Raw genomic sequence first — 122357 nt, 5'->3', positions numbered from 1 at the left:
CTTTCGGTCACATGAGTGTTCTACATCATTGTAATAAGACAGGTATAGTTAAGCCGACTAGAGAGATAATGATTTTATCGATAATCGGATAACTTTGGAACACGATAAACTTTCTCAGTAACCGGTAAACGATACCTACTTTAAGTTGACAAACTTTATATCGCAGTCGCTTTCAACCATCAGTCGAATGGTTGTTGTTAATATAAAATTGGATTAATTGTTTTCTTTATTACTTAACATCGTCCTGCTCCAGTTATGAGTCATATTCACCGGCATCTTAAACTTCCACCCTACCAGAAGAAAAAAAATTATGCAAATGATTCCCATATCAAGCAACAGTCCGTACGAGCAATAGGAATGTCATCTACCCAGGAATATCCGGATATGCCCGATTGGGTGCAGCCATTAGAGAACCAAGTAGCAGGTCATACATTTCAACATGGCACTGACGGTATAGGTAAAAAAACAGAAATAACAAAACTTTACATTTACTAACACCAACTTCCGTGAACGAAGGTTTACTAAAGAATGTTAACGATAATGTGATCTTGAAGCCAGCCGGTAAGATACTCTGTGGAGCACGTGAAATCAAATTCTACGAACAGATACAAGCCGCTAGTACTGAAACAGATTTAGTATTGTTGAAGGATCTCATTCCACAATACCAAGGGCACACAAAAATATCAGTTGATGGCAAACTTGTTAAATTTATAAAGCTCGCGGATTTAACCCACGGCATGCTAGAACCGTGCATAATGGACGTTAAGATTGGTTGCCGAACATGGGATCCACTGGCGACTCCGGAAAAGCGTAAAACAGAAGAGTCCAAGTATCAAGCTTGCAAACAAAATTTAGGGCTTTGTGTACCTGGATTTCAAGTTTACTCACTAACAAATAGTCGACTGATGCGATATGGTAGGGACTATGGCAAAAAACTAACTGAAGTAACTGTTATTGACGGTTTGTGCAGATTAACTCTCAGTGAAAGCTATGAATAAATTCGTTTTTGTTATACAGCATTCCGTAAATTCCTCAACGCAGACAGTGGACTCTGTCGACAACTATTGATGCAGTTCCTATCCGATCTATGGACAATCCAGAAGTGGGCCCGCACACAAACCACATTTAGACTGTACTCGAGCTCCGTCCTGCTAGTTTACGATTCACGTCGTCTGAAGCCAATATTGCTTCATCAACCAAGAAGTCTGATTAGTTATAACTCTGTACCCAACAGCAACAATGCGGGTTCTGGCAGTCCCAAATACGTCAGCGATGGTTCCAACAGTCCAATCGCCGGATCAAGTTCGCCAATACAGCTGTCGCCTACCAGTGGAGATGCGGGGATTGATCCGTTGCAACATTACTTCAAAATTCAAAGAAGCCATTCAGCTATACACAATTACGAAGAGGTAAGATGAAACATCGATGTTTTAATTATGAGCAAAGTAACAAGTTTCTCTTTTCTATACTAGGAAATGAAAACAATGCGTGAAAATTACGTTTTGATGAGAGATAATCTAGTCGGATCGTACAATAACAAAGTATGGGCAAGTGCTCGCATGATCGATTTTGCTCACGTGTTCCCCACTGAAGATAGTACTATCGATAATAATTATCTACGAGGTATTGAGAGTTTGGTAAAAATATTTGAAGGTTTCTTACAAGAATGTGAAGCTGAGAATACCCCTAAGCAAGGTGTGTCATTGTAGGTAAAAAGGGATATTGATACTTATTTATTTTATGGCAGCTAATATAAAATAAACATATTTGTATGGAGATTCCAAATCTTAATTGTTGATTTGCCCGAGTGTTCACAGCTGAAGCTAAAAAGATAGTATGTTTAATGGCATTTGTTCGTTTCAATTTTAGATAATAGCTCAAGAATTTATTGAAAAATATTTAGTTTTGTTAAAATACACAAAAATACAAAAAAGATATAGTTATGAAAAATTTCGACACTTTAAAATCTTACGATTTTCTAATTCAAATCATTCTGAATGATTCATTACTGAATTCACCGTTTGCATATATACACAAGCATAATTTTTGTTGAGGCCACATTTTTTTGTGGTGCATCAGCGTTTTTAGTTTTATTTACAAGTCTCGAAAAGAGATCGACTATAAAAACTCCGGTTACTGACATATATTTATGATAATGCCACAAATTACGCTTTTATATTAAGGTTGGTTTAGATATGAAGGTGCCAATGGAACTTCATTAAAACATTTTTTAAATTTTCCGAGATTACATTGTGTACAATTTACTTTAACTGACCGTATTTAATCAAAATACGTTTGAAAGAAGTCCTTGCTGATAGTGTGTATCACTTTTGTTATGCATATTATACATAAAAGCATACATTAGTATGTATGCCGAAAAACGAAAGCTGTCATATCAATTTCCACATACATCATAGTAAAAATGAGTAAGTATACAAATTATGTTATCATATGTTTACTGTTCCAGGCTTTGAAACCGGTTATGGTTCTACAATTAAAAAAAAATATTTCAACTGTATGCGCTATGTTGTTTCTGCTTTGTGCAACATGGTTCACTATTCGATAAAAGTACACACGACAGACTCATGCGAATTAAACTTTTAATTCAATGTTCTTTTTCATATTAACATATTCCAATCCATTTCAACATGTTCGCATACCACAGGTTGGGAATGGCTGCCGTATACCATTATGATAGTTTCTTTTGCTGAAATATGCAAATCCCAAATAAGATAATGAACAACAATGTTCTTTTTAATGATATTGGCGGTCGTGAGGACCGACCATATTGATATAAATGAAAATAAAGTTTCATTTCAAGGGAGTCTCTACGAAAATCGTAATACTATTGTATCAACCCGCACTTTGAGTAGATTTCATGTCGCCAGCAGAGTTACCATATTCACAGATTTTTCTGTAAAACTACAGATTTTTTTGCCTATTTTGCCACACAGATTCTGAACACAGATTTTATCAAAATTTACAGACTTCTACAGATTTTTATGAATTTTTCATGAAAATGGCAGATTTTCAAAATGTTTTTCACAGTTAGTACACAGATTTTTCGAGTTGAAACACAGATTTTAAAATGGCAACTCTGGTCGCCAGTGTTGCTAATAGAGCGAGAACCCGGTGCACGCAACAGATTTTCGCGCGAGTGCGAGGCGTAGTCTGTCTTATTCGCACTCCTTTGCGCACGCTTTTGAGTCACTCACAATAAGGTACATTTTAAACACGAGTGGTGTTTTTTATGGGTACGATTAGTGAGAGGCAGCAGGAGTAAACACTAACTGCGAGTTTGCTCGCACTATTTCTGATTATGTCCGTACTCCAAGAGCGAGTGACAATCAATACGCACGGAGAGGGAGCACTTCTCCAGTGCGCTAGCAGTATGGTTGATTTTAATTTCAGTAAATCGAAATGTAAGTGAGCATCATGATAGCCGCACGAGTATGCTACAACTTGACCTCAGCTTATGCTATTAGTATGTAGCCTGATCCTTTCTAAAAGAATGTACAGTATTTATTAATTAAATTTGATTAGTAGAAGTAACAGGAAAGAAGGGTTTTGCGCAGCTTTTGAACCAGCCCTCTGCTGAGGAACCATTTAGCTGTGGCAAACATCCTTCTGCGAAAATCAAAGCAATTAAGAAGAATGGTTATCAAAGACAATGTCATTAGTAACTTAATATTCATTCAGTACCTGTTACCATACTTCTCCGCAAACTATCGATCAGAATATCTTTAACGCGAGCAAGGGATTAAGATTATTCGATATTTTGTTCACCATATGTTGAGCACTCTGATCGCTCGCAGAACAGCCGAGATGTTGTCGACAATAGCATTTGGTAGGACGCTCTTCTTGCCATTGGGTTGGGTTGAACGCTCTAGCCTAGCCAAGTGCTGCGATCCTGTTACTTCTGTGTATGAAATTCAAGTTAATATAGTTTTAAGCGCATACAAATCGTATGTTGATCAGGTGATCTCCAGGTGGCTTTGTGGATATATTTGCGGGGGAAGAAGGTGATTCGAACTACCATTCCTCGGGAGGCTGCTAAGTTTACGCAACGTTGACCGTTGTCGTTTGTTACCGCGTGCAGGCTCTCCAGCCCGATCATGGGCCTGTATATTGCCTCTCGGCCTACCTGAGCATTCATGTCGCCAATGATGAGTTTTACATCCCGCCGTGGATAGCTGTCGTAGATACGTTCCAGCTGCGCGTAAAATGCTTCCTTCTCGTCATCGGGTCTTTTCTCATGTGGGCAGTGCACGTTAATGATGCTGTAATTGAAGAAACGGTCCTTGATTTGCAATACACACATCCTGTCACTAATCGGCTGTCACCCAATCACGCGCTGGCGCATCTTGCCCAACACTATAAATCCTGTATCTAGAACGCTGGTTGTGCCACAGCTCTGGTAGAAGGTAGTCGCTCGATGTCCATTTTTCCATACTTTTTGTCCGTCCAACAAAGTTCCTGCAGTGCTACGACATCGAAGGCCGCGGATTTGAAGCTCATCATGCAGCATTCGGTCATATCCTGGGAAGCCAAGCGACTTGCAGTTCCATGTGCCAAGCTTCCAATCGTAGTCCTTAGTTCGTCGCGTAAGTCTTTGTCGATTATTCCGAGTCGTATTTCTTCCTTGATTATTCGTAACTTCCTTTTTTCGGGCGGCTTCTTAGGCCTGCACCAACCTCCTGTCTCGCCGGAGGGCCATCGTGTCAGCACTGTTTAGAGTCCCACACTGGAACAAGGACGGTAATCAGCCGCTCCTAACATGGAGAACAGACGCTGTTTCGAGTTTCTCAACATGGGGAACAGACGCTCGGGTAGGCTCGCTCTCTGTAAAGAGAAGGCAAGCCCCCCCCCCCCCCCCCCCCCCCCCTCTTTCCCTGTCAGCATACGACCAAGATCTCACCGGCTACCCAATCTTACTCGGTTACTCGTACCACAGCTGGCACCGCGGGGACGTAGGGATAGGAGTTACTAGACAAGAGGCTAAGAACCGCATTGGGGCCTGTATTGCGCATTTTCCAGTCGTTCAATAATAATTTTCTTCAAAGCACCGTTCAAATCATTCAAGAGAACATCTGTTCAATCACAGCGTTAACTCATCGATGCGTGTTTAGTACTTCGGCGTCCACTAATTTCTTCCCAAGAAATACACAGAAGAACTTTTCTTAATCGTCTATTTTGAAGTACGTGACAGGTGGGCACAGAGCGTCAGTATAGAATACATGAAGTTTCTGAAACCTATTCTATAAATCTAAAAGTGACAACAGATATAATGCCCAGGAGGAGAGTCTAACTTGACACACTAGATGATCCAAGTTGTCCCATTCGACTAGAACACGCAATCGTCTATCTTTCAACCGTGGTTGTGATACGAATAATAATAACAATAATTCGAATCAAATATTTATTGTCAACAAGTTGAACATGTTTTGAAAAAACCAACAAAAATGAGGAACTTTAATAAAATAAAATGAACAGGAAATGTCACTTGTTTCTATATTACTATTTCTTGCTCAACGAATTGCTAGCATTCCGTGTCGTGACACCAAGTTCAAAGTGGCAGTCAATCTTCTCTGAATTGCATAGTCTTACTAACACTTGTCTCCCAATGTACAACTCAACGGCGCCCTGATTTATCTGCCGCTGTGTAATTCAGAACTTGACCTGCAGTAGAACGTGAATGCAACCTGGGTTTATTTATATTCCTTTACGAACATGCTATAAATAATTTGTTAAAATGAACGATGCATCAACAAGCGCCCATCTGTTCTTATTGGATTGGAGCCAAATGCTTAAAAGAGTAGTTTGTAATTCACGTTGTTAGGCTGTTCTATGTGATGGGCGGAATAGTTTGACTACAATTATTGGCAATATCTACATAATAATATCTCAAGAAAACGTTTCTATTCGATAGCCATGATAAATTTCAACAAATGATTTTATTAAATAATAACAATTTATCTAACAGACAAATTAAGTTTATAGAGTTTTGATTTGAAAATTATGAATGCAATATGTACTCGTAATTGAAAGTTTGCTTGTATACATAAAATGCATCTGGTTGTGTGCGTGTACTTCGTTTTCATGTGTTATATGTTCGCTGATTTTTGGTGATTGAGTTTCTGCCATGCGCCGAATTCATTTAGGTATGTCATTGTTTATAGTCCAGACTTAGGACCTTGGCCGCCGAGAAACTGCTGATTGTAGAAACCGTTAAGCTGTTCAAGTAAGATGAACGTTAGCACCGTATGTGGTCCTAATCGAGCGTAGTACGCCGTAAAGCCTTTCCACAAAGCAAAAATGCCTTCATATCGGATGACTTTCACAATGACATCGATAGTATTCTTATACGGTGCTGGTTCACCTGGTTTAATTTTCATATTTTGAATCCTGCAACAATGCGAATGTATTGTAAGAAAACAAGACATTTTCGTTTGAAAACAGGATTACTTACCTCGTTTTAGCAATATCTACTGGCAAAGATGCAGCCGTTGTGATCAAACCGGAAAACATGCTGGCAGTGAAATGTAGACCGATACCTTCATTAAAGTAATCATTCTTGACCAGATAGGTCTTGGCTTGCGAATAGGATGCTAATTGTGCAGCATTTACAACCATAGCTCGTCCCATGGTAGGAATACATCCACGCCATAGCGCTAAAACACCTGAATTGTGAAAATAAAAATTGTTATAAATTGTTTCAAGATAACTCAAAAAAGTACAATCGATAGTAATTGCAGTAGTAATACGATAATAATACGTAATACACTTTTAATAACTAGTTCTATAACTAGTTTAAAGATTTAATTTTTAATTGTTTTTTTTCATTGTTCGAAAGTTATATAATGCTATATATGATCCATCCAATCTAAATTCATTGTGACATGTAAAGAGTATTAAAGAAATTGGAAGCCAGAATGAGCAAAACACGCTATATTTTTATAAGAGGAGGATAACAACAATATTCCTCCCAAGTATCTACCTTTAACATCCTCTTTGAAGCACAATTTCAAAAGTTTCAATACTCGTTGAGAGTTTTTCATAACGAAAAAGATTACTATTAAAATTCATATTCTATTAGACATAGTTCACCAGCAAATTAATTAAATAATGTTGGCAGGGGTCTTATTGAACGTCATTACAAAAAACGTTTGAAATTTCCTGTTATCAGCATTTATACGAAAAATGACAACGGAGAAGCGTATACTGGGAGCTGAAACAACCAAAAACAGGTCATTGTGTTTTTTTATTGTCTATAAACAGTGAGGAAAATACTTTAATCAGAATGCAAATGAATAGATTTTTTTAAGAAATTAAATTATAAATTAATTCTCATGTTAACCTTTAAAATTTTTTGTATGAAAAGATACTACAAATCCTAATAATCATTTTGTATTGACCTAATATGGTTGATATAAATCTCAAATAAACACATTCGTCCTGAACTAGTGAAATTAGTTCGAAAAGGAGGTTCATAATTTTCAGTAATAAGGATAAATTCATATCCTATTATCAATGAAGGACTATTTAAACCTTTCAGGTCAAGTCCGTACTGTTATTCCTCCTCACATTGCGATGACTGTGTTCAAACTTGTCCCACACCATTTTGTGTCGGTACTGAATTGGGACAGGTGCGAATGCACGCATGGATCAGGGGGATTTGAAAGAACCTTAATTCTTCTCTTACTTACTGACTTAATATGTGAAATATGTGTCTCTGGAAAATAGCGAATCATCCAACCACACCTAGTAGTTTGTATGCATGATACAGTGTTGTCGATTGCAGAATACTTTATACTTTTCATTCATCAAGTACAGTGTTAATTTAAACGAACACTGTTCGACATTTTTTTAAAACGAAGAGCGATAGAGTCAGTTAGGTGGGGGTACTCTATGGAAAATCGATATTTCATTTTCTGTTTTGATCGATAGATATGTTGTCTGAGAAGAATGATGGCTTTTATCGTATCAAAGAACGTTCACTAGCAACTCTTCACACGATTGAATCAGTGGCATCAAAGAGAGATGGATATCATCGCAACAACAAAAACTCGGCATGGCTCATTTAACATAGAATCGACACCAGTGCGAGAGCGAATTTCTCTCGATGACATTTCTGAGAATCAAAGGTTAGCACGCTGCTGTGGGGATCTTCTCTGAAGCAAAAAAACGGTCGCTTATTCTCGTTTCGTGATCCGATTCTATACAGGCAGTTGATAATTGCGATAGAATCATTTTACTATTGCCGCTTATTCTAACTATGTGCATATAACCTTTGTATAAGTTGTGTCTATGAAAATGTTTGTGAATGCTCCACACATAGGTTTTGAAATATTGCAACCTTGTAACCAAACGTTACAGGAATCAAACTTATTTTTTTATTTGTGCTATATAAATGTGGAAACCCGTTCACTCACGTCGCTTTAATTTTACACAAAAACGCCTAAAGTAACATACACTACATTCAATTCAATTACACTTAACATCACCACTGGGTCAAAACTGTTATACTGATAAACAGCCATTTTCCGATGATTAATCGCGGGAAATTGGAAAACCCCGCCAAGAAGGCAACCGCAGATCAAGCCGTTCACTTTGAAACAGGCGAGCGAGTGCGTAAGACGTGTCGTTTAAATAGTGTAAAGAAATAGAAGGTTAAGTGAATTCTAAACTAACCATTCAGGTAAATAGGGTGAAAAACCATTTTGGTAGTATCCCTGATTGGGAAATCAAGCATAGCTAACGGAGGAATGCTTTTTTTCACTTCACCGCAGGACCTTTTGGTTACTACTTTAACAGCAGTAATTGGCATACCGGCAGTTGTGACTCCGGTAGACACCCGCACACGCTTCGGCCTAGACGATTTAACGGTCGTCTACGTCTAACCGTAAAAGACCAGCGATTGGTCCTCTGGTCAACCGCGACCATAACCGCTAAGGAGGACAGAAAACTCTCGGGCAAAGGCCCTAATCACCAAGGAGAGTATCCCTTCTCGGTCTGGCAAGAACGGTACCGTCCGTCGCCAACCGATCTCGCCAACGAAGGAAGCGCCTGTGAACGATCCGCTCAGAACGCCTTTCTAAGCCCGCCAACTCATCACCCACGCCACATCAGATATCCTGCGCCCAGCCACAACCATCTTACACCGAGGTTCATCGGTGCCATTTACAGCGAGTTCTCGCCAGTCTTGTCAACCGTTTGGTATGTACCAGTGAAACAGTGAACCCACCATAGACACAATTAAAAACACCGTACATTTACACCAAAAACAAATATAACGAATGTTAAAGAAACTTGAGTGTTTTAATAAAGCAATAGATCCGCGAAATCCCTCTAGTTTGCCCAGTAGCGCGCCGACCCTGCGACCAAGTCCGAGTCACGTGTTGCTGAAGCTTGTCGGGTAAGTCAAGAAGTTACAACCTAGTATGAGAATCATCAAGTTGAATCATCGATTCGATTTTCTGCGATAATTGTCAACTTGCGATTCTCTCTTGGGAAATTCCACACAGCAACGAGCATTATCAGACTGTAAAATTTTTTTTAAGGACGTAAAATACTCAGAGTATGAAGTGGGGCGAAGAAATGTAGCAAAATTCTCTCACGGTTCATGCATTGAGAGACTCGTGTTCTTGTAGCATCTTCAACCAGTTTGAAAATGTTGTATACGATATAGATAGAAATATAACAGCTTCTGTCAAGTTTTCGGTAATCACCAACACTGTCTGAGAATATAATTTCAAAGTCGTACTTTGAATATTTCCGGAGACACAGTTCATACGATAAAAATAAAATTACTGATCCAATCAACACGACTCTTTTTTTTGCGTGAATACGTTATTTTACTATGGGCGCCTTTTCAAAATTCATCCTGTGGTTGAATGGGCACGGGAACCCTTCGAACATAAAATTGCGATATCGCAGTTTTTGATTTTTACGATAGTTGATTTAACTAGGGTAAGGGCTCCCTATTTCATCTCATTTGTAAGGACGTCGCCTTCAAACCCCGATTTAGCCACTAAAATCACTATAACTATTTCATATTACTGCTTCATTCGTCTTGCTCCACGTTGAGAATCGATTCACATTTTTTGAAAATTTAACTAATATTCATAAAACAGCTAAAACACTTATTATGTGTTCACTACTCTGCTCCTAATTCCATCTCAATGAATTTTTATCCATCCTATCGTTGATCCTTTATTCATCCTATAAATTAGCAATGGCGACAGCAATCAAAACAAAATATCCACTATTCTCAGGTTCAAAATGTCGGAATTCTTCTTAAAAACGGCCTAATGCAAACTATGAGACAATATTTTTAGAACCAGTTTGAAATCATTTCAACGTCTAAAAATTTTTCGATCGTCTTCGTTACCTTTCGCTTTGAATTTAAATCTTTACTGTAAAGTTAATTTGGTGAACTTTAAATAAAAACCGAAATGTAATTGTTACTATTTATTCATTAGCCCTTCTTAAAACAAAGTGTAGAACCAGAGATGCCATTTATACAGATTTATTTGTATTGTATAGATTTTTGCGTTCCCATACTGATTTAAATCAAAGTGCAGATTTTATACAGATTTCCTAAATTTAATACAGATTTGTACAGGTTCATAGAAAGTGAGAAGTAAAAACATAGACTTTTCTCTCTGAGTATCTATTAGTATTTGATTGCAGTGATTATTTAAAAGCTTATTAATCAATGGACAAATCACATGTTAATATATATATATATATATATATATATATATATATATATATATATATATATATATATATATATATATATATATATATATATATATATATATATATATATATATATATGTATATATATATATATATATATATATATATATATATATATATATATATATATATATATATATATATATATATATATATATATATATATATATATATATTGTTGTTGTTATTGTATATATTAACTCGTTGAAAATTCTTGTGAGCGGGGCAATGACTTACGGAGATATAAAGAACTATCTGTTAACATCATTTCATTAGTGAAAACAGATATCGACTTTCTATGCAACGGAATACATATTTTTTATGAAAATATCTGGCATCTCTGTGCACAGCCGATGAAACATACACACTTTACAGCGTTATGTTGACGTATAGCGGAATGAAACCAGTGCTACTAAATTCACCACAATGGTTATTTCATTAGTATTTAACACGCTCTTTCTGGTAATATTCGAAGCAAAAACAGTTTTATTTAAGTATTAATATCAATAATATAATTAAACTAATGTCACGGATACCAAAAACATACTTTTTGATAAAAATTTGAAGAAGAAAAACAATTTATTTTTTGTAACATTTTGAGAAAACTTGGCAACTTTGCGAAACCAAATGAGATGAAAACAAAGCGCAATCAAGTGAACTAAGTGAAAAACTTTCATCTCATATTTTTGAAGACTTTTATTGTTTGTCGGGTAGTTTCTGAAGTTTTAAATCGTTAATTAAACAAGTGGCAAGTGAACATTACTAATTATGAAGTCATCCAGCATTCAGGGCATTAGGGAGCCATTACCCTAATTTCTTTTTGATTCAACCAATATGGTTTTTGATTCGCATATATTCAAGTAGTTGAAGATATGTTGGTTTGAATGCTGTCAAATGCCGGAGACAGTTGAAAGCTAAACAATAATCGCAATGCAAAATCAACAACTTTTTTAGTTGAAATCTGTTCGCGTCGCTTCAAAATGTCAATGAAAACAACATCGATGGTTAAAGCGTTTGGTGCAATTATGTTCATTCGATTTGGGAAATTTATGATAATAAGTGTTAATCTAACAGCGGTGTTGTGATAAAGTTAACCTTGTTTAAGATGAAAAAGATTTGGTGACAAATTAGAAAATGTTAATAAATGATCATCTCGTAATCTTTCAGGTATGCGCAAAATTTTTATGCTTCAAATTCGATCATTGATTTACTTCCAGCAGACTGTTTTACTTCTAGCTTTTTGATACCGAAGATGATGTTCATGCATTAGCAATAAAACGCTTTCGGACATGAATTTAATTTATAAAAGTAACAGGAGTGAAGAGTTTCAAACACACAGAACGCACTGCGTTTGAATGGCGCGTTTGAATTGCCGTAGTAAAATTCCAATTCCCAGTGATTGATGCACCCAAGCTCATATAAATTGACTAAAATTAACAGTGCATAACTTTCGTTCAACCGTTTGAAGGCATCATCTTTCAATACTCATTTTAGGTAAATTTAATAATTTCGCTAATTTACTCGCCCCTTTGGATACCTTTGCTGATTAAAAACGTTTTTCTACATCTATCATTTCCGATCGAATCAGAAGTATTTTTTTTAGAATTTAGATCTTTACTGATCTCGACTTGACATGATCATGATCATACAAAAATCAAAATCTCTTAGATATCAGATCAGTTCTGATATCGTAATCATAATTTATTCCTTGGTTAAGATCACTTTAAATCAGCAGTGATCGGTGGTTTTCCCAATTATTACATGTCAATGTAAAATACTGTTTATATTTTAACAACGATATTTATTTCATGAATCTTAACATACCGAACTTATTTCAAATAGATCATGACGTCTATCAGTAAGTATTTTTTGATTATTTTCGCAAATCAATAACATTGTTCGAGTTGATTCAACTATTTGCAATGTCTAAAACAAATAAAACCGATTTATTTTTCAACTAACAGAATTTTGTTTCAATAACAACACCAGTTATTTCAACTAAAATATTTGTTGAAATTGAAAGGTATGTGTCCTCACTAACTGACAGCATTTTTTTTTCAAACAGTTAAATTAGTTGTTTCAACCATCGTTTCTGCTTATTGAAAAACAAAAATGACAGTTTAGTTAAAACAACAATCGATTAGTTGTACCAAATTTTAACCAATCGAATTCACAAAATCAACTAATATTCTGGTTGAAATGGGATCGCGGGTGGTTCCGTGGGTAAAATGGGTAAAACTTAATCGTGAATAGCTCGAGTTGTACTAAACCCAACATAATTCTTTATCTATGCCATCAGAAATATGATCAGTAATTTATTTGTAATTTGTAATTTATCAGCCCACAATCTGGCAGACCGTGTCCGCCCATCTGCTTGAGTGAGGTTCACTACGAGCTGGTTGTGAGCCTACTAAAGCCTGACCGTTGATATGCACTAGACCGTATAGCACACCGGGTTCCTCCACCAGCAGGCGCTGCTCTGAGTCCCACTGGTTTCAGATACATTAGGTTAGGGATAGTGGAGATGAATAGGGAAATTTAGCATTTAGAAGTTTACTAACTACTACTATCTACTGTGTTTATGGCTGAAAATAAAGCGTACGGAACTATATTAATAATAAAAAATAACAGTTAGTTGGTTTGTTGAATTATATAATGTAAGGTAAGGATGCGAATTAAACACTAGATTGTCCAGGGAAGTCACAGTCGCCCCTACTCTGAACAACGACGCATCGATTTTTCGATCGAATGTGATTCGATCGAATCATAGCTACCTTTGATTTTGCTAGCGTTATGGGGAATACAAATGAAATACGAGGGAAAAAACGACACGACGCTATTCAGAACAAGGGCGAGTATGTGCACAATTGCACGATTGCTTTAATCGCCCTTATTCTGAACAACGACGCATCAGTTTTTCGATCGAATCCTAGTTACCTTTGATTTTGCTAGCGTTATTAGGAATACAAATGAAATACGGTCGAAAAAACGACACGTCGCCATTCAGAACAAGGGCGAATGCCCTCGCCTCTGGCCGAATAAGTTTCGCCGTCAATGCAATTTGTATAAGTACCGATATCGAACCGGATCGGAAAGTGCAAAAGTTCACGAATACAAAAGTTCAAACTCTGTAACTCGATCGAGTGATGCTTTTGTATGGAAAACTCGGACTCGATCGAGCACAGAACACAAAATGCCTCCCTCGTTCGAAACAATCCGATACGAACGACATACTGAACCGGGATGAACACTCATCTCAATTGGATCAAGATAATTCAAATTGGTGACCAATTCCAGGCATAAGAATGCCTGAAACCACCCAATGGCCTATTGTCAATTTCAAGCAGTACTAGTCATGTCCACTCCGTGATCAATCCAGATGACATAATCGCCCTTATTCTGAATAACAAGCGAAGATACGCGCCCTGTAGTTCATCATCCAAAGCTTAGGGCAATAGGATAGTTACTAGTAATAACATAAAATTTATGAACGTATTGCACACTTCCCACGTTAAGAATATTAGTAAGAGTCACAAAGTGGGCTGATAATCGAGACATCTATAGTAATATGGTAGCTCCTTATCAACAGTTGCACTCTGTCCCACCGCTTGGTAATACTCCGCACCTCCTCATTCTGCTAAAAACAGGAGTCACCAGTCATCATTTGACACCGGGTAGGTATGAGGTGGGAGCTTGTGACGACCAGAGCTAAGTCAATCAAACTGCCGATACAAACAGTATGATATGATATTTGTCGCTCTTTCCAGGATGTCGTGCACCTTTGACCCCCAATATGATCAGTAATTTATGATTAAATTTTCAACAGTGTAAGATAACCATAAATATCTCGAAAGTTAAGCTTTCTAAAACTTATGGAAACAATGAGGAAAACTCATCACGCATGCTTGCCTTTTTCGCACTCGGACGACGGTTTTAAAGTAGTCAGTCAGATATCGGTCCCGATATTCAACTGAAGGAGTATAAACACAAACCATGGTCGAAGATCGATCATTTCTTCTTGTGTGTTAGACGGGACTGGACGTGAGAACCTTCCATCAACAGCAATTATAAACGGACCTTCGTCGTAGTGCAAAACCTCATTTCAATTGGATTCTGGAACTGAGTTCTACAACTGAATTTTGGAACTCAGTTCTGAATCTAGATTCTGGTCCACTTGTAATCTGAACAAAATTTAAGGTATAGCCTTTTGTTTCAGGATTTTCGATCTGAGCTCTCCACCTGAATTTTTGTACTGACTTCTAAACCAGAAATTAATCCTTGAATTCAGTTCCAGAATTCCTAAGTTCAGTTTCAGAATTCCTTTTCAAAATACAGATTACGATCCTGCATGTATGAATTAAACTCAGAACTTGGGCTTTGGAACTGGATTTTGGAGATGAATTCAGTAACTTAATTCAGGCTCGCAATTCAAGTTGAGAATTCAGTTGTAGAATTAAATCCGGGATCTGGATGCTGAAGTATAAGCAGACAAGAACGATAGCTCAATGCGACTTTATCTAAGCGATGAAATGATTCCGTTGGTTCTCGATATTGCAAACATCAATATCAATTTATATTATTATGATGTTTGCAGTAAGACTATATAGGATAAACCCTGTTTAAAACCGTGGGTCCTGCTCATAAGTGTGTTTGTGTGTGTAAAAAATTAATTTTGTATGTTGTATCTTTCCAAAATAGCGACAAATGGCCGTATAAGTAAAAGACAGTTTCTCTTTGTTTACACACTTCTCTTTCGATCATTCTTACGTAAATATAAAGATTTCATGGATTTCACAGTACTGATCGAAAGTCGAAAGTGGTAAACGTGGAAACTGATTAGCACAAATTTTTTTCTTATTTATGATTAAATATGTAAAAAGTAGCCTTTTGTAAGGACATTTAAAATACCTAACTCTTTATACATACCATCTTAGTAACCTCTAAGATCCAAAAAGTATATCTGCTTGTAACGTATTTGATTTAACTGTCTTTGATTGCTACTACCTCCTTGTTAAAAAATTCTTATGACATCATTATTTCACGTAATTGCTCAAGATTGTTTATCTGATAATGATTATTTGATAACGAAAGGTTGTTTATCATGCTAACTACATTCGTTCTATAGAATATCGATTCAGTTGATACAAATATTGTCGGAAATTTATTTAATCCCCTTGGATCGATAGTCTTCTCAATTTACATTGAAAAACGCACATTGATTGTATGATTTCTTCGTCAATTCAGATCAATGTTACTTCCCTTTGTGAATAGTTCCCCCTCCCTTATGGTTATATTTTTGTGACCCACACTTAGTTGCTCAATATTATGCTGTACTCGCCAATAAGTACTATTTTTTCGTAAATACGTTTAATTTTTCTCTACATTTCCCCTTGTCTGGGGTATTTCCTATATTACCCCTCCCTTAAAATAATCTAATGATTTTCTTTGATATAAAAGTAGTACGTGTATTTGTCATGAAGCATTGTTTATCGTTAAATAAATTTTGTATTAAACTCCCCTTTTGAAATGAATAAACTACAGCTACTGTAGAAAGTATCTGTGCTCTTCAAAAAGTATCGATTTCCACCTTGGGTACATGTGCGACATTTGGTGGTATTTGAGTTTTTCTAATAGTATGTATGGTCTTCAAAAAATGTCGATTGTATTTATATATACATATATATATATATATATATATATATATATATATATATATATATATATATATATATATATATATATATATATATATATATATATATATATATATATATATATATATATATATATATATATATATATATATATATATATATATATATATATATATATATATATATATATATATATATATATATATATATATATATATATATATATATATATATATATATATATATATATATATATATATATATATATATATATATATATATACACTTTCGGAACTGTTACAATCGAAGCCGGTTCGTATGACCATCCTCTATCTACAGTAACAGTATATAGTTGATAGAACCTACCTTCCTCCTTAGCAATGCGGTAAAATGCATTAAAGAAATGCGAATAGTTTCGTCGTTCCGCTATTGGTAACCGACCATCAGCCGTCATTCGAATGAGAATTAGTTCGCACGGGTTACCGACAAATGATCCCACTGCACCAGCTGTCATACCCATGACCATCGATTCCAATAGATTGGGTGATTTATTCCTTTTTCTAAAAAAAAAAGCAAGTGTTATTTCAATGAGTTATTGACGCCTACTGAATTGATAAAACTATTATTTCTTCGTGTTTCGTTTCCAAGAATATGTATTATAAACATCTTTACCAGATGCATGTAGAGAAAAATATTATGGAAAGTGTATTATTGATGGTAATAGGTTAAATGAAAATACAACTCAAATGGAAATTCAACGTTATATGTTACAGTAACGCATCGGAAAATATAATATAGCTGTAAATCTCGAAAATCCCAAAAATCAACAAATGAGGGTTTTGCGAGTTCGTTAAAAATAACTGTTTGCTCGGCTAAATCGGCCAGGATATTCATGAATGGCCAAGTAATCAGTAATTAAGCGTAGTAAAACTTAGCTTTAATATTGTACAAAATATGAATAACAAAAACAAGGGATAGAAGTTTTGTTTTATTGATCATGGATTGAATCCTGAATATAAAAACATATGAGATCAACGCATCTATCTGGATGAAATTTTTGAAAGATTTTCTTCCTGGTGGAACAACAACTTGACGATATTGGTACTACGTAAAGCATAACTCTGAATATTTGTTTATAATTTGTATAGCTTTATATAGCTTAGAATTTCTGTTTTGCCTTTCGCATATAGAAAGGCTATGCAAACACTGTGAAATCCGACTTTTTAACGGAGGCCCGAGTTGTCTTTCTGTGTGTATGTGTGTGTGTGACAAATAATAAATTTTAATTAAATTTTCTCAGAGATGGCTAAACCGATTTTTACAAATTCAGAAATGAAAGAAATTCCTCGGTTTCAAGTTAAATTTTATCCTGATCCAACTTCCGGTTCCGGAATTGCTGGGTGATATGTACCAAAAAAATGAAAAATATGTCACTCACTTTTCTCAGAGATGGCTGGAACGATTTTTACAAACTTAGATTTAAATGAAAGGTCTTATGGTCCCATAGCTTGCTATTTAATTTTATTTTTCGAATTCCGGTTCTGAAGTTACATGTGCAAATCTATGAGAAAATGCGCACTGAAAATGAGGAAATTTCTTACCCGATCTTTGCAAATTAAGATGTAAAAAAAGGTCTTGAAATTTTTTTAAATGCTGAAGGAAAATTATTTCAGTTTCAGCTTACTTCCACTAACACATTTGATTAGCAATAAGCACATCCCTATATGGATTTCCTCTTGCAGAAATTATTGCGATATAAAGATTTACGTACCTTCTATAAGTAAACCCGCAAAATAGAAACCTTCAATTTAACACGCGAAAAACAATGGATATGAAATGTTGTCGTAAACTATTTATTTTTCCGGAAAACTGCTTTTGTAACAGCAAATATTTAGTTTTGTTTATTTTGTGTAGCGCAATCTAATACAAATGCATTGAAGCAGTGTTGCTAACTTTTTTAATAAAGAATTAAAATCTACATTCATAAAATGTAAGCAATTTTCCATCAAACGTTGGTGAAAAATTGATCAAAACTGATATTTCATCCACAATGTCAGGCTTAACATTTATTTGAGAATAAATTGTTGCTAAAAAAGATTGTTTGAGACTCAATCGTTCAAGCCACTTTGATAAACTGGTTTCACTGCATGAACACATACGTGACATACGCGCCAAATAAAATGTACGTAATATACAAATTACCAACACTTCCGAAAGCACCGGTAATAGTAAACAAAAGCTCCAAAAACGAAATTCACTTGGATTTCTCAGCAACGATTTAACCGAATTTCACAAATCGGATTCAAATTAAAGCTCTCGTTGTCTTAAAAGATACTGTGAAGTTTCATCCAGATCCGACTTCCGAAATTGTAGGGCGATGAGTTATACAAAATGATGAAAAACCAATACGCATCGGTACGTGCTGGTATGGTAAAGGAAACACCACCGTCTAGCACACAGCGTGCTTTGTTCAATTTTGTATAGCGTGCAGGGTTGCCACATTTAAATCTATATTACTTGACATAACTGTTTACAAATTGAAACAGTTGTGGTAGTTTACACCCGAAAAAATCTGTTAATTTCATTCAAATCTAGTGATGTTTTTTATTACAATTATAGAGGTTTTAACCTTACGGCCATTTGCCAGAAAAACTTTCTAACTATGTGCGTGGTTAGTTTAAGCTTTTGGGACTGATAAGTCCCTAGCTATAATTCATCGGTTCACTTTATCTCTATGATAATTAAATATAGAACTATTTGGATCATTCATGACATTATTTGAACATCTGAATGTTGTTGGAAGATGATCTGAGTCAAAGTTTACATGAATAATCAGTTCACTACAAATGTGACTTTGATCAGTTAGGACCAGATCATTTTTGGAAGATTTTTTCACGGAAGAGAAACCTATTTATATAAAGAGGGGGAGTTATAGCGTGATGGGTTAGTCGTTGCCTTTCATGCAGTCTACAAGGGTTCGATTCCCAGCCCTGCACATAGGGTCAGAAACTTTTTCTGGCTCGAATAAGTTAAACCTGAAGGTTAAAACCTCTGTAATTGAAACATTAATAAAGGGCTACTGTACCAATAGTCATCTCATTTGTACAGGGTTCGCCATGTAACTTTTTTTTTAAACATGTAATAAAACACAAACGGTTCATCCGATTTCAAAATTTATTTTTTCATATTAAATTACAATCCTTCCGGTTAATTGTGAAATACAATTTTATTCAAATGGCTGTCTCGGCTGGCCTTGGAGTACGCCATACGGTCGGTTCAGTTTTATAGTACATTTTCGATTGTATGCAGCTTTATTTCAGCTATGGCTGCACGAATGTTGTCCTTCAAGGCTTGAATTGTCTCTGGCTTGTCCACATAACACTTATCTTTGACAGCCCCCCAAAGACAATAGTCTAATGGCGTCAAATCACAGCTCCGAGGCAACCAAACGACATCCGAATTTCGACTGATAATTCGATCTTCGAAGACTGTGCACATAAGATCGATCGTAGCGTTGGCTGTGTGGCACGGAGCGCCGTCTTGTTGGAACCAAATGGTGTCCAAGTCTTCCTCTTCAAGTAACGGGAAGAATCAATCGTTAATCATGGCGCGGTAGCGCTCGCCATTGACCGTGGCGGCAGCTCCTGCCTCATTTTCGAAGAATGCAATGATGCCGCCAGACCAAAATCCGCACCAAACCGTCACTCTCTGAGGATGCATTGGTTAGTTAAAAAAAAGTTAGATGGTAGACCCTGTAGAGTCACCATGTTATTTTTACGATTACTCGTTTCCATCTGTAACAGTGGCGTACGTGACACCAGATGCAGAAAATGACGTTTCAGATATACTTTTCGATTATTTGTTTGGATTAGGATAATGTCAGACATAACTGGATGTCGTGAATACGAAAAAACTGGCACGCTCCCATCACTTTTCCGAATATCAGTTAGTTGATTGATTGTATGAATTGTGCAAGCTTTCCCCTTTTTCACTAATTTTGCCAATATAGGAGGCTAGGTACGATAAATTTGTAGTTTATCTGATATCTGATTCTTCTCGAAATTTCAGTACGAAACAATTGCAATGGCCTGGTCTGAAATGTATCGACGATCTTCGGTATGCAAGAGTCATTTTAATAATAATAATGATAGTAATAATAATGATAGTAATAATAATGATAATAATAATAATAATAATAATAATACAGATTAATCTGTACATATATGTATGTATAAATAAAATACAGATTAACCTGTATATATGGCAACCCTATATCGCATGGCATATTTTCACACGACCCCATACTAGTATAAAGATGTGTTCAACATCATCACATTCGCTTTCGCATTGCCGTTCGTAATTGAATGTGTTAGTGACGGTACAAATCTGCCTTTCTACGGGTTTTCGGTGCCATCTAGCTGACGGTGTCTCGTACGTTCAGAGTAGCTGCTTTAACTTAAATGACGCTATTTCTCACATCACATTTCATTTTATACCTGCTACTGGCAACGGTGTATGGACATCCCCTTTGTTAGAATTCCTTTCCTATAGGCAGAACGGGAAACAGTGAAACGATATAAAAGAGAGAGTTAGTATAGCAGCAGCCAGTAATACTGAATTGGCTGTCGAGCTGTTAACAGCATCTTGTGAAATTTTTACGCAGAAACACGCACACAGGAGGAAGAGTTAAGGGCAAGGCAAAGTCCCGCTCGAACCGTGCTGGTCTGCAGTTTCCAGTTGGCAATATCCATCGTCTGCTCCGGAAGGGAAACTATGCAGAGCGTGTCGGTGCCGGTGCATCGGTCTATCTGGCGGCAGTGATGGAGTACTTGGCTGCCGAAGTGTTGAAATTGGCCAGTAATGCTGCCCGTGACAACAAGAAAACGAAAACGAACGGCAGCTGGCCATCTGTAACGATGAGGAGTTGAAAACCCCGTCCTTTTCAGGACGACCACATCACTGTGATAAAGAAATATTTAGGATTGCTTTAACTTCAGCCAGTTCTGATACGCCTGGAAAGTAGAATGCGCAAATCAAGTGGAAACATTTGTTCATCTCTTTCATTTGTTCAATTTGTTCAACTCTGTTTCGCACGGCATATTTGTATACTAGTATAAAGATGTGTTCAAAATCATCACTTTCGCTTTCGCATTGCCGTTCGTAATTGAATGTGTTAGTGACGGTGCAAATTAATTTAACTTCCATCTTGATGAATCTTTTGGTAGGAAATATTGAGATCTGAGATGGTTCTCGTGTGTGTGTCTTGTTTCGGCAATGGGCCTTGCTGGACTTTTTGGCTGTCTTTCTACCGATTATCGGTGTCATTGTGCTGACGGTGTCTCGTGCATTCAGATCGGGAAACAGTGAGACGACAGGTCCTCGATGTTGCTCTCGTGTGTCTTGTTTCGGGAACAGTTGCTCAGCAAATGGTATGAAAAATGCACCACTCAACTATTATATGAATGCTCTTGTATAGATTCAGACATCTCGCGTTGTGAATGGCTGGTGCTTTCGTGGGTTAAATCAAACAGGTTTTTCAATAGCGTACTATTGAAAAACTTCAATGTTGTTGCAATACACGTTCAAGTTAAAAAATTTCGATTCTATTGGTAGTTAGATTATATAAATCCTTCTACAGATCACTGAGCTATGAGCTTTCAAAATACGAGAAAGGCAAACGCGCCTTATGAATTATCTTCTTTGATACTCGATTATACCAAACATTTCAGAAAAGTTTAATTTTGAACTATTTGAGAATATGTCACAGAATTGAAAATTTTATTATAAAATTGTGATCATCCGATGGCGTGTAGCAAGAATGTTGATTCATTAGATATAACAGGAGATATTCACGATCAAAAACTTATCACTCTCTCAGAGGCTAAATTTTGAAAAGGTGCCCACAGTAAAGTAAGTCGTATTTCGTATTTACGACAAAAAATAAATACTTTAGAAAAACCAGGCGTGGTAGTAGAACATGATACGCTGTGCTACTTTAATGATGTTGCATTGTCTCATTGTTGTCTAAGCGAACGAGAGTTTAGAACAGTGTGCGACAACACATAGTAAGGCCTAAAACGTTTCGATGCGCTTAGGACATTTTTGCCTGACAGGATATTTTCAATAATTTGACTTATGATTCCCAACACAATAAGAGCATGAAAATTTATCAGTGATTACATTCAGTAGACCGACATCTTTTGAATGTGAATTAACATTTTTCAAACAGCGTACGTCATATAATACCATGACAACGACGACATTGCGTTAGATTCACAATGACATTGTCATTTGTAAAGTCCCCAGGGTATTTGAATTTTTCTAAAATCATGATTACTTGAAATCTTTGTTTAACTTTAACCATACACAAACTTTAATTGTAAAGTCTGGATCAACCTGAATACAGAGTATATAATTTTAATAAAAACGATAGTTGAAATGGTTTTGGGACAGTTTCCATTGGCTCGATAGGTGCTGAATTATTTGCGAAACACGTAGAGAAAACAGCAACACCGCGGGGAAGTCAATAATAAAGATCCAAAAATATATTCTCAAAATATCGACTTACTGCTTGTAGGTGTCGTTGAGCGACGTGTACACTCCCAACCGGGTGGTGGTATATGTTGCCTGACGCATGATTGCCGCGCTTAAGCCCTTGTATAATGCCAGTGCACCCTCCCGGCGAATGATCTTGGCAATGGCATCGAAAGTGTTGTTGTATTCCTTGACCGCGCCTCCTAAGCCAGAGATTTGCATGCGTGTCTTTACCAAATCCAGCGGTTGCACAACACATGTTGCTCCAATTCTAGAGAGGAAAAAAAATGATTGTTGAGATTCATATTTATGAAGAAAGTATTATTGACATTTATTTTAGTAGTTATTAAGGAAACACTGCGTATTTTCACTTGAAAAAAAAATCATTCCACATCTGTTTAGCTAAAACAGACAGTCTTAGATATGACTAAGCAAGAGCAAAAATGTACAATAAATCAACAGAACTGTGTTTGATAGAAGACCATCAGTGTCACAATTCATATCAATCGTAATTGCACAACCGTTCTCACTGCACTCGAATAACTCCTGTCTTCTGTAAATGTTTCCTGGTTAGTTAAGTGATTCTCTACAGAACCCATTTAATTGCCATGTATTTAGCCAATATCTACTGTAGTTGTGTAAACAGAGCTGCCAACTCCACACAAAACGAGCATCTCCGGATATATTTCTCAGCAGAATGCACTTCTGGTATTACATCACGCTTTTGGAATGGAATGGCCGAAGTCGTCATGGGAGCGCTGTGTTGGAATTCATTGTGAGTTTCAAATGCATCTACTGATTCCGCCCGAAATGGATTGTTTCATCTTTAGAATCCAATTCGAAATCAAAATGAATTTCAAGTCAAATTTCAGACCGAATTTATCGATTGTACACGACAAGGGCCTTTTCAGATCTGTCTAAATGCAGATCCTGTTGTTCGTGACAATTCAAGGCACTTTTCAGTTCCATAGATCACCGTTAAGAATTAGTTGAATTTTCTCCATTTCATACCAAGAGCATCATATTCATCAAAATGGCAGTTGAAAAAGTTTACGCCATCATTAACACATTCAATAACGATGGCAAGGCTCTCTCGCAATGCGAAAATACATTGTATTGATGTAGAACACATATTCATACTAGTGTGGGTGTCGTTTCGAAATATGCAGTGCGAAACAGGGTTGCCATATTTATATATATATATATATATATATATATATATATATATATATATATATATATATATATATATATATATATATATATATATATATATATATATATATATAGAGAGAGAGAGAGAGAGAGATATCTGTATTTTATTTGTCCTGAAAATACAAATTCAAATGTTGCGAAAGGAAAGAATTTCTTAACACCGCTAAAAATCTATATTTCTTTAAAATGAGTAAATCCGGTTTTTATTGGAAGCCGACACACACACATTTGCTCAGTTCGTCGAGCTGAGTCGAATGGTATATGACATTCGGCCCTTCGGTTAAAAAGTCGGTTTTCACAGTAATTGCATAACCTTTCTATATGAGAACGGCAAAAAGTAACAGAAATGCAGGTTCACTCTGTTCGATAGATTTCGTTTAATTAATTCAATCGCTATAGAGAACAAGTGACATGATTGACTTGGAATTTAAGCCTTTGTCTCTATCATCAATATTCAGAATAAAAAATTATTTCATGGAATTTTTTGCTCTTATATAGAAAAGTTATACAATCAATGATCTTTGCAACGAGGCCATCGAATCAGTTCGATGAGTACACAAAATGTATGCGTGGTTCACAAACTTAGATTCAAATAGTCTTAAGACTTCAAATTTATCCTACTTCCGGTTCTGAAATTACAGCTTGACGAGCGTATACTTTCCTCAGATATAGCGTGATACCGATTTTCACAAACTTAGGTTCAATTCAAAGGTCGAAGAGAAAAACCTAAAAAAAAATCTGAACTGAGCTCGAAACTATTCCAATAGTTAGTCATTGTTAGTAGACGCCCTTCAAATTAATTCCGACTATCCTGGTTCCCGATTTCCGATTCCGGAAGCACCGAAAATATGCTCCTAAAAAAATATAAATCAAACTCAAAATCGGTCTATTTTCTCAGAGATAGTAAGAACGATTTTCACGAACTTAGATTCAAGTAGAAGGTCTTGTGGTCCCATAAAAGAGAGAAAACTTTCTTTTTAACTAGGTTTAGAACTGTTCCAATTTGTAGGTCATATTTTTTACTGGCCGTACAAACCAACTTCAGCTATTTCAGTCCTCGGAATTCGGATTCGGAAGTATTGGAAACAGTGGTGCAAAAAGGTTCTCACTCACTTTTCTTCAAGATGTCCAAATCGATTTTCACAAACTTAAAGTCTTACGGTTTCATACGGAATCCCTGAATTTGTAGTGGATACTAGTTCCGGTTTCGGAACTATAGGGTGTTTTGATTTGTAGATTTTGCTAGATTTCTTTTCGAAGAAACTTTCCCGTTTCCATTCAATGAACAGTTGTTTTTAGAATTCCACAGCAATATTTATGATGTTGTGAGTAATATGAGATAGGCATCATTACACCACTATGCGGATTAAAGGGGTCAGTGATATAAAAGTGCTGGGAATCACTGTCCTAGCGTATGCAATTTCATACGCAAAAATGCCTATTTTGCAACACGTTTTCTGTGTATTTTCTATACGTAATAACTTTACCATAACTCCTGAATGAATTTTCATTTTCTTCTTGTATTACATTCAATCAATATTTTTCTTTTGGTTCAAATCCAGGTTTGAATGATTTGTCGGTTTTTCCGTTGCTAACTAACAACTTTATCGTTCACTATGCGAGATCATGAGCGCAAATTAAATCAATCAATATTTATCAGATTTATGCAACAGCCTGGAATAATGTGTTAATGGTTAGTGAGAACACGTTGTCCTACGAAGCATGTGAATTGTACGCTCAAATACACTCCACTGGACTGGAGAGGAGATAATTTGTTCAACTGAAAAAAAATCATGGTTTCCATCGATGATAAGCAAACCGTGTTCATATCGCGCAAATTAAAAAAATGCTTGTTAGCACTGATATCTGAGATAAGCTTTGCTATTCGGTAAACAATTAACCATCAGCTTAAAGTTTTATCAGTGTGGGTCGAGCTGGTGAATTTGATTACCTAATCATGACATTTATTTTTGGATACCCATATTCATTGATTGAAAGTCGAGTAATCGGTAAAATAACATGGTGGGTCTACTAAACACTTAGATTTTTTTCCCCGAATCTCGGCAAAACTTTGCCGAGATTTGAACAACCGAGTGCTCGGCAAACCTCAAAACAACTGAAATTCTCGGTATTATGCTTTCACCGAGATCTTCGGTTTCGAGAATACTCTGAACTACCGAGATCTTCGTCGTTTTTGGAAACAAATTACCGAAATTATCGTTGTTCAAGCATGGAAGCTAATTCCGAGATTTTAAACAATTATCTAAAATAAAATTTTGAATATAAAATGAACATCCCAGTTAAAACCCGTTATCATTGATTTATTTATTTCATCATTATGTTGGCTGTTGAACTAATAGGCAAGGAAATGTAAAATAAGAAAAAAATATGTCCCATGAAATAAATATTGCCAAACATATACGCCGTAGAATGGATGCACTTCCATGTTATTTACAGTAGAGAACACAATTCTATTTTACGCAGAAAATCAGATTCCGGCTACAACCAAAGGAAAGACTCAATAAAACATTGAATATTTAAAGAAATATATCATACCGGAGTTCGATCAATTTCATGCAGTAGATTAGCGTGACGAGGATCTTATTCCCGTGAGAATGCTCTGGCGGATTTCTTGTCACGAATAATCGTCGAACATTGAACAAATTTGTTCTTAATATCACCAAACATATCCTATGTTTGGATTCAATTTTTATTTGAGACTAATTCCACAAATGAACACATGCACTTATTTACACTACTCAGTTTTGTTCTGAAGAAAAATGCCTACTTTGATGAATCACCGAATTTCGGTTGTCTAAAAGTTGTTTAATATCATGAATTTGCTGATTTCGGCGAAACGACCAGATGCTGGCAAACGCGCATTATTTTTAAAAACAATCACCATGTAATTTCAAAATTGGAAGTTGGAATCTGATAAAATTAATCAATTTTGTATCAGACCATAAGTTTAATTAAATTTGATGTTTTGTTTATTTTTTATATTCAATAATATAATTCTTTTAAGGCACACTACTCAAGCTTTAAGATGCCAAGGGTATTTTCTAATTTTAATTAATGACTAACTTAAAACTAGGATAGTACCATTAGGTAATGTCGTATTGGGGTCGCAGTGGTCTACTTTAACAGATCCAACCTTCAGCTGGCGATCGGTAGTGGCTAGTGAAATGGATATAGCATGAGAATCTTCCAGATGATGTTGGTAAATATCTATGTTGGCTGCATCCTTCGATCCGTGTAGGTCAACGGCAAACAACCCCACACTACGATGACCCGCATGTTGGTCGTCGACTGGAGCAGACTGGATTTTCATTTCATTGGATTTTCATTCATTGCCAAAACCGAACGTCGTCGACCGAACCGTGCTAAAATCGAAACGTCATGATAAAGAATGCTGTGTATAGTATTTTAGGTGTTAAGAAATAATTGCATAAACCAGTATTGAAAACCGTGTTTCACTTTGCTCCGAAACATCGCTTTATTATCGAGCGCGTAAAACTCCTACTACTGGAATAAGACGAGAAGTCGCTTACACCAAAATATCGACAACTCCGTTAAAAACGAATGGATTTTAACAATCTATGGCTTGTTAGATAGGTATACCGTACGAAATCGAAGTCAAAAAACATATTCTGTTTTCAAGGTCAATTGTGACTGATATTATAAAAAACTGAAAATTTTAACATAAAACTTCGTATAACTCCGATTCCAAAACCATTAGCGTTCAGGGTGACGGGGAGACCTTTCATTTGCGACTAGTTTGATCAAAATCCGTCCAATCATTTCTGAGATCTCGACCTCTTTGTTGACATCACACATACTTACACACACGGACATTTGTTCAGTTCATGGAGCTGCAAAAAAAATCTGCAAAGTTAAATGTCGTTGAAAAATTCTTAAATTACGAACTACGAATCACAACCTTATATTTCGAAATATAATATCCATATTGAGGTCTTTTTTTATGCGGTCTTTTTTATGCGTTTTTTTATGCGACTTTTTATGCGAATTTTCAGAGTTATGCGGGTTTTTTTTATGCGAAGTTTCAGAGTTATGCGGTTTTTTATGCGAATTTTCAGAGTTATGCGGTTTCCCTTCTGCGGTTTTTTTATGCGAAGTTTCAGAGTTATGCAGTTTTTTTGTGCGAAGTTTCAGAGTTATGCGGTTTTTTAAGCGGTACGTAAATTCGCATAAAAAAAGACTTCAGTGTATATTAATAGAATATTTATTAAATAATTATTTTCAATGGTAGTTTGATCATCCACTTACTTTTCCCGAAAGCGAATAGAATTGGAAGCAGAGTAAGAGCTAGCTAATTCAACAGCTCATCTGTCAACTTCTACTGTGAAGAATAATTTATGACGAACGATGACCGTATTAATTTTAACAATAGACGGAAGAGAAAGCGTTTCTTTTTCGAATACTATTGTGACGAGTCATCCAGAATTTTTAGTTTTTTTTAGTCTTGAGTCAGTTACACTAGGCAGCAAAAAAGACAAAATCAAAATCTCAAATCGGTAACATTTTCGCGGTTTTCATTACATAGTTGCATTCGCATGTCACTTTTTCAATCTGTTTCCTTCGTTAGATACTGATCAAATTTAAAGTGAATGCTTGACAGATGGTTTGTTGGTCTATATAAGAAATAGCGCGAGAGATATACATATTTGTTCAATATGAACACGTTTTAGACGGATGTACCCTACCCAAGTAACAATTTTGGATACGCTAGCTTATTTGTGACTAGTTTGAAATCAGAAATTTGAATGATTATTACTGACATCTAACCACTTGCGTGACTCAAAAAGCGCATTTCCTACTAGTTGCTAAGTCGGATGAAAATAAGTTGTCGTTACGTTGTAATGCCATACTGAAATAACTTATATTTCCATAACTGGAAAATAACTTGTTTTCAACTGAACTAGTTGAAACTCCATCGTCACCATCGACATTATAAACATTGAATAAATCCAGAATACTTTTCCATCAACAATAAAAAGGTAGTAGAGTACTTGAAAACACAAACTTGATACAAGGCACAAATTTCACAACGATTTTAAAACTGTCGAGCGGAATTCAATTTTAATTAACTATTTTTTATGCGCCTGCAATCAAAATCGGTTTATGAAGATATGACAAACATACAACGAAATAACCTATGTTTAGAATGCTTAAAACTAATCCAAGTAGAATGATTTCTCATTATTTTAAATTCATATATCACAATCGATGTGCAATTCCTATATTATTTTCTTCGTGTTAATGATAGTGCATAGAACAAAAATCACTATTCTGACTTTCATTATTTTCGTCAAATAGTAATTTTGAACATGGTAATGGTAATAGTTGTTCGAAATTTCAAGTGTTCGTCGAATCATACAAGTCGAACAGAACATAGAATGCAAATTTCGAACTCGAACGAAATGTAGATTCGTTCGTATCACAAATCCGTCGGGTTGCAGAATCGGGGTGCTAATCTTATAATATCTATGTCACTGTTATATCAATTCACAGTAACGATTTACTTATACGCTTACGTGTTTATAAAGATTTCGCAACGGAAAAAAAACTTTTTTCAACTAGTAGCTAAAAGCATAGCTGTGATGAAAGATATGTTAGAATTAAGTAAAATTAGTCCGGGTTGGCGGTTCAATGGATAGGGCGCTGGCCTTACCAGCCAGTTGTTGTATGTTCGAGCTCCGATCTGGAAGGATTCTTAAGGTCAGTAGAATCGTAGTACTAGCCATGCAATGATTCTGTACGCTATGAATCGGCTGCGAAGTCTGTTGAAACAGAAAAGCCAAATTCCACAAAAGGAATGTAATACCAAGACTTTGCTTTTTTTAGAATTAAGTAACGCTAACTTAAATATTGTTTTAGTCTTGTTTTAACCAGTAAAGTAAAATAAACACGTTCGTGCTCTTGTTGCAACTTAGTTGGGCTATGTGATATCAGAACTAGTTACGGTTGCTACTATTGAAGTCAAATAAACTTGTTTTTAACTAGTAGCTAGAAGCATAGTTGTGATTAAAGATAAATTTGGATTAAGTGACGATAGCTAAATTATAATTAATTCAATATGACAAAAAGATGTGGTGATTGGAAATCTAAAGAACTATTTCGGGGACGGGTATAGCGTAATGGGTAAGTCGATGCCTTTCACGCCGCCCGCCTGGGTTCGATTCCCAACCCCGCACATAGGGTCAGAAAGTTTTTCTGGCCCCGAAGAGGCGAATGACATTAATGTTAAAGCCTCTAAAATTGAAAAAAAAAAGAACTATTTCGTTACTAGTTATGTTATGAAGAAATATTGCTATCATCTTGTTTAAACCAGTATAACATAAAAACCTGTTTTAATCCACCTAGTGGTGTAATGATGCCTTTCTCATATTACTCATAACATCAAAAATATTACTGTGGAATTCGCAAAAACAACTGTTCATTGAATAGAAATATGAAAGTTTGTTCGGACTTAATCTAACAAACTCTACAAATCCTGTTTACTCTGTAGTTTCGGAACCGGAAGTAGTATCCACAACAAATTTAGGCATTCCGTATGAAACTGTAAAACTTTTCCTTTGAATCTATAAGTTTGTGAAAATCGATTTGGCCTTCTTGAAGGAAAGTGAGTGAGACCCTTTTGCAGTTTTTAATCACCACTTCCAGTTCTTCTGAAACCGGATTCAGATGACCGGTACAGCCGAAGTTGGTTTGTTTGCCAGCAACAAATATGACCTAAAAATTTGAACAGTTTTGAACCTAGTTAAACCTAGACTTACTATCTAATTCTCTGTTTCGATTAAATCAATCAAACGAAGCGAACCTGCGTTTCTGTTACTTCTGCATATGTAAGTCAAGCTAAACAGCATGAATCAGCAGCATAAAACATGTAGTAGGATTATTACTTTCATTATTATTATTGACATCATTACACCACCGGCACGGTATCACTGCACTACCGGATGTGAAAATTTCATATTTTTTCAAATAAATTTAAATTCATTGACATTCGTTTATTTTTTCAGTCGTACTGATCATATAATAGCTATAATTTTTATCAGCCGCAGCACCGTCTTTTACCAATATTACACACTAGTAGGAGACATCCGTAACCGTTTCGATTTCTTCATAGCGTGTACGAAATAGAACAAAACACGCATAGTTTGTTTTGTGTTTCTTTTTCTTTCGGTGTGGTACATAGTGTCATTCTATATGACGATCTGAAAACTTTGACACTCATCGCATCGCAGGGAAATCGAAGTGAGTTCTATTTTTTAAGTTTTTCTGCACCGGAACAGGAAAAGCCGAATTAAGTTTCTATACCCACAAACTAACAAGCTTTGCAGAGCTAGAAGAACTAGAAGAATTTATCAGACACTTTTATATGACTGTTTTTGATCATCGTTGGTGAAGAAATACTAATGAAATTGGTAATTTTCCACTTATCACGCATAAGTGAGTGCACATTTTTTTCCATTTTTTTTCTGCATATCATCCTATATATCCGGAACCGGAAGTCGGATCGGGATGAAATTCAATAGTAGTCTATGAGACCATGAGACCTTTCATTTGAATCGAGCTGAGTCGATTGGTACATGACATTCGACCCTCCGGGCTTAAAAAGTTCACAGTGATTGCATAGCCTTTCTATATGAAAAAAAGCAAAACATATGCGTGCTCTAGTTGCAACATAGTTTGGGCTAAGTCATATCAGAACTAGTTGCGGATTGCTACTTGAGATATACTACATTTTTGGCTTTTCTTACAATGAAAATCGAATCTTGAATCGAGGCCTGGAATTCGAGTTCGACTAGGTTGGAAAATATCTAATAACAATGAGCTCTCAATTTTCTCCCAGATGAATGAGCAAATTTGGACAAATTTCGATTCTAATGAAAAGGCCTTTCATGATTTGATAGTATATTATTTATGCCATTGAATTTTATCTGGTTTCGACTTCCGAAATTACAGAGAGGTATGCGCAAACATATGCAAATAACGTGTACTCAATTCTCTCTGACTGGACCAATTTGCACAAACTTAGACTCTTTATGGAATCAGGCTACTGTTGAATTTTATTTGGAACCGAGTTCCCGTACATGAATTACAGAGTGTGGAGAATTTCAGTTTCAGGAATGTATTTTTATAAATGAGACGATGTAAGAAAGACCGAGATTCACCTAAAACAAGGAGGAGAAATACTGACTGGAATTAGATGGAAGAAGTTGTCGTTTTTCGCGAAAAACCTGGAAATACGTAGGTCCGTAGCAACGATTTGCAGGCGCTCTTTCTACTACTGATCACATCGATCGCCCTACGACAAGAGAACGTATCTGCAAAAGACAGTCTCTTTGTTTATTCTCTCTTTCAATTAGTATGGATATGTTATAAAAATTTCCACAGTTTTCAAAGACCTGGGGATTTGAATTAAAGTTATGCAAAGAGTGAGGCGCCCAATATAAAATCAACGTACCTAAGAATAACTATTTTTTGATTTCGAAGCAACATACGACACGTGTAATCGAGATCAACTACGGCGAGGTGATGGACTTTCATGTTTCTTGTTTGATATTGCTTTGGAAGATACAATCCGTTCGAACATGATTTTATTTTCTTCGCGCTCATTGAGGTATTTGGAGATTTGGAGCTCTACAGTATTAGGTCTTCATTATTGTGTGAAACTTTATAGTTTGGTTTAGCCCCGCGGTTTATGATGTATTGGATTTTGGACATATTTTTTCCAAATCGCAAATTGGGAATTGTAGCTGAAGGTTGAAGCTACACAACGGTATGGTAAAAACGTAGTAGTAATGGGTTTTTTCATATCCAAGAAGTATCCGGTTTAGCCGCAATCTCCGCTGCATAACCTTAGAATCATTTTTTTCAAATTCATAAATTAGCTTTCTACAAAAATACTACTATTCAATTAACAAAAAAATAATTATTGCTTTTGTTATCGACAATTACGGTGTTGCTAAGTACGTATAAATAAAGTTTTTTCCAATAACGTTCACATTTTTAAGCTCACATCTCTCCATACCCGTTTAGTGTTCCACTCGGACGTCAATATCACTCAATAAGAATATGTTGTAATCGAAGTAGTCATTCAATATCTAACCAACGAATGTATTGTGTAGCGTTAGCAACGCCTAGCAACGTAGGTTATTGATTTAAATAAAATTTTCATTATTCATTAGTCAATCCATCTAACCAGTTGTATGTTTTTACTCTGCAACAGGTTATGGGTCCAGTACTAGAAGAAAGAAGATTAATCCAAGAATAATCATTTTACGATGTACAACGGAGGAGGAGATGGCAATGCAGCCGGTGCTGGAGTACCAGTAGCAGGAAACGGTCGTTTCAGCGGAGTCGCTTTACCGCTCATTGAGAAGCTCAAGGGACGAGAAAATTACGCCACGTGGGCGTTCGCCATGAAGATGACGCTCATTCGTGAGGGATCCTGGAACGCTGTGTCGGTGAATGAAGGTCAAGAAATCGACGAAGAAACGAGTTTGCGAGCGATGGCCACCATCTGTTTGAGTCTGGAGACGACTAATTACAGTCTCGTCCAGGACGCAAAAGACACCAAAGAAGCCTGGGAAAAACTTTGGAATGCTTTTCAGGACAACGGTCTAACACGAAAAATCGGATTGCTGAGAAAGCTAACGTCGATTCGTTTGGACGAATGCGGCAGCGTAGAAGCGTACGTTGATGAACTGATGTCCACAGCACACAAACTTGCGGGAATCGGTTTCAAGGTCGACGACTCATGGCTAGCTGCGTTGTTACTAATGGGACTTCCGGAACATTATGAACCCATGATAATGGGACTCGAGGCATCGGGCACTGCGTTGACATCGGACGCGGTGAAAGCCAAGATATTACAAGACGTAAAGCTGCAAAAAGAACCAAAAATTGCTGGTGGAAACGGAGTGTTCTATTCCAATCAAAATGCTAAGCGGCGTGGAGGCAAAAGTAATGCGGCAAAGAAAGATAAACCGGACTCTAGAAAATCCACTACAGGATACGTTTTCACGTTCATGGGAGGAGCTGTATCATGGAACGTCAAAAGGCAACCAACAGTTGCATTGTCTTCGTGCGAAGCAGAATACATCGCTCTGTCCCGAACAGTACAGGAAGCACTTTGGTGGCATCAGTTCCAGTCACAGATTTTCGGAGTGCAAAAGATTCCGGAACTAGCTACCAATCTACTGTCGATCAGTAAAATTTGTCAAAAGGGGTTGACTGTGTATTTCAATGCAGAGGGATGTGAAGTTCGAGAGAGTGATGGCAACGTGATTGCATCTGGTACACAGGTAGGCGGCCTGTATATGCTTAACCAAAGGATTGAGGAAGCGCTACTGACACCGAGTACTAGCATTTGGCATAGACGCCTCGGACATCTCAATCGTCAAAGTATGAAGAAACTAGTGACGATGGCAGAAGGTTTCAAAATGGCAAATGACGTCACACCAGAGTGCATCGTTTGCATTGAGAGTAAGCAAGTACGTAATCCATTTCCTTCCAGTGTATCGCGTGCCGAAGGGCTACTGGATTTAGTCCACTCGGATCTGGTTGGACCCATCGAAGTTTCTTCTCTCGGTGGCAGTCGTTATATAATGACGTTCATCGACGATGCAAGTCGAAAGGTTTTTGTCTATTTCCTGGAACATAAGAAACAAGCTTTTGAAACATACGAAAGTTTCAAGTCCATGACTGAGCGCCAAACAGGAAGAAAGCTAAAGGCTTTGAGAACGGACAACGGAACCGAGTACGTCAACAGAACCTTCAGAACAAGCATGATGAAAGATGGAGTGCGTCACGAAAAGACTTGTCCGTACACCCCTCAGCAAAACGGAGTAGCGGAAAGGATGAACAGGACACTCATCGAGAAAGCCAGAAGTATGCTGAATGATTCGCGCTTACCAAAGAAATTTTGGGCCGAGGCGGTTTCAACAGCGGCGTACCTTGTTAATAGAAGCCCGACGACGTCAATCATGACAACACCGGAAGAATCTTGGACCGGTAGAAAACCCGATTTACATCATTTGAGCATATGTTAACATTCCTAAGGAAAGAAGAAAGAAGTTCGACACAAAATCCCAGAAAACAGTTTTCGTGGGATATGCTGAATCAAGCAAGGGATACCGATTGTATGATCCAATCAAGCGTGATATCCTGATTAGTCGCGACGTGATCATTGTTCAAGAGGGAGAACCACAAGATGTAATCGAAATGAACGAAAGTCAGCAGCAGATACAGTTCATGGAGTTGTATTCAGTTGATGAACCGAGCTTAACACAACGTTCACTTGAGGAACCGGATATCAACTATGATATCTACAACAATGGAACTGAAGATTTAGCAACATCCAGCAGCAATTCAAGTGATTCTGAGTTTCTGGATGCCGACAACGAGCCTGCGCTCCCCTCGCAACTTGTTAGACCAGCTGTAGAGAAGCAAGGGTTTAGGCACAGCGACCGGGAGCGCCGAATTCCAGGCAAGTATTCCGACTACGTCGTTTCCCCCCAGCCTATACCGATGTGTTCTAAGACGTCACTCGATGACCCTCAAACCTACGAAGAAGCACTTAACGGCCCGGATCGCGAAAAGTGGATTGCGGCCATGCGTGAGGAAATCGCTGCTCTGGAGGAAAACGGAACATGGGAGCTGACTATTCTGCTAAGCGATAGGAAAGTTATTCGTAACAAATGGGTCTTCAAGACAAAGCGAGGACCATCTGGTGACATTGAGCGGTACAAGGCGCGTCTGGTCGTTAAAGGGTGCTCACAGCGACCTGGCATCGATTACGATGAGGTTTATTCCCCCGTGGTGCGTTATTCCACCATTCGTTACCTACTGGCGCTGTCAGTGAAGCATGATCTAGATATAGAGCAAATGGATGCTGTTACTGCATTTCTCCAAGGCAATTTATCGAACGAGGTCATCTACATGGAACCACCGACAGGGTTTGCTGGCACTTCAAAGCAAGTATGTCGGTTACGAAAAGCACTTTATGGGCTTAAACAGTCGAGCCGTGTTTGGAACAACCAGCTGGACAAAGCGCTGAAAGAATTCGGATTAGAACAATCAAATTTTGATCCGTGCCTGTATTTCCGAATCAACGATAAAAAAATGATATTCGTTACTATTTATGTAGACGATTTCATGATATTCACGAACAATGACAAGCTGAAGCAACAGTTGAAATCGTTCCTTCACAATCGCTTCAGAATGAAGGATCTTGGTGAAGCGCGTTTCTGCTTAGGACTGAGAATTACGCGAGACAAAAAGAATGGTAAACTGTGGGTGGATCAGGAGCACTACATCGACAGCATTTTGCAACGTTTCAATATGGTAAACTGCAACCCAGTATCCACGCCAGCAGAGGCGAGTGTCAAGTTGGATAAATCAATGTCTCCGACGACACAGGAAGAAATACGCGAAATGAAGCAGATTCCCTACCAGGAGGCAGTAGGCTGTCTCACCTATCTGGCGCAGGCAACGCGTCCCGATATAAGTTTCGCTGTTAATCAAGTCAGCAAATTTAACGCGAATCCTGGACGTAATCACTGGACAGCGGTCAAGCGTATTATACGCTATCTGCGAGGAACACGTTCAAATCGCCTAACATATTCAAAGGAGAATTGCACGTATCTAGTCGGTTTTACAGATGCTGATTGGGGAGGAGAACCGGACTCTAGAAAATCCACTACAGGATACGTTTTCACGTTCATGGGAGGAGCTGTATCATGGAACGTCAAAAGGCAACCAACAGTTGCATTGTCTTCGTGCGAAGCAGAACACATCGCTCTGTCCCGAACAGTACAGGAAGCACTTTGGTGGCATCAGTTCCAGTCACAGATTTTCGGAGTGCAAAAGATTCCCATTCGATGTGATAATCAATCAGCAATCTGCATCGCGCAGAACCAAGGTTATAATCCACGGACAAAGCATCTAGATATCAAGTATCACTTCGTCCGAGATGTCCTAGATCAGGGAGTAGTCGAGCTGGGATACGTGAACACAAAACAGCAACCTGCAGATGGGTTTACAAAGGCTCTGGCTAATCAGAAGTTAAAAGAAAATATAAAGTTAATTGGATTCGTTTCTTAGGGAGGAGTGTTGTAATCGAAGTAGTCATTCAATATCTAACCAACGAATGTATTGTGTAGCGTAAGCAACGCCTAGCAACGTAGGTTATTGATTCAAATAAAATTTTCATTATTCATTAGTCAATCCATCTAACCAGTTGTATGTTTTTACTCTGCAACAGAATATAATATACTATACCAGCGCCTTTTTTACGTATTAATGGGCCCGTATTTGTGAGCCCCTAGCTAACTGAATGTCTTTTTTTTTTGCTCGGTTGGTCCTGTCCGGTGCCCCCTAAGACCGGGGCACTCAAATTCGCACTTTTCCGTTACTGTATCGTGCCGGCACTGTTACTGTAACAGTGCTTGGGATTTAATCAATCTAGCAAGACGTAGTAATTGGTAGTTTAAATTACAGTAATAAGGTAATTAATTTGTTATGCACGAATCACCTCTGTGCTTTAAATCGAGCACGCCTTCGACCGTGAAAAAATTTGAGAGTATTTCGTTGCCGAGCAATAATTTTTTTCATTTACTGTGTCGTTTTCGAAAGCTATAAGCGCAATCTCAAATTTTCTATCTTCTTATTTTTGGTTTAGTCAATCAGCAGACATCGTGCCATACAGGTTTAGGCACATAAAAAACCTGTTCAATTGATAACAATAATGAACCAAGAAGCCGATCGTTACTGTGTGCATTTGATGAGAGTTACGCAAAGCTAACTAAATGACAATTAGTGTCTGCACAGCAATTGTTGATACGAAATATGTTTTTCATTCTTAGCATTCGACAATGACCTCTAAATGTACCCGAAAGAAACGAAAACGGAACGCTATTCACCTGTAGGCCTTGACATTCCCACATCAGAAAATTTACTTTCAACTACTTACTATACTCCACGCATACGAACTAGGTTGGACGTAAATAATCTATGTTCTTTTCGTTTGCAGATTAGTTATACAGACTTTGCTCATTCATTTTTCTTCGGATCATGTGCGTAATCATCTTGTATGTCAAGTAAATTTTAAAAATAACTTGTTGACCATTAGGTAACGTGCAGTAAAAACAATTAAAATTATTTCTTTTGTACGAGACAACTTACCCGGAAAGACCTCCAAATAGGTACTGAATGTAGACTGGCTTCTTTTTTTCACTCATGGTTTAAGTTTATGCTGTGGTAAATATATCAGTGCTCTATGAGGTTTACCAAAACATAGAATTAATCACGTGCACAATAAGCCTGCGGACGATTATTGAGAGTATCGTGTTTGAAACTATTTCCTGTCAGGGTAATCCGTGATCGGTTCTAACCGCCCCTTCGGACAACACGAAAAAAACTAATTCACATGTATGGTAGATGAGGTCACTATATTATAATTTCCGCAACAGCTTCAATTCACATCGACAGGAAGGTAAATCTGAACTGACTGAAATATGAACTACTGATACTGAGGGAATGTGCAAAGTGTATGAATTGTGGAAAGAAAGGAAACACAAACGTATACGTTATAATCACAGCTGTTGTCGAAAGATGATCACGATTCATGAACTTTGTTTACTCGAAGTGACGTTTAATACTGACGCTAGAAAAATATTCACTGGTTTATGACAACTGCAATCGTCAGGGTTGAATTAAAAATTTAAATGTTATATTTCAGCCTGCTTCGATCAGAGATGCCAGGTAAACAGATATTTTATAAAGGGCACAACCCAGTAAATTCGAACATCGGACGCATCGTGCACGAAAGCTTTTGATTGCGTTTCGAGCTTACATAGTGTATCGGTAGAACAAAAGAGTGAAGATATACCAAAGCAGAGAGCGGATATCCAATACTCAGGTGATGAGATATATCGGGGTTGGATTTCCAACCTCAAACATAGGGCCAGAGTTTTCCTGGCCCTAAGAGGCGAATGACCTAAAGGTTAAAGCCTCCATGATCGAGACAAAAGAATGTTTAACACTCTTGCACACCCTATCGGGGAGACGTCGGCTCGAAAATGCCTTGTTTGAAATTCCTTCGCTCTGTTTCTCTAGCGATACATAATGTAAACATAAAGCTTTTCTAGGTCGACGCGATTGATGCAAATGGTGCAGAATTGTCCGATGACGGGCCGATCGAAGCGCTACAATCGGCCCTATATCGTGCTCAATCGGTCCGATAATCGGCCCGATGATCGGACCGATGCGGATCGACAACATCCACCGGGAACATTAGCGGCCCTTACACGAGACAATATTATTGTCAATACAAGGAGTATTGACAATACGTTTGATCGTGTAATGGAAACTTCATTGGATTGACGAAAATATTGTCAAAAAATCAAAATTGCTCATCAATTCGACAATACTTTATCTCCAGAGAATAAACTGTCAAAAGCAGCCCTTACACGAGACAATATTATTGTCAATACAAGGAGTATTGACAATACTTTTGATCGTGTAATGGAAACTTCATTGGATTGACGAAAATATTGTCAAAAAATCAAAACTGCTCATCAATCCGACAATACTTTCTCTCCAGAGAAGAAACTATCAAATATGTGCAATGAACTCTCCTCTCAATGTTTCAATGTTCCGTTGCAATATTTGAAGCTTCAAACGCTTGTTTTGTTCGAAAAATGCGGACTCAAGTTACCAAGACAATTGGATTGACGGTATTGACAATACTTTGGATTGACAATAATATTGTCACGTGTAAGGGCTGCTAAATATGTGCAATGAACGCTTGATTTTCTCGAAAAATGCGGTCTCAAGTTACCAAGTCAATTGGATTGACGGTATTGACAATACTTTGGATTGACAATAATATTGTCACGTGTAAGGGCTGCTATTAAATTTATCTGCGACACGACCATGCTGTCGTCGGAATTATAGTATGTTCACATTAGCGCTGATATCACTTGATATACCGAGATGATATGCATATCACGTCGAAGTGTTCACATATGGACGATATGATATCGTTTGACAATTAAGTTGTCATTTTGAATATCCTCATTAGAAATAAGGTCAGTAATATTACCTTTCTCTCTTAAAATTCAATCAATAATTTTTTTTTTATTCAATATTATAGTATAATTTTAAGGCACACTGCTTAAGCTCTAAGATGCCAAGGGTATTTACTAATCTTAATTACGACTAACTTAAAACTAGAAAAGTATCATTATGTAATGTAGCGGTAGCGGATTCTCGAGAAGCTATCGGTAGTGGCCGGTGAATTGAATATCGCATGAGGGTCTTCCATATGCCGTTGGCGAAGATCCATGTTGGCCGCATCCTTCGGTCCGTGTGGGTCCGCGGGAAACACCCCCAGGCTACGAAGGCCCGGCGGGTGGCCCGCATGCTGGTTTTCGACTGGGGCGGCCTTCCGTGGACGATGATGGTGATGTTACGGAAGAGAATGAAAAAAAAGTAAATATTGTGGAAACGGGGTAAAAATGGGATGTGGGAACAAAATGTTTGAAAACGATAAAGATCTAATTAGTTGCCATCGAGATGGTGAAGAGACAGGGAAGGGGTAACGAAAAAGTTAGTGACAAAAAAAAGATCTTGTTAGCTCCAATGAAGATGGTGGACAGGGACGGGGATCGAGAGAATCGGGCGGATGTTAGTGTCGAACCTGTAGGTGGAGTTTATACTTTCTGAGCGAGGGATAACACATTACACTTGTATATCAATGTGTTTAAGGTACTGGTATATGAGAAGCATATATAAACTATCCCGACTCGCCAACACATCCCGAACCGGAACCTCAGGCGGTCTACCTCGGGCCCTAAGGGATTCCAGTAGCTTCGACCTGGCGTCACGATACTCTACGCACGACCACACGACATGCTCGATGTCCTGATAACCGTCGCCACAGGTGCAGAGACCGCTCTCCGCAAGCCCAACACGCCGGAGATGTGCGTTGAAGGTGTAGTGATTTGACATGAGCCGCGACATAACACGAATGAAATCGCGACTCACGTTCATCCCCCTGAACCAAGGTTTCGTCGATACCCTAGGGATAATGGAATGTAGCCATCGTCCCAGTTCGCCATTGCTCCATGAAGTTTGCCAACTTTCGAGAGTTTTCTGACGAGAGATACTGAAAAATTCATTGAAGCAGATTGGTCTTTCATAAATATCACCTTCTAATGCGCCCACCTTAGCCAATGAGTCTGCCTTTTCATTGCCTGGAATGGAACAATGCGAAGGGACCCAGACTAACGATATTAAATAAGACCGTTCAGATAAAGTTCGCAAGTGTTCCCGTATTTTCCCCAGGAAATATGGGGGATACTTTCCTGGCTTCATTGCCCGGAGAGCTTCTATTGAGCTTAGACTGTCCGTGACAATGAAGTAATGGTCTTTGGGCAAGGTTTCAATGATCTCAAGGGTGTACTGAATAGCAGCTAATTCTGCGACGTAAACTGAAGCCGGATCATTGAGTTTGTGAGAAGCGGTGATGTTTTGATTGAAGATGCCGAAGCCTGTGGACCTGTTGATGTTTGAACCGTCAGTGTAAAACACCTTTTCACAGTTGACTGTTCTAAATTTATTATAAAAAATATTTGGGGCCACTTGAGGGCGCACGTGATCCGGGATTCCACGAATTTCTTCTCTCATGGATGTGTCGAAAAACACAGTAGAATCAGAAGTATCCAAGAAATGACCACGATTGGAAACAAACGAAGAAGGATTAATATTCTGAGCCATGTAATCAAAATACAAGGACATAAAACGGGTCTGAGAATTGAGCTCGACAAGCCTTTCGAAGTTTTCAATCACCATCGGATTCAAGATGTCGCATCGGATTAGCAATCGATATGAGAGATCCCAGAATCGGTTTTTCAACGGTAAGACGCCCGCGAGCACTTCGAGACTCATCGTATGAGTCGACTGCATGCAACCTAAGGCAATACGCAAACAACGATACTGAATTCTTTCCAGCTTGATGAAATGAGTGTTCGCCGCGGATCGGAAGCAAAAGCATCCGTATTCCATCACGGACAATATCGTTGTTTGGTATAACCTGATCAGGTCTCCTGGGTGGGCACCCCACCATGATCCGGTTATTGTACGAAGAAAATTGATTCTCTGTTGGCATTTTTGTTTCAGATACCTAATGTGACATCCCCAGGTGCCTTTGGAGTCGAACCAGACCCCGAGATATTTAAATGTGAAGACCTGAGCTATGGTTTCACCCCCTAGTTGAAGCTGTAATTGTGCTGGTTCTCGCTTCCTTGAAAATACAACCAGCTCAGTTTTCTCCGTAGAGAACTCGATACCCATTTGAAGAGCCCATGTCGACAAGTTGTCGAGGGTATCTTGCAATGGTCCTTGGAGATCGGCAGCTTTGGGTCCTATAATGGACACAACGCTGTCGTCGGCAAGTTGTCTTAGCGTGCAAGATGTGTTGATACATTCATCAATGTTGTTCACGTAAAAGTTGTATAAAAGGGGGCTTAAGCATGAGCCCTGAGGAAGACCCATGTAACTGAATCGTATTGTCGACAAATCACCATGCGCGAAATACATGTATTTCTCGGACAACAGATTATACAAAAAGTTATTCAAAATTGGTGAAAGACCATGCTGATGCAACTTCTCAGATAGGATGTTTATGGAAACTGAATCAAAAGCCCCCTTGATGTCTAGGAAAACTGACGCCATTTGTTCTTTACGAGCAAATGCCATTTGAATTTCGGTTGAGAGCAACGCAAGACAATCGTTCGTTCCTTTGCCCCTGCGGAAGCCGAATTGTGTATCTGAAAGTAAGCCATTAGTCTCGACCCAATTGTCTAGACGAAACAGAATCATTTTTTCGAACAATTTCCGGATACAGGAAAGCATAGCAATCGGCCGATACGAATTGTGATCGGAGGCTGGTTTCCCTGGTTTTTGAATGGCGATAACTCTTACTTGTCTCCAGTCATGTGGGACAATATTATCCTCAAGAAGCCTATTGAATAAATTCAATAAGCGCCTTTTGGCAGAGTCAGGCAAATTTTTCAACAAGTTGAATTTGATTTTGTCTAACCCCGGAGATTTATTGTTACACGATAAAAGCGCAAGTGAGAACTCGACCATCGAAAAAGGTGTTTCGTTTCTGTTTGATGAAGCGACGCGCATGATTGTCTGTTCCGGAACAGAGTCAGGACATACTTTTTTAGCGAAATCGAATATCCAGCGGTTAGAATATTCCTCGCTTTCGTTTGTGGTGTTTTTGTTGCGCATTCGTCGGGCTGTGTTCCAAAGAGTGCTCATTGATGTTTCTCTCGATAATCCGTCTACGAATCGACGCCAATAACCGCTTTTCTTCGCTTTAATCAAGCTTTTCATTTTAGCGTCTAATGCCGCGTAGTTTCTGAAATTATCAGGTGTTCCGTTTTTCCTAAACTCGACAAATGATGAAGTTCTCTCCGCGTTTAATTCTGAGCACTCTTTGTCCCACCACGGGTTGGGGGGACGGATGTTAGTTTTCGCGCCGGGTACACGTTTCGTCTGAGCTTGAGTCGCGGTGTCGAGAATCAAGCCAGCCAAAAACGTGTACTCTTCCTCCGGAGGAAGTTCTTGTGTTGTTTCTAGATTCTCAGATATCAAATTTGCGTAGCATTTCCAATCAATGTTTCGTGTGAGGTCATACGAAACATTGATTGTTTCCGATGGTCTTTATCCGGTGGCGATTGAAATTACGATAGGCAGATGATCGCTACCGTGGGGATCAGGGATTCAATCAATAATTGAAGTTTCGTTTTTAACGGTCTCCGAACGCCAATATTCGTTGATGAAATTAAAGTTATAATGATTGTTTATTGTCACTCTCAAAGTGACATTCATAAATGAGTGCGTTCAATGCCATTATCCGGGTTACTAGTCGCGATTTTCGACAATTTTACATGATATCATTCATGATATTGCGGATATCATGCAGAAATGATGATATGCTTTGACATATAATTGTATGGGATATCAAGTGATATGGAACATGATATCATCGTATATCAATTATATCCGCATATCACTTGATATCAGTCGACGACACGACCAGACACTTCGAAGAAAAATCGAAAATAAAAGTGTTCGTTGACGAGGTTACCACAATTCTAGAGACCCCTTGTTAATGATTAAAATAATGTTCTCCAGCAACACTATTTTAGTTGCCATGATCCTTGGGAACTAGCAAGGAGATCCAATATAAATAAACAAACGGCTTCCAAAAAATACGGAAAACAGAAAAAAAATACTCTGGACAATAAAAGTAGAGTGTAAAAATCTAAAAACTAACGAGAACTTAATGCATTTATGAAAAGTCAATATCGCAAAGTTATATAAAATTTGAAAGTTGAGTCAAGGTGCACAATAACGACCAACATAGTGAATTCTGCTAATTATTTGTTCGAAAGTAATGTCATTAGTTGTTTTTACATTACATTCACCCGAAAATGTACTAGAAAGTATGACATGTTCTTGAAATAAATATTATCTACAAAATTAAACGCATAATATTCTTAAGTTTAAATAATTTTTTTTTCTATCGTACTATTCATAAACTCTTATTAAAAAAGTTCTTCACTCCCCTTCATGGCTTGATCTATATTTTTCGTACGTAAGCTTCAAACAGAACTTAGCATGCATGAGAATATTTCAGAAAAACACAATAACATCGTAATAGTAAATGAGTTTTCATATAATAATGTTTGCACTCAGCTTTTCGTTTTTTTCTCATGCATATTCAGATTCAGCACTAGCATTCCAAAACTTAATCTTTCAAACGGGTAAAATTTTACCGGATATTGGTGCCGAATTTGTCGAATTTACAATTGTTGTATTATTTCGGAATTGATTCCTATGTGTAATTTTCATTTTGATTCGTTTTGTTTTATTGACCTTTTTCGATTGTAATTTATACGTTATTAAGGTTATGGTGGCTATTATTCGAAAAATAACAATTTATTGGTCGAAGTGGCCAGCTCCAGAAAATTTTTAATCGTTTTGACATTACGAGTTATTGAGGGGTACTTAAATTTACATACAGTTTTAATAGATGAGTGGCAGGTCGTGTCGTCGTATCAGCGCTAATGTGAACATACTATTATCACAGACTAACAGACAGGACACTCAAATTAGATTCTTCAATCATTTTAACGGTCATTTTGAATATTCCTTTATTTGGGACAGTACTCACATGTGTCATGATGACGCCACGTTACCCTATCAAAAACATCCTGTCTGTCATCTAGACTGTGTTTATTTTTTTCATTTACCAACAGAGTTGCCATTCATACAAAATAACCTGTAATGTTTTGATTTGTATACGTCCATGCGAATTTCATGCAGGATACAGATTTAATACATATTGCCAAAACTATATACATAATTTTGCCTACTTCTCATTCTCCAACGCAATACAAAATTGAACCCGCTTTGTTACAATATTTACTTGCTTCTGGTCTGCCGCCACTTAATTTCGGGTGAAAACTACCAACACAATAAAAAATAGTCTAGATGAACAACGTTGAGTCAAATAAATGGTTACCTTCCAACATCGCGAAAAAGTTAAATATATTATCAACATAATCCAATAATTTATTGACGATTTATTTTCAAATATTTTGATGAAATCAGGCATCCCTGCAAGCAGCTGATCGGTGTTGACAAACGAGGGGAAACCAACTAGTAAAAAAAACTTTTTCATAACACAAGGGGTGTACAGATAGTAAATAGTTCGCGCAGTACAATATAGGTGGAACTAGTGCATCACGAAAAATTATTTTTATAAGAAATTACTCATACTGTCATGTCTGTTAGTCTGTGCTATTATGTTATTCTAAATAGATTTATCAAAATTTATGCATACATTTGTTTTACAATGTTTCGTGTGACGCTATTCAGCTTTTTGTGAGTACCTAAACATACTGCAAAATTACTGAAGAAATACAAGTTGCGTAGAAATAGACGAAACAATTTTATTTCACATATGATTGCTCTGTGGAAATAAACAGGAAATTGGAATGGTAGAAGTTACGGCTGGACTAGTGTTTGTGTGAGAAGAGAGATCACTGGGACGAAATTGAAATCTGATGCAGTCAGACCGATCACAGACTGAAAATGTACAGAACTCAGTCAATTGAATTGCTTTCTGAGCTGTGTTTCATCTCTTCAGGAGTAGTTCAATTGGCAGAACAGTTTCACCGGAGAAGATTGAAGCTCAAGTTCATTTGAGATTTTCCAGTCTAATTTTCAGATACAGCTTTGGGAAAAAAATAATTTATACATTTTTGGTGTAAATGATTACTGAAAGCAATTTCACAAATGAAAAAGAAACACGAAACGAACGCAAGATTTTTAATAGAATTACAATGTGACACTTCCATTTTCTGACGAATGAACAAGACCTTTGCTAACTATGCACTAACCGGCTACGCATGAGCAGGGCTTGCAAATTGAAGCAACGAATATGAACGAAAGGATTTCACCATCTGTGCTATTCACACACATTCGTATGTCAGGTAGAATTCACAGCGCAACCCAAGCCAGGAGAGCTGCTTCGTTCGTTCTTTAGTTCATGAATATGCCCGCTTGCTGAGACCTATGCTTCATGAGGTTAGCATTTGATGAATGGTTCTAATATTGTAGATGCCTATGAGGAAACTAGTTTCATAACTTTTAGTTCCGATGAATATTAACTTAAAGAACATTGCTTTTAGTGTTTCTCGGATATATACACAGTGTAAACTGCCAAGAAACAAATTGATCGTTTTGAAAATGGGCTCAAATGCAAAACTTTTGCTATAAAATGTTTAAAGTATGTTTGAAATGTGATCAAATTTGGTCTTGGAATGCGAACATTATGTTAAAAATGATTTCTGTAAACCTACTTTTAAAAAATAAACCGTAAACACTGCCTATATGACTTTGCTTCGCGTCTTGTAGCACACCGTGAGGCAAGGTCTTCTTTCTCGTACAATACTAACGAGAGCGAACCCTTCATTTCATTACATTGTCATGGATTGCTTAGTTCATGTGTTAACTGAGACTGAGAGCACAGACAGTTTACTTGGCAAGGGGAATTGGTCTGCTCAGTAGCATATACTCTCACGCATCCAGTTTCTCTCTAATATAGGTCTCTCATTCAGCTATGTCAAGCAAAGTGTTCACAGCAGATATTTTTTGTTGCTTCGTTTGAGGATTCACAATACAAGCCCTGCGCATGAGGTGCCAAAATGAGTTTCACAAACTTGAGACAGGTTTCGTGATTAATTTGTTATATCGTATTTATGTTTCAGACTTCAAATTCGGAAAACAAGCCATAGGAAAACAATTCAGAGTTACCTGTAACACTTTCACTCAAATTTGAGGACTGCAAAATTAAGGAATTATCTGGTTCCGTGTATAAAATGCTACACTCAGAAAAATATTATGGTAACAGTTACTATATAGAGGGTCAACCTGACCATGCGAGTATAGTGGTTTTCAGCCGACTATTAAATCAGATGATTTCAACAATAGTCAAGTTCATGTTTACTATAAATGGTATCGGCTCTAGAATAGTAATATTGAACAGTATATTGTATGAATAACTAATACGATTGAGATGGTTAGGCTAACCATGACCGAATCTTTATTTACATTGTAGTTTTCGCTATAACCAGAGCCATGGTATTTTTAACATTTCACTTTTTCCTCACAAGCCAAGAGCTTCTTTTCTAAAACCAAACAATAATCACATTCTCAAATTGAATGGCTTGGAATTGACATGGTCTGATCAAGCTAAATACTTAGGTTTAACGTATGACAAAAAACTCACTTTCAAGGATCACATTGAAGGAATCCAGGCAAAGTGTAATAAATATATTAAATGTTTATATCCTCTTATAAACAGAAATTCTAAGCTCTGTCTAAAAAACAAATTGTTAATTTATAAACAAATTTTCAGACCAGCCATGCTTTATGCGGTACCAATTTGGTCAAGCTGTTGTTCCACCAGGAAGAAAACGCTTCAAAGGATTCAGAATAAAATTCTGAAAATGATTCTGAAGCGTCCTCCCTGGTTTAGTACAAATGAGTTACACAGACTCACAAATATAGAACCATTAGATGTAATGTCACATAATATTATAAGCAAATTCCGACAAAAATCGATGCAATCTTCAATTGAATCGATTCGCTCTCTGTATTAGTTAGTAAGTTAGTATATAAGTTCCTTTTCCCCATTACACAATACAAGTAGGTTTAGAATTTTCCCTACACAAAAATCTCAGAATTGCGGAAGCAAATGATGTCTTCATGGTAATAACCAAATCATATATATATATATATATATATATATATATATATATATATATATATATATATATATATATATATATATATATATATATATATATATATATATATATATATATATATATATATAACAGGGCTGAAAAGTCACCACTTGTGGCTGAACACCCAATTTAAATCTTAATAATTTAATTTTAACTCATATTCCAATAAATAGTCCAATAAAAAAAAAAAAAAAAAAAAAACATTTCACTTCTAGTTATTTCGAAACTAAAGGTAGTTGTTGATTCAACAATGCTGAAGATCAGCAGAACATGAGCTAATGTTACAAAGTTTTATGAATTTGAATTCTAGAAAAAGAACAACAAAATAGTTTCATGGAATTTTATTTTATTTTCACATCATATTAAATGATGACATGCCTAGTGAAATGTTGAATAGCAACGTGGACACTGAGGAGCATTGTTTGGTAGTTGATCAAAGGCTCTGATGTCCGGTGGATTTTTTCCTGAAGCAGGAATGAGCAGCATGAAAGAAATTAATAGCCAAGTCCAGATGTAAACCTCGTTACCCACCTGCGATATGTTGGATTTTATTTCTACAGCGACCGATAATGAATAATAAATCGTATACGAGACGTTGATTTCACTGGAAAACGTAACCGTTGCCGGAAAAATGGTTGAAAAATTGAATTTCAATGACGGAAACTATTAAGGCTACAAACTTTACTCACCTGCAAGACCTACCAAATTACACAAAGTCATCATATAAAATATTTTTTTCATATCAATCACTGATGTGTTACCCACGTACGAAATTTTCTGGTATATTGTAACTTTATGTGACAATAACATAGAACATTCGTTTATTGACAATTTGTATAGTCAGCACAAATGCAATACATAGTCGGTTAAAAAACAAAAAATACACGATAATGTGATTACTACATAAATTCTGTTGATATGGACTACATGAATAGTGTTTTCAAACTTCATAATCGTCTATCAAACCATGTATCTATTTATGGTAACATTATTATACTGTGAACATATTCACATGGTAGCAATAACTATTTCGCTTCTCATATATCAAGGCTCAAGAGCAATTTCACCTTACTAGAAATTGTGAGTTTAACTATTTGTTCTTATATTTGAGATGACTACCATTGTCAGTATGACCATGCCAGAAAAGTCATAAATACAAATAGTTTAGTCAAGTCGTAGTCTTTGTTGTCTAGTAATTTATACAATACAGATGGTGAATAGTCATATATCATGCTCTTTGCTACTATTTTAGCGTATAGTAGAAATGACAATGAAAAACAGTTTGCGGTTACTATGGTTCTTTTCTCAGTGTATAGTCCAATCCACGTGCGAATGTGTTGGTGTTGCCCCGTTTACACTTCTGCTGGCTGCCAGCATGCTGGTGTCAGTGTACTGCCCTCTGAGGAAAAAAACGTTCAACGATGGTCCTTCGTTGGTCTAATACTTTGGATCATTGGACCACAGTTGAACGTTTTTTCCTAAGAGGGCAGTACAATGACGCCAGCATGCTGGCAGCCAGCAGAAGTGTAAACGGGGCATGTGGTTATTGAGCAATTTGACGTCTCATTTACTCACACCGATGCAGAGTGCGCAGATCTATTCATATACGAAATTAGAATGTGTGCGAGCCGAAGTCAAAGTTTGTTGTGGGTTCAATTTTACACTGAGGTAAAACATGTTTGACTCATATTCATACACTGCGAAAAATGCATATAGAATTTCGTAAGCTATGGACAAATGAACCACGTAGAAGACAGTTCCATTACGTGATATAGAGTTCCATGAACGATTTTATGTCTTTCTCAACTGTTCTCTTGGCATTGCCGTGTTTTTTATTGCATATATGTCTTCAATAATTGGCACGATGCAGCTCGACAAAATTCACCGGGTTATTTCGACATACTGACACTAGCATTACCCTTTCAACTGCTGAGAATAGCCACACCAATACACACCAATACATTGTGCACTCTGCTTCGATGTGAGTAACAGAGACGTCAAATTGCTCAATAAAAATTTGATTAGGAAGACGCCACTTTTAAATCTTTTATCAGTAGCAAGAGTAATATTCCAAAATCACAAAGTAGTTTTCAATTCTTTGAAAAATTGCAGAATGCTGTAAATTATCATTGAATTTCGGAAGTCTGTAAAAAATAAACATGTATCTGAAGAGGTAATGAATTGAAAAATATATTTCTTAACTAACCTTTAAAACAGTTTATAACTGGCAACACGATTTATTTACTGATTTCATGATCACTCTCAAACACGTGCTTGTGAAATTACTATCAACAAAAGAACTTATAATCATTAACAATGGATGACAATAACAAAGGAAACGATCCAATAGATATTCCCGAACAAAGTGTACTCCGACAAGAGATTTTGGATGAAACAAATAAATTATCAGTAGACACACTTGATAAAGGTCAAGATCAAACATCGCCTGTGTCTCCATTAATAGTGGAATCTATGGCTATGGATTCGGTTGGTGTGCCTAGTAAGTTAGATTCTAACTTATCTAAAGGATGTATTCAAAAAATATTGTGCAAGGATAATCCGACAGATATTGAAATGGATTTAGCAGAGGTATGAAAGAATATCAAAATATTTTCTAGCATGCGTTATCAATTTCAGTATTTGCTAATTCAAATTAACTTTTCACATAAATTGGTACAATTTTTTTTGATAATTGTTTTCTAGGATTCCACACAAAGAGCCCACAGTGTTAAAATTGAAAAACAAGAAAAAACATTGTCTTATCAAGAGAGTGTAGCCCGAGAACAAGCAGTTGAATCGCATGCTGTAATTCAGATAGCCAACAGTTCATTATCACTTCTTTCTCAATACATTAGCTCGGATTCGGATTCTAATATAACGGATTCTGAAGAAGAGTTGCCGAAAATTACTGCTCAAACAATCAAGCAAGAATCAGAATCCGATAGTGGCGAGGAATGTGTAGAAGTTATACACAATACTTCAAACTACCGAACTAATCAATCTGCGATAGTTATCAGTGATACAGAGACCGCACCGGATGTAACAGATCATGAGTGAGTAACTCCCTAATAATAATTTGAATTATTTCAAAAAACGGTAAAATATTCCTCAGGTCTGACAACGATCTTTTTTCATCGGAAGAAGAAGATGAAACTGCACCAGCAGTTCCTGTAAAAGCCAAAGGGGAAACTTTAATTCATGAACTACCACCTATAGAGGAGCTGCAGATTAGTGTTTCGGAGGAACAATGCAAGTCAATTGGTCACATTCAATCAATTGTCGCACAGATTGTTATTGTTCAATCTATGGCAGGAGTAGAACTCCTTAATATCGACACAGTTCTTTTCCTAGAGAAAGGCAAGCGTTCTCTTGGAAAAATATTTGATGTCATCGGCCAGGTAGCCGCCCCAATGTACTGTGTACTATTCAATTCCCGTCAAGAAGTAATTGATAAAGGAATACATATAGGATCACCCGTTTACTGTGCTCCACGAACCGAGCATACACAGTTCATTATTTTGTCCGATCTGATGAAGCAGAGAGGATCTGATGCGAGTTGGTTGGATGATGGTGAGACACCCGAGTATGCATTGGATTTCTCAGATGACGAACAAGAACGAGTAGCTCGGAAGCACAGACATAATTCTAATTCCAGTACTGGAAGACAAACACCAGATGGAAACCCCCGACCACCCTTCTACAGAAGAGGTCGAGGTCGTGGGTTTCATAGAGGACGGCCGTATAGTCACAGCTGGCATTATAACATTTCAAGGCAGAATCAACCACTACGAGTGCTTAATCCATTTTCCATTGCATCCAATTCGAGTCGAATTTCATCTCAACCGCCTCCACCACCTCCATCAGCGCAGAACTAGTGTGTAAGAAAATTTGTTGTCGCGAAAGGCAATTAATTTATACATTTGAATTTGAAATTTTGATGTGTACCGCAATTAGAATATTCATATTAGAGTATTCAAGAGATGTAAGTTTTGATTGAATTAAATTTTTCAATATGTAAATAAATGAATTTAAATAGTTCTATTGATATATTCAATTGAATTACACTCTTATTTTGCTTTGTCCGAACCGTTCGGTCTCAATTCTAAATGATATCTGCTGAAGAAATTATAGACATATTAAAAGCCGTATGCTTTAAAGCTGCAGTTTGTGCATATAACTTAGAATGATCAATAGATTATGTTCATTGATTTATTCAACATCAATGTACGACTGAAATTCTAAAAAAATAGACTATCTCGTTCGTTTATTAATTTCTTGAATTTATTTATTTCATAATAAATTCATTCGTCAAATGGAATGGATGAGGCTAATTATGCTTTTTACGTTTCTAAAATAACCTTGTAGAAAAATGTATTGGATGAAATCTTAGGCCCTTAATATTGTTTAATGCAATCGAGAAACAAAAAACAACGGCTGGCACACAGCCAATGTTCGGGACGTTCCCGACTTGGAAGCAGATAAAGAAGGCCATCCCATTCATACGCACAGAGGTGAAAAGACACAGAGGTTCAAACGCATAGAAGTGCTGAGACACAAAAATACTGTGACGAAGGGGTGCAAAGGCACAGAGGTGCTAGGGCAGAGCCACAAAAACATCCACCACCATTGTATGATTGTTACCTTCGATTTGCAAAGAAGTAATCTTAATAGTTCTTTCAATAACATTTAGAGCCATTAGGGCATATTCAGAGCCAATTCAGCAGCTGCAAGATTCATATGGGTGGTCTATAATGTAAATGGAACTGAAACAAACGTATCCCCAGCAATCCGTTTTAGTTTTATTTATTCGACCAGTTCTACTGTCAAATTTAAAACTGGTATACATTGCCGTTCTATTTTTTCTATATTTGAAACACAGGTAAAACGCTGCTGGGGCTGCCAGTTTATTTTGTTATAATTTCTAGATTTAAATTTTAGAACTGACATAAATTATGCATCTAGAACTAGAACACTCCTGAATATGCCCTCAGGAGTGTTCTAGTTCTAGATGCATAATTTATTTCAGTTTTAAAATTTAAATCTAGAAATTATAACAAAATAAACTGGCAGCCCCAGCAGCGTTTCATCTGTGTTTCAAATATAGAAAAAATAGAACGGCAATGTATACCAGTTTTAAATTTGACAGTAGAACTGGTCGAATAAATAAAACTAAAACGGATTGCTGGGGATACGTTTGTTTCAGTTTCATTTACATTATAGAGCACCCATATGAATCTTGCAGCTGCTGAATTTGCTCTTAGAACGGCTGATATGCTACACTGAAATGAAAATCTTATTTATATTCATTAGATTTGTCATATGAATCATATGCAGAATATAATTCATAGAAATTATATGGAAACTTATAATCTTTATTTAATGTGTACGTCAAATCTAAATGGACGTTATCATAATGAAAGTTATAAAAATATCCCATATAATTTATATGGAAATCCGATGAAAGTCGTGAATAGTTGTGTCCTCGATATTTATCAACTGCTCCAGACCATTTTTTCAGGAAGTTCCTCATCTCAATGTAATTTTAAATCGCTGACATGATAGCTCATCCAACTTCGTCCAAGGATATGCGTTAACGGACCATGAAATATATATCCGGTACATTTCATTACTCTATCTGTCTAGTAAGATTCATTTTTTTATTTTCAGTCTCAGGATCTCACTTCTCTTTCGCAAATATCATGATACTAGTGAAGCTTGAATCCTCAAAGAAAAGTAGTAGTTGGCAATTATCTGCTATTCGTATGACCCCCATTGAAAGTTATATATATATATAAATATAAATATATATATATATATTATATATATATATATATATATATATATATATATATATATATATATATATATATATATATATATATATATATATATATATAGAAATAAATTTTATAAAACTAGTCATATGGTATATATGAACCTATCTAAATAAATTCGAAGTGAATATAATATGCGCTTCATAAATTGTTCCAATGTATGTTGTGCGGATATCTAGTAATGGTTATAAGACGCGCCAATAAATTTGACTCAGACTGGAAATTACATTCGTTATATGGAAATCCTATACAAATAACGTTAAGAAGAGTTTTATGTTTCATGAAATTATCTCATATATTTGACATCATGTTGAACACATCTTGTAACTATTATTGGAAATGCTAATAGTGCAAAATCATTAGAATATCATATAATGTGAAAAAGAAAATTTAGCTCAGTGTATAATGTTGTCCACTTTTCGTTTTTCGTTTTCTTTCTCTCAATGCAAACGACCAGCAGCTCTGTTGCATGATGCAATCGCTCTTGTTTGAGTTGAAACTAGCTTTGCGTACAAACTGCAAAACATCCGCTCGCAGTGCCAAATGATGCCAAACTGAATAAATTTCATTTTGCGTAAATATCTGTTTATTAATCTTATTTTTGTGTATTACATCAACATTTACAGTACAAGTGTTTTGACCCTTTGGCCTTTCATCTTTGTTGTTCATGCGATTCGTTATTAATAATTGGTGTTTTAGTTACATGTTTTTACATACTAATGTTTAATCATAATATTTATTTTAATTATAAATAAAATATCTACCTACTTATAACTATATCTAACCTAATACGTACAAATTTTGTATTACAGAAATTGAGCACCTCTCTTCAAATTTCGTGCAGTATCGTTCGAATTTTTGTTCTAGTATATCCAGGGAGGCCATCTCATGTACTTCACTAGTCCTTGTCCAAGAGGGTAGATTTAGAATAATCTTCAAGATCTTACTTTGAATGCGCTGAAGCCAAAGTTTGTGCGTTCATGCACAGCCTCGCCAAACAGGTACTGTGTATTTATTTGCGGGGTAGATGATTTTTGTTTAGACAGCCATCTGATTCTTCAGGCACAGTTTAGATGTTCTACAAATCAGCGGATACAGAGAGACCTAATGAGTATGCTGCATTTTTGAATGATTTTGTCAACATGTGAGCTGAATATCAGATGTCTGTCAAAGGTGAGTCCTTATCACCGAATCGTATTTGGCATTCGTCTGATGGAACAAGTTTTGGAGATCTTGAATGTGGAAACAAAATGATTTGAGTTTTTGCAGCATTGATAACAATTTTCCAGCTTGTAAAATATTCAGTTAGAGCGTCCAGACCTGTCTGTAATTTATTCTTCAGAACATTAATGACACGACCTTTGTAAAGAATGGCAGTATCATCAGCAAATTGTGACAGAATACCATCACCCGCAAGAGGTGGGATGTCTGATGTAAAAATGTTGTATAGAATGGGACCTAGGATACTTCCTTGGGGTACACCAGCAGGAATAGTAAATCTTTCTGAAAGTGCATTATTCAGAGAAACCTGGAATGCTCTATCTGTAAGATAATTTTTGATAATTTTAATAAGATACATGGGAAAATTATACCGATGCAGTTTAAACATAAGGCCATCGTGCCAAAGATTATCGAATGCCTTTTCAATATCCAATATTGCCATGGCAGTCGTTTTGGACACTGATTTGTTTTGCTGGATGACGGATAACTATTGTGAGTTGGTGGATGGTGGATCTTCCTTTCCGGAATCCAAACTGTTCTTCCAGTAATATATCCTGTTCATCTGCGAAAGCAAGAATTCGCCTTTTTATTGACTTTTCAAACTTTGAATGTGGGAGAATTTTTCGAAGCTTTTGCAGGAAGTTCCTGTTGCGAAGCTCAGATATCCTTTCCTGGATTATCCTAGTTAAGTTGTTATAAGAAGTCTTCTTATCTAGGATGCCAGTTCGTTGATACTACCTCCGGTAGATATTTCGAAGTCGGATGAATTTCTTGGTGACACTCACTCAAATAAAAATTCACGTTCGATTCACTTGAAAAACCACGTAGAATGGTTTCAAATATCAAATTGAATATTTTACGGGACGAAAATGGATGTTATACGAACATCCCCTAAAATGAATAGAGTCATCACATAAGGTTTACGTGAATTGACCAAACGTCAAACAATCTACGTGAATTTCCAGTGTGAAAAACTCGATTTTGAAAATGGCGAGCAGTGGCCCTCGAAGTGTAAGTAGTGTAAATATTTGCGAGAAAAGTTATTTAATTACAATTTTTTACTCCATCGACCGGACCATTCCTTCCAGTATGAAAGTTTCCATGTGTTCAACTGGACCGAGTGCCTGCGTGAGTCCGGAAGTTTACCCGCTCCTGGCGAATGCTTCAAACAGGCCGTCGGTATGAAGCTAGAGACACTGGAACCATGTAATGCGACTTCAACCTGCATCGATAGTGTTGTGGGAGTTCTTGGATCTCGACTTCGGCTTCGGTTGGATGGCAGTGACAACATAAACGATTTCTGGAGGCTTGTCGATTTGAGATACCACGACGTTATTAGCACATTAGTTGCTTTTTAAGCTATTGGAATTATATGACAATTTTCTGAAATAAATGTTTTATATTTCATGGCATATTTCTTTTCATACAATTATATCAAAATCTGGAATCTCCCTTTTGACTTCAACCAATATATAAAATACTAATTTTCTGGTATCTAAATTTGATATGAACTGATAGATAAATGTGATATGAACAGTACATTACATTTTACCTATGAAACACGTAACTTTTACTAGATTATGCATTAAACAGCTTTTAAATGCCAGTCCATTAAAACCTACGTGAAAAGTAGGGTGGAAAATATTCACATAACTTTTCACGTAACTATAATATGATTATTATTTTGAGTGCTGTCAATTTGAAGAGAGTAACTTGGCATATGTTGTACTGGAACCGTCCTATCACGAGCGAATGCTGGAAGGAAGATAGAGCTGCATCGATTTCCATCGGGGAATCTAGTGGTAAATCGATAATAATAAGTTGGTCGTCGATTTGTTGAAATTGGACCCAGTCGGTGCGATAATAGTTCCTCCGAGGTTAAATAGGCACTGTTTCTGGTGAAGACCCCAACCACAGACTAACAGACATGACAGTAAGAGTAAATTCTTATAAAAATATTTTTTCGTGATGCACTAGTTCCACCTATATTGTACTGTGCGAACTATTTACTATCTGTACACCCCTTGTGTTATGTAAAAGTTTTTTTACTAGTTGGTTTCCCCTCGTTTGACAACACCGATCAGCTGCTTGCAGGGATGCCTGATTTCATCATAATATTTGAAAATGAAAAATCAAGTGGCGGCAGACCAGAAGTAAGTAAATATTGTTACATAACGGGTTCGATTTTGTATTGCGTTGAAGGATGAGAAGTAGGCACAATTCTGTATATAGTTTTGGTAATATGTATTAAATCTGTATCCTCCATGAAATTCGCATGGACGTATACAAATCAATACATTACAGGTAATTCTGTATGAATGGCAACTCTGTTGGTAAATGAAAAAAATAAACACAGTCTAGATGACAGACAGGATGTTTCTGATAGGGTAACGTGGCGCCATCATGACACATGTGAGTACTGTCCCAAATAAAGGAATATTCGAAATGACCGTTAAAATTATTGAAGAATCTAATTTGAGTGTCCTGTCTGTTAGTCTGTGCCCCAACGTCAATATTACTGGAAAGTGGTCGGAAGAGAGCTCGTTGAAGACAACCGGAGAGCTGTCTATGGGGATGTTGCTGATGAATATATCCAATATGGAATGATCTCCCGATCTGGAAAGTCGCGTTGGTTGATCCGGAGCGAGGATGTTGTACTGTCCAGCTTCGTAATCTTCGGCAAGTACGAATCCATTTCGATTCTATCTTTTGTTTCCCCACAGCTCATGCCGTGCGTTCAGGTCCCCAGCAATGATGAATTTGTTCTGTCGTCGAGTGAGTAGAGCCAGATCTCGCTTCAATGATGCAAACGTACCATCTTGAAGATTGGGTTGTTTGGGGCAGTACGCTGCAATGATGATGATGGGTCCCATCGTCGTTGTAATCTCAATTCCGATGGCTTCTATAAGTTACAATTTTAAGGCTGACAGAAGCCTGTGCTGAATGGATCGTTTAATGGCAATGGCAACTTCCCCTCCTCTGGTAGTTGTCCTGTCAAGCCTGTGAATCCTGTAATTGGAAATAAGTCACCAGAGTCATCCTTTGCTTGTGGTTGATTATTGCCCCATCCAGGAGGGATTTTTGAGGAAGATTCTTTTTGTGATCCAGCGGCTGAATATTTTGGATTGCTGTGAGGAAGTGGCGGCAAATTGGGAATATCCCTCTTCGGTGGGAGCCGTGGGAAATTAATTTCATCCTTCTGTGGAACATTCTTGCGTGTTGATTGTTTACGGGACGCCTGTTGTCGAATTTTTGTGAACTCAGCACGTTTGGGACACGGCATGGCATGCGTAGAACGATTCTTCAAAATTTTTCCTTTAATAGGAATGCACGATCAGGGAACACATCTGGTGGTGGATCAGTTGATAAACTGAATGCGAAAGACATTGATGCCCTCATTGGTGGAATAACAATATTTCATTCGAGGGCTGATTTGTATATAAAATTTGTCAAACGCCGGCACTTCAAAGTTCAGGCCAATTACAAACTAGTGACGTTGAACAGGCACGTTCAAAATTTTTGACAACCTTAAACAATGCTGATATGTCCACCAAGTTTATAGAAACACTGTGGTCACCTGGAGCGAGTTATCGAAAAGTCTACATTCAATCGGCTTGGTTAACTAGTTTTAAACCAGGAAGCTCGAGCAAACCTTTAAACGAGGAATGTAATTCTGGGAACATTATGAAAGTGATAAATGCTTAGTTAGATAAATATATTCCCTCTGCAGATAACACACGAGAAGTGTTTTATTACCTTAAACAACCGAAATCAAATTTTTGGTAGTGAATAATTTGCGTTGCCGGTACGGTACGCCACTACGAATTACATATTCGTTATGAGACAAGTACTCCAGAAGTGTCGAGAATACAACACGCCATTTACTTCAAAGCGGCATACGACACAATCGGCAGATTATGCACGAATGCGGATTTCCGTATAATTTGACGTGATTGATCGAAGCAACGATGTATAGAATAATGTGCTACGTCCAAGTATCTGGGACGCTCTCGAGTCGTCTCAAGTCTCAGAGAGGGCTACGGCAAGGTTTTGGATTCTTTTGTCTTTTGTTCAATATTGCTTTGAATAGCGAGGATCAACACGATCTTCCGAAAGTACGTACAGCTCTTTGGCTTCGCTGACGATGTTGATATTGTGACACGTAACTTTGAGAAGATTATGGAAAGAAAAATCGGACTGATAGCCGAAGCTAGAGGCTATAAAAAGATACAAATTAAAAAAAAATAAGCAAAAATGACTCAAAACTCTCTGGAAGAATAAATTTAATACCTGCCAGCGGGCCAACTGGTTTCGTTTCAAGTGAGAATCTCTAGTTTTTGTTTACATTACATATGTTGTTACCAAGGCTACTGGTAACTGTTTTTCAAAATCAATAACTTACTAACTTGTGTTGCCAGTTCCAACATTTTTTCAAGCAAATCCGTTTTGACATTACCAGTTACTGAGGGGTAGTTAAATTTGCGATACAGTTTTGATAGTCGCGTGGCAGGTCGTGTCGTCGAAAACAGTGTAGCACTGGTGTAGTGCAATTGGTAAAAATGAACAGTTTAGGCGACGACACGACCAGACACTCCGAAGAAAAATCGGAATAAAAAGTGTTCGTGAGCGATTTACCACCAGTTACCATAAATATAGCGACCCCTTGAAAATGACGAAAACTAACTATTCGAGCAACACTGTTTAAGTTGCTATGAACTAGTTACCAAGGAGCACCAGAATAAATAAACAAACAGTTTGAAACAGTTGTGGAATAATTCCACATTTCATGGTTATTAAAAATCTTACAAAAAACTGCAAAAAATAACAATAATTCATTCGAGGGCTGAATTGTATATAAAGTTTGTCAAACGTCGATGCTTGGTGAGTGTAAATGATATTCTCATTCGTATAAATGAATTTCTAATCGTTTTGTGTTTTTAGTTCGATCTCGAAAAAAGTTCTCTGGAACCAAATACTTAGGAAGGAAGTTAAATTCGTACGCGCCAAAATAGCAGCACTGCGCACCCATACAATTGACATGACATGTTGAATGAGACGCCGTGCGACGGCGTTGCTGAACTGAAGATTGAGATCGCTCCAAGCTGACAGGGTCTGCAGCGGGCCAACTACACTCAGTGGTTTCGTTTTAAGTGAGAATCACTTGTTTTTGTTTACATTTCTTTTGTGGTTACCAAGGCAACTGGTAACTGTTTTTTAAAATCAATAATTTACCAACTTGTGTTGCCAGTTCCAACATTTTTTCAAGCGATTCCATTTTGACATTACCAGTTACTGAGGGGTAGCTCGATTTACGATCAGAGATGCCAGGTCTGCAGATTTGTCTGTAAATCTGCAGATTTGGGGTATAGTGCTGCAGACATTTTTTGTTGTGCAGATTTTTACAGACTTTTGAAATTCTCGCAGACTTTTGCAGATTTTTGAAATTCTCACAGACTTTCGTCTATATTTTGAAATTTCCGGAACCTTTTTTTTTTTTTTTTGCTCGCCAAGTCAGTTTTGCGTGTCATACTTTATAGAGAAATTGCTGCCAGCAAGACATACTTCTGACTGCAGATTTTTTTTCAGATTTACAGACCCTGTCTGCAGATATTTGAAATTTTTACCTGGCATCTCTGTTTACGATACAGTTTTAAAAGCGAGTGGCAGGTCGTGTCGTCGGTTTAGGTGCAGCTTTCGCTACACAGCCCTCTTAGAAAAAAACGTTCAATGGTGGTCCTTCATTGGTGCAATACGTTGGATCATTGGTCCGATGAAAGTCCAATCAATCGTTCAACGGGAGGCCAACACGGGACCTTCGTTTGCCGATTTTGAAACAGACCGTTGAACCGAATGCCATTTTTTTCGTTCAACAAACCCGGCAGACAGAGGTCCATTATTGAGCCATTTTTAACATGAGGTGTTGGAGCCCCGTTGGACTAGTTTTACTGCAGAATTTCTGAAGTTTTTTCCACTTATTTGTTTAAACTAACAATACATACCTGCACAATACTTCTACTTCACGTAGAATAACAACAAATTTTCTTTCTATGTAAAGGTTACACTTAATTTTCACACTATTTTTGCAAGAGAAAAAACAACAACAAACCGTTCCAGCAAATTGAACGAATATTTCGTGCAAAATGTCGTTCAACAAACGCTCAAAGACCAACAAAATAGAACGGCCTGCTGAGAGGGCGGTGTAGTGCAATTTAAAAACGAAAACGAGATATTAAAGCTGTCCAGTTTATCCCCGTGTCCGCTCTAGCCTCAGTCTACCGTATATATTTTTGAAAATTTCATGTTAGATCATTTTTTTGTTTTTTATGCTTTCAAAGCTGTATACAATTCAATTCGGTGTCAGTATTCAGATTATTTATAAATTGTCTTTTTAAATGTTTATCCAGGAGTACGACATTTTTTATAGTTAATTTTCGTCTTTTAGAAATGCAGAATTTCATCTGAATGTGGATTGATTATTTTAATTCATGGCTGGATATGTCATTGAAAGTTCAGTGACCGGTTAACAAGATCCATGTGGTTCTGGCGAAAATCTTGTTAGGATAATTATGCAATACCTAACCTTGTCTTTTCCTTTTCCATGAATATCAACTAAAATCAATCTAAAATGAAACTAAGAATCCAAAGAATTATCCAAAAAGAAGTTCTGATTTTGAGTAAATCCGGTTATGCGGTATGCGTGAGAAATTTAACAAAACCATATCCTATATGGTATACTCGTGGCGGGCCTAATAGAAACAGAAACAGTTACCCAAATCCGAACACCTTCAACGTGTGTATTTATCTAAGTGAATCAACAGATACCCTCTTCCGATCCTTTTTCTCCTTATATACGAAGCAAGCATTGAGTACCGGAGTACGTATATACAGATAATGTTCAATATATAAACACATTATGCCGGCTCTGATGGCAACCGCTGAGAAGAGCATTTTGTTGGTCAGCCAGAACAGTGCTTAATCATCTTGTGTGTCGTACAGTCGTTCTCTCCATTCCGCTCTCGTGCGATATAAGAGCTCTCCTGGTACCATCTTCTAGAACGTTTGCGCTACCTGCATAAGAAAAGGACATTCAAATTACAAACTGGTGCATTCATCCGGGAGGAATAAAAAGAACCAAGCTATGGCTGCAGAATTAAATGTCTTATCGCCAAATGTGCAATATAGTGAAAATTATATCGAAGCAAACTATCAGTACCAGACTACATCGGTTGTAAGCAGTGGACCGGCTGGGTTTACGGTGAGTTTCCATGGTCAAGGGCACCGATTTCAGAAATCGATAAATGCAACCATTCATGTTTATCGCCGCTGGGAATGCCCATTACATTATATCCCAAAATAGCATCAAACTATTGATTTTCTAATACATCTCAGCCCACGCAGAATCACGTGTAGCTTTATTCCGTGGATGCGCTACATGTTAATGATTTGCATTTTTCAAAATCAGCATCCAAATGCTAAACTGTGCTAATGTGCAGCAAAATACAGTTAATGGAAAAGATCTACTTTTTCCGAACACGGCATGTTAGAGTGTCTTATTTATCCGTTCGATTTCAGCAATACGACATTCAGTTCAAATTTGTGAATAAGAAATACTAGTTACAAACTTAACTACCATTATTTTAAATCATGATGAAAAATAGGAAGAACAATGCTGAATATAAGTGCGGTTACCCTATTTTAAAAAAAAATAAGCGTTAATTGAACGAACAAACGCAACAATCGAATTTATGCACGCAGAAAAAAAGTTCCGTAAAATACCAACCAATGTGTTTTTGAAAATACCAACATTTATTTGAAACGATAAAGCTCTTGTTAAAACAACTACATTCTGGTTTGAATATACGATACTATTTTTGGTTTAAGTTGAAACGGTCATTTTTCGGTTTGATAGGCAACATCGTTATGTTTTTAATCGGGATTTTTCTGCATATGCTAGCAATGTTTCAGGAAAAAGCATATAAGATTTCGCATTTCTTAGTTAAAAAAGGTAAAAAGTGAGCCTAAGCAATTCGAACGAACCGTAATAAAGATCTTAGTTCAAGTGTTAGATGTTCATTAAACGAAGATAGTAGCTTTCTGATGCTTCTTGAATTTTGGGAACGTATGTTTGCACATGAAGAACGATTTATTAGGTTGAAAACTTCATTAGTATATTTCATTATGAAGAAGAACTGTGACCAATTATTTAACGTCATCAAAAAGTCTGATTTCAATCCTTGACCAACATTAAAACATCGAGTAGCCGAAATATAAACATATAAAAGAGTACTATTTTTACCTTTTTTATAAACATAAAAAATATAGAATTCGCCCAAACTTTAAAAAAAGTCTCATACACCTATCGATCAAAGAGGTCGAGATTTCAGAGATGGTGATCGATTTTGATCAAACTAGTCGCAAATGTAAGGTCTCCTCGGCGGCCTGAACGATATTGAATGTATTTTTTTCAAGTTATACGAAGTTTTATATCAAATTTTTCAGTTTTTCGACAATATCTGTCATATTGTTCTTGTTAACAAAATATATTTTATGACTTAGATTTCACACGGTAATAGCTATCCAACAAGCCATAGACTATTAAATCTGTCCTTTTTGAACGGAGATATCGATACTTTTGAGTAAGTGACTTTTCTCTTTATTACAGTAGTAGGAGTTTTAAGGACTGTATGATAAAGCGATACTTGGAAGTAAAGTGAAACACGATGTTTAATACTGTTGTATGCAATTATTTCTAAGCACCAAATAGACTGCTAGATATTTGAACTCAAAACAAATTCTGATTTATATTGATTTAAAATGCTTACAGCAATAATCTCTGGAAGCACATAACTTCTTACACCCATATATCATTCGAATCGGTCCGTCGAGATCAGCAAATGTGTGTATGTGATGAGTTTTACTCAATTTTCTCTACACACTCATATTTAAATGATCCTATGCTCCCATACTAAGTTCCCGAATTTCATTAGAATTCCAATTCTGATTCTGATTCCGGTTCAGGAGATACAGGATAATTAGTGTAAAAATGTCAGTTTCACAGAAACATAATTGGGTTTATCGGATAGGCAGACTTTGATAGCCGATGACCAATTAAACTTAATTCAGTTTTACCGATATTCGGCTTTTGATCCCGGATGGTACCCAAAAAATTTATTTGGAACGCACTACAAAAAGGTCAATCCCTCTCTCTAACACTCTCTGTAGTTAATAAATTGTTGGAAAATACAGGAAAGAATGAGATGATTGTTGGTACAGTAACTCTTCCAAACTTGGTTTCTTGAATTGATTCAATGAGAAAATGTTGCTTTAATAACAAGAGAAAAAAATTATCACACCACTAGGTAGATATTGACATTAAATGATAACTTCTGAACATTCACTTTGAATTTTGTCCACTTGTTCACATGTAATGTCAAAGCGTGAGTAGACGTAAAAAGGTGATGCCTGTTGTCTATTGCCTCGTCTGTTTTGGGATTAAGGCTTATCATCTAAACATCCTAGCCGGAATGTTTGCAAAATACGATGTGCAAGTTGAAACCAATTGTACTTCAAATTTGGCAAGCTTGTATTTCCGCCATGGAACTGAGATTACTGTGCAGACGTTTGTAACAGAGATTATGACTAAGTGTGCTGATAGTAACTATAAAGTAATTCCTTGATGGGACCTGGTTCATCAGCTTATCTTTTACTTTTCGCATTGTCAGAGTGCTTTGCTTTACGTGAAACATGTTACCGCTTCGATTACACGCTTTTTTCCTTAGAGCTGAAGAGACGTGGTAGTGCCTGATTAAGCTGATGAATCGTTCGACCAAACATCGTACGATGTGTGAATTGGATTTACTTCCAAATTTGCTCGTGTCGTTGCTACGAAGAAATTTTGAATTCATTGTATTATTTGATTTGATTTTATAATGGTCTGCCCATTGCTGGTGTGGTAATTAACTAATCGTTTTAACTTTTAGTACACCTGAAACTAAATATGACTATGAAATATGCCAGAGGTAGCTTAAAAAAAATGTGTGTGACAAAAATGTGAATTCCTTTTTCTCTGAGATTTTAATTAATTTATAGTCAAATGAAAATTGCCCTGCATCACAGTATGCTATTGAATTTTGTCCGGATCCGACTTTCAGTTCCGAAATGACAGGTTGCTGAATAAGGCCGATTATCGATCCATTCACAACGCGAAAATGTGAAGTATCTTATGAAAAAACGCGTTTCGCTTTTTACTTGAAGACTAATAATCTACCTCAAGCCTTTTGGTCGCCTCGGTTCCATATATCTGGCTCCAGTAGTAGTCGAATTAAAATGAATAACTCCGCGATAGAACTTACACAGATATCACAGAGTTCCCATGTAGCCGAAGTATTCTGGCAATAATTATATTTATATTCTTACGTTTCGTCTTAGTTTATGTTTAGTTTTCAATCACTTGAAAAATTTCTATCCGCGGAAAGTAGTTCATCGGAATTTTAATCAAATTCAAATTATCACATCAGTAATAAAATAATAATAATAATAATAATAATAATCAGAGACGAACCAGCCACCGGGTGAAAGTCTCTTTAATAAAGAAAAGTAACTAACTAATAACAATAATAATAATAATTTGTATATTTGTATAACTTCATCTGATATATGTTGTTTTAATGAACAAAAACAAACTATTGAAAATTAAAAATTAAACTATCACTATTCACTACGTGGAAATTGTCAAGTAAACGTTTATGAAACACGTTTGACGACACATTAAAATCAAATAGTTGAGAGAATTCGTTGAACCGCATACAGTCACGTACCCAGAGGGGGGCCCGAGGGACCCTGGCCCCTCCCGAAATGAAAAATAGATATACAATTATCCAGAAGATCTCAGACATGTGTTACAGAAATAACAAGACAGTAAACGTAAAGAAATGTAATACAATAACAGTTCCAGTGGAAAAGTCTAAAGAGTCTGTTAAAAACACCCGTAAAAGGCACACAGAAAATAAGGTACATAAGCAATCTTCAGTAACATTATTTTTTATCTTTGGGCCCCTTCCGAAACGAAATCCTGGGTACGGGCCTGACAGTATACAAACTGTCCGAAAAGGCTCATGTTGTCCATACATTCTATTTCGCGGTTCAAGAGACAGGATGTTCTGCTGGCGAAGTGATATTTCAGGTGCGTTGTTGTAAACTTTTCCGTAGTTCGGTTTTCCGCAACTCGACTGCAAATATACTTTTATTGTATCTAATTAATAATGAAATGAAATCAACTTACAAATTAGTTTCCTAACCATCAAATAAATCCAAAGAGAACCACGTGTTTATACAATGAATATCTATATACTGCTCATAGAATTATTCCGTTAGCAAACATCCTTTTCATTTAATAAACGTACTTACGTATCCGTACTATTTAGATTTAAGTATACATTTTCTTTAGGCTTTTCCAATTAGCTGTGATAACTGTCTGTGATTTTAGGTTATTTAATAGAAATACATAAATTCAGTTAGTATTATTAATCAATTCATCGAATAAAATAAACAACCTTGAACTGTAATCGTCTACAGTTAATTACGTAGAATAATCTTTAAATCAAAGAACTGCTTTGAATTGGAAATACAATTAACCTTTAGATTAAATCAGAACAGACGGCTTAACTAGTTTCTAACTTTCTTCTTTATCTTATATGACCTGTCACCATAACTGGATATGACGCATTGCGTCGATATCTTTTCACGTCGATATAATTTGCTCGATCAAAAGGGCCTATCGCCTTTATTCCGCAACACCCCGACCCGTAATACCTTATTCTGTAATGGTCTTACTTCCTTCTATGATGTCAAGCAGGGCTACTTTGATCGCTGGTCGTTGATATACGCCTGAAGAAGTCTGGACGTCCACTTTTCTTACTTGTCCATCCTTTCCGGGATAAACCTTGACAACGCGACCTCGCAACCAACCATTACGTACTGCTTCGTCTACAATGACCACCGGATCCCCTTCCTGAAGCGGACGCACGTCATTGAACCACTTTGTTCTGCGCGCTATGGTGGGCAGGTAACCCTTAATCCAACCCTTCCAAAACTGGTTGAGCAGATGTTGCATCAGTCTCCAGTTGACTCGCAGCGGTACTTCTTCCTTTATGGATATTCTTGTAGATACGTTGGCACCACTCGAACTCATGAGTAAAAAGTGATTTGGTGTCACGGTTTCATCAGATGGATCTTCTATTGGTACAAAAGTCAGAGGGTGCGAGTTGACTATCATCTCAGCTTCCGATAAAAAGGTCATCAATTCTTCGTCGTTCAAGTGATGTTTATGATGAAGAGATTTCAACGCATCTTTGATCGAACGTACCTTTCTCTCCCACACACCGCCCATGTGAGGGGAGGAAGGAGGGTTAAATAACCACTCAGTTTCCGCGTTGGTAAACACTGGGGCTAGTTTCCTATTGATAGCTTTGATTTCGTCTGCAAGTTCGCGAGAAGCTCCCCGAAAATTTGTTCCATTGTCGCTATAAATTTGCTGCGGAGCTCCTCTGAGAGCCACGAAACGACGAATTGCCATTTTACAGGAATCAGCTGACAAAGTATGTACTACTTCCACATGCACGGCGCGAATAGTTAAACACGTAAAGAGTGCCACCCATCGTTTTTCATTAATGCGTCCACGCTTTATGATCAGCGGTCCAAAATAATCCAAGCCCGTAAATGTGAACGGGCGAACGTACGGGGTAATTCTCGTGTGCGGCAATGCAGCCATCTTAGGTTCTGTCGGCCTCACCCGATAGACTTTGCACCACATGCACTGTTTTACGACCTTTTTCACTACGAATCGAAGCTTGGGTATGTAATACCGTTGACGCAGCTCGTTTACGACGATAGCTTCGTTAGCGTGTCCATAACGTTGATGGTATTTAAGGATCAGCAGATTCGTGACGTGGGATTCTTTAGGAACGATTACCGGATTCTTAAAATCGAAGGAATAGTAAGCCGCAGTAATATTGATCCGACTTTGCATACGAACTACACCTTTTTCGTCTAGAAATGGTGACAGCTTTCCGATTGGACTACTTATTTTCAAGGGCTGCTTCTCGCTATTGGGTCTATCAACGTTCTTGTGAAGAATTTTGATTTCTTCGAAATACTCTTGCTTTTGAATTATTCGCCACAAGCTTGCTTCAGCGGCAACAAAATCTGTTTGATTTAAGGTGACGAATCCATTACTTGTCAATCGTTTTTGTTTTATTTGACAACAATGTATAAAATGGTAAATATAGGCAAGTTTTTTTAACAAGTCATCCCATCGCGAAAACTTTGAAAATTGTATGACTGAATCACAAACTGCTGCATGGTGATGCATCACTCTGACTTCTTGCGGTGGGTCTGAAAATCTGGACGGTTGACGTGGTCACTCACACTCCGGTCGAAGTTGAAATGCTGGCCCACAGAACCACGGGTCTCTCGGGTCGAAACAAGGCCCGTTTCCCCATTTGGTACCTTTGTCTGCAGGATTCAGGTTCGATGGGATATACTTCCATTCTTTTATACTGGTTTCCGTCTGAATTTCTGCCACTCGGAAGGCTACAAATTGCCGGTATTTCCGTGGGTCTGCTCTTAGCCAAGAGAGAACTGTTGTTGAATCAGTCCACAGGTAACGTTTCTGGATTGGTATCGAATGATGCTCTTGAATACTTTTGGCAAGTCTTACACCAAGCACACCGGCGCATAATTCGTTGCGTGGTATAGACTGAGGTTTCAAAGGAGTCACTTTCGTCTTGGCAGCTACTAGAGCGCAGCGGGGTACACCGTCGTCAACAATCCTGAAGTAAGCTGCGGCACAATAGGCTAACAAGCTCGCATCAACAAAAACGTGCAGCTCCAGTGTTTCGTAGCTGCTTAACTTGTAGTTCGGAAAGTAGCATCTGGGAATTTGAACTTTCGACAGATTTTGATTCAAACTCACCCAGCGCTGCCAACTTTCGAAATTTTCCATTTTTATTGGGTCATCCCAATCTACACCGGATCTCCAAACGTCCTGTATTAATATTTTTCCGTGTACTGTGTAGTTAGCTACGATGCCGAGCGGATCAAAATGGCTCATCACAACCCTGAGAACCTGCCTCTTGGTGGGTACGACGTTACCAGATAATAACGGTAGAAGATCTTCGCGGAACTGTGTGGCGAATACGAATAAATCCTCCTTTGGTTTCCATGACATTCCAAGCACTCGCTCTGCTAACGTTGACTTCTCTATTGAAAAACGTTTCGCTGTTTCTAAGACGTCAACCCCGACCCGTCGGAGAACTTCCTGAGAATTTGACTGCCAGTTCCGTATCTCAAATCCCGCTTTATCGAAAACGTATCGCACATCTTTTATGATTCGCACTATTTCATCTACCGTATCTCGGCTATCCAGAAAGTCATCAACGTAAGTGTTATTAATGATAGCCGATGAGGCTTCAGGGTACAGCTTTTCGAACTCTTTCGCGTTAGTGTTTTTTACATGTTGCGCCAGACATGGCGAACACGATGCACCAAAGATAACAACGTCCATGACATAAACTGTTGGTGCTTGATCCGGCTTTGGGCGGAAGAGAAACCTATGCGCCTGTCGGTCTTCTTTCCTAACCAATAACTGGTGAAACATTTGCCGAACATCTCTTACTGCAGCGTACTGCCGTTGGCGGAACTGAAACATAACCTTTAGCAGCGGAGTCAACAAATCTGGTCCAGCTAACAATACTGAGTTCAGAGATACATCTCCCACTCGTGCTGCAGCGTCCCACACGATACGCAATTTTTCCGGCTTGCGAGGATTAGAAACAATACCAAGTGGTAAATACCAAACGAGATAATTTTCCGAATTACGCAACTCGTTCTCTGTTGCTTTGTGGGCATAACCTCGCTGCAGATACTCGTCAATTTGCTCTAAGATTTTCGATTTCAGGCTTTGATCTTTACAGATTTTTTTCTCCAAGCAAACTAAACGACGCGTGGCCATTGCGTAACTATCTGGTAGGTCAATAGTATCACTCTTCCATAGCAACCCACATTCGAATCTTCCTGATTCAGTACGCTTAGTAGTATCGAACAAGATCTGCTTGGCACGTCGTTCTTCTGGCGATTCCAGCGAAATCAGAGGTTTTACACCCACGGTTTCAACATCAAAATATTGGTTGACAAGATTATGGAGCAAAAAATCTGTAGTGCCATCGCACATATGAAGCGATACATGATGGGTTTGCTGTGTTTCTTTTTGTTCGCCACCAAAAATCGTCCAACCAAGGCGTGTTATAGCTGCAACAGGTTCACGATAATGCCTTTCACGTTTGTCTAAAGTCATGATCAGTTTCGCATTATCCAAACCAATAAGAATCCGAGGTATTGCATTCGAATAACTACTAACTGGAAGCCTCTTCAGGTGATCAAATCTGTTGGCTAGATAATCGTAATCCAAACTTTGATGAGGAAGGTCAAGGCGAGGAACCGTGCGAACACCTGAAATAGTGTATTGCTGAGAACGAGTGCCCGAAATGCTCACTTGAACCTCACGTGAGGTCGACTCCTTTCTTGTCACACTTCCTGTCCACTGGATGCATAGTGGAGTGACATTTCCATTCAACTCCAGCTCTTCAGCGATTTCTTCTTCCATCAACGTAAGATTAGATCCGTCGTCCAAAAATGCGAAGGTTGAAATAGACTTTCCTTTATGTGACAGAATGACAGGAATTACTTTAAAGAGAATATTTTCCTGATTAGAGCAGTGAGCGGAAATAACACCAGTGGAAACTGTTCGTTGAACTGAGCGAATTGGCTTTGTATGTAACAGACTATTATGATACTCTTTACAACCATCGATTTCACACAACTGTTTGGATCTACACGGCCACTTACCGTGACTTCCCAAACAATGTTGACAAAGCTTCAAACGTTCCACCAGTTGTCTTCTTTGATCTAGGCTTAAATTCTTAAATTTATCGCAGTTCCGCAGTTTGTGATCATTCTCATTACACGCTGCACATGATTTCGAGGTGGCGTTTTTATTTTTAGTTTGGTGTTCTTTTCTCGAATGTATCTCAATTTCATCATTCTGTCCGAAAGAATGTGCGCTCACGAAACCACCTTTTTCCTTCTTGCTCCGACGACCTTCGTCATGACTGCAGTCTGGCAGCAAGACCTTACAAGCAGCAGTTCTGATAGCCGTAACGTATTCACTAAATGCCTTCAGCGATACTTCCGGTATTTTCTGGGTATGTAGCCCCCATTCCAACCGTAAATTTGGTGGTAGTTTTCCTACTAATTCCGATAGTAACATGGGGTTTGCCAAATGGTCGTGTAGTTTGGCACCTTCGATGTAAATCACCAGGTTTTTTACCTCCCTTCCGAAATTTATAAGTGTATCAAGTTTGTTGATATTTGGAGGAGGAGCATGACGAATCTTTACTAGGAGGCAATGAACCAATTGTTCAGGCCGCCTGCATTCATCTCGCAATGTTTGAATTATTTCGGGGATCGCTGCTGGTAGAGTTAAAATGCTCTGAACCTTTTCTCTTGCACTTCCCACTAAGGATTTTTGTAATCTAGCTAGATTCTCGTCTTACTGAATTCCACACATCATTGTAGTAGACTCAAACGCATTAATAAACAGTGGCCACTCAAGCGGGTCACCCGAGAACTTTGGTAAGTCACGCGACACTACTTGACGTGCTGCCCATTGCTGTGCATTCAGAACTCCTTCAGTCGCCGATGTACAGTGATTATTAGATGATTGTCCCATATTTGATTGCCTATCAGGGCGTCCTTGTTCGCTCTGAAGCGGTTCAGCGCTTGCTGTCGCACTTGTCCGAGGACGTGATGCATTTGATTCTTCCATATTCGGTGCTCCACTTGCGAACCATCTCAAATAGTTCGACGGTGTATATGGGTGCACGGGAATTGAAGCCATGAAAGGAGTTTGCTGTTGACTGTTACCAAAACTCAAGTTTTCATTCACGGGCCAATGTGTAGAATAGAATGGCGGTACAAACGATGCTCCCGCTTGGTTTCCTTTAGGATGCGAAATAATATTTCCTCGTCGCAAGTCAAATAGTTGTGGCGTCACTGTTTGCTGTTTACCAAATGCATCGAATTGACTTCGTTCGCCGGAATCATTCTGAACAGGAACTTGACTTTCCATTATAGGTTCCGCGCCTAATTGCGTGCCTTCTGGTGGTAATGACGGCATAAACGATGTTCCCGATTGGTTTCCTCTAGGTTGCGTAAAATAACTGCTGTTTCGATCCGACAAAAATCGATGCAATCTTCAATTGAATCGATTCGCTCTCTGTATTAGTTAGTAAGTTAGTATATAAGTTCCTTTTCCCCATTACACAATACAAGTAGGTTTAGAATTTTCCCTACACAAAAATCTCAGAATTGCGGAAGCAAATGATGTCTTCATGGTAATAACCAAATCATATATATATAACAGGGCTGAAAAGTCACCACTTGTGGCTGAACACCCAATTTAAATCTTAATAATTTAATTTTAACTCATATTCCAATAAATAGTTATTAAAAAAAAAAAAAAAAAAAAAAAAAAAAACTGCTGTTTCGATTTCCAAATTGCTGTTGTACTGTTCGCTGTTTACATAATATATCCAATTGATTCCGCTCACCGGAATCAGTCCGAACAGGAACTTGACTTTCCATTATAGGTTCCGCGCCTAACTGCGAGCCTTCTCGTGGACCTGACTGACTCGTCGGTGGGATGTGCTGCTTAGACGGACCTGATGGATGTTGTTTCTGTTGATCTAGACGGACGGCATTATGCTGCGATGCTGGAAACAGTCGTGTAGACGAGTTTGAATTAACAGTGTTGATTACTTGCGATGGAAATTTACTGTATGCTGAACCAGAAATGGGAATCGGTGGAACGTGCGTTTTTGTTGACATTCTATTGAATTCAACCACGGCTTTCTTGGTTGACGTGGACGGAACTACACTACAACGAATACCTGTGGATATCGACTGGACTGGCGTTATTACACTTTTGTTTTTATCTGCTTGTACTATATTCCCTATAGAAATAACGGGTGTCGATGCTTTTGCATCCGCGTTTGGATTTACTGCCATTGTGCTTCCAGACTGATCAATCCAGGTTTTTATTTCAGTTCTGTGACTGTGACTACTTTTACAGCTGATTCGGCTTGATGTACTGGTTCTTAGTCGCATTTCTGTATGAATCTCGGCTTCCAGTTGGTGCTTCTCAGCTAAATAAGCTCGTTCCCTTTCCGCTTGTTGTAATAACAGACGATCATCGAGTGTTTTCGCTTCTTTGAGCTGCCTCAATCGTAAACGAGCACTTGAGGTAGTCGAGCAGATTGACACTGTTGAATTACGGTCGTCATCTCGACTTGAACAATAACCACAACGCCATGGTTTGTTGCAGATGGAAGCCTGTACTCCTGCACACGTGAAGTGAAACCACTTTTCACAACAGTCACAAGCGACCATATCTTCGGCATGATCCGGTCGGTTGCAGACCTTGCAGCTGCCTGTAGGATGGTCTTCGGACGTACTCATAACGAAAGGGATCTCTTCAGATTATAATTTTCGAGAATGTTGTAAACTTTTCCGTAGTTCGGTTTTCCGCAACTCGACTGCAAATATACTTTTATTGTATCTAATTAATAATGAAATGAAATCAACTTACAAATTAGTTTCCTAACCATCAAATAAATCCAAAGAGAACCACGTGTTTATACAATGAATATCTATATACTGCTCATAGAATTATTCCGTTAGCAAACATCCTTTTCATTTAATAAACGTACTTACGTATCCGTACTATTTAGATTTAAGTATACATTTTCTTTAGGCTTTTCCAATTAGCTGTGATAACTGTCTGTGATTTTAGGTTATTTAATAGAAATACATAAATTCAGTTAGTATTATTAATCAATTCATCGAATAAAATAAACAACCTTGAACTGTAATCGTCTACAGTTAATTACGTAGAATAATCTTTAAATCAAAGAACTGCTTTGAATTGGAAATACAATTAACCTTTAGATTAAATCAGAACAGACGGCTTAACTAGTTTCTATCTTTCTTCTTCTTTATCTTATATGACCTGTCACCATAACTGGATATGACGCATTGCGTCGATATCTTTTCACGTCGATATAATTTGCTCGATCAAAAGGGCCTATCGCCTTTATTCCGCAACATGCGTAGAGGTTTAGGCGCATGAGTAACGTTGGACTATCAATGTCGTCTAAAAGTAGTTTGACAGCGAAAGTTGCTTGAGCAGTTATGCGTCGTACTTCTAATGGCTCGAGATTCAACAAACGGTAGCGGTTTTCGTATGATGTTAGGTTCATAGGGTCACGCCACGGTAACAGGCGCAGAGCGTACCTCACAAATTTACGTTGAACAGTCTCAATCCTAGCGATCCAGTAAACATGGTATGGACACCAAATCACAGCGTTTGACTCTAGTATTCAGCGTACAAACAGTACAATGATCTTAAACAAAGTCGGTCTCGAAACTCTTTGGCTACCTTGAAGATGAAACCAAGTTGATCAAGAGTGACACCAAGGTCCTTAATACATTCCACTCGTGTCATGGACCTTGCTGAGATTTCATAACCATACAAAATAGGATCAGTTTTCCGGTAGAAAGATATGACGCAGCATTTCTCGATACTCAGGCACAAACAATTTTTTGAACACCAATATACGAACTTTTGTATCATATGTTGTAATTCAAGACAGTCCCCGAGATACTTGATAACCTTCAGAATTTTTGTATCGCCTGCATCAGTGCTGTAAAACTTCATTCAATTCAATTGAAACTGAATGTGGAACACATTGACGATCTCTCTAATGCAGTAAACTTCACTCTCTGACACACAATGTTTGCTGACGGCCCGAACGAGCAGCATTCAGTCATCACTCGTTTCTCTTCAATCGAGGCTTAGTTTAACCACCGTCAGTTGATCTCTTGAAGTAACAAAATATCTCTTTCAATAGTGTGAGAACGGCCTTCAAATGAGGTTCATGTAAACATTCGAATTGGTTCAAGATAATAGATGAAAGACTAATCAGATAGCTGAAATATCAATCACAGAATACACATAAATTAATTGTTTCCTCCTTAAGTTTTCATTTTTAACACTTTACTCCATTTATAATTCTATTCGATCGAAATTGTTTACTACCAAGAGCGAAGACTATGAAGCAGCTAGACTACTTGGCACTTGAAACTGAGCAAGCAAAACTTCGAATGACTAGGTACGATTATTCAACTGACGATGAATGCTGGGAGCTTCACTTGGAATTGGCAGCATAAGTCAAATGAACTAAAGGGTGATTTTTTAAGAGCTTGAGAACTTTTTTAAACAATAAAACGCATAAAATTTGCAAAATCTCATCGGTTCTTTATTTTAAACGTTAGATTGGTACATGACATTTACTTTTTGAAGATAATTTCATTTAAATGTTGACCGCGGCTGCGTCTTAGGTGGTCCATTCGGAAAGTCCAATTTTGGGCAACTTTTTCGAGCATTTCGGCCGGAATAGCCCGAATTTCTTCGGAAATGTTGTCTTCCAAAGCTGGAATAGTTACTGGCTTATTTCTGTAGACTTTAGACTTGACGTAGCCCCACAAAAAATAGTCTAAAGGCGTCAAATCGCATGATCTTGGTGGCCAACTTACCGGTCCATTTCTTGAGATGAATTGTTCTCCGAAGTTTTCCCTCAAAATGGCCATAGAATCGCGAGCTGTGTGGCATGTAGCGCCATCTTGTTGAAACCACATGTCAACCAAGTTCAGTTCTTCCATTTTTGGCAACAAAAAGTTTGTTAGCATCGAACGATAGCGATCGCCATTCACTGTAACGTTGCGTCCAACAGCATCTTTGAAAAAATACGGTCCAATGATTCCACCAGCGTACAAACCACACCAAACAGTGCATTTTTCGGGATGCATGGGCAGTTCTTGAACGGCTTCTGGTTGCTCTTCACTCCAAATGCGGCAATTTTGCTTATTTACGTAGCCATTCAACCAGAAATGAGCCTCATCGCTGAACAAAATTTGTCGATAAAAAAGCGGATTTTCCGAATGGACCACCTAAGACGCAGCCGCGGTCAACATTTAAATGAAATTATCTTCAAAAAGTAAATGTCATGTACCAATCTAACGTTTAAAATAAAGAACCGATGAGATTTTGCAAATTTTATGCGTTTTATTGTTTAAAAAAGTTCTCAAGCTCTTAAAAAATCACCCTTTAGTAGGGATATGCTGACGGTCAGTGGCCATAAATTTCATTTTCATCTTATATTATTCGATTGAAAATGAAATTTTACCGCACTGGCCTGCATAAAATAATCTGGATTCCGGTGATAACAGCAGTGAAACATCGTTCATGAAAAGCGAAAACAGCAACGGACCAAGATTGCTGCCTTGCGGAACCTCAGAAAAATTCGAGAAAACTTCAGATGTTGAAGAACCGATTTAAACCCGTACAAAACAATTTGTCTGAAAACAATCTAAACCGCTCCTCACTCATCGTTGAGCCACCCAATAGTTGAAGCTTGGACAGAAGTATTTTGTGATCTACTCGATCAAATACCGCTGTAAGATTCATATACGCTGCATCGATTTGCCATCCAGAGTCCATGGTCTGCACACATTTTGAGGTGAATATCATAAGATTCGATGCAACCGATCGTTTCGGGTAACACCCGTGCTGTTCATTACCTATGTAGGTTCTGCTACTGGCAAACAAAATATCGTTCACGACAATTTCGAATAGCTTCGAACATGCACACAAAGACGTAATACCGCGATAGTTGGAAATGTCACATTTATCGCCTTTTTTGTGAACCGGAAACATATAGGAGAACTTCCATCGAGAAGGAAACTTGCTTTGTAAAGTTGACAGGTTAAACAATTTCGATATTGGATAACTGAGTGCTCCTGCACAACGCTTCAACACAGATGGAGGAATACCATCAGGACCAGCAGCGAACGACAGCTTTAACCCATTATGTCCTAGCGTATGATACATCATTCGCAAAACTTCCTATATTTTAATGCATGTTTACCTTAGAGTTTAATACCTAACAGTTTTACTAAAGCACTAGTAGATAGTTTACACTTCTAATTTCTTTGTATATTAAAATTGTTCTCAAGTGTCAACGTTTTATTTTTATTATAACCTTGCAAAGTTCACACAAATCACCAAAGAAAAGTAAGCAACATATTCGTGTGAATCTTATGTTCGAAACCATAAGTAATACTTCCATCTTTTGACAAACCATTGCCAAAGATTCAAATTAGTTATTTCAGAAGTGAAATTCCAAAAATATATGTTAAACAATAAACAAATTGTTGTTAACATTTGAACGTATGATATATCATACAGTAATATTTTTTTCCAAGGCATATCGTTGACCGATAAACTCGAGCATTAAAATTTTATGATTAGTTGAAGGCTTTCGAAAATTTCTTACCATCAACAAATCAAATTCATTTTGTTATATCTTCATAATGTGGAATATCCAAAATCATGACTGCAAAAAATAGTAATAAGGATAGGGACCCTTTAAGATTTGACGAACATGGTGTAGAACGCTAACCAAGTATGAATACCTCCAAAACTTATTAAACATTGGAAACACTATCAAATGAGCTTATGATACTCTTATGCCCCGTCTTAGGAAAAAAAAACGTTCAACGGTGGTCCTCCGTTGGTCTAATACTTTGGATCATTGGACCACAGTTGAACGTTTTTTGCTAAGAGGGCAGTACACTGACACCAGCATGCTGGCAGCCAGCAGAAGTGTAAACGGGGCAACATGAGTTACCGCACCGATTCAGGAAGAAAAGGAATTACTCAGCTCAGCTCTAAGATTTGTTGTTCTCTCTGTCACGTTTGGTTCTGAGAGAACTTGTATGCTCGTCTAGAATACAAATTGCTGTCTCAGTTGCAACGTCGAAGCGGTTTCATTGAAGATGTTATTGACGGATGTTACAACGTCTTATATAGCGCCGATATAGGAACAAAAGTATTCAACGGCGTCATTGATATTAGTTGACGTTTCAATAAATTGCCAGTTGATAGCTGAAAGCATGTCATTCAGTTCAGTGTATTCGGTTCGGTGAAACCTTAAACCTAACAGCAATAGCGGGATGGTCGAAGTCGAGATCAATCAGTGGCTCGAAAGGTGAAGTTACAGTACTGACCGGTGAAGCGATGTAATTTGCTTGGATAAGTTCTAACATGCGTTCGTTTCGGTTCACCATTGTATTAATTTGAATGAACCCGTTCAAGTTGAAGCCGTCGAGAAGAGAAGAGCAGGCAGTCGGAATATACGAAAGCAGTGGATATACGAAAGGCATTCCTCCTTCAGGAAAGCACCAACGTAAACCATGTTGATTATAGTCCCCGAACAGTAAAGCAGGAGTGCACGTACTCAAAACGAGCACGAGCATTAGTGTACGAAAACAAAAGTCGGACCGTAGCGTGATGTATACCATAAACGGATGAATTTCCTGTCTCGAGCTAAACACAACTGGCTACTGAACCGAATGCGTTTTCCAGCATACGAGAACATGTGTTGAGAATTGGATTGAAATGGCACCGATTCGAACGTTGGCCGCCCATGGCAACTCTGGTGGATGGGGAATACAAGCCAGACAGTGTCATAAGAATCTGATTTAATGTGTTAATGTACAAACACATCAAATAACAACTCACAAATCGTCTCTGAGTGGGTTCTAATGTTTGATGTGCACTCAGCGCTCATCTGCTGATTGCTTGACACTACGATGTTGAGACGATGTTTTCTCTACACAAATGGTTACCCAATTACTCAACTCGCTCAGTTAGCATAACATAACCTGCAAATTGGTTTCAGAAGCATTCTGAAACCAATTTGCAGGTGAGCTGAACTCATTGATGATGAAGTAGATTATTGCCAGACCTGATGACAAGAATAGAAATTTACTCTACAGCGCCAACAACAGAACAAACGTGTTCACGTACGAGGGACATCACAAAAAAAACTGAAATTAAGTCGGTACATGGGCAACCTAGTACTCCACCAAAACCACTGTAAATGTGGCTACTGCGTGTATTAGTCTGTTCATAAAAAAACACTCGGCCACCCATCCTCGGTCTCCCCTACATATGTGGAACTGGATTTTCTTCAACTAAGTACATAATTTTTGGTAGCCACTTGACAGATTGTAACATAATGTTGCACATGTAAACATTACACTCTAAACTAGTTTTTCCCGAAATTCCATCAATTTTTACCCAACCATTTAAAAACTATACACAAAAAAGTATTGCAGTTTTTCGAGTATAGTCTTTGTTACACAGAATAAAATTGCTTTATAATATTCAATATTTATGAATTCATTTATTTACTATTCATATTATGAAACATTTACTATGGGGGAGGGAACATCTGGACATCATACGAATTGATGACTGAATGAGGAAACGTGGATAGTCCAACACTTGAAGGAACTTGTTTTCTTCAGAAGGTCTCATATGAGTTTGACGGGCTCTTCTTGAACAAACAATCAAAAGTTTTACAAAATGCAGAGCGAAGAAATGTTTTTAAGAAATAATTCGTCGAATAAACTATCATCTTCTGAGTGGATTTTTTCAAACATAATATTTCGCCTATCTCTAATCTCTTCTGCTATACTATAGTTCTAGTTAAGTTTAGAGAAAGCATTTGTACACGATATTTATTTTATTCATGAGATATACCCATCCATATTCAATTACTAGATGTGGAAGAATACCACAAAAATTGATAAAAGAAAATTTTATCTTTACCTTATTACAGGTCCGGCCAGAGACAACTGAGCTTAGCATTCGCACGAATCGGCGCGTTCCACATCTTGGACTCATGCTCGTCGGATGGGGGGGTAATAATGGATCAACCTTGACTGCCGCTTTGGAAGCCAATAAGTGTGGATTGGAGTGGAGAACTCGCACTGGCACACAAAAGGCCAACTGGTATGGCTCGATTACGCAGGCATCAACTGTTCTACTGGGGACGGATGTATCGGGACAAGACGTTCATATTCCGATGAATAAACTGGTGCCAATGGTTAAACCGGACAATATCGTTGTCGATGGATGGGACATTAGTGCGATGAACATTGGCGATGCGATGACTCGGGCTAAAGTATTAGACGTTTCGCTTCAAGAGCAGGTCTACAAAAAGTTATCTCAACTGAAGCCTCGCCCATCCATATATGATCCCGATTTTATTGCGGCAAACCAGGCCGATCGTGCCGACAACACAATTCCTGGGACTCGTTACGAACAGTATTTGCAAATAATTCAAGATATTCGTGAGTTCAAGAAAAATTCTGGCGTAGAAAAAGTTGTTATTTTGTGGACTGCCAATACCGAACGCTTTGCTGAAATTAAGACAGGATTGAACACTACGATGGCCGAGTTAGAGGAATCCCTGAAGGCAAACAAATCAGAGATCTCACCATCAACTATTTTCGCAATGGCTGCTATCAATGAAGGCGTAAGTAGCACTTCATAACAAATTGTATTTTTTATCTCATTCCAATCTTGAAAATAGTGTATATATATAAACGGTTCTCCTCAAAATACGTTTGTACCTGGAGTTATTGAGTTGGCAGATCATCACGGAGCATTCATCGCGGGCGATGATTTCAAATCCGGCCAAACTAAGTTAAAGTCTGTACTCGTTGACTTCCTGGTGTCTGCTGGTATCAAACCGGTTTCTATTGTTAGTTACAATCATCTCGGCAACAATGATGGAAAGAATCTTTCAGCACCACAACAATTTCGATCGAAAGAAGTGAGTGATAATTATAAAACTGTTTTCATGAGTGTTTTTTAGCAATTATCGTATTTTTTTTTACAGATTTCTAAAAGTAATGTTGTTGATGACATGGTAGCATCTAATAACATTTTGTATAAACCAGGTGAACATCCCGATCATTGTGTGGTTATCAAATACGTACCATATGTTGGTAGGATACGGAAGATGTATTTTCGACACATATGCTCATTTTCATTACTACTTTTAGGTGACAGTAAACGAGCTATGGACGAATACACTAGCCAAATTATGCTAGGTGGTCACAACACCTTGGTAATTCATAATACTTGTGAAGACTCGTTGTTAGCCTCGCCACTGATTTTAGATTTGGCTATACTGGGAGAACTTTGTTCTCGAATTCAAATCAAAAACAAAAATGAAACAAACGCTGAGTACAAACCTTTCCGATCGGTACTATCACTGCTTAGTTACCTTTGCAAGGCTCCTCTTGTACCGGAAGGAACTCCAGTCGTCAATTCACTCTTTCGTCAGCGTTCTGCAATCGAAAACATTCTTCGAGCATGCGTCGGGTTGCCACCGCTTAGTCACATGGCCATAGAACATCGAGTGAGTCATTGCAATAAAATTATAACCTATTAAACACACTAATAATGCGACTTATCTTTCAATAGTTCAACTTGAAAGTGTCTTCTATGGAGCCCCCAGCAAAAAAGAGTAAAATTTCTAATGGTTCGATGAGCAGCATTTCGAATGGAAATCAGCAATCAAACTGTAAAACCTTTTCTAATGGAAATGGCGTACACGAAGCAACTGAATGTTGAAAAATCATTTATAGTCAAAAAATCTACGTTCCACGATGGTAACCGAGTTACACTTAATGTCATAATTGCACTTGCTCATAAAATCCCCTTTTTGATGATGATTCACAAGTATCTAACAAATTATTTTGTTGGGCTTAGTAATATATTCAAGATTTGTCTTAGTAATATATTCAAGATATATTCTAGATATGTCTACAAGCCAAAATCTCGAATTTAATAATAAGGTCAGCGTCAACCTATAGTTTTAACCGTCCATGAGGAATATTCAAGATATAATGGAATTTCGACAGCAAAGTAGTATCCGTGCTATCAGAGAAGATATTAGGTTGACGATTGATCAGAACAAAGCAACGCAATCAATGTAAATCGCAGATAAAAAAATTCAGTATCCGATACACTTGCTATATGTGTATGAAATGTATAAATGTACACAAATAAACAATTTATCGACAAAAAAAAACAGTAGAATTCTTTCAATAACATTCCTCAAATTGGTAAATTCAGTAGTTCATGTTTTCATAGGGACTAAAAGTTTTGAGCCAAATTAAGAAGAGCTTTTTCCCTCTTTTTTTATTTGATGTGTCCCTAACGTGACAGGCTAAGGCCAAATGTGGCCCATCTCGCCTGATTATTTAGGTTAGGTTATTTTCGATTGTGTTCATTATTTTCGATTATTTCTTTACATTGACTCCCGATGATAGTTTCGCGGCGTCGCAACTCTGATTTACTCCGGGACGCGAAAAATCTTTCTTCCTCGAACAAAAAATACACAAATTTTCGTCGCACTAGTGCGAACCCACATTCTCACGCGTTGAGAGCTTCACCGGAAATCCTTTTTCCCTTTTTAGCATCGTCGTTCTGAATGACGGTTTGCCATTTTAAACACACTTTATTCATATCTTTCCAATCCGGATCAGTTCCATACACAAAGGACGATATTCTTCCAGGCGTTTTAATGCCTGTATTTACACCGCCGCAGTACCGAAACCACGAAACGGTGCAGAACAAGTGTGGATACCCGCATTGAAACGTGGGGAAGAATGTTGGCCTCTGTGCACGGAACTGTGCCGGCACTCAACCGGATCTGAAAGATGTGAATAGTCCTTTATTCTGTAGTTCCGGAACCAGATGTCGAATGCGAACAAAATTCAAAAACAACATATGAGACCTTTCATTTGAACCTAAGTTCGTGAACCGTGATTTTCTCGACCATATCAGAGTAAACAGCTCTCAGACAACCGAAATTCGGTGATTCACCAAAGTAACCATTTTTCTGTTCAAAACTGAGCGACGTGAATAAGTGCATATGTGCATATGAGAAATTAGCTGCAACTAAAATGTCCAGTAAATTCAGCTTGACAAGTGTTTAGTTCGTTTGGGGTAGGACCGCTGTAGAAGAAAGAAAGATAAAGAGAGGGCACTAGATTTGCACGTTTATGGTTTTAAAGAAGTTATAGAAGTAGACCATACCCTACTTGATGAAGACTATTTTGGGTTGTAATACCCTGAAGATGATGAAACAAACTTTCGAAACGGTAATCAGCAACGCAAAGTTAACACTTGATAAAGAAAACAAATTGACCGAGAAGCCACATTTCAAATAGAATATTTTAAAAAAGGTATTATCTAACTTGTGAATCACGTGTTGTTTTAGATATCTTCAAGCTGGAAATGTATAAGGTGATCTAAATATATTGATGGGAAGCTATTAAACAGGCAGTTATCGAATATTTAGGGTTCTGACAACTTTTAAATAGGGAGGCAACACTGTGCACCGTGTCATTTCAACAATCATATCTTATGGATCGTCGTTTAGCAGTCATATTTTTAGTCATATTTTTACTGTCCTTCAACGACGTCAACTTTACTCTAGAGGGCCCTCGACTATCGTTTGCCGATGACGTTGAGATCTACTATTACATTCGAAGCCCAGTAGATGCAGGTTTTCTACAACGACAGTTGTTGAGCTTCGCCGAGTGGTGTAACGTAAACCGCGGGAAATTGAATCACCGTTCTACGGAGCTTACCGTGGAACAATCCTCACCAACTACCAAGCTACGAAAGTCGCGGTTTACTAATCGGTCTCGATGAATTACAAATTGTTGAGATGTTGCACATGCTTTATTGATAGCAGATGTTTTGACCGAAAAGATTGACTGCCCTGCTTTACTCCGCGAAATTAATATCAACGTCCGACCCCGTGCTCATCGCAACAGTGCATTTCTTTGACTTCCCTTACGACGAACCAACTACGGTGCTAACAATGCTATTATTGACTAGCAGAGATCATTCAATCGCGTTTCATTAGGATTCGACTTCAATCTATCACGCAGTAGGATACTTGAAAATTTTTTGTATATTGCTAGAAATTATCATTTTTTTTGTGGGTTTACCGGTCGGGCAGCTGAATAGCGCAGAATATAAACCGGACCCATTTATGGATCCAGGATATACAATTTCAATTCCATGCCAGACGAACTAGTCTATGTTGACCAAAAGAACACTGGCGTTGGCCAGGAATTGTGCATTGATCCTTTCACCATGTGCAAATTCGTTCCTGAAATATTTAAAGAAGATATTCGATAGAAATTATACTTACTAAACATGGCTTGATGGTGTACTTAATCTACAATCTTGGAAGAAGAAATAAATGTATGTTTTGCATTTGCATAGTAGAATATCAGTGATGATTGATGAGTGAGTGGATCATTAGTTTGGATCTAAAGTAAAAGTGACGTATGTCTGAGAAAGCGCCAAGCATACTACAATGTAATCTAAGAGAAAGCTACTTTCAACAAGCAACTAAACTACTATGCGTGGATGTTTCGGCCGCTGTTATCCACGCCATTTACGGTTCCAAAAGGTAACAAATAGTACACGATTCGGTGATCATATAACCAAGTGCATACTGCAAACAGGGCCGATGGAACATGTTATCAGAACAAATTGGCTCAAATGGCACGTTCCCCTTGATATTTGGAGATTTGTGCCTTCTACAGTCAATGTTTTTTAAATTTGACATAATAATTTTTGAACGATTCAGTTTAGTATAGAAATAAGGCAGAAAAAAAATTATTTTCGTCAATGTTAATGATATTACTTTTGTTTTCCAACCGAATTTCAGGTGGGTAATTACTCTCTTTTAAAAATTTCGGCTGGGTAGTACTACCCACCGTACCCATCTCTTTCACCGGCCCTGACTGCAAAAGAGATCAAATTTGATTAGTAGATCGCTTCTCTTCCTTAGATCAAAGTGTAGTATTTGTTGTAGCATGAACATTGCCTGACAAATTTGGCACACTCAGAAAGAGGAACATATCAATTTTATTGCTCCCATTCTGTGTATTGTTGCCTCTTCTTTTCAGATATTACCCATGGCACCATTAGTGTGCATCCTTCTCCATTGAGTAAGGATACAGACAAGCCCTGGGACCGTGACAGCATCATTCAATCTGTCTCGAGGTTGTGCTAACGCCCAGGGATATTACCAAGAACTTTTATCGTATCAAAGAACGCTCACTAGCAACTCTTCACACGATTGAATCAGTACCATCAAAGAGAGACAGATATCATCGCAACAACAAAAACCTGGCATGGCTCATTTAACATAGAATAGACACCAGTGCGAGAGCGAATTTCTCTCGATGACATTTCTGAGAATCTAAGGTTTGCAAGGTTAATTGTTAATTGCGATAAGCGGCATTATTTTTGTCATTTTTTATGATGACTAAGTAATGATGTATTTCAAATTTGATAGAAATCTCGTCATTACTGCACAATTACACGATCATTAAAATGATATTATTTTTTAGTAATGACATTTTTAATGGCTCGCGTAAGGGCCGCTATAGAATCATTTTACTATTGCCGTTTATTCTAACTATGTGCATATAACCTTTGTATAAGTTGTGTCTATGAAAATGTCTGTGAATGCTTCACACAAGGGTTTTAAAATAATGCAACCTAGTATGAGAATAATCAAGTTGGATCATCGATTCGATTTTCTGCGATAATTCTCGGTTCATTTTTCATTAGGGCGTATAAGCAAGTGACAATTTCTCTTTAATCACTCTCTCTCTTTCGATTATTGTGATGTGATTAAAAAAAATTTCTTTGATATCACTATTCTGTTTGAAATTCGAAAATTTCGGGTATCATTTCATGCAAAGTGTTGAGTGATAAACGTGGAAACCGCTTGGTAATTAATAGAAGAGAAAGTAAACAAAGAGAAACTGTCACTTGCTTATAACCCTTTTGAAAAATTAACCGAGAATTGTCAACTTGCGATTCTCTCTTGGGAAATTCCACACAGCAACGATCAGTATCAGACTGTAAATTTTTTTAAGGGCCGTGAAATACTCCGAGTATAAAGTGGAGCGAAGAAATGTAGAAAAATTCTCTCGCGGTTCATGCAATGAGAGACTCGAGTTCTTTGTAGCCAGAGATATCCATCTCCTCTGTGTGACGAAGAGCAAGCAAAATTTCTCCCCTCGCACTGACAACTTCAACGAGAGCACTTCTATTTCACAAATATACACCACCGACAATAATAAAACTTGACAACACTTGGCAATATGGATCGACTCGGTCTGTGCCAAAAGGAAGAGAAGAAATATATATATATATATATATATATATATATATATATATATATATATATATATATATATATATATATATATATATATATATATACGTGATGAATACTCGAACCGATGGATATTTGACTTTGCTAGGAAAGTTTGCCCAGATTCTGTTCCTACGCAGAGCATTATACGGGAATCTCCTCCAAATAATGGTTTTATTAATAACCCATTTTCAATGATGGAATTTTCTATAGCACTCTTGTCTTGTAACAATAACGCCCCTGGGTTGGACAGAATTAAATTCAACTTGGTGAAGAATCTGCCCGACCTCGCAAAAAGACGTTTGTTGGAATTGTTCAACAAGTTTCTTGAGCAAAATATTGTTCCACCTGACTGGAGACAAGTGAAAGTTATCGCCATTCAAAAACCGGGGAAACCAGCTTCCAATCACAACTCATATAGACCCATTGCGATGTTGTCCTGCATCAGAAAATTGTTCGAAAAAATTATTCTACGACGTCTCGACACTTGGGTCGAGACGAACGGTTTGTTGTCAGATACTCAGTTTGGCTTCCGTAGAAATAAAGGGACGAATGATTGCCTTGCATTACTTTCGTCTGACATCCAAATTGCCTTCGCTCAAAAGCAACAAATGGCATCTGTATTTTTAGACATTAAAGGAGCATTTGATTCAGTTTCCATTGATGTTCTTTCAGAAAAGCTCCACCAACATGGACTTCCAGCGGTTATAAATAATTATTTGCACAACCTTTTGTCAGAGAAGTGCATGTATTTTTCACATGGCGATTTGGCAACATTCAGAATTAGCTACATGGGTCTCCCGCAAGGCTCATGCCTCAGTCCGCTCCTCTATAATTTTTACGTGAATGACATTGACAGCTGTCTAGTAACCCCATGTACACTAAGACAATTGGCAGATGATGGCGTGGTTTCAGTTACTGGGCCCAAAGCTATTGATCTGCATAAACCATTGCAAGATACCTTAGATAACTTGTCCGTTTGGGCTGTTCATCTTGGTATCGAATTCTCTGCGGAGAAAACAGAGTTAGTCGTCTTTTCAAGAAAGCATGATCCCGCGCAGCTTCAGCTCCATATGATGGGAAGAATGATCCAACAGGTTTTAACTTTTAAATACCTCGGGGTGTGGTTCGATTCCAAATGCACGTGGGGAGGACACATTAGGTATCTGATAACGAAATGCCAACAAAGAGTAAATTTTCTTCGAACAATAACAGGATCTTGGTGGGGTTCTCATCCGCAAGATCTAATAAAATTGTATCAAACAACGATACTTTCAGTGATGGAATATGGATGCGTTTGTTTTCGTTCCGCTGCAAACTCTCATATTATCAAACTTGAGCGAATTCAGTACCGTTGTTTGCGAATTGCCTTAGGCTGCATGCATTCGACACATACAATGAGTCTTGAAGTTCTGGCGGGAGTTCTTCCATTAAAAGATCGATTTTGGGAGCTTTCATCACGCCTGCTAATAAGATGTGAGGTGCTGAATCCCATGGTAATTAATAATTTCGAACGACTAGTCGAGCTTCGATCTCAAACAAAATTTATGACAGTATATTTTAACCATATGTCACAGGAAATCAACCCTTCAAGATATATTCCTATCCGTGTCAGCATCCTAAGTGCCCCTGACTCAACTTTATTTTTCGATACATCCATGCAGCGTGAAGTGCGTGGAATCCCGGATCATCTACGCTCGACGGAAATCCCAAAAATATTTTCAAGTAAGTTCAGGCATATTGACTCTGAGAAAATGTTTTATACGGACGGATCGCGAATTGAAGAAGCGACAGGGTTTGGTATGTTCAACAATAATGTTTCGGCCTCATTTAGGCTTCAAGAACCTGCATCTGTTTATATAGCAGAGCTAGCAGCAGTTCATTATAGTTTGAGTGTAATCGTCACATTATCTTCAAACCATTATTTCCTCTTCACAGATAGTCTGAGTGCAATTGAAGCCATTCGCTCAAACGCTGCTGGCAAAAATGAACCGTTTTTCCTGGGCAAAATAAAACAGTGCCTGAACGACATATTGAACAATAATTATCTAATCACTATAGTCTGGGTCCCGGCTCATTGCTCCATTCCTGGCAATGAAAGAGCCGATATTTTAGCCAAACGTGGTGCTATTGAGGGTGAAATTTATGAGCGACCGATTGCTTTCAACGAATTCTATAGCTCGTCTCGCCAAAGAACACTTGCCAGCTGGCAAGCATCTTGGGATAGAGATGATCTGGGTCGGTGGATGCACTCAATTATTCCGAAAATATCGACAAAGGCATGGTTCAGGGGACTGGATGTGAGTAGGGATTTCATTCGTGTGATGTCCAGACTCATGTCCAATCACTACACGTTAGATGCACATCTCCTTCGAATTGGGCTCTCCGAGACTAATCATTGTGCTTGCGGAGAAGGTTATCGGGATATTGATCATGTCGTTTGGACATGTGTGGAGTATCGTGATGTCAGATCTCAACTAATAAATTCTTTGCGTACCCAAGGTAGTCTATCCAATATCCCAGTTCGAGACATTCTTGCTTGTCGTGACCTTTCATACATGAAACTTATTTATCATTTCATAAAGAAAATTGGAGTTTCAATTTAATAAAGGCCCCTTTTAAGACTTAGTTCTGATCCCAGCTGCGTCCATGAGTTCAACCAATAGCTAAATTAGAATAAAAATTATGTAATGATACAAACAAACTCGAAACAGTTTATGAAATTATCAACAAAATGTCTGAAAATAACAGCTTATTTTATAATTTATAGAAGTTAATCGTTTGGTTCAAATAATAATTCCGAGTAGATTTCATAATTAATGACGAGTTACCTAAGATGATATTTAAGCTATAAGAGAATATGTTTTAATAAATTCAAAACGTTGTGACTATGTTAGAATTAAATTAGGATAAGAATATTATGTAAAAGTGATGCTACGGCGAAGAAAAACTTATGTAAACTGCCTTAAGAAATAAACGTATTTATGGAAAAAAAAAAAAAAAAAAAAAAAAAATATATATATATATATATATATATATATATATATATATATATATATATATATATATATATATATATATATATATATATATATATATATATATATATATATATATATATATATATATATATATATATATATATATATATATATATATATATATATATATATATATATATATATATATATATATATATATATATATATATATATATATATATATATATATATATATATATACTACTGTTGTATAAAGTGTGCACGCATCATGAGTGCGTTTGTTTAGTGTAGTATTTATACCTTTCCTTTAACCTCCTCCACTGAATCGCACCAAAGTGCTAGAGCATTAGATAATAAATTCTCTGAGGTGGATGCAGATACTTTCACAGAGGTGTACACGCCGGTGAGCACTCTGGTGTATGCTTTGCGTAGAAGAAGCGTGGGCACGCAAAATCAGCAAAATAAAACAATATATCGTTAAATTTTCGGTTTTCCTTGCAAATTTTTCATAGCAAGGCCAGATCTACTGCTACGTATAGAGAGCTTTCACCCGATGGGATGTGACATTTAGTGTTCGAATTATTGCGAATGACCACTTTCGGCCCGCGTCCATTTTCGCCTCAGCTACCCCTATGCTTGATATGACCCAGTTACCTCAAACGCTAGACTGTTATCCAAACTAAAAGTTGATTGAGTAAATGTTTTTTCGATATTTATTTTCTTTTCTACACGTAAATTGTAATACACAAAGTTACATTCAACAAATTTACAGATTATATCTCACTAAAAAAGACACTACCAAGTTGAACATATTTGTTTAAACGTATTTTAAAAAATTGTCCGCGCTGCCGTTTGCTTCGATTAACATGTATGTAGGATTTTTGTCCTTATCAATCTAATGCGAAAAAAAATGTTTTGTTTTATGGCTATCTCGCAAGTATTCGATTAGAGCATACAAACATAAGTGCAAATGTAAAATTTTAAAACACGATCATTTCCCACACTCTATTCACAAATCGAACAACAGGCTCAGTTACACCAACGGGTAGCTAGCGACCGTAGCGATTCCGCAATGATTATCACGATTACGGGCCATTTTAACGTAACCTTTGTCACCCCAAGTGGTGCCCCAGGAGTTCTTCACCAACCAGTAATCTTCACCATCTTCGCTGGTTCCGTATCCAACGGCTAGAACCTATAGGATGTCATATATATTGTTAGCAATCAATTTTTGAAAAAGAAATTTTTTTGATACATACACCATGGTCTAGGTTCTGCGAGTCACATTGTGGTTCATAATAAACACCCTCCGAGTAGAACTGGAAAGATTCGTGCGAAGCATCTATAGCCACTGATACTGGTCCAATAGTAGCCACTGCTTTCTGAAGAGCCTCTTCATCGCCCTGAGGAATGTCAACAAAGCCCTTATCGGTGGCTCCTACAGACTTTGGACTAAAGTGACAAGTGTCATCGATGGCCTCATAAGGGTAAGCTTTTTCCGTGTCGATACCGTGGTTATCCTTTATGTATTGGAAGGCAAAGTCCATCATACCACCATTGCAACCATTGTTTCCGTATTTAGTGGAGCAATCAATTAAATTCTGTTCCGAGAGCAACACCAGCTTACCAGTTTTGCGGAAATGCTGTCCCTCGAGAGCTCCGGTAGCGGAGAACGACCAGCAAGATCCACAGTGACCTATGAGGGAATATAAATTGTCATATTGTTTATTTTTGTATCAGAATTGAATGTTTATGTCAACTGGAGACGAATGGCAAGCGAAGTCAATACATTCGACGCTTATCGGAGTGAAATGAAAACTCAGCAGGTTTCTGCGGGTATAATATTTTACTTTTACGCAAATGGTTTGCATTAATTTCAATCTAAATTTATTCAGAAGAATAGTAGGAATAAATGAAATTTGTTCATGTTGGTAAATACCAGATAGAAATAATAAGCAATTATTGACTTTTCTAAAGATTTGTTCTAATATTATTTACTAATTAAATTCGAAATTCTAGAGCAAGATTGGAAATAAATACTATACTCAAACACTCACCTTGATCTTTCACAGGGGTGACAGCACCCTTTTTCCTCCAGTCAACAGTCGTTGGCAGTTCGATATTTGCTGGTTCTATGAAAGTAACAGGCTCTTCAATGCTAACACCCTGAAGACCTCCATGTCTGAAACATAAAACGAAAAATGAGTAACGCTGTAACAATCGAGTGTTGGGTTACACCAGAATTGTGTTTTTGGTGATTCACCTCAGTGTATAGTATTTCATATCACTTTCACTAATAATGAAACGGTGTGAAGTGAAACCATTTACTGTCGGCAGAAATTCAACTACGTATTTAACTTTATCGAATGATGCAGATTTCGTAACAGAGGAAAGAATGGACATACCAAAATATGTATGCAGTATGTGCAATTATTCTTTATCCCATAAGGCATACAATAAATGGAAATGATTCCCAAAAATCGTTTGTACTGCACCCGTTTTACTCAAAAATCTACTATTTATAATTTTTTGTTAAAAAAGGTACTATGCACTTACTTTGGGTTAGTACGATTGAATCCGTTAAGTGTCTGGACAAATTCCTCATGCAACAGATCGGCATACTTGTTGATGCCCAGTCTGTATTTCTCTTGGCCTCTATCGAAACGTTGGTTATGCTTGGCGATTTTATGTTTGTTTTGCACATATATCTTCATTCGCAATCGTTCCTCCGTTTCACTGTCATATTTTTTTCGGTGCTGAAGCTGTAAATATAAGTACAAAACGTAAATATTCATGAATTATTCATGAAAAAAATTTAATCCTAAAACGTTAGATTTGATGTGCTAAAAGCTTGTGTGATTGAATTCAACAGGTCGAATATGTTGACTAGAACAGTACGTTTCATGAATGTCCAGTAGGGTTATCTTTATTTGTATTAAAACTTTTGTTTATTAAACTTTATTTGTATTAAAACTTTTGTTTGTTCATTTATTGCAATCTATTCGTACTAGCACGAGACGTGGAAACTTAGCTTGTTTTAGCTTTATGTAAGTATCCAACCATAAACATATTGAAACCAGTGGATGAATAAATATCTTTCAGAGATTGGACTTATAAACCAGTAAATATACTTTAGTTCCTCGGCTCTACGTTTTAACAATATTAAAAACGTATTTAATCCACCTAGCAGTGAGATGATACCTTATTTTATCAATCAGCATATATTTTCGTTGTGTTTAGTTTTCATGAAATATTTTTATTGACTGTTATTATTTTAAATGAATTGTAATTATAATTTTGCAACAGCAAGACGTATTGAAGATAGAAATTGTCTGAAACCTTAAAATTATTCCAATCAATCTAAACGTGTGACAATCGATTAAGCATTCCATGAAATGCAGAACTGAATTTATATTGAAAGTTTTTGTCATTATTTATGACATTTCCAGAAACGGCATTAAGAGACCAGCATAACCAAAAATAGATCGTATATCCATGAATTAGTATGACGAGTAAATTAAAATGGTTTGAACCTCACTTTGAAGATTTTTTGGTATCGTCTCTTCGATGACGGTTTGAACTCTAAAAACTCATCACTCTGTAATTACTAAATTGCAAGTCGGAATCGGATAAAACTCACCAATTTTGTATGGGACCATAAGTTTATTTTAATTTGAGCTTTTGTTTATTAAATTCGTTTTGGCTATCTTTTAGCTTCTCTATTCCCGATACTTTCGGAAACGGAATTCGGAAATCGGTGTAACCGAAGTCAGTTAAATTCGCATAATGGATTTCATAAAATTCGAAATTTTTGAAAATCAGTGTAGTCATCTTAGAGAAATCGTAGTGCGTTGCACATACAATTTTTGGGCACCTTCCAGGATCGAAAACCGAATACCGGTAATACTGAAATAAGTTTATTTGGTTGTCGACTGTCAAAATCTGTGAACCCGATAGACCCGATATATTTATGTGGAATTTTTACACTAATCACCCTGTATCTCCTGAACCGGAGGTCGAATCTGATGAAAAAACAAGCAGTTTTTATATATGTCATGTTCAAACGATTGTGTTGCCAAAATGAAACGTGCTAAAATCGAAACGTCATGAAAAAGGGTGCTGTGCAAATTTACACTACTCGTATAAGGCGAAATGTTGCTTACATAAAAATATCGATATCTCCTTTAAATTTCGACGTAAAACTTCGTGTAACTCGAAAGGTAACCATCCGATCTCAAAACCATTCAATAGCGTTCAGGGTGGAGAGACCTTCCATTTGCGACTAGTTTGATCAAGATCGCTCCAGTCATCTCTGAGATCTCGACCTCTATGTTGACAACACACATACACACATACATTTGCTCAGTTCGTCGAGCTGAATCGATTGATATATGACACTAGGCCCTCCGGACCTCGGAATATTTTTTCTAAAATTTGAGCGAATTCTATACTTTTTTTATATTCATAAAAAATGTAGAAACAAATCATTCTTCTTCTTCTTCTTCACTTCTGGTGGCGTCACCTCACTTGAGATGACGCCGATTGATGGCACAGCGATTTAGCTATATTGCCAGTTAGTTTTCGTTTAAAGTCCAATGGACTTTCTTTTCACTGGACTACAAGCCGAACTGGAAAGCCGATCTGTCACTACTGCGACCACACATCAGCTGAGATTAAATAGATGATGACGCTGATGTACCCCATAGGCAACAAACGAGACAAAAATGAAATCTCAATTCAGCGTTTGATGACAAAGCAGAAAGTGAAGATAGACTTGCGATGCGGTGTGTGTTGCTTTCTGTTGGATGGATTTTCATAGAGATAGAAGTATAATTGAATACTGTGGCGGCCAAGTAAAGTGAAGCATGCTTGGTTCTTCTAGTCAATTAGGCTGTCTTATCATGTGTTTATCCATGCAAGGTAGTTTAAAAGGCAAAACAATTTCCCCAGATAGGAGCTAACTACGAGTTCAAGTACCGTCTCTGCGGTAACATTTTCGAGGTTTTCATTACATAGTTGCATTCATATGTCATTTTTGAAATCTCTTTTCCTCGTTAGATACTGACCAAATTTAGATACAAACTGTTCCATTGCAAAACCTATCCTCTGGGTAGACCCAGTTCAGGGGTCGTATTGTATAAGGTGGCTTGAATTGGTATCAGACGACCGAGAATTATTTAATATCGTATATGACTGTTTTCGTGTCGTGTGCGGCGACCAAACCAGGAGTTCCAAATTTCATAAGAATAACTGGTACATTTCTATTTATCGACGATCAATTTATTATGTCGAAAAAAGATTTCTTTATCTTTCGTCTGTATTTGAATATATTCTTTCCCTGTTATTTGAATATGAAAAACAATAGTTTACACTTTGTTTTTGCGAATATAACACAAAATGCAGTCATGTCATATACGAACCAGTCTCTGCTTACTTTATTTGTATTTGGAAAATTCAAATGCATCACTCTCAAGATTAGTTGAAAAATATTGCTGAAACAGCATAACAGTGATTATGAAACTGACCGACCGCTAGGTCTAATGAGGTGACGACTATTAGCAAAATACTGATAAGTAGCAATGCGAGTTTTCTCTGTCTTGATTTTTAAGGTCATTTAATGCAGTTGTTAGAACGGTTTGTTGTCGTTTTCTTTCTTACAAATAAGGTGTGTTTTCTTCATACAAAAAGAAAATGTGTTATTATACGCGAAGTAGAAATATTCTACAGTATAATCGTTTTGCGATATGCGCTGAGTGACAGCATCGCTGATGGCAGAAAATTGGTGCATTCTTCGATGTACTAGAGTGGTCAGATAATTTCTTTTTCAACTGTCACATGGAAAGCGAGGAATGGGCTAGGTCAGCTTCTTAGCTTGGTGAACCAATAATAGCGAATTTTTTGAATGAATACTTCGAAAAATGACCAACTATGAATCCACAAATAAATTAAAACAAACAATTATTCCGAGGATCATCAAAATTTATTAGTCGTAAAATGGTTCGTGATGTATTTGAAAACAGAATAGCAACTGACTTACTTGATTAATTTAATGCACGGAAGATTGTATTGTTTCGTAGAAGTGCATGTTGATAATATTCTCTTACTCAACCTGAATTATTTAGGACTCGATTTTTTATTCACTTAAATTCTGGTTCGACCATCGATTTTAATGTCAATGTCGTAGAAAATGTTAATATAGTTTCTGCATAGTTCAATTTCTAGACAACCTTCTAGTTCCGATAGGTAACGAAAGTTATGATGGATTTGATGGCAAAACAAGTATGCATGATTTCTATGGGGTTATCTCGGCATATAATGCCACTTAAAATCATACGAGAATTTCAGCGGATGACGTCGCAATTCTAAGTGACACACTTTGATAATGCGTTGCTTAGTTATCTCTCGGAGCTAGTCGCGTGCATGAGCATCTCGTCTTGGTTTTTTATTTTCAAATAATATGATAATGATACTGCAGCACTTTACCGAGCTGTACAACGACGGCTACATTGAATCTTTTTGCTACTATAAGCTCAATAATTTTTTTTACCGTACCATTCTTTGGTGTTTTCACGACATACTCAATCATTTTGGTTTGAATAGAAGCATCGTCATTTTCATCACACTCATTGATTGACCTATTTTTATTTTTTATTTCATGGGTAATTATACGAATTATCAGGGGTAGGATGGTGAAATCAAAGATGTTCTAAGAAGAAGATTTCTTCGGAAAATATTATGGGACTAAATTTGGACTACGTTCACATCTATCACTATACAACGCTATCTTGTGAATTTTCTTGCGCGAATTCTTTGAGAACGGATTTTTCTATGACATTGTGCCTTTTGTTTTTGTTGCAGGTTGGCCTTGTATTGTCATAAAAAATACTGAGAGTGTGTGCGTGGAAAATTTTCTGCTTTCTTATCAATTGTATCATCCGTTAAAATCATGCCTATTGAGTACGCGTCTAGAAAATCCATTTAAAATTATTTTAACTGTACCAATAATCGTGAAGTCACATAAACTTGTTTCAACAAAGCGTCTGACAATTCATCCAAATCCGGCCTTAGAATATCGAATGTTCTTGAAATAAGTTTATGATCAAACTAAAATTTATTAGTGAATACTCTGTTTCACTCGAAACTTTCGTCGAACATGTCTTGAATGCAGTCTCGTATTTTATATCCCACCCTTGAACATGTTATTGTTTTCAGTGCGGATTTAAGGTTTATAATATCATTTCATACAATAAGTTGGAAGACATAAAATAATAATTCGGTGTGTTTCGACTTAACTTGAACCGAAGCTGAACTAATTTTTTTGTCACATTGAATGAACAATTAACACATGGATCAATAAGTCCCGAGACTAAAGCAGAGATGGCGCTCGTAGTAAACCAGTAACCACGTCTTTCTAGAGTACTAACCTTTGCTTGAAACGGGTCAAAATTTTAAGTCGGTCCGACCAGAAACAGCTGAGTTATAGAGGTTGGAGTAAAGTCGTTTTGCAGTTTGTTTAAAAAATGGAAAAAACCGAGTTTCGTGTTTTGATAAAGCATTGTTTTTTAATGGGTAAAAACACCGTGCAAGCGAAACAATGGATTGAAAAATGTTATCCGGGCTCCTGTCCATCAAAAGCAACGATTTGTCGGTGGTTCGCCGAGTTTAAACGTGGTCGTACCGACACAAATGACGCGGAACGCTCGGGTAGACCTGTGGAAGCCGTTACACCGGAAAATGTGAGTGAAGTGATAAAAATTATAATGAAAGATCGTAAAGTAAAGCTCCGTGAGATTGCTGAGATGACACAGATATCATATGGAAGTGTATTTACTATCCTTCATGAAAAATTGAGTATAAAAAAGGTGTTTTCCAAGTGGGTGCCGCGATTGCTTTCGATGGAACAAAAACAGCAACGAGTCGATGATTCAGAAAGCAGTTCGCTATTTACTCACAACAAAAAAGATTTCTTGCGTCGTTACGTGACCATGGACGAAACATGGATACATCACTACACTCCAGAGTCGAAGCGGCAGTCATCTGAGTGGCGCACAGCTCGCGAAAGCCGTCCGAAGCGTCCGAAAACGCAGCAGTCAGCTGGCAAAGTCATGGCGTCAGTTTTTTGGGATACGCATGGCGTGATTTTCATTGACTACCTCGAAAAAGGTAAATCGATCAACAGTGATTATTAAATTGACTTACTGGTGCGTTTGAAGGAGGAAATCGCAAAAAAACGACCGCAAATGCAGAGAAAAAAATCCGTTTTCATCAAGACAATGCACCCTGCCACAAGTCGATGAAAACAATGGCGAAATTGAATGAATTGGGCTTTGATCTGCTTCCCCACCCCCCATATCCGCCAGATATCCGCTCTTTGCTGATCTTGAAAAATGCTCCAGGGAAAAAGATTTGGCTCAAATGAGGAGGTCATTGCTGAAACTGAAGCTTATTTTGAAGCGAAAGATAATTTTTTTTATAAACATGGTATTGAAAAATTGGAAAAACGTTGGAACCATTGTATCACCCTAAAAGGTGATTATGTTGATGAATAAAAAAAATTGCAAAAAAAACGTTGTTTCCATTGTTAGTCTCGGGACTTATTGATCCATGTGTTAACACCCACACTTCGGATCAACATGCTGTCTAACACAATTTGTTCTAATTTGCTGAGATTTCGAAAGGTCTAATGAGACAACACTACATCGGTTTTGATGATCTCGTGTCCGAACTCGCTGCCAATGGACCCAAGTAACATTAATATTAATAAATACTTGTAGCTGTCTTCAATGCTACATAATAAATCTTGCAATAAAACTTTAAACTCCACGAAAACCTATTGAAAACCTCTATAAGAGCATGTTCCTGCCAAGTGGACCATTCTTCATAAGGTTTATAAAGCAAAGTGAAGAATCAGCATAAAGCTGCGTTAAAACTTCAAATTCATGAAAATTTTGAAACCAGCTTTACGATCAACATTAAATTTATTTGGATGGAAAAATTCCGCTATGAATAAACTGTCGTTTTGATAATATTTTTCTTGACTATATGTGTCCTGTCTGCGTTGAATGCAATCAATAAGAATTCATTGGATTTTATTTACAAGTTTGAGGCTTCAACCGAACGTAAAAACTTCATGCGCTTTTATTTTTATCGTGAATGTATGGATAAAAATAAGAATTATAACTAATCGCCTTGAAATAAATACGGTTTTTTGCAAAAGTCTCCATGATTCATGAAAATTATTTTCTGTGATTCATCGTCTTTTTTGAATAAAACTATTTCGTGGCGGTAAATCTTGTTCATACGTTCTGAAAATGAATTATAAAAGTCCATCATACTTCCTCGTTTTTGCATTTCGAAGTTTATTTGATGTCAATAAAGGCTACGGCAAAGATCATCATAATGGCGGCCATGACATTTCCTTTAATGCAAATTACACTTAATCTAAGAAGCAATGAATCAAATAGCCCACAACAAGAGTGTCATAAATGTACTTTAGAACTCACAAATTTGCTCTGAGTGGAACTGTCATTAAATGAACACGCTCACACACAAAACTAGATTTATGAAAGAATTTAACTGACAATGTTTTAAAGAAAAGTTATTAAAGCAATATTAAGAGCGTTTGCATGGTTTTATTCTAGTACAAATTAATTCATTTTTAGTCCAGTTGTTAGTCTAGGTAGAAGGTTTTATAGAAGCTTTAAAAACTATGATATTACTTGTCAAAAGTGACACTTATTATAGTTGTTATAAAACAAGTAGTGATTGAACAAGCAATTACAAAACTCCTATAAATTATCATCAAAACCATAAGGCATTCGAATTGTTACTTGGGGACTCCATCCAATTGTTACTTGGGACACTCCATCGTAATACAAACGATATTTCACATTAGATCAAAAAATTACAATTCGTTTTAAATACAAAATAGGGGCGATGATGTTTATTATATTTCATAATTATGCCAAACGACTCTTTACCAAACGGAGTTATTCTAACGATATTATGCCAATGATCTTATGCCGAATGGGCCACCCCAGTTTACTTCACCTGTTTCTACCTCATTGCTATTTGTGAGAATTAGGTGTACTTTACCCCAAAACCCCATGTGGTTTTGTGAAATGCAAAGGCAACTTTGTACATACATTTTAAAGGCATGTGACGTTTTTGGTGTTATCGATCGCTCTTTCACATTACTATTCCACTATAATGATTTTTACTAGTAGCTAACTTGAATAACTGAGAATAAAACAAAATATTCGTCGATTAGGACGGACGCCAATGTTTTTGCCTTTCTCATATAGAAAGGTTATGCAATCACTGTGAAAACCGACATTTGAACCGAGACCCGAAGGGCCGAGTGTCATTCATAACATTCGACTCAGTTCGTCGAGTACGCAAAATATCTCTCTCTCTCTCTGTGTGTGTGTGTGTCTGTGTTTGTGTGTGTGTATGTGTGTGTGTGTGTGTGTGTGTGTGTGTGTGTGTGTGTGTGTGTGTGTGTGTGTGTGTGTGTGTGTGTGTGTGTGTGTGTGTGTGTGTGTGTGTGTGTGTGTGTGTGTGTGTGTGTATGTATTTATGAACCGTTTTTTTGCACTAACTTTTCTCGGAGATAGCTAAACCGATTTTCACAAACTAAGATTCTCATGAAAGGTCCCTTGTCCCATACAAAATTCCTTAATATTATTTGGATCCGACTTCCGGTTTCGGAATTATGGGGTATTGCAAAAATTGTGAAATTAAATGCATCAACTTTTTTTGGGAGTATGCTAAACCGATTTTCACAAACATAGATTCATATGAAAGCTCTTTAAGTCCCATACTAAATTTCGGAATTTTTCATAGATAGCGCGACCGATTTTCAGAAACTTAGGTTCAAATGAAAGTTCATGTGGTCTCATACGGAATTCCTGAACTTCAATCGGATCCGTAACTCTAGTATAAAATGTGTTAAAAATTTTATATCATCACTGAAAAGGGAAAAAAACACGTTAAATTTTTTTCTAAATCGACCTCAAATCTTCTTTAATTGATAGTTTTTGTCAGTAAACAAACCGATTTCGGTTATTCTTTCAAGAATCGAAAAAAAATATTTTGAAGAATACCACAGTATTATATATGATTGATATGAGAAAGGCATCATTACACCACTAGGTGTATTAAAACAGGTTTTTGTGTATAATTTTCTTTTAAAAAAATGACTTAAAAACATTAGATATGTGATTAAAATGATATATTGTAGTTTTATCAAAAGTATATACTATAATAGTATTCTCATTTAAACAGTAAACCGGGCAAATGGAGTTCGAAAATTGTTCACTCATCACAAAAAAGATACGACAGATCCACACAAATTTAAAAACTAAATTACTAAATGAGATCAAACAGTCGATTCGATGAATATTAGAAAGGGTTCTAAGAGCAAATGACAGTTTCCTTTTGTTGACTGTCTCTTTCAATTATTGCGACATATATCTATATTTCCCACTAATTTCCAATAGTACCGTGATAATGACAAGAAAAATTAAACAAAATTTAACTGTCATTTGCACTTAGGACATTTTCTAAGGATCACCATCAACTGTTGAGCTTTTTCATTCGATATCAGTTCATAAATTGGAATTTCCATACATTGATGTTGTTCAGAAAAATTCAAAACATAAAAAAATCGTTTAGTGATTTAGTTTGAGTGGTCAACGGTTTTCAGTTCTTTGAAAATCGTCGGCCGCGTATTTTGGTTATACTCAAACGGCTGTTCGGAGATCAGTTGTGGTTATTCAGAAAACGATCACTCTCAACAATATTCTGTCGAGAGTTAACTGTACAATAACTAATAATTGTGTAATTTGCTTTAAATTACCTCCAAGTACTCGAAGTTAAAAGAATCTCTGATAATAAATAATATTCTTTGGCTGCATTGTTTGCTTAGGGTGAATCACAGAACCGTTAGCTTTCTTTGTAACCAACTCCGCGACGACTACGGAAGAATCTGATAAGTCATCCTACTTCCGTCAAGTAAAATTATTTCAAATTATGTCAGTGTGCAATCTGCCGTGAACATCATCATAACGTAACGCAAGTGTTTAACATGAATAGTGGTGCAAAAAATACATCGCCAGCAATAATACCCAAACGAACTAACGATATCGAATACTATGATTTGGTCAATTCGTTGCTGTTATTTTTATTTGATGCAGCTGACAAAATATTTATTGTAGATATGATATCAGCTGAATTAAGAACGAAAAAAATAAAGATAAGAGAAACCAAACCATGTTTCAAAAATCAACATCACTTCTGATGTTTTTCTGCCTTTCCTTCAGAACTATGATGATCTTACCACATAGTCGGATCGAAGGAAGGTGAGTCTAAGGTGTTTGGTACGATCGTCTTTGACGCAGCCTAACCTGATACGATTTATAGTCACTGGTACTAAAACAATGGTACCACACCACAAAGCGAAATTCTCTGCAATCGAAACTCGGCTTATTCCATTCAGAATGTAATTTCGATATTAGATAAATGTTTACACCATTTTGTATCTCTAGAATGCAGATTTTCATTCCATTAATTGTGTAACAAGCACTGGTGTTCTACCATCCCATGGTTGATCATTTAGTGTTATAATTTAACAATAAGTTGAAAATATCATAAGATGGTGCTTGATGGAGCTGGAGGGGGCCCTACTTTATGTAACCTTTCCATAGTTTACTAGGTCGAAATTCTAGCCGAAAAGGGGTTAGAATCTATTAGAATTTAAATTGTTATCAGGATGTGATTGGTTTTGTATAGTACTTAGTTGTGCTTGTATTTAGTTATAGTCTTCTTTCGCTCAGAGAATAGAATGAGCGCGTTGTATCAATTTGATCGTGATACAATTCCGTTAGGAGTCTGTATTTACTTGTTGCGAAAAAAAGGCTGAGTTGATGGTTAACACTATCAACGATCAACCGAAGTTAACAAAATGTAAACATGTGTTAAAAACAGTTGACAGACTTGATCTTTAGTACGATATATATTTATTATATCTGTATAAAATGTTCAAAACGACGAATGTAACAATGAGAGATTCTTTTTGCTTACTTTCTCTTTCGATTATTACGGCACTCTTAGCAATCCTTCCCTCCAAATATTTACCGATAATAATAACTAAAGCTATCATCTTTTAATCTGCACTGAAGAAACTACCGAGCAAAGCAGGAATATTTCGCAATAATCGAAAGAGAAAATAAACAAAGAGAATCTCTCATTGTTACATTCGTCGTTTTGAACATTTTATACAGATATAGCCACTTGTCACTTCCTTGATGCCTGGAATCTTTATAAAAACTACCCGCGATGTCGATCCTTCTTTTGCACAGGAATCGCGTTCGTACGCATTCGAGTGAGAACAAGAATTGCTTGTTCGCATTCGTTCGTAGAATAGTCGATACGGACGTAAACAAGCATGATACAAAATCAGCGATAAAACTAGTCAAATAAAAATGATATCAAACATTTTTCGTTTCAACTTAAGTCTGTACCAGAACTGACGGTTTTAAGTTAGATTGGCGTTGTTCGAAAACAAGAATGAGGGGGATAAATTCAGAAAAAAGAAGTTTGAAATATATTTTGGAATATAACAAAAACGCCTTATAAATCAAGAATAGAAAGATTTGAAAAGGAAAACAAGAGAGGTATTGAATGTAATTATCTCTATGATCATTTTAACAGTATTGGTAAGTTACACTGAAATCTAGGAAAAAAGATGAATAAGGTAATGTATTTGAAAATCTCTTGATTCGATGATATTCCCAAGCCCACACATATTGCAGTCCCCCGGGCCCGAATTTGCATTCGGCTGCTCTGGTTCATACAGTAAAAACAAGTATGACGCAACCTTTGCAAATTATTGCTTATCAACAACTGAACCCTTTGCCCGCCCCCTTTACAACGCGATCCTTTCATACCAACGTTTACCAGTTCATCGGTCAGAACGTATCAATTTACTGATAGAAAACTAGAACGTAGAGAACAACTGATTGCGCATCAGTTTTTTTTTCACTTCGGACTGATTTATTCATTCCATTTTACGTCAGCGTTCCGGAACAAGATGATTTTGGCCAAGTAAAAAAACATCTATTATTAGGGTTACCCACTAATCCTAGGTTCACGCCCGGATTTTTATTACAGGGTGATGGTGGGTAGCGAAATATTCAAATCGTTAAAGCTGAACAATATATTTTGCTCTCGTTGATTATCTTTTGTACTCATGATAACAGAAATTTATAATTTCATATATTCTTTTCAGACAACCAGGGTTTGGATGAACGAAGCAGTGAAAATGAGTATACATGCTTCACGGCGTATGACATTCATGAATATACCTACTTTATGAACCATGTCGCTTTTGAGGAAGCGTGAGCCTTGTTGCTTTTTTGAAATGGCTGTCTATGCACGAGAATAGAAGAGAGCAAACAATATTCACCCATACTACTGTTTCTTCTTCTCTCGGTAAGAGACAAGATCTAGCCCCATGACTTATTGCTAGCAAACTCTATTCACGAAGCTAAAAAGTGATGATGATTATATATTCAGTTTTCGCTAACAGACTGATGACTGGCTCTTAACTGTCGCATGTTTCTTCGAGGTCCGAACGCGATTCACATTTGTTTATACAGAATTCATATTGTGTGCACTGCCACCGCTAGAGCGTCTATTAGAATAAATGTTTTGCTGTAATGGGAACATGTGTTCACCTCATAGCAATACACAATGAAAATTTAATAAACAAATGTTCAATGCGCAATACTGATTAAGACTTATTTTTTATCCTACTGGTTGATTAACTAATCATGCACTATTTCGATTAAACTCAATTTAACGCTATTCAGCAGGAATTTGATTTACAGAAGTAACAAGAGTGCAGGAGCTAGTTTCTTTCTAGCAGCTAGCAAACGAAGCGTTTGCTTGTTTGCAGTATTTACTGAGATCGCCAGATTGCTATTGCTAATCCTTCTCTCCTGCTACTTATGTTTATAATATTCAAGTATAACTAAGAATTCTTACCCTATAGTAACTTGACACGAATTAAATAAGTGATATGCAACAGTTTTCGTGGTATAAAGTCATCATCAACAGCCGTTCTCGTTCGGAAAGCCAGTCATCAGTCTATTACTGAAAACTGAATATATAATCTTCATCACTTGCTAGCCCCGCGAAGAGAGTTCGCTTGCAATGAATTGTTTTGTGAGAAGAACGACGTTCAGACCACGAGAAAGAAAATTCTGTTCACGGTTTCTGTGCTTCATGAAGACTCTAATACCAGCACACTGTACCATCTGTGCATATGTGGAATATATTTACTTCCTCTAGCGTTTTGTTTGTGTGGTTCTTTTAGGCTGGAAAGACGGCCTCATAGTAAGCGGTGGAATTGTTCGCTCACAATGCAATGGAAACTATATATTCATTCACCGGTGAATGAATATTCCAAACCCTGCAGATAACTCAAATATTTCAAAAATTTTAAAATATTCATTTTTACAACATGTGGAAATCCTCTCTAAATTCTCAAATCTCTTCATTTCTAACTTCTTCCTTACTATGAACAAAAAATGCAAATAATAATGGTTTACCATTTTATTTATATGGACTTTTCCAGTAACGGATATTGATGTGAAATTTTTTTATCAAATTCGTCGCAAGTCATTTTGAAATTCAGTTTTGTGAAAAGTTAGTGTTTGCCCTGAGAACAGGATGTTGTCCGCCAGACCCCTATTTATGATGTTCGGAAAAAATCCCGGCAGCATCATTAACGCCATCGATACCCCTATTATGAAGAACCGTTGCAATAAACCATATCTTGTTCATATGGTGCCTTTGAATAAATCAAACTGGTAGCGGTAATATTGTTCTTCCGCATACAACTAATACATAGAATCCTAGATCGATCACAGATTCATGCGGGTATTGCAAAGTCTCATACAGCAAGAGATAACAGCTGTAAAGTCAAACAGCTGTAAAGTCCTTAGATGAACCGGTAAATACAATGAATTATAAATATACAATAAAAATGCACACATTTTTATTAGACGTCTAATATAATTGTTACTTTTGTCCGAGAACCTATAGAACTAGCTGAAGCCCTGTAAAAACTCTTTCGGAACATTTTTGTTATTTGAAATTCTAGATTTGCAGCCTTAAAAATCTTAAAAGATTACAACAAAAGCGCGTGGCTTTGTTGTTGCCCAAAAATGTTCTACCTGGACCAAAAAGAAGCGAATCTAACGACAAAGAGAAAAAGGTTTTCAATTCGAGCTGAGCAAATGTTTGCTTATATTGAAACCAAACTCTGAGTCATGGTTGAATACAACAAAGGTTTCGATAGAATACAACGTTTCATACTGTCATGTTATCGTTTCCGAAAAAAATGATCAAAAACGTTGCTTTACAAAAAATCTTTACCAACATTAGCAGAATCATTCTGCGTCTATCATATCACATATCGCAATTTTCTCATTCATGAGAATTAACTAATTTTGGATTTGAATAATTCTTGAATAGCGTGAACGGCCAACACTTGCCACAGTCGTCAAAATATTCACTAGTGAGAATAGTACTGCAATACAGTGATTTCATGAAACGAAATATACCTATCGAATTACAATTTACAATCTAATTACATTATACTGTATGGCATATAATTGTTTTTCTGTTTTCTTCTGAAATGGTGTACTATCTCGTAATTCTTCAGTCATCCTTACTCACACAAAGACGGATACAGTGTATATATTTTTCACCACACATAGGTAACAATGTTTAATTTATTTAATACAACTATCTCTACAAAATGTTTTCGAAAAGTACCTCTTTTTCTAATGTTAACACAAGCAAATTAATTAATCTAACAATTTCACAAATACTTGTACAAAATAACTCAAACTGCGTCATTGAACTTGTGCTAATATGTTACTTCCGGAGCAAAATTTATATGGTATGAATTACGACAGAAGACCAGATATCAAATAGTTGAAAATATGTATTATCTATTGAAAAAAAAAGAATTTTACATACCTTGAAAGCATGCCATTCCTCTTTGACTAGCTCGAAAATGGAAACGGCGTTGGCTGCTGCCACAAAAACTACCAGAAGAACCAAAAACTTCATCTTGTTTTGGATATCTGCTGGTATATTGTTCTGGGGAAAAGATAACAATGGAAAATAAGACGCAGTATTGGTATTGGTAGATCGTATTTAAACCGAAAGTATAGATATTGAAACCAATTCAATTTTTACTTACATGTACACTAGATCACACAAAACAATAATTATTCAAAAAGGAATGCAAATAATTTTACAAACGAAACTCAATTAACTAGTCCCAGCAATTGCCTGACGATGAATGACTTTGCTATTACAAAGATCGAGTATTTAAAAGCGATTCTCTCACTATAACGGAACACTCTTTGTTTATGTTTGCTTTTTTGCAGTCAGAGATGCCAGGAAAATTTTTCAATTTCGAAATAGGGATCAGAGTGCCTATAACCAGAGTGACGACAGCTGTTCGCTCGGAATGACAGCTTTGCTCCAAATGAGCAAGCGACCTGTCAAATACAATGTAAATCTAACGAAACTCTGTCATTCTGAATGAACTGCTGTCGTCACTCTGATTACAGGTACTCTAGGATCAACATATCAGCATAAATCAAATAAACATAGATTTCTCACTGTACGGTGACACTAACAGCACCTCCAGTGACAAACGGGTGTTAAATGCGCAGGCAACTTTTTGCATGCATTTCAGGAGCATTTACGCCCCATTCTCCACCAGACGGTGCTTTTGGTGTCACGGGTTGTTCAACTACATTACTATTACACTGGGAAATCTATGTTCATTTGATTTATGATATCAGTCACTCAAAAAAAATAATCATGTTATAGTTACGTCAACTATTTGATTATTTTCCACCCTACTTTTCAAGTAGGTTTTAATAGACTGGCATTGAAAAGCTGTTTTGTGCATAATCCAATAAGAGTTACGTGTTTCATAGGTAAAATGTAATGTACTGTTCATATCACATTTACCAATCAGTTCATATCAAATTTTGCTACCAGAGAATTAATATATTTTTTTATATTGGTTGATTTTTATATAAATGTATGAAATGAAAAATACTATGAAAAAAAAACATTTATTTCATAAAATTAGAATGGAATTGCAATGGCTGAAAATAAAAAGCAACTGATAACGTCGTGGGATCCACCAGAACAGCGCTGCCAACTATACCGATTTTTGGACTCAATACAGGAATACAGATATGCTCTCTCAAAATACCGATATTTAAATTTTCATACAGATAAATACCGATTTTCAGTTTTTGTGTTGGATTCCATAGGGGTAAACCAGGTCGAGCGACCTTTTTTTTTGGTCGCAAAATCCGAGATCCGAGAACTCCCACAACACAACCGATGCAGGTTGAGGTCGCATTACATGGATCCAGTGCAGGGATGCCATTTATACAGATTTATCTGTATTCTACAGATTTTTACATGTACATACAGATTTTATACATAATATATATTTTGTACAGATTTTTCAAACTCAATACAGATTTATACAGATTTCTCTAAAACGGAAAGAATACAATAATTTTGTTCGTCTGAGCTCTCTTTGGTAGTAGTGACGAGATGAGAGTTTTGTAATCAATCGACGAATCACAAATTGATCTAAAAATCTTTCAATGGTGTTGGTAGCTTAAGTTAAGCGCTGAGATCCTACATCAACTAACCAAGCCAACATTTTGAAAGTATATGAAATTGAAATTATGTTTTGTTGATTCCGATTGGTGATGAAAATTTGAAAGCATTGAATGTTATAACATCATGATATGAATATTGAGCGCTCATTCAATTTCTCATTATAAAACCATAAATTTTTGGAATACCATTACCACAATAAATTTTCATTTTAAATATCTCGGATTTATAGTGGATACAGATAAATACAGATTTGTCACTCTGGGTAATACAGATTTTTTATGAAAATATCTGGCATCTTTGGTCCAGTGTCACTAGCTTTCTACCGATTTTGAAGTTCAAATGTCAGGTTCACAGATTAATCTGCACTCAAATAAAAATTCACGTTTGATTCACTTGAAAAATCACGTAGAATGGTTTCAAATGTCAAATTGAATATTTTACGTGAAGAAAATGAATGTTATACGAACATCCCCTAAAATGAATATAGTCATCACATAAGGTTTACGTGAATTGATCAAACGTCAAACAATCTACGTGAATTTCCAGTGTGAAAAACTCGATTTTGAAAATGGCGAGCAGTGGCCCTCGAAGTGTAAGTAGTGTAAATATTTGCGAGAAAAGTTATTTAATTACAATTTTTTACTCCATCGACCGGACCATTCCAGTATAAAAGTTTCCATATGTTCAACTGGACCGAGTGCCTGCGTGAGTCCGGAAGTTTACCCGCTCCTGCCGAATGCTTCAAACAGGCCGTCGGTATGAAGCTAGAGACACTGGAACCATGTAATGCGACTTCAACCTGCATCGGTAGTGTTGTGGGAGTTCTTGGATCTCGACTTCGGCTTCGGTTGGATGGCAGTGACAACATAAACGATTTCTGGAGGCTTGTCGATTTGAGATACCACTACGTTATTAGTTGCTTTTTAAGCCATTGGAATTATATGACAATTTTCTGAAATATATGTTTTATATTCCATGGCATTTTTCTTTCGACTTCAACCAATATGTAAAATAGTAATTTTCTGGTATCTAAATTTGATATGAACTGATAGATAAATGTGATATGAACAGTACATTACATTTTACCTATGAAACACGTAACTTTTACTGGATTATGCATTAAACAGCTTTTAAAAGCCAGTCCATTAAAACCTACGTGAAAAGTAGGGTGGAAAATATTCACATAACTTTTCACGTAACTATAATATGATTATTATTTTGAGTGTGTGTTTCACAGATTTTGAGTTTTCTGCACAGATTTTAAAACTGACACAGATTTTCACAGATTCTTGAATAAATCACAGATTTTCACAGATTTTGGAAATCGAGTACAGTTTAGCACCAAAAAGTAACACAGCGTTGGTTGTGAGACCTGTTTTTTTTTTTTAGCTCACCAAATTTGATTTTGTTCTGCTATCGGGGTACGGAAAACAGTCACAGATTTTCACATACTGGTTTTGGATTTGACCACAGATTTTTGAAAAAATGACCTGGCATCTCTCTTTTGAACCCGTTTTCAGTGGACCAACGGACTCACCCAGGCACTGTTTGATTGTTTGACGTATGGTCAATTCACGTCAATTCATTTTAGGGGATATTCGTATAACATTCATTTTCGTCACGTAAAATATTCAATTTGAAATTTCAAACGTAATACGTGATTTTTCAAGTAAATCGAATGTGAATTTTTATTTGAGTGGTGGATTTCAAGGAGTGTACGTTATTTGGCCGAAATTTGTTTGGCATAACTTTTGATTGTCATAAATGTGTTTGGTATAATATCTTTTGGCATAAAATAAGAAAACATACTGTTTCATTTGGCATAATTATCATTTGGCATAATTTCAATTGTGCATATTTTCTTTAGATTCGATTTGTTCTGGGAGTACTTTAAAATGCTGAAATACATAACTGCGTTAACTCTTCAGCTTGGCGCCGCCGAGGTTGCCTTGTCCTCGTTGTGGTATAAAAACTAGAAAATAAAATTGCGGCCTTCTATTGCGAGGCCAAGGGATAGTTAGTACCCAAGTAGCAAATGTAACTTATTGAACTTTCAAGATGTTTTACAATTGATTTAAAAATGTTATTTATGTTAGATATGTTTACAAATATATATTAAAATTGGTTGTGCAACTAATCACCGTCAAGTTTCACAATACTACCGAAAAAATCACTGTAGAACAACTTTAAGTACATCTAAAACAATTGTGCATTAAATCACCAACTTGTTAATGTTTCACTAGAAGCTCTACAAAAAATTTCACATCGTCATGTAAAACGGGAGTAACTATAACAATTGTGCAACTTATCAAAAACTTTCCAAATGGCTGTCATAATTGTAATTGTAGATCAGTGAGCGCAGTTTTCTTCAGTTTTAGAAAAACATTGGTATAAAATTCAAAACTTGCAAAAAATGTTGCGCAATATGTTTTAATTGAACGCAAAACTTGCAGACATGAGATTATTATCATAAAGGTTGCAGGAATACAGCGTTATATACGCAATGAAAACAAAAATCAATCAAATAATTTGTATTCGGTTTTCATTTTGCGAAAAAAAAATAAGCAGACCTGACATCTCTTTTCAAAGATATTGAACGAAAAGTTAATTTCATCATAGTTACTTCCATAGTTATATATTATCGCTTGTGCAACTTGATTTTGCAACTCCAGTACACGGACTTGCCAATATAATACCTACAGTGCATATCACAAAAGTCGGGCCCTCTAAGATAAATGACTATAATGTATTGTTGTTCAATTCAACTAGAAGATTAAAACTGATAAAAAACAAAACGTAGAGAATTTCTTTCCGAAATATTAGCATGTTAATGTTTCCTGCTATTTAGATAATATATGTCATTACGTTGGGTGAACCATTTTCTATTCAACTCACTGTTACAATCGATGCCATATTGGAAAATATTCAAGAAAAAATCATTTCGAGATTTTTCAGGTTTGATTACACATTAGTTTGATCGAAATCGTATGAGAATTTTAAAGAATGTTTGAATACACGTATTTTAAACACCATTCCGATAATTCTCATTAAAAATAATAGACTGTTATTTTCACAGAAATTTGTGTACAATCATAAAAACACGTTAATTTAAAGGCGCTTGAAAATTTTGGGCGTACGAATACATGTTTCACCATAAAAATGCAGTTCGTTGTCGTTTATTCATTTACAAAAACACAAAAGATCAATTCTACAATATGTAGCATTATCATTTTTCATATGCAGATTTTTTTACAAGATCCATGTTTGTGTTGAGAGCAGTTGTATTGAAAATCAAATATGAAACTTATTTATTAGAAGTTATGTTTGTTATGTTTTTGTAAACGTCATTCCATTTCTTGTTTACGTTACGTAGCAGATTGCACGAGTTTCACAATTGGTTTTTCGCTGATTTTATTACTGCCTTTTTGATGGGATCGACGCATGAGTTTTTGTATCAGTTGCACAATCGTTGTGAATAAATGTTCGTAATAACGGATGAACTTGCAAGTATGTTGCACAACACAGAGAAATTGCGCTTTTTTCATAACACAATAGTTACTAGAATAGTGATATAAACTAACTTGATAAATTGCACAATCAGTAGAAATAAACAGGACAGCAACTTAACATGCTACTTGGGTAGCTTTAACACTCCTATTACCAAGCCTAAAAAAGTTACGCGAAGCACCAAGCCTCAAAAAAAGTTGGAACGGTAACTTTGAGCTATCATAGCTCAGTTGTTACTTGACCAATTTCGATAAATTTTTCACCCTCGAATTTTGTGAAGTTTGTAGATTATTTTAGGTATATCATTATTGACGATCTTTTAGGAAAAACTAATGAAAATCAGATTTTTCCCGTTCCAAGTTTTTTTTCAAGCTCAAAACGTGCCCTATCTGCATTCATGCGGCACCTGCATCGCGAATTGGATATTGAAAACTTTAACTTTACCGAGTCATAACTTTGTTGTTAGTCAACCGATCTTCAAAATATGTTCACCATTGGGAAGGTAATACTTCCAGAAATAAAATGCACTGAAAAAAAACTAAAAATAGGGTTGTCTACCCAAAGTTATTATAAAATTGTAAAAAGATGACCTAAGAAAAGGTGAGACTTTTTACAATGATCGTAAATATCTCGAAATTCAAAGCGTTGACCTATATATTTTTATACATCATTCGATTGCTAGTGATACCAGCTACAATTTTCGCTCAACTACCATTCCTGCACAATCAAAAGAAAACATTAAACAATCGATGAATTTATAAATATATATGAATTTTTCATTTTTTTTCACATGTTTGTATATAACTCAAAAATTAAAGCGATGACATGTACATTTTTTTGATTCAGAATATTGGAATCATTACCAGAAACAATGTATTGATGATCAAAATTATATATCCGTTCAAAGAATCTCAAGAAATTTGGTACAAATACAGAGAATTTCTATTATTGTGAAAATTTTCCCAAAAAAAAAGCAAATCAAAACTTTGAAATTTAATGACATACATTTTTTATTATTTTAGTTGGAAATTTATTATAAACAAAATTTACAAAAAAAAACTGAAACTTGGATTTCACTGAAAAATTTAAAAAATTTTGTAAATAACCTAAAACTCTAAAAATAGTTATATTTTTGTATTGGACAAACGATCTAAACAATTTTTATGCACAACCCAAACGCAATTGATAACTACTAAAATTCTGATTTTGTTGTAGGTTTGCTGTAGAATTTCAAAAAATAGGTAAAAGATCGGAAGTTTTAAAATTTTCGAGTTAAATTGCATTGCACAGTGGTCCGGATCCACAATTTAGGTAGACAAAAACATTTGTGGCTTAACCTTATACTATAGAGCTATGATGTCTTCAAAACAAATGATCAGTGAAGATAAGCCATATGTCGATGTACATGGTATTAGGGTGGCTCTTATTATTAAGGTGATGCAAAACTTATTTTCCAGATGTATTGAGGTAGAGGACAGCATTCTTCGGCAAAATTGTAGATAAACTTATATGGAGCAGCTTTGCTGAGTACACCATAGTAGTATCTGCAACGGTTTTAGTGTTACAGCTATTTTTAAAAAGCAACTTAGGGTGTTCCTAAAAACATCCGATTTTTTGCTCTAGCATTTATATTTTTCTCTTTTCGTATAGGTATCTTTGAACATCTTTTAGAGTTTGTTAAAACCATTTTTTTAATGACTGGCGTATTCAGGTAGCGTTTCCTTAACCGAAGTTATGAGCAAAAATAGTTCAAAAACAGGTTTTTTTTAAACTGCTATATCTAACATTGAGGCAAACGAAAAAAAATCCGTTTCTTGTATTTGAAACAAAATATTTTCGAGCATGTTTGTAAAATAAGGCGGAGGAGATATTTTTTAAACATTTTTGTCGTGAATACGACTTACTTTACTATGGGGCGCCTTTTCAAAATTTACCCTCTGAGAGAGTGATAAGTTTTTGATCGTGAATATCTCCTGTTATATCTAACGAATCAACATAATTCTTGCTACATGCCATCGGAAATATGATCACAATTTTATGATAAAACTTTCAGTTGTGTGACATATTCTTAAATAGTTCACAATGAAACTTTTCTGAAATGTTTGGTATAAACGAGTATCAAAGAGGATAATTCATATGGCGCGTTTGCCTTTCTCGTATTTTGAAAGCTCATAGCTCAGTGATCTGTAGAAGGATTTATATAATCTAACTACCAATAGAATCGAAAATCTTCAACTTGAACGTGTATCACAACAATATTGAAGTTTTTCAATAGTACACTATTGAAAAACCTGTTTGATTTAACCCATGACAGCACCAGCCAATCAGAACGCGAGATGTCTGTATCTATACAAGAGCATCCATATAAAAGTTGAATGGTTCACTTTTCCTATCATTTGCTGAGCAACTCTTCCCGAAACAAGACACACGACAGCAACATCGAGGACCTGTCGTCTCATTGTTTCCCGATATGAATGCACGAGACACCGTCAGCACAATGACACCGAAAAAGGCAGCCAAAAAGTCCAGCAAGGCCCATTGCCGAAACAAGACACACACGAGAACCATCTCAGATCTCAATATTTCCTACCAAAAGATTCATCAAGATGGGAGTTAAAATAATTTGCACCGTCACTAACACATTGAATTACGAACGGCAATGCGAAAGCGAAAGTGATGATTTTGAACACATCTTTATACTAGTTTACAAATATGCCGTGCGAAACAGATTTGCCACAGATCAATATGTATTTTTGTCGCGATTACTTTAGTATGCGGCCGAAAACAAAAATTGTTAGAACAAATGTTTCCACTTGATTTGCGCATTCTACTTTCCAGGCGTATCAGAACTGGCTAAACTTAAAGCAATTCTAAATATTTCTTTATCACAGTGATGTGGTCATCCTGAAAAGGACGGGGTTTTCAACGGATGGCCAGCTGCAGATGGCGAGGGATGATTTTCGTTTTCGTTGTCATGGGCAGCGTAACCGGTCAACTCCAACACTTCGGCAACCAAGTACTCCATCACTGCCGCCAGATAGACCGATGCACCAGCACTGACACGCTCGGCGTAGTTCCCCTTCCGAGGCAAACGATGGATTCTGCCGCCAACTGGGCACGGTTTGAGCGGGACTTTACCTTGCCCTTAATTGTTCCTCCACAACATGCTGTTAGCAGCTCGACGACCCATTCAGTATTACTGGCTGCCGCTCTGCTAACTCTCTCTTTTATATCGTTTCACTGTTTCCCGTTCTGCGTATAGGAAAGGAATTCTAACAAAGGGGACGTCCTACCGTGCTACCACTAGCACGTATAAAAGGAAATGTGATGTGAGAAATAGCGTCATTTAAGTTAAAGCAGCTACTCTGTACGTACGAGACACCGTCAGAACGATGGCTCCGAAAACAGGTAGAAAAACAGATTTGTACCGTCACTAACACATTCAATTACGAACGGTAATGCGAAAGCGAAAGTGATGATGTTGAACACATCTTTATACTAGTATGGGGTCGTGTGAAAATATGCCATGCGAAACAGGGTTGCCATATATACAGGTTAATCTGTATTATTATTATTACTATCATTATTATTATTAGAATCACTCTTGCATACCGAAGATCGTAGATACATTTCAGACCAGGCCATTGCAATTGTCTCGTACTGAAATTTCGAGTAGAATCAGATATCTTCGAACTTCATAGCTTCAATAAAAATAAACTACAAATTTGTCGTACCTAGCTTCCTATATTAGCAAATTAAAAAGGAATTGTTTCAAGTTTGGAATATATAGTTGTAGAATAGTAGCTGTTTAATGTAACTAATCTGTACTTTAATGTAGGTGTATCGCTTCAAATTCTATTAGTGAAAAAGAGGAAAGCTTGCACAATTCATACAATCAATCAACTAACTGATATTCGGAAAAGTGATGGGAGCGTGTCAGTTTTTTCGTATTCACGACATCCAGTTATGTCTCTGACATTACTCACCCGCCTTTTTAAATTATTTTTATACATTGGGTTTTTTCATTGAAAAATATTCGCATTCTTCGGGGAATGCAGAATGGTGTCGCTTTTGTAAAATCTCTAAGGCCTCTCGGTGGTTGGAGGTTTTATCAACTGCATTTTGGCACCTGCAGATCGTTCAGCGTCCTTTCGGGGATGCAGGACGATTTATTTCTTTATGTTGTGTGCTGTTTTCCCACCTCACCCAATTCCCAATTCCCTTCCATGTTCATTTTATTCTTCCCTTCCCATCAGGAAGTTGATTAGAAGCTGCGGCAAGGCACAAATCTCCAAATAACTAGGGGAATATGCCACTTGAGCCAATTAGTTCTGATAATATAGGTGTAGGGTTTCATTCAGTAAAAAGCATTCAAACGAAAAGGTTGTTTTTCGAGACGAAGACAACTTTAAGCTGCAAATAGATTGGTTGGTTGTTGCTAATCGCAAAGGCTGCTCAAAGCCAATATTCGGGGCGATTCCAGATTCATAAGTGGAACCTGAAATAGTGGAACTCACTTCACTGAGAAAGATGGCCTAACCGATTTGAGAACTGTTTCATTTTGTAGGTTACACTAGTTCATGCACTAGCTTTCATGTTTTTCAAAGATCAAACAAAACTGTTTGAAGAATATATTTTTTATATGAGAATAAAAGAGATATAAGAATTAAGGCATCATTTCACAACTACACGCAGAGAAAAAAATCGTAAAAATAACCAAATTTGGGTTTCACCCAACGAATATTTTTGTTGAAATAGTGACAAAAGAAAATCTGGTTTGATATTGTAAATATTGCTAATTGAAACTACAAAACATGATCGTTTATATTTCTCGGTGGATTAGTTTGTTTCAATAAACAGTTTGATAAAAATAACAAATATTTTACTTGCGCGTTCCTGTCAATCTCTTAACAAACAATTTCACAGTAAATTCAACTTAAAATATAGTTTTAAATGAAACGAACTCTAGGTGAAGTCAATAATTGCAACGCTTTAAATTCACGAAACCTTTTAGTTGAAATAAATTTCCTTGAAATTAGTTATTTCAACTAACGCTTTTGATTGTTGAAACCATACATTTTTGTTTGATTTCAGGAATAAAATAATTTCTTTCATACTAATTTAACGAAGTAATTTTTGATACTACTTTTATTTGTTTTCAGTTTCCTAATATACAATTTTTTTAAATTTTGCACTTTTTCAAGACTTCGGTGCTCCATCAGTCAAAATAGAGATCCTGCATGAAATATTTTTTGCAAAGAAAATGTGTTATGTAATGTTATGTAATTTTCAAAATCTTTCCAATTATCGATACATACGCTTGAATTATTGAAAATCCCTTTGTTAATTGAAGAAGCAGATAAACTTTTTCTATAAAACTTGTAAAAAACTTTATCCGCGGGAGATACAAAAATGCCCTGGATTATTATCGCGGGAAAAATGCTCTTGTCTATTGGAAATAAAACTATTACGGTTCATTTGAACAGTAAACTTAGTTATATCAGTACACAAATAAGATCATAGATAAATTAAACCTATTTTTTTCTTGAAATAAAGATACAGCAGGATTGAGTCAACACGGATATTTCGATAACGTCAATTCAACTTTGGTTGACATGTAATAAATAGTTAATTTATTTCAACAACGAAATTCATTGGGAGCAAATAAATTTTTCGTTTGGTTAAACCAAAGATTATAGTTCAAATCAAGCAGTGAACATTTTTTATATTTAAGGGAGAAATTGGTTCAAAACAATCATATTCTAGCTTGAAATGAACATAAATCATATTAAAAGTTCTACTAACTGTTTTGTTATTTTAAACATGCTCCATTTCTCTGCGTGTAGGTGGATAAAATCAAGTTTTACTTAATTTTGTGTGATTTTTTGTGCTAAATTCAGAATTCTACTTTTTATGAATTGTTTACTAAAAGAAAATTCAAAAAAATTTCGAACTCTATACATTCCGAAATGATTCTAAGTTTGTGATATTTAAATTTTAATATTCTATCGATTATAATTGATATTGTTTAGGATAGCGGAAAATTTAAGATACATGTGTTTGTTCTTAATTGTTTGTAAAACAAAAATCAAGCAATAATTTTTTTGTCGTGAATACGACTTACTTTACTATGGGGTGCCTTTTCAAAATTAGCCATATGGAAGAATGGGCAGAACTTAATCGCGAATATCTCGACTTGTATTAATGGTAGCAACATAATTCTTTCACCATTTCATCAAAAATATGATCAGGAATTCAGGATAATATTTTGAACAGTGTGCGATAACCACAAACAACTCAAATATTAAGTTTTCTTAAAATTTGAAAACTACGCGGAAAACTTTTTACTTTCGCTTGGGTTTTTCGCGCAAGGACGACGATTTTGAGATAGTCAGGCACATATCTTCAACTGAATGCGTATAAAAGGGGAACCGTGGTCGAAAATCGATCATTTCTTTTCGTGCGTTCGATGGAAGCAGACGTCGTGGGAGTGGAATCATCAACCAGCAGCGAGAGAGAATGCACCTTCTGCGTGGTTAATAAAAACCTCAAACGCTCAGGTCGCATCTCTCATTCGCTTGCTGGCCATCGAGGCGCGAGGACCAGCCAGCAGCAGCAGCGGGAGTTAAACTTTCCACCAGCAGCGAGAGAGAATGCACCTTCTGCGTGGTTAATAAAAACCTCAAACGCTCAGGTTGCATCTCTCATTCGCTTGCTGGCCATCGAGGCGAGAGGACCAGCCAGCAGCAGCAGCGAGAGTTAACCAGCAGCGACGGAGAATGCACCTTCTCCGTGGTTTAAATCCTCAAACGCTCAGGTCGCATCTCTCATTCGCTTGCTGGCCATCGAGGCGCGAGGACCAGCCAGCAGCAGCAGCGGGAGTTAAACCACAGACTAACAGACATGACAGTATGAGTAAATTCTTATATAAAATAATTTTTCGTGATGCACTAGCTCCACCTATATTGTACTGCGCGAACTATTTACTATCTGTACACCCCTTGTGTTATGTAAAAGTTTTTTTACTAGTTGGTTTCCCCTCGTTTGTCAACACCGATCAGCTGCTTGCAGGGATGCCTGATTTCATCAAAATATTTGAAAATGAATCGTCACAATAAATTATTGGATTACGTTGATAATATATTTAACTTTTTCGCGATGTTTGAAGGTAACCATTTATTTGACTCAACGTTGTTCATCTAGACTATTTTTTATTGTTTTGGTAGTTTTCACCCGAAATTAAGTGGCGGCAGACCAGAAGCAAGTAAATATTGTAACAAAACGGGTTCGATTTTGAATTGCGTTGGAGGATGAGAAGTAGGCACAATTATGTATATAGTTTTGGCAATATGTATTAAATCTGTATCCTGCATGAAATTCGCATGGACGTATACAAATCAATACATTACAGGTAATTCTGTATGAATGGCAACTCTGTTGGTAAATGAAAAAAATAAACACAGTCTAGATGACAGACAGGATGTTTTTGATAGGGTAACGTGGCGCCATCATGACACATGTGAGTACTGTCCCAAACAAAGGAATATTCGAAATGACCGTTAAAATGATTGAAGAATCTAATTTGAGTGTCCTGTCTGTTAGTCTGTGGTTAAACTTTCCACCAGCAGCGAGAGAGAATGCACCTTCTGCGTGGTTAATAAAAACCTCAAACGCTCAGGTCGCATCTCTCATTCGCTTGCTGGCCATCGAGGCGAGAGGACCAGCCAGCAGCAGCAGCGAGAGTTAACCAGCAGCGACGGAGAATGCACCTTCTGCGTGGTTTAAATCCTCAAACGCTCAGGTCGCATCTCTCATTCGCTTGCTGGCCATCGAGGCGCGAGGACCAGCCAGCAGCAGCAGCGGGAGTTAAACTTTCCACCAGCAGCGAGAGAGAATGCACCTTCTGCGTGGTTACAACCTCAAACGCTCAGGTCGCATCTCTCATTCGTTTGCTGGCCACCAAGGCGAGAACCAGCAGCGACTGAAACTGGATTCTGAGTGTTATTGGATCTAAATTTAGGTCTTGAACTCAGGGTCCAGTTCTCTATTCCAGACTTCTATTCGGTTGTTCTTAAAACCATAATAATACTCCTAAAGAATTATGCGGAATTTACTTTACTGTACCTCTATACAACCCATTTTTGTCGTGAATACGACTTACTTTACTATGGGGTGCCTTTTCAAAATTTACCCTCTGAGAGAGTGATAAGAATCAGAACGCGTTCTAAGGAAGAGAACAAAATATCTGCTGCTGTACAACAAATCGTCCGGGAAAAATGTTCCGAAAAGTGGTGAATATCGCAGTGAGTTTCTCAATTTGGTCCTTGTGAATGCTAGAAACGAGTCCCTTCAGCATATTGATAGTTTCTTTCAATAAAATATGCAAATCCGAAATGAAATAATCGACATTAAAATTCTGTATGCGGCTATTTTTATAGCCGTTAGGACCGCCCATAAGTGAAAAAGCTACAAACGAAATCAGATAGAAACAAGCCTCTCAACAAAACTTGAATCAGTTTGGATTGTATCGCCACTGCGAGCAGATGTGTTTTGTGTCGTCTGCACGCTTTCGACAAGAGCGATTACGTCACAGCTGCCAGTCATTAGCATTGGGAAAAAAACAACGATGGAGAGCATTGCACAATATCAGCCGTTCTAATGGCTCTAAAAGTTTTCTAAAGAACTATTAGGATTTGTTGTTCGCAAATCGTAGGGAAATATCCTCAGTTTACGGCAAATCAAGAACAGTTTGCTTAGATTTGTGCACTTTTCGCTGTGTGAAACTCACAGTAATCGAGATCAAGTGAAGCTTTCTTTGTTTTTGCGAAAAATGTTCCAGAGTTTAATGTCGTAGAGAATTACGCAATTTGACTTTTCTGAATGCTAGAAACGAGTTCCTTCAGCATATTGATAGTTTCTTTCAATAAATTATGCAAATCCGAAATGAAATAATCAACATTAAAATTCTGAATGCGGCTATTTTTATAGCCGTTAGGACCGCCCATTAGTGAAAAAGCTACAAACGAAATCACATAAAAGGAAATCTCTTAACAAAAATTGAATCAGTTTGGATTCTATCGCCCCTATGAGCAGATGTGTTTTGTGTCGTCTGCACAGCTAGTTTCGCTTTCGACAAGAGCGAATTCGTCACAGCTGCCAGTCATTAGCATTGGGAAAAAAACAACGGTGGAGAGCATTGCACAATATCAGCCGTTCTAATGGCTCTAAAAGTTTTCTAAAGAACTATTAGGATTTGTTGTTTGCAAATCGTAGGGAAATATCCTCAGTTTACTACAAATCAAGAACAGTTTGCTTAGATTTGTGCACTTTTCGCTGTGTGAAATTCACAGTAATCGAGATCAAGTGAAGCTTTCTTTGTTTTTGCGAAAAATGTGAAAAAGGGGAATGCGTGCATAATTCATACAATTGATATTCGGAAGTGTTAAGGAACATGTCAGTTGTTTTCGTATTCACGACATCCAGTTATGTCTCTGACATTACCCACCCGCCTTTTTTTTAAATTGTAGTTGGTTTCTTTTGCCATGGGTCAGTATATGAAATTCATATAATTTTACGTTCTATTTCTTATTGTACAGCTATTGAAATAATTTAAAATTTTCGTGTTGTCACAAAATTTATTTTATTAATAGAAACAAATTCTACGTCTCTTTGAAACAGATGAAATCAAAACGGATTCCAATATTTTCACTTTGATTTGCAGAAACGTTGGATCGCAATATATATCAGAAATTTTGAAATTTCCGATCTTCTACCGATTTTTTGAGATTTTACGGAAAACCTAAAACAAAAAAACCTAATTTGAGTAGTTATCAATTCCATTTGGGTTGTGCATAAAAATTGTCCAATACAAAAACATAATTATTTTTGGAGTTTAGGTATATTTACCAAAATTTTTAAGATTTTCAGTGAAATCCAAGTTTCAGTTTTTTTGTAAAATTTATTCATAAGAAATTTCCAACTAAAATAATAAAAAAATATATGTTATAAAATTTCAAAATTTTTGATTTGTTTTTTTTTTTTGCAAAATTTTCCCAATAATAGAAATTCTCTGTATTTGTACCAAATTTCTTGAGATTCTTTGAACGGATATATAATTTTGATCATCAGTACATTGTTTCTGGTAATGATTCCAATATTCTGAATAAAAAAA

The 122357-nt window shown here is 36.8% G+C and overlaps 5 protein-coding genes across 6 annotated transcripts; 3 read left to right on the top strand and 2 right to left on the bottom strand.

Moving 5' to 3' along the window:
* Nucleotides 1–6: 6 nt before the first annotated feature.
* LOC131439928 (inositol polyphosphate multikinase) lies at nt 7–2270 on the top strand. The gene is made up of 4 exons (XM_058611035.1): nt 7–457; nt 517–960; nt 1018–1409; nt 1473–2270. Exons 1-4 carry the CDS (start codon nt 256–258, stop codon nt 1707–1709), a joined length of 1275 nt encoding a protein of 424 aa, XP_058467018.1. The 5' UTR covers nt 7–255; the 3' UTR covers nt 1710–2270.
* A 3135-nt stretch (nt 2271–5405) lies between these two features.
* On the bottom strand, nt 5406–38830 carry LOC131439925 (mitochondrial 2-oxoglutarate/malate carrier protein-like). The gene is made up of 5 exons (XM_058611032.1): nt 38382–38830; nt 22987–23223; nt 16785–16978; nt 6470–6680; nt 5406–6405 (listed from the first exon to the last, which is right to left on the bottom strand). Exons 1-5 carry the CDS (start codon nt 38435–38437, stop codon nt 6174–6176), a joined length of 930 nt encoding a protein of 309 aa, XP_058467015.1. The 5' UTR covers nt 38438–38830; the 3' UTR covers nt 5406–6173.
* An 11786-nt stretch (nt 38831–50616) lies between these two features.
* LOC131439929 (H/ACA ribonucleoprotein complex non-core subunit NAF1) lies at nt 50617–52597 on the top strand. 2 transcript variants are annotated; one of them, XM_058611038.1, is made up of 4 exons: nt 50617–50765; nt 50891–51181; nt 51296–51645; nt 51705–52597. In XM_058611038.1, exons 2-4 carry the CDS (start codon nt 50909–50911, stop codon nt 52465–52467), a joined length of 1386 nt encoding a protein of 461 aa, XP_058467021.1. In that variant the 5' UTR covers nt 50617–50765; nt 50891–50908; the 3' UTR covers nt 52468–52597. The 2 variants fall into 2 exon arrangements, with proteins under 2 accessions (XP_058467021.1, XP_058467020.1); XM_058611037.1 differs by having other exon boundaries at nt 50633–50765; nt 50810–51181.
* Nucleotides 52598–62602: 10005 nt separating this feature from the next.
* LOC131439926 (inositol-3-phosphate synthase) lies at nt 62603–82780 on the top strand. Its single transcript, XM_058611033.1, has 6 exons — nt 62603–62902; nt 80508–81206; nt 81264–81506; nt 81573–81681; nt 81739–82097; nt 82163–82780. Exons 1-6 carry the CDS (start codon nt 62786–62788, stop codon nt 82310–82312), a joined length of 1677 nt encoding a protein of 558 aa, XP_058467016.1. The 5' UTR covers nt 62603–62785; the 3' UTR covers nt 82313–82780.
* A 7856-nt stretch (nt 82781–90636) lies between these two features.
* LOC131439927 (cathepsin L) lies at nt 90637–107371 on the bottom strand. The gene is made up of 6 exons (XM_058611034.1): nt 107220–107371; nt 106994–107116; nt 92498–92703; nt 91999–92123; nt 91201–91637; nt 90637–91136 (listed from the first exon to the last, which is right to left on the bottom strand). Exons 2-6 carry the CDS (start codon nt 107084–107086, stop codon nt 90975–90977), a joined length of 1023 nt encoding a protein of 340 aa, XP_058467017.1. The 5' UTR covers nt 107087–107116; nt 107220–107371; the 3' UTR covers nt 90637–90974.
* Nucleotides 107372–122357: the final 14986 nt, after the last annotated feature.

The sequence above is a fragment of the Malaya genurostris genome, unplaced genomic scaffold (assembly GCF_030247185.1).
Source record: "Malaya genurostris strain Urasoe2022 unplaced genomic scaffold, Malgen_1.1 HiC_scaffold_15, whole genome shotgun sequence".
Lineage (NCBI taxonomy): Eukaryota > Metazoa > Arthropoda > Insecta > Diptera > Culicidae > Malaya > Malaya genurostris.
The sequence above is the reverse complement of the archived record's forward strand: the minus strand, read 5'-3'. Positions and strand labels throughout refer to the sequence as shown.

Bases quoted from the DNA above. Each gene is read 5' to 3' on its own strand.
- LOC131439928 (XM_058611035.1), top strand. From the start codon at position 256: ATGAGTCATATTCACCGGCATCTTAAACTTCCACCCTACCAGAAGAAA. The intron at 458-516 runs GTAAAAAAACAG...CCGTGAACGAAG, and splicing joins ACATGGCACTGACGGTATAG to GTTTACTAAAGAATGTTAAC. The intron at 1,410-1,472 runs GTAAGATGAAAC...TTTCTATACTAG, and splicing joins CTATACACAATTACGAAGAG to GAAATGAAAACAATGCGTGA.
- LOC131439925 (XM_058611032.1), bottom strand. From the start codon at position 38,437: ATGAGTGAAAAAAAGAAGCCAGTCTACATTCAGTACCTATTTGGAGGT. The intron at 6,681-16,784 runs GTAGGTTCTATC...TTCACAATTCAG, and splicing joins CCGCATTGCTAAGGAGGAAG to GTGTTTTAGCGCTATGGCGT. The intron at 6,406-6,469 runs GTAAGTAATCCT...GCATTGTTGCAG, and splicing joins GTAGATATTGCTAAAACGAG to GATTCAAAATATGAAAATTA.
- LOC131439929 (XM_058611038.1), top strand. From the start codon at position 50,909: ATGGATGACAATAACAAAGGAAACGATCCAATAGATATTCCCGAACAA. The intron at 51,182-51,295 runs GTATGAAAGAAT...ATTGTTTTCTAG, and splicing joins TTGAAATGGATTTAGCAGAG to GATTCCACACAAAGAGCCCA. The intron at 51,646-51,704 runs GTGAGTAACTCC...AATATTCCTCAG, and splicing joins CCGGATGTAACAGATCATGA to GTCTGACAACGATCTTTTTT.
- LOC131439926 (XM_058611033.1), top strand. From the start codon at position 62,786: ATGGCTGCAGAATTAAATGTCTTATCGCCAAATGTGCAATATAGTGAA. The intron at 62,903-80,507 runs GTGAGTTTCCAT...ACCTTATTACAG, and splicing joins GTGGACCGGCTGGGTTTACG to GTCCGGCCAGAGACAACTGA. The intron at 81,207-81,263 runs GTAAGTAGCACT...TCTTGAAAATAG, and splicing joins TGGCTGCTATCAATGAAGGC to TGTATATATATAAACGGTTC.
- LOC131439927 (XM_058611034.1), bottom strand. From the start codon at position 107,086: ATGAAGTTTTTGGTTCTTCTGGTAGTTTTTGTGGCAGCAGCCAACGCC. The intron at 92,704-106,993 runs GTATGTAAAATT...TTATATTTACAG, and splicing joins AGGAATGGCATGCTTTCAAG to CTTCAGCACCGAAAAAAATA. The intron at 92,124-92,497 runs GTAAGTGCATAG...TTTATGTTTCAG, and splicing joins TTCAATCGTACTAACCCAAA to ACATGGAGGTCTTCAGGGTG.